General features: G+C 43.1%; 1 protein-coding gene and 1 long non-coding RNA gene across 7 annotated transcripts; both read right to left on the reverse strand.

Annotated features, from left to right (window-relative positions):
- Positions 1-15,488: 15,488 nt before the first annotated feature.
- F13A1 (coagulation factor XIII A chain) lies at positions 15,489-79,684 on the reverse strand. Of its 6 annotated transcripts, none has more exons than XM_049823701.1 (15): positions 78,509-79,684; positions 75,798-75,970; positions 69,787-69,975; positions 58,237-58,488; positions 51,446-51,564; positions 45,778-45,885; positions 43,081-43,255; positions 39,233-39,371; positions 32,023-32,126; positions 31,124-31,212; positions 29,994-30,147; positions 29,131-29,418; positions 24,838-24,998; positions 21,688-21,824; positions 15,489-17,723 (listed from the first exon to the last, which is right to left on the reverse strand). In XM_049823701.1, exons 2-15 carry the CDS (start codon positions 75,931-75,933, stop codon positions 17,579-17,581), a joined length of 2,196 nt encoding a protein of 731 aa, XP_049679658.1. In that variant the 5' UTR covers positions 75,934-75,970; positions 78,509-79,684; the 3' UTR covers positions 15,489-17,578. The 6 variants fall into 6 exon arrangements, with proteins under 6 accessions (XP_049679658.1, XP_049679657.1, XP_049679659.1 ...); XM_049823700.1 differs by lacking the exon at positions 78,509-79,684 and adding an exon at positions 76,877-76,959; XM_049823702.1 differs by lacking the exon at positions 78,509-79,684 and adding an exon at positions 76,087-76,371.
- Positions 79,685-85,502: 5,818 nt separating this feature from the next.
- On the reverse strand, positions 85,503-99,119 carry LOC126048549 (uncharacterized). Its single transcript, XR_007508897.1, has 5 exons — positions 99,019-99,119; positions 95,342-95,491; positions 90,753-90,930; positions 85,791-86,628; positions 85,503-85,591 (listed from the first exon to the last, which is right to left on the reverse strand). It is a non-coding gene; the product is annotated as an uncharacterized LOC126048549 (long non-coding RNA).
- Between the last annotated feature and the right edge of the window lie 45,060 nt (positions 99,120-144,179).

The raw sequence follows: 144,179 nt of genomic DNA on the forward strand, positions 1-144,179 counted from the left end.
CAAAGTCCAAAAACTATTTCTGTAATATGCCTGAAACATAGTGACTTGAGTTAGGACTTCCTACATAGCATGAATATAAAGTTTCAGTAATTCAGCAGGGGATATATGATGCTAAAATGTTCTAAATCCCCTGAATATGTATTTTTTAAAAAAAGTGACCAGAATCGTGATAGATTTTTATGTCTATGCTCATGCAGACCTACTAGTCTCTATAGTTGCTCTTCTTATAGTAGCAGGCACTGAGATCTTGTATGTAAATCGTGTTGCAGACTCATTAGTGTTACTGCTGCTTGGTTGCTAGCTGAGACACCAGTTCTGATTTAGGGTATTTTGACACTTAGCAACAAACTAAGATTTGTGAGCAGGTGGTTGAGCCAAAATAGTAGCAGAGTTCGCAGTTAGCTGAAATAATAACAAGGAATTGCTGGTCAGAATATGCTTTCTTTCTTGATTTATTAAAACAGCCTAGGAAAAACTCACTTGTGAAGGATCCACTCCCACAAGACACCTGCTTCAAAACCACCGTGGTACAGGTGTGTTGCTTTACATGCAAGGGAACAGTTCCCACGCTCAGACTGTCCAACCAGTAGACCCATTCACCTGTGGTGGACAAAGCCATCAACAGTGCGTGTGTCTTGCTTACCCAAGAGATCTTTAACAGCTCAGTTCTAGGCTCTCCCAGCAGCTTCTTGCACCTGCAACTCTAAATCCATCCTCCTTTCCAGATCTACGTTGCCGTGTTCTCTGCCTGAAGAAATGGAAGATGTCTCAGTTGGTCTGTAGGACAGCCTCTCCCAGCTCTGGTACGGCATTTTGCTTTCTCTCACCCCACTCAGGCTATACTGGGAGGCCAAGGACATCTACCTTTCTGTTGAGGGTCTCAGTGATACCTTGGACCAAAGACCTGCTCTCAGTGGTTTCCAGCCTGGCTGTCAAAGTTGACCATCTCCACACAAAACAACCTTCCAGGCAATGGAGACAGCATGAAGCTGTCACTCTGCTGTGCAGTGCCCACAGCCTTTCCCTTTCCAAGAGGGAAGGAGACCACTGCTCCTGACAGCAAGACCTTCTTTATGTGTCAGAGAGCCAGATTAAAACAAAAGTAAAGCCTGAAAATCTGAGGAGATCCCAGCTCTCCACTTCAGACAGCATATACTCGGTTGTACTCTCTGGTCACTCTTTATTCCTTTATGCTGCATGTTTGTAGTCTAATGCAGGGATATGAAACCCAGGGCTGAAGGTCAGACACAGCCTGAAAATTCATCTCTCATGGCCTGTGGCCGCTCAATTTTTTAAGGCGTGACCACTGGCTTGCCCAAAGCCCTGGACTCCTGGGGTGGCTGGCTAGCAGTGGTTGAAAGAGCAGCAGAGGTCTTGGGAAGAAGGCAGGTCCCACCCTGGCCTTGAGGCTGGAGGAAGGTGCTCCAGAGGTCCGAGCACCCGGCTGCTCATCGCAGCTCTGTAATTTCATGGTGAGGCCATGAGCAAACCTCTTCCAGAACTCTTGTGTTCTGCAAAATGGGGCTAGAAATAGAAATTTTTCTCATGCGTGAGACTTGCCATCTGTTTGGGAACCTTGCTGGCAGGTTCACCAGCTGAAAGTTACGTGTTAAAGGCTTTGTATGGGAGGATGAGAAGGTGTGTGTGGGGCGGGGGGGGAGCAGGTTGGGGTGGTAGCTTTGCAAAGACTCATGCAGCAATCATGCCAGCAGTGGAAGAGACCAGGGGCACAGCCTTGGTCGGGACTGCTGTGGATATTTCCACCATGCTGAGTTGGACACGAAGCTCCACGCTCAGGCCCATAGGCCAGTGAGTGGTAGTTACTTGGTAGCAGGCATCCATTTTCTTGGTAACTTCATTATGGGCATCCAACCCAAACCACTTTAGAGGGGCAAAACTTATTTTCAGAAGGCAGAGGAACATTCTCTGGAAAAACAAGCTTTCTTGCAGCATCTCAGTTTGAACTTTCAAAAATCCTGACAGTTTATGTTTACAGATCACTATGTATAAAGAACTAAGTTTTATTAACATTTCCAGAAGAAATCAATGAAGATATTGCGGAGAATTATGATCCCAATGAGGAAATAAGCTGCAGGAAAAGAGGAATGGCTAATAAACAAGGAGCTTTTCCCAGAAAAATACCATTGCCATTATTAGGAAAGCATGAGGAAAAGCGATATCTATAACTCAGGACATGAGTGAATTGTCTGGCTTAGGGGAGGAGGTAAAGGAGAATTGTTTTCTAAAAAGTTATTTTTAAGATGTAAGCAAGTCTTTGAGACACAGGCAAGCATTCTGTGTATTACATTCACTAGCACAGGGAATCCAGCAAATGAGCACCAAACCCAAAGGGCTCCATCCCAGATGATAATTCTCATGCAAGGGGTATTTAAGTGTACCCCTGGGGCCACATGGAGAGATTGGACAGGGACGTCTGTGACAACTGCACTGCAGAGAAAGAGGAATAATGATCAGCAAAGCCCATGGTATAGACTGGAGTCAACAGAATAAATTTAACCCTGCAGTAGGTGGTCAGATCCTGGAATTGTTTCTATGAGCACCTAGCCTGATTATTGCCATGTGTTAAATTAGATTATTTCTTAGCAGCAGCTCCTGAATAGCCCTTTACATGTTTATGAAGAGACATAAAAAAATGTAAGTTGCTTTTTTACCAACTTGTGACATCCTAAAGGACCAGGGTTCAACACCATTGGACATCTGAGTGCTTCAGAGGTGCCTGAAGATGAGCGTGCACGTATGCGTGTATAATTCGTGTGTGTGGACACCTTGAGAGCATTTTGGTAGATGGTGTCCAAACATTTAACCGGAATGACTTGAAAGACTGCCTAGGATAAAACAAATGCAGGGGAGCAGTTTTGGCAATAGACAGATGGCAGGTGAGAAGCATTGACCCCTGGGCTTCTGGTGCTCTTGCCTTCACATCTCAGTCCCTGATTTCTGAGTTGTTTGCGAACTCAGTAACGTACTCAAGGCTACCGTGTCAAACAGAGCCAGGCTCAGAGCTCAAAGGTATTACAAACCTTCCTGTCAAACCTCCAGGGGACCAGGCTATCATTTAAGCTACAGGATATATAATGTACTTTACCACAAAGTTGGTTCATTTTCATGTCAACAGTCTATATATGTGTTAATAAAATGTGTGTTAAAAAATCAGTAGGTCAGTTTAAAGGGAAAGCAATTGATAATGCTTTAGAATCAATGTCAACTGAAGCCACTGACTCAAAAGCAGTAGAAAACCATCAAGGCTGTAGCAATAGAATGAAACAAGCTTTTATGGAGATATAGCTGTGGTTAATTTTGAATGAAAGGCATCAAAACATCACTGGGTGTTCTTCTAGGGTGCCAAAAAAATTGTATCGTTGTGTTGCTCCATATCACTCTGAGCCACTCTGGACCAGCCTCCAGTGTAGTGATACACTTAAGATGAACTTGCAAACGTGTTGAGAGAGGAAACAGGTGAAAAGCGTTTCCAAGTCTAACACAGTAGTAAAATTTTTGGTCTCTGATGAAAAAAGAAAACCTGGCTGGAGTATGGAGATGTTGTTTCACCGTGCTTGTCACACAGCAACGCTCAATTGAGACACTTCTCAAGAGAAATTTCTGAGTCAAAGATGACACAGCAGCGTTGAGTTCAGTGTTTGCACTAGTACCACATTAGATTTATCAAAGACTCAGGATACAAGCATCTAACCTGGGCTAATTAAAAGTAGATCTCTGTTGCCATCAAATACTACCTCTTAGTCAATAAAGAGCACAAAGCCAAACCAAGACCTGATGTAAGCTAGTCCAACTCTGACAAAACAGCTGCTTTTGGTATCAATTTTACCTGTCTTTACAACACAACAAAACATAGTTAATATTGATTCTTTTAAAAGCTGGCACATTATCAATGTTCTTGTATGCATTCTGGTAAGACACATCTCTTCCTGAGAGGGGCCATGTGCTTTCACTGAAGTCAGTGGGAGATGAGCACTTTTTACTTAATACCTTGAAAAAACAGCCCTGCAAATCAGCCCTCACCAAAAGCAACCATCTGGGGCATTTGTTTCTGGAGATAGGACAACTTTAACTCCTCTACCTACTTCTACATTATATACAGGATTTATAATAGTCTCGTGTAAAAATACCATGTTTCTAAGACTTTTTAAAATCCACAGCCCATGTAAGTCTCTGTGAAAAAACCCCCAACCTTCTGACCATCACACAGTTTTTTATTTGAGGCAAGTAAGAATTAGCCTATGCATTGAAAATTTGTTTATTCTTATTATTTCTCCTCATTTTTTTATTTCCCTGGAAGTGTGAAGTTTTTGTAATAAAAACCAGCAGTGGTTGTTCTGAGGATCTCTTTCTAGAGTCTGTGGCTCAGCATTGGTCCTTGGCTCCAGGCAATGCTTGCAAGCAGTATGACCCTTTCCCAGCTGCAAAACCAGGACACAAAACAGAGAACTGACTTGCAAAAGGATGCCCAAAAATAAGCTGCAGAGCTAATTTATCCTGACGTACCTTCCAGCTCTGTCTGGTTGGCCTCATTGCCTCCCTTGGCAAATGATTAGCAGAAATATTTCCCCCTTTCTCTGGCTTCAGCAGCCGGTTCAGTTCTTTCCCATTGTATGAAGCTATAGTCCCTGTTCAGGTTCTCTGATTTTATTCCCATTATTGATTTTCCCCTTGATTTTGCTGTTAACTTTTGGAAATCCCCTAAAGTCAATACATGTGAGAAGAGAAGCAACAGTCAGACTTCTGAAGAACTTGTTTTACCAGCTCTTGTGTTATTCTTTATCTTTTCTGGTGTGCACTAGGAAGATTAGTTCTGCTCCTGGAGCTGGCTTCATTGCCCCATGACTTCATTGCTCCCTTTACCAGGAGCCTATCAGGGTGGATTGCAATAGTGAATGGATCTACTGTAACCCAGCCAGACATCAACAATATACCTCAGAATTCACGAAGCACAAGAAATAAAAAAGAAAGAGGAAAAAACAGTTGTCTTTTAATTATTTGGTGTTTTCACGTGTTTCTTATTTATTTTCAAGGGACAGAGAGGGAAGCACAAAGTCAAATATCTCTCTCTTCCCTCACTAATCACTGTGATGGGCCTTCATGGCCAAGCAAAGGGGAGGGGAATGGATTTCTGATCTCTGCTGCTACAGGTACTTGCCAGACTAATCTCAGTTATCTCCCAGCCACATCAACCATTAAGTCCAGGCTTCAACTCCATCACCTTGAGTTTGTGTTGCACCAAAGCCCCAAGCTGGTAGGCTCACTGTGGGGCTGAAGGACTGACAGCCTGTGGACAGTGTCACACATGCTCATCCAGACTGTGCAAGTCCAGCAACCTTGATGGTGGTGACTTTCCCCAGGAAAGCTCACCAGGCCAGGATTTGCCTGAAAGCCCTGATCCTACTGGCAGATAAAAGTGTTCATCCGTCTGGATCGGTAACATCAATTAGTATAAGAAATCATTAAAACAAAACAATATAAGAACTGGACAGTGAAGTCCTTGTAAAGTTAGTTATTGCAGTGGCCCATCGTTTCACCCACTATTGTCCTACCAAACACAGCATGGGATACCCCCACTCTCAAGCGCTAGTACGACAGCCTACCCCAAGCACGTATCACCACATATGTTCAGGGCTGAAAGATGGGATCCCACCACCACCAGTACGATGTCCACGGATACCCTGCACCTTGGCCAGGAGTTTTGCTCTCTGCTCTTCAGCTCTATGACACCCCCTCCTTTTGTTTTTTTTTTTGTGGGCACTACAACGTGTCTGAAGTTTCTGCCCTAAATTCAGTAAGGCCAAGGAAGGAGAGAAGGAGCCTCAGCAAGGGCTGGGGGAAAAGGTCAAGGAGCACCACAAGCCCCAGCTTGCCCTGCTTTTCCTCCCCACTGGCTATTCAAGCCCTGCTTAGAAAGCAGAGTTACTCTTTCTTCACGGGCTTTCTGTTGTACACCATGACTGCATTTTCCTGATAAGCCCCTAATGCAGAGCGGCGAGAGGCCAAAAGTTACCTGGAAAATTGGGATACTCAATTAAGAGCTGATTTTTGAGAGGAGTTAGACTTCCTGCCGCATTTTATGGATTTAGCGTGTGACCTGCATTAACTTCTCCCGCAGCAATGAGCGTGCTGCCTCTGCACACAGGAGCCCTGTGCCAGCAATCAATCATCCAGAGCTGCAAACACCTAATCACTCATCCCAGATGGACTCACCAGCCCACCACCAGAGAAGTGCAGTGCCACTGAGCCTAAACAGTCAAGACCCTCATCTTGTTCTTCTGCTAATCCCTTCCCTTATCCGCTACATTTTCCCCCGCTCCTGCAGGAGATGAGACCGGGATCCAGCAAGCAGGGGTTGCACTCACCTCACAGTCCTCCTTCCTGCCCCACCACATCATCCATCCTGGCCAAGGGAGGGACTATTCCTGTGGGAAAAAGCGTGTAATTGGTATAAACAAGGGTGATGACTGCCCTTCTAAAGGGCTGACTTCGTATCAGTCACGCACTCCTGTTTCTGAGCACTTGACTTTGTGACCTGTTAATGTCTCCTACGCAGACCCAACAAGAGTAGGGTAAGGTAAGTCCCTAGAAGGGGCAAATGCCCCAGTTTGTCTTTACATGCTTGGACCTGCCAGGTCAGAGCTGCCAGAACAGACAGCATCAGGGGGAATGCAGCTGCTAAAATCTTGGAAAGGCTGCAGCTTTAGCCTGCAGCTGAGCAGGCAGAATGTGGTCCGCCCGCACTATTATTTTAGTCCATGGTTTCTTCCTAAGCACCAATTTGTAGGAACGTGTTTTGTGCAAAACAGACCTATAGGCTGAACAAATTGTAGTGGCTGAAAGCCTCTTCAAATATCACCTTTTTCAAGGCCTTTCAGTTCTGGCACTAAGCTCATGTGAAGTACCTCTGAGGCAGTGGAGAGGACAGAAGGCTTTTGGGTGATCTGGGAAGGAGGGGTGCCACCTTGTACCCAGCCCTCCTCTGGCACTGCAAGATGTGTCCCTTTCCCATCTTGTCCACCACTGCTCTAAGTTGCTATGATCAAACAGCACCTTATTTGACAAATCAACCCACTGAGTAAAGCGCACCATGCCATCCTGATCGGCAGGTACAAGCTGGGCTCTCAACAGTTTCTTTGACACAGTGGCAAAACCAGTTCAGAAGCAGAAAACCCAGAAAAAAAAATCAGAAGCAGAAATGATGCAATATGTTACAGGAGTTCCCAAACACAGACCTTCTTAGAATTATGAAAAGTAGCTAAAGAAAAAGCTATGTAAAATTATTGTTGTCAAGGAAAGGCATTCACATAGACATATGAAGAAAAATAAACCCCACTTTCTTTTCAATCCAGATTAGTCTACTAACATGTGATACCATAGGTACTGCTGTGTGTGCTTCTCATTAATTGTATAGTGCAGCACTTGCTCCAACAGCCAAAGCGGCCTCTTGGCAGTATTTGATTAGAGGCTGGGTAGTGTCCATTCTGTGTTCTGTACAGGAGACGTGATAGAACAAATTCACACTGCTCTAACACACTAAAATGCTCAAGCTATTGGTAATGGTATCTGGCCAAGAGCTTGCAGCTGATCTGCTTGAAAGCAAAGCAAGCCCATACCATGTGTTTTGTTACTCTGCTACGATATTGTCGCTGTTATGACATTGGTTCGTCACAAAGTATGAGAAACAAGAAATAAAATGAAACAGCATTCACCTTAATACAATTTGTCCCCGTACAAGTTAGAGAAAACTGTTCTTAAAAGATTTGTGTCTAATTTAGGATAGCCAGAAGTTGTACCTTCTGAAACAGGATTTCTGCATCTGTCCCAAACAGGCATCCAAGTTGCCAGCCGTGCAACGATTTGGGACTTCCCAAAGCATAGCTGACTTCTGGGTGCAATGAATCTAACCCAGCCCTTCCCAGGAGAGGAAAATATCTCTGTAGAGGAATCTGGGCAGCTCCACTGACTGCAGAGCCATTGAAGCTAATGCCCACACTGACCTCCAGAAATATGAATCCAATAAATTCCTTGATATCAGAGCTTTTGTCCTGGCAGCTGCCTAGTACCTCTCCTTAGAGGGGAGCTCCAGCTCTGAGCAAGGAGAAGAATGATAGTGCCAGGGTAGATAACTTCCCAGGCATTTTCAGAAGACTGGAGGGAAAGACACAGTCTCTTATCATTCCTAGTCAAAACCCATAGTGTCATCTGTATAAAGCACTTATTACAGCATTTTGAAGACAGGATCGACTGAACGGAGCAGAAGGCAACAGAAATGTTCTTGCTACACAAGAAGGGATGTGAGCCACAAAGTCCCTTTCTTGCTCCAGGGAGAGAGGTATTCAACCACTGTTTGTTTGAGCAGTGATGTAAAGGAACCAAGATCCACTTGATGACAAGAATTACAGGCTTCAGAAAGAAAACTGCATAACCAGTTTGCCTGCTGGCATATCTATGTTGTTCTAGATACAGCCTCTTCTGCCCCTCTCCCTCATTATTGTCCCTAGCTGTTGTATTGGCTCTCTGGCAATCTATGTATAATACTTAAAAATTACATGCAGGGATTTTCAGCACTGTGCCCGATAGGGTGTAACAGCCAAACTGCCAAATATAAGAAACATACATGTCAACAACTAGCCTACAACACAAACTATTTGCTTGGGACTTTAAACATTGGCTGGTCATGGAGGGATCTGGTTGGGACTATAGGTTAGCATATGGTGACAGTCAGAAATTGATTACTGGCAAAAAGGCAGCGAGAAGGATCTCCTTCTTCTATGAAGCATTGAGGTATGCTTCTCTAAGAATAGCTGTAAAACCCGTGAGGAAGCGTAGGTGGGTGCACTAGCACCCAGGACACCCCCAGCCCACCGTGCTCCAGGGCAAACACGGCATAGGGTGGGGGGCCTCAGGGCCACACTGAAGAGACAAGCTAGGGATGGAGGGAGCTGTGGAAAACTTGATGATGGAGAAAGCAGCAGCTGGTATCTTTGTCTGCACTAGTAAAAAGTCAAAGGACTGCAAAGATGAATGCAGTGTCTTCACCTGGTCCGTTAGCTCGGTGGGTTTTTAGAAGTCCAGCTAACAAAAGGCTGAACAAACTAAATGCTGTTTCCCAGAAAAACTGATGTCTTACAAGAACATCCTGACGTTACACAGCTTCACTAGAAAGACAGCAATAAGACACTTAATATTTATTTTACTTTCTTATATTCCTGACCCCCCACAGTCTGAAGTCTGCTTTTATCCCCCCCCCCCTTTTTTCTCAAAATGAGGGCTTTTCCCATTTGCCTAACCTCACACCTTCAGTTGTAACCACAGTTGGATGCAAGTTAATTTGCAGCTTGATGATGACACTTCCCCAATGCTAAGTGTCTCTGAACACAGAGGCATTTTTTTCTTGGGCACCAGTAATGCTGATGAGGCCAACAGAGCTTTGGGAATAGGTTTTATTAGTTAAAAGTTCTTCCAGAGCTAGCTGATTGGAGCAGAAAGTATTGTTTTATAATGCAAAAACAGTGGCTACCTTACTTAACCAGTTGAAAGGTAGAAAATAATTCACTAGCATGTTGCAGTGGGGTTTATAATGGCCCTCTGCAAAGCTTATCTTAGTGCAGGAAAATATCTTCCTATAAACTAAACTGTTTAGGCAGCAGAGCCTTTGGAACATCATCTTTATAACAGTCCCTAAATTAGCTCAAGTTGTTTGCTTTATAAAGGACAACAAACCCAACAAACTTTTATGCAAACAGCGGGGTAAACTTTCACAGCTGCAAAGGAGATTTGGAGCCAGTGTACATCACTAATAATGTATACTGCATTTAATTAAAAGGAAACAAGTCCCCCAAACATGCATCTTGTACAATCACAAGCACAGATACAGCTAGATTAGTGTAAAGATACTTTCAGTGATCAAACTGGATCAGAGCGTGCCGCTCTGTAGAGGGCACCAGGAATTCCTGCTGGTAAGAAACCAGACCTGTGGGAGACCAGAGATTTTTTTTCCTTAAAAGTTGGACTATTGAGAGATACATTTTGACTGTTGCTTACAGAGTACAGTCTATTTGTGCCTTCTATAGGAGCGAGCAGTAGTGGTGTGAATGCTTTTGTACCAGTACGTCTACAAAGGGAAATACCGAATGCTTCAATGCTCTCAGATCGCATTGCCCGGGCAGATCTTTGCCACGCAGCTGTCACAGACGCTGAGCTCTTGACCATCCCTCACATCTCCGGACCAGGAACAAGTTTTTGAAACAACAACTTCCAGTGCTTTGGTTCACATCAGAGTGGTCTTGGAGCACGCGTTTTTCCAGCTCAGTTTTGTCTGAGAGCAGATTGAAGAGTGCACTAAAGGCTCTGCAAGTGCTCATAGCCCTTCAGACCAGAGAGGGGCAAGTTCAATATGAACCCTCCAAAAGACAGTATAGCTATTGGGTACTCTACACCAGCCATTTCACTCTACAGATCTGCTCCTGCTAAACTTACTAATGCAAATGTAGCTGAAGAATACTAAAATTGAGTCATAGTTCACTAGACTTACCCCTTACTCCATGAGGTTTTTGGCTTGGAGTAAGGTTCTTGGCTCAGTTGTCTGAAGTTCACAGCAGCATTTCTCTATTATTCTGCAGGCTATTTCCAGACAGGCTATTTCTGAATTTTGTAATCAGATAAAACAACCTGAAGGGCACCACATAACCACTGTGATACTGAGACATATTTACTTTGAAGAAGAGCAGAATGCAGATAACATTTAAGAGCACCTCAGAACCCTAAGAATCTACATAGTGATGAAAAAAATCAGCTGGTTTTCAAATATTAATGTCCCACTCCTTATCAGTAAATTGTTGTAGAAAGATGATCCATGGTCTTCTCAAGGTCAGTCACACTGGTGGTTGAGAGAGGGATTTCATGAAACAATGCACGCAAAAGAATAAAATATGTTCAACCTCAACTGTACAGAGCTTGTAACCAGGGCAGGTTTTGAATCTGTTTCAGCCACAGTTGGGTCCAGGTTTAACCTAATGAACACGGATCGCAAGTGAAACATATTGTCCCTGCACAGGTAGGCCGCTCGCTCATTAGCGGCGCCCTTTCAAAATACAGATGCTTAAAATGGCTGTATTGGCTTTAGATGGTACTTAAAGTGACATAACATTAGGAGAAGTTCAGAGGAGTGAAACAAGACTGATTACAGGCGTGGAACAGTTTCCATGCACAAAGTGACTAAGGTAGGACTCCTATGTCTGAAAAAGATGTGATTTGGAGGAAATACAGTACAGGAATCTATGAAATTACAGACCACATGTTGGAGAGGGAAGAAGTTTTCCCTGATTCTTCCAGTACCAGAGATACTTGGTGTCAAAGGAGGTCAATAGGAGAATGAGGTTCAAAGTAAATGTGAGATGTTTCTTCGTATCTTTTGGTAGCACACTGGGGAACTCCTTGCCCAAGCATGTGGTAGATGCTAAAAGCTAACAAAGCTGCAAAAGCTCACAAAACAAAAAGCCAAAGCTACCAGAGAGACTACATTGCATTTGTGCCCAATAGGGAAGCCCCTGTAAGCATAAGCAAAATACCTGCACCTGCAGTGCCACTTGTTGCTACTACAGGTGTCGCATTTCCTACTTCTCACAATCAGGGTTATCATGATGCATTCAGATCACCCAAATTTACAGGACAACGTACTCTGCAAATTAAACCATTTCATGAACACACTAGGAAAGAAAACAAACACTTCAAACAAGGTCTAAATCCCCTTTGTACAGACTAGCCTAACATGAAAATTCACTGATTCATCACTTAATTCATGATGTTTCTAACTCACAAGTCCTCTAATTCAAAACTCACAACTCGTGCAGTTATAAGCAAAATAATTACCTAGTCGACAGTGAGAATGCTCATTCTTTCTCCTCTGTCACCTTGTGGGTGTTCCCTCTACGACACCTGGAAGCGCAAAAGCCTCAGCAGTCTGGCTGCTGTCGGATCTGCTTCAAAACCTTTTTGGATCCACTGATGTATTTATAACTTCCAGCTTGGAAGTTTGATCTACACCATCTCCATAAGTTACTGGATTCTGAAGAAACTGTCAAACAATCGATACGCAAGGATTATGGCTGCAGGAGGCAGCAATCTGCAGGTGAGAGCCGCTCCATAAGGACCCCTACCCCGCCTGCCCATCGCGTCCTGCCTACGTGTTGCTCTAGCTTTGACCTAACGGCGCTGAGCCCAGCACGAGCTGCGTGTTAGCCAAAACTTGAGCAGGAGGTGAGCGAGCAGCCACGAGGGGTCCTTTTTATTCCCAGACTAATAGTGCAGAGGCCAGATAAACGCAACCACATTTGGGCTGGGCTGCAGGTGACTTAAAGAAAATGCTGAGCCCAGCCCAGACCTCCTCGTAGTGCACACTCAGCCATGCAGTTGGTTTGCAACTGTTGACTGCCTCGCAGTGCCCAGGTTTCCATCACCCAACCCACCTTCTGACTTTCCTTTCCCCGTGATTTGCCAGCCTTGCGGGCAAAGCTTGCTCCTGAGCCTAGCCATGGCCCTCAGCATAGGCTTACTGGCCTACCTGTGGAAGAGTTGAATCCCCGTGCTGCCAGCCCACGTCCAGCTCCGGTGACAGCCGGGAGGTCTGCCTTCTGCCACCAGTGCCAGTCTCTCCTGTCGCTTCCCCGTGTTAGGCAGCACAGCCTCGGGAGCCTTTCTCTCTTCCAGCTTTCTCTTCCCCCCATGAATCTTCCCTCTGCATCATTTTGGCCATGTTTTCCCTCTTTAAAAAACAGTCCTTGCTGTCTTTCTTCAATATTCAACTCAGCTTTTTCAACTTTGCCTTTAAGCACTGAGTAAATCCCTCTCACCTGCATGTCAAAACCTCCTAGCTTCTCTCAGGCACTGTCTTCCATTACAGGCGCTACTCCAATATAAATTTCTCTAATGTACTTATCGCATCCCTACTCAGCACAAGCTGTCATGCCAGCTCCAATATATAGGACAATCCCTCTCCCTCCATCAAAGCTCAGAGTATACTTTGACTTTCTCTTTCATAATGGGGCTATTAATTTTAGTTTGAACTAGCTCAGACACTTTTCCCACCCCCTCTGACCTGGTCATCTTCCTCCATTGCACCATCACTCAAATTCTGAAGCTAGCACCAGCAGCCTCTGCTGCCGCCTCCTCCTCAGGGAAAACAAGGACAAACATAAAAGCAATATGCTGATGAAAGGGCAGCCACTAAGTCCCCAGCAGGAGAAAAGGGCAGGGGGCCAGGTATGTCACCCATTTGGCAGAGCATTTATTGATTAGTTTCAGTTCAAACCAATTATCACTGGTAGTAACAGTCACTAGAAAAGCCAATGCTCAGTCACATTCTCTGATTTTGTTCCACAAATAAGATGCTGCCATTGCTTGTGAAAGGTCACAGCTTGGTGATAAGCTAGCAGCACAGGCATCAGGACTTGTCAAGCTTTTTCCCTGCTTTGTTTAGCTGTAGGAGCAATTATCTAATGACTTCATGTCTACTAGTGACTTTGTTTTAGCTTTTGCTTTGCTTTATCTAATTGCATGGTGAAATGTTTGCTGTTATATGTCTTTTTGTAACTCGTAGATATCAATAGCAGGTAGTTATTCTCTGTAGAATGGACTATGACCCCCAAATAAAATGCAGCATAAAGGTTCATTAGCATGAGATGATAACATGGGCCCTGGCAGTACAGGTGTAGGATGATGTTGGAGGCCTCAGGCTACAAGTTACTCACCAGTGGTTAATTAGCGGTCATCAAAGGGTGCAACATTAGCAGGTAGGTAAGACAAATTTTAGATGTAACAAAGGAGAACAAACAACAAGTACCCAACACTTGTAAAATGCATCGCATATAGCAAATTTGGATCTACTGTGAAGCTGTGAACCAATGAAGAAAGAACGAGATGTGGAGTGTATTAGTAAGCATGTAAAAATGACTTCTGGTGGTTCATAGGTGTGAAGGAAGACATTTTCAGTTGTGCTTATCCCAGCAAAGAGAAAGAGAAACTCTCCCTGCTAGTATCAGACTCTACTTGGTGGAGGACCTGGGACACTGACGCCTTGCTGTTACACATGCCACCCCCCAGACTGAAGACATCAGAGGGGCAGTGCAGTGGTGCATACAACAGCAGAGAAAGGGAGTATGCTAGAAAGTTTGTGTGTATCAGTTTTACCTGATATGATTTGGACTATAAGTGTTACTATCATTGTAGTAAAAATAGAAGAATATAATTCCACCCTAATTATCTCAGCTAATAATAATTCTTTGATTAGACTATTTTTAAAAAGACTAATATTGTTCCCAGGTCTGTCTCTAAGGCTTTTTTTGTTCTGATCATAACAAGATTTTGGATGTGACAAATTAATGTGAATTGAAGCAACCTGCTCTGTAGCTTGTACGTAACAAGTTGGTAACAAATGAGGTGTGCTTTCAGGAGCGCACACACTTTTGTTTGTACTTGGCTTCTCTGAGCTGCTGGTGTGTGGCATCTGTGGAGGCTGGGGTTTGGTTTTGGACATTCTCCTCCCCAGTCCATCACCAACACGTGATGGTTGGGTTGAGGACACAAGTTCACCTCACTCAAAAGAGACCCTCAGCTGAAGAGTTTGAACTCCAACTCTTCTCAGGTTCAAAGATCCTGCAGATCTGGGGTTGCCCATCTGACCTTATTATTGATGGATTATGTCCTATGCATACATATAGTGCTATCACAGCAGTCACTCACTACTTCTTCAGTCGGATTTTACCCATGATTCATGCAACAGCCCATCCGCAGGGTGATGAGTGGCTGAAATCCTACAGGCCATCCTTGTTTTGTCCTTAGTTTTTTGTCAGCAACTCTGTACAGAGCGAGCGGGATGGTGATGCCAACGGCTGTTGACATCCCTGGCCTCTATTCCCAGTCATCATTTCTCTTTACTTCAATATACCCCTCCATAAACTATCAATAAAAATACTTCCTGTCTCCTGGTGAACATCATTCAGCTTAACGACTTAGTAAAATGCCTTGAAATATTTAGCTGAGAGAAGCACACTTTAGAAGTGGGATGTAGGTAAGGTTTCATTAGGAGCATACTGGCCACTTAATGGGCTCTGACATGTTAAAGCAATTTCCAGGGGAATCTGGGGATTCTCTTTGCTGGCACTGTGATGTGCTCTGGAAATTATCACCTTTTCCAATGTATTAGGTAGTCACTTGTAAAAACAGAAGGAAAAACAAAGACAAATAGTTAAAGTGAGCCTGGGTTTGGGGTTTTTTTTGTTCATTTAAATAAAGATAGGCTTTTCTCCTCAGCACCCAAAAAAAAAAAAAAAAAAAAAAAAAAGGTACCTTCATTAGCATGGCTCAGAAGTGAATTTTTTAACTTTTGCAATTAAGGTGCAGCAAGTGGTGTCTATAGTGCCACTATGTAGAAGAAGTGATTGATCAAAATACAGAACACGAGACACAAGTGCATTCAGATATGCTTTATTTTAAATTCTTATGACACTGTAGTTATAAAAAAATCTGGAATGGAAAGCAGGTTTATATGCAAGAGCAAAAAATGGATAATTTTATTAAAAGATGTAGATTCTGGTAGGACTGCTTAATTACTTAACAGAGATTGTCACCTTGCATTTACAACACACTGTTCAGTCAGAGGACCCCAGAGGACTTATATAGGAGACTTTGACATTGCAGAGCTTCTAATGTGGTCACATAAGCTGTACAAAATGAGTGTGTGCCCATGCCTGAAGTGAAACCCCCAGAAGCCTGGTGTTCCTGGATCCAGGGGTACTCATTGAGCATATGAGGTGGTATGAATCTTTGCTTTGTTCCACATACTTTAGCAAAAGAGCAGCCTGCATTTCTCCCCTCCCAGGCCTTGCTTATTTTTACTAGCTGGTCACAGGTTTTGCAGGAGGCGATGTGTGGCAAGAAGAGGAGCAGAAAGCAAGTCATCTCCCTTGTTTTCTCACTAATGAGACTACAAAATTACATGGCCATACACAGTACAATGAAGCCCCAGTGTTTAACGAGCACGAGGCTCCTTTTAACTTCTTCGGAAGCTCAGTGAGCTCACCTGTGCTGTTAGTACGGGACATGCCAGCGGAGAGGCATTGCCACAGCCTGTGGCACGTGCATCTTTGCCTTGTGGAAAAAGATCCCGAGAAGGAATTCAGGGGAGATGAGAAATGAACACACTCACACACCTGCTGCCCTAGCGCAATGGGGTCCGTGGCTTAGGACAGAGCAGTACCCTGCATGGAAGACTAATTGGAAACCATCGATTCAGAGCAGCTTCTGGGCCAGGTCCTCAAGGAAGGAGCGATGCCCTGGGAGGCTCCACTGCACCTCACAGAGGAATACGCTGAGAGGACGGCAGAAAGCATATCCAGCTTGCAGAGTTTCTGAATCTCAGGATACATTTTTACTCCTTTTCCAGCCAAGCTTCTGTCCCTGTGTACTTCTGGGGTTGCTCAAGTAACAGGACTTTATTCTGCATTAGCCGTGATTCCCGGAAACTTTCGGGCATTGTTTTATCTAACCTCACCCCCAGCTCCAGCGCAGGTTATTTGCTAGGCTTGTGGGGCTGGCAGGAGAAGACCATCAGGCTGCTCCCTCCACTCCTCTCTCTTTCGCCCCATTTACCAGCTGGCAGAGCCTGGACTGCTCTGGGGCAGCAAACCCCCCCCCGACACACACATACATGGGAAATAGGGCTACGGGGTCGGTTCAGGAGAGAAGAAAAGGCAGAAAAGGATGAAGAGAGAACACATCATACACGAGATGTGACCAGAAAATGCAAGTTTGGTGTGATGAACTCTGAGCAGGGGCATGAAAAACTCTGGATTTTCATCAAACAAAGGAGAGGAACAGCATATCTGTGGCATATGGGGTGGGATGAGGGCATGAAATACAGGAATAAGTATGTGTGGGTGCCTGCACACATGAAAGAGTAGGGGAAAAAGCAAACGGAAGCAGAAAGAGGAAACAAGGAGCTGGGAATATTCTGGACATAACACATCCTTAGAGATGCTTCCAGCAAAGCAAGCTCTCCATGAACTGGAAAATTATAACATTGTAGGATAAAGCAGTCCCTTTAGCTAGAAACACCTGTTTTTATTGCAGCCTGAATGATCTACCGTAGGATTGTGTAATTCAGTCTAAGAATTTATAACACTGGGTTCTTTTTTTTTTTTTCCTTTTCAGTGAAATATCAGGGTTTAATTAAAACTAAAGTTCAGACTACTTTGGTGAATGGAGCTTTTCAGATTCCCTTGCAGCACTAATGCAAAAGACCATAAATACAAGTGCACTACAGGAATAATATGGCCTAGAATTGCTTTTAATTACATGTATCTAATTTTAAATCATTCACTATCCAGGTGCTTTTTCATGGTCTCCCCAGTCTTACCAATTAGTTTTCTTTATCAAATTTTTTTCAGCACAAGGCTAACCAAAATAGCAATAAGCAGATTTCTACCTTCCCCCCCCCCTGCTCCCCGCAATGTGATATTCTGAAATATAGCTAAATAAGAGATGAAGGCAGCACCTTGGTTCATGATTTCTGAATCTGGACATTCAGCTCGCCATAGACATGCCTCAAAGCATCACAATTCAGGCTTGCAATCAACTTTCGTAACCCTGGTCGTTTTGGGGTGCATTTTACTTCCCAGATCAAGGTAGAGTTCGCTGGGATTTGCCTGTAGGGAAAAAGGAAAGATAACAATATTGTGATCAGTCAGCCAGTGCTCTCAACCTGACCCACAACTGGAGAAACTGAAGGTGGACAGCATAATGCGTCTCAAATCTTTTATGTTTCACTCATTCTCATAAGTGTCCTATAAATTATTCCCTCCATCTTCTATTCCTCTCGGAACTGACTCTGTCAAAGCCTTTTCTAGCCTTTCCTCCAGGCTAATTTTAAATTTCCAAAATGAATCCATTTTCTTCTGCCCCCTGTCACTTCCTCTCACAATCACTTTCAGAATGATCTTCTTTATAGCTAACATATTTTTTCTACTTTATAATTCCATTTTACCCATTTATTATAGCCTATAGCCTCTCGATGATTCCTTAAATGGTTAAAGAAGCCCTTGTTATGAAGCATCTAGAGTATTCTCATGCAAACCCAACACAGTGCTGATGAGATACTGAGGCGCTCCACCAGCTCCTACCCTGAACCACCCTGCCATGGTTGTAACATGAGCAGATCTCCTCACTGGCCACTTTAGATGACTTCTTCACGTCCAGACAAACAAGTCAAAGTGTTCTTGGGAGTCCTGCTGTTAGCAGTTACTCTTTTACATTATGTATGACTCTTGATAACTCATACTATAAAGAAACTGTATTCTGTGCTGCTCTTGATTTTCAATTTTTGTTACAATTAAGATTCACAGAGAGCCTCAAGTATTGGGTTTCTGTGTTTTCTTAGTACTTTCACTACATTCTGTGTGCAGATTTTGAAGGCTGATATTGATTGACTGATTGATTGATTGATTGATTATGTTTGAGGCATGTCAGGATACAGCTGCTCTAAAGGAACCAATGGAGAAGGTAGCATAGTGGGGAGCTATTTGTAAAAATGAATGTTCTTTTCCTCAGCATTAATAAAAACGATTATGAATTTAGCCAGTGTTCTCATCTCATATGACTATGGTATTCTGCAAACAACTGAACAAAGACAGAATAAAGTAAGCCTAAACTTTAGTCACTCTTTCAAATTCTCATCTGGTAGGATTTGGCTCTCAAATGCCATGTAGGTTGCCGGGGTCAGGACAGAAATGACTGCCCAGGCTTAGCACAAGTTGCCACAAGACAGGAAACCTTAATTAGCTCTAAATGAGCTAGCCTGGGAACCTCCCACCTGAATATTTGTTTCAGTGCGAGTCTGCCCCTGCTAAAATGGGAGGTGTTCTAGCTCCTTAGAGGTTAGCTTAGGTATCTCTACATGGCACTGCATTCCATTTTGCATATACAGTTATAGGTATCCTGGGGAATGTACATAGTGTTAGAAAAGAAAAAGCAGAAGATCGTATTTTTGGTGTGAGCATGTGCAGTCTGCTTCCAGCAAGTGTTTTCCCTCTTTTTATCTTTGTTCTTAATGAGAGTTATTCTGTTCCCTTCGGCTGGCCTGCCTGCTCCACCAAATGCCCACTAAAATGGTAGCAAGATAAAGCAATGACTTTAATTGCTGCACAAGGTTAAATACCTTTTTAAATTTAGAGTTTATGGGAATGATCTGCAAGGGATTAGCTGTATAGAAAGTGAAGAAGATATTATACAAGTCTGCTGTGCAGCAAGGTTTGGTCTACTTTCCTGAGCACTTGGGGGACAGTCTCTAAGGATTGAAGGTTTCCAGACCACATCTTCACAGTGTTCCAGTGAGAGAGAGTAGCACTACCACATCTGTTTTATAGTGTTATCATCTCTGCAGATATATATACACATATATATATGTGTGTGTGCAGGAAGACAACAGCTGTGCTGGGAATCTGAACCCACCTTTTCCTGTTTCTCTACTGTCCTGCTTCTAAACCAACTTGCTTCTCTCTTCAAATACTAATACTAGCTGAGCTTTGACATGTAGAAACACCTGAAGTGACATACCTGCTAGTCTGAATGCATGCTTGGCTAAAATCCTTTTGACACTATCCATCACTGCCTGGTTAATTCTCATCTGTCATGCAATGACTATGCCCCATGTAGGAATTGCTGCTGCTAAAGGTTTTTCCATAAATCATGCTTCTTATCTGTCTGAGGCTAATAGCCAAATCCCAGCCCCAGCCCCCTCTCCTTTATGAATGGTCTCCTATATGAAGCCCCCAAGCCACCTCATTCCCAGAATAACGTTGTATCAGCTGGATCACACATACTTGTTTTGTGGAGTCACCCAAGTGATACAGAAAAGCTACCTTAAAATACAGAGAGGTCAAAAGTCTCATCCCCACAAAGAACTGCAAAAGCCACATCCCATGTGTGACAGTTCCTGATGGACAGGGAAGCAGTGGAAGGGTGGGGAAGGCCTGGAATAGGTTTAATTCTCTTTGCAAATGGAGTAAAGCCACCCTAATCTGTTTTTCCTGGGAGAGAATTCAGTGATGAATGGTTCTGTGTAAATATGCTGAGCCATCACAACACCAGAGCCATTTATCACCCTGAATGCATGGAGGCAAATGTGATTATTATTTAAATAAACTACAACTGCCCCCTGCTCTGTCCTCTGTGTGTATAACCTGCAGCCTTCATTCATCTCAGAGAAGTTAAATCTTAAAATGACTAAGCTGATCCATTTCCATTTTAAATGATGCCAAAGGCACTACTGAAAAGGGGAAAACATGGTGACTCGAAGGAAAATGATGTCTGTTCCATGAGTCATTTTTCTCCCTAACTCCTGTGCCTTTGATGCACCTGACAACTTCTGCGTCCTTGAAAGTGAGAGCAGCCCATGGCAGCTTTTGGATCGAGAAGGATGCAGAACAACAGGGGAGGCTGGCACGGCTGGGTAGCAACGAGGGCTGTCGCTGCAACTTGTGTAACTCAAGTGGACCGTGCTGAGTCATGTTCAGCAGAGTTTGTGACATACCACGTGCACAAAGCAAGCACAGTATGATGCCCTTTCACAGTCATTTTTCTATCCGGCTCCACTCTGGAGACTGGTTTTGATCTTTTTATCACTGGCCCAGGTGCAATCAGGCTCAGACCTCCCCTACTGGCTGCAGAAAATGCTGACATTTTATGCAGCTGCTGAAGCACAGGCAATTTTTCAAACTCCTTTTGCACACACCTGGGGACCATAAGCTCAGGTAATGATAGATAACATTGCTTTGGCTGCCCAAGACTAAGCAATGGCTGAAAAATTTTCCAAGGATGTCAGTTATATATCGTGGAACTGGCTAATGCTGAGCTTGTAACACCGAACTCAAACGGAAAGAGGGTTTAGGAAAAAACGTGCTTAGTATATGGGTACCACTGTGTCAGCGTGAGGTGCAACTCTGAGTGTAATGAAGGTGGCTTTCCTCTTCGTCAGGCTTGGGAGCACCCTGTGTTGGGAACACGCCTCTGTGCCAGAGCAGCCTGCTCAGTGGTGTTACTGGGGGGAGCTGTGTGCTCGCACACACGCTGCAGCCATCCCAGCCAGCTCTGCTGCATCCGACACACATTTTGTGTCTTGACATAAGCTTGCAAAGATCATCTGAGGTACCTGAACGTCTTGTATAATCATGATCAACGAGTGGAGAAAAGCCCTTTTTGAAAAACAGCACAGGACTTGATTTCCACATACTGAGCAAGTGGCAGTAAACACTTGATGTGTGGGATAAATCTGTCCGTCTTTCTGTGATAGCAGCTCGTAGGTGCTATTGTCAAGCGCTAAAAATAACGTAATACAGTGAAAAAGTAAACTTAGGCTGCATTAGCAACTACCCACAACCACTACCTCTTTCTCCAACACTGGTACTGAACAGACGAAATGCTCTCACAGTCTCTCTGGGCAGCCTGACTTCTGACTATTGAGACCTATAGCCCCCCTGTGCATTGAATTTTAAAGTAAGGAGAGAGTGTCTGAATTGAATTACTCAGTGCAGCATTAGTTAAGTGTCTCTTGTGAGCTTCCTCCTCTAAGCAAGCAGGGGACAAACTCCCAGCTAGTTGTGCTTTCTTCCCTACCTGAACTCCTTTTTCATCGTTCTCAGCACACCGGGTCCCTCGAGGCGGAGTGTGACGTTCTCCAGGGTTTGTTTCAGAGGATTGGTGAATTCCACAGTCACAGACATTTCTTTACCAGCTACCATCTCACCTTGGGTCTGCAAGACAAGGAAAGGACAACGCTCCACAAGCTGATAATAATAAAATGCCCCAAGCTGAAATCTGTAGGGTAAAATGCACAGTATTTGCAAGGAAGGCGAGGAGGGGGAATGGAGCACACAGCAAAACAGCATGAGGCAGAGAAAGCCTAGTCAGTAGAAAACTGTTGGATGGGCCCATAGATACCCACTGCAGATTTTTCTACCCATTGCAATTTTCCCTCAAGCCACATGGCAGGTCAAGAGGCAGGCTTTCATTTGCATAGAAAAACCAGAAATCTGCATGCACAGTCCTGGAGCTGAGTGTCCAACTGCGGGCGAGTCCAGCTGAGGGGGCCTCTCCCCGCTCCCCAGGCTCCCCCACCAGCACTGCTCAGGTCATAAACTCCAGAAAGAGAAGGGCAGATCTTATTACCCTAAATTAGAAACACTGGGTCACATTTCTTCACCCCCCAAAAAGTGTTGTGCCTGTCTTCCCCCTGCCTTGCAACCGCCTGTTGTGCTCTGAAGGGTTTCCAACCCTGCGCATGTGCTCTGTGTAGACCTGAGAGCCAGTTGTCCTGCAATACCCTTACACAGCAAAAAAAAAAAAGCAATACGTTTTGCACCGGAAAATATGAAACTGCGAGACTCATGAACAGAGATTGCATTGACTTCCACGCGTATTACAGTACACAGCTGAAGGGATCTGTCTGTCCCTTCAGATCAGTGCCAGTAGTACAGCTGCCTGGAAAACACCTCCAAATGAAGCTGGTTTTAAACAGACTACATGCATGGGGATTTGTTTTTGTTTTTTTTCCCCTAGGAACACAATATTTCTCACAGAATATAAAAGGCTCAGGCAAGGGTTTTCAACTTACGGCTGGCAGATCCCAGCTGGTCCATGAACTACTTTAAAGGGCCTTGAGAAAGGTAACTAAGAAAAACAAGTATTTTGTCAATAAATTTAAAGTGCTCTGCTGGGGTCTGCAGCCCTACTGCAAATTTTTAAGGAGTATGACAGTTGCAAAAAGCTGGAAACACTCTCGTCTAAGGGATCACTCTGCACCAAATACCGATATATTGACTAGAGTAAAGGATGAGATACTCGCAGCTAAGATCTCAACAGCATTTGACCACTTGAATTTGCAAAAAGACATCAGTGGCATTTTCAGAAGTCGTAGCCCAGTTGGAGGTCTTATGTCCTCCTTATTTCAATTGCCCATTTAAGATCTGTTACATGGGAGGATTCAAAATCACCCTGAAATCCCACACATGCAACTGAGACCATGATACGTATTTGCTGAGCTCATTTTTGTAACCTGGTCTCAAGCTAAATTAGAATATGGTGTAATCTCCTCAGCTGTTAACTCCGACAATCTTCTTAGACCGACAGAGAAAGATCAAAGATGTATCCAAAGACATAAGGGGAAATAAGCTTTTTCATTCTTCTCTCTTTCTCTCACATTAAGAACTCCAGTCAGCCAGTCACATTCAATGGAGAAATCTGACAAGAAAACTAGGGAGATAAGCTTCCTCAGATTTCTTTAAAAAGCAATAAAGCAAAGTTTCCTATATAAAGAGATAGGTATATACACAGGCATGCACATACACTCTCTTAAAAAAATCCAGCTATTAAAATTTCAGCATATTTTTACACATCACAAAGAAGCAGAGACAAACTGAGTTTTATCAGAAAATATGGTTATTGGACAACAACCTATCCTATATACTAAACATCCTTTCTTCATAACAGCAAGAAGGATAAACTATTTTGAAACTGAAATTGGGGATGCTGTATAAGATGTTCTGTTTAAGTATTGAATTGAAAGAACTCTCTACTTTTAAAATTTGGTTATTGAAGACAGGTATTTGAAGTAGAGTTTATCTGCCTTGTTTACCTCCTCTCTAGAATGCTCAGTAAACCAAAAAACTTTTGTTTGAAAATACCAATAATCTGATCAGATCATCATGACATTTCCGCAGACCATGAAATGGAGTAGATTTTTTTGCAAACTTCACTGTAGTTTTTGATCTACGTTCTTTAAAAAGCTTTTTCTGCAGAAGGCTGTGGTTACTACGTAAATTATTATATGGAAACCTGAACATTGGTTCAAATAAACATACAGGAGGAAAAAGGTCTATAAACTTAGATTTCTTTCAAGGTCCTGAATTTTAGGGAGCTGCATTCATGTTTATATAAAGCTTCCTGAACAGGTGTTCTGTTGTTGTTTTTTTTTTAGTATTAGGAAAAAAGCAGATCCAAATGACATCATTCAAAGCAGATGAAGGCTCAGCACTTTTGAAAATAAGGCCATTTATTTGGATGCCCAATTATGAATTGAGAACTCTAAATCTCAGCCCTGCCTTTGCCATACAATGTAGGGTCCTTGTCCTATCACAAACATTACACTTCTACATTGTCATAGGTACCATGCCACCCTCTGCAGAAATGCTTGAGCTTTCAGGGAACTCTGCTGACAGTACACTGGCAGAGCAACAACAAAGCACTGAAATCCTGAAAGCATTGTCCCAAATTGATGCTGCCTGTCCGAGTTTGAAGAAACTTTCCACAACACCTGCAGGAACTTTCCAAGCAAATTCACCTCAAAAGCAGTGTCCTTAATTCGTCAGCAAGAGGCCTCTGTGCTGTGTTGTTTTAAATATAATGGACTTGTGAAGTAGTTAAAGACCTGAGTGACTTGAGTGAGTAATCTCTCCTACCCTTGGAGTTTCTCCAGCTTTCTCAGATCTTTCCCTTCCTTCCTCCACTGAGATCACTCCAGCTTTCCACTACCAGTGATGCCGTCAGCCTCAGACTTCAGTGTAGGGATACTCAGTACAACGTATAACATACCTATACACCCTCACACCCTCCAGCCAGCTGCTGCTTTATAAGGTCCATGTTAGATTGAAAGTCTAACGTGCACACACACATACATCCCTCTGGCCCAGAAGTGAATGTGACAGCTTTGTAGAGAACAGCCCGCATGCAGCGTGGTGGTCGCTCCCCTCCACCGCAGCCTTGAGCTACCTTGATCCGCAGCGTGGGAATTTCCAGGACTGTTGCCTTCTGCATGGCCAGAATCTTCCCTGTTTCAGTGATCCGTGCTGTCACAAAGAAATGAAAGGCGGCTTGGTCCAGCAGGTGACTCAGGTACTCGCTCGATTTGATCAGAACATCAAAAGTGCTAGCTGAAAGGAGAAACAGGAAAGAAAAAAGGCATCTGAAGCAATCTAATGGCTAATTACTCCTCCCATCATGGCTAGTGCCAGTTACACAAATGCCCTGGAAAAAAGGTGGCCCACAACCAAAGAATGGCTTTGATTTTTTTGCCCAAACTATCTTCATTTCTTTAACTCACCATTCCCCCTCTTATCTTGCCCTCTTTCCATTTAGGCGGTGAGTTCCCTGGGGCAAGGACTGGGTTTGTGCACAGCCTCTGCCCAGTGCCCATCAGCATGGGCCCAGGTCACTGTTGAAGGTTTCTAGGCACTACCACAAATTAAGTGAGAACCAAGACTGGCAAGAAATGGCTACTGGGCACAAAGGTCCAAACCAGCTTTTGAGTGTTCCCCTTGCAAATGTTTGCTCTTTCACTTTATTCCTGCATTTTCTCTGCCTCTCTTCCTGGCAGAGGGATGCCACCAGGGATGCCACCAGAGCTGCCACTGGTGGGTATGAACTCATGCAGGCTAGCTGGGAGACCACCTGCTCTCCAGGACATGTCTGGATATCTGCCTTTGTCCTACACTGGACTTGCCTGCAAAATTTAGCAAGAAGGTCCTCCTGTCGCCAGCATGCCCTCCAGAGAGTTTTCACGTGCTCCCTGACAATAATTATTGGAAGGAACACGTCCCCCTAGGCTAGACGGTTCAGATGCAGGGAATCATTAATTTTAACCATATTGAACTGCAATTCCCAGGCCAACAATGGTGTGAGAATGTGATGCAGAGAAGCAGACCTGCTAACTAAGTGACCAGGCAGAATATATAGACCTGGAGCTCTTGCATCTATAAACATTCATTATAACCCCAGTAAACATATCAAGATCTCCCATCTGTTAACTATGATTATTACTGTTATCCATTATTTGTATTGTATTTGTGACATACACTGTACACACTGAGATAATTGAACTCAATTGGGTGAACGACATTCACCCCTTTTCACTCTTTTGATCCGCTCACTTCAAAACCAGTTTCTTGATTTGGTTTCAAAGCTATTGCCTTGGTGACCAGCTGACCTGGATTTACCAGGCCAGCCTTAAATTTACTTGATGTCCTCCCCCTCCCTCCCTCTCTCCCTCCCTTTCACTCTGTATCTGTTGTAAAACAATTTCCCATAATTTCCCATAATGCCCCAAGCTGTAAATTATAAATCAGGCAAGGTATTTCTCATCTGTGTAAAGGAAGTAAATAAACAAATACATTAGTTACAGTCGAAGAGAATTTTACTTTACAGTGGAAGGAAAGACGAACTTTTCTGTTTAGATTTAATCACCACAGGAAAAAAAAGAATAATAGACTTCCATTCCCTTAGCACTGGCTCTGCTGGTAAATTGCCAGTACCACTTACTGCACCTAGGAAAGCCAAGGGAGACACAACACTGAGCTGCCTTACAGCCTTTCAAAAAAATAGAGAAAACTAAATATAACTGAGTAGATGCAAGAGCACCTTTGAAGGCACTGGAAGGTTTAAGCTATTCAAATCCTCAAAGATGTTTTCAACCCACACAATTCCTTTAATCATTATTCTGAAAACCATGCATTCGCTTCCTGTTTGAAAACTTGGTTTGCTTCATTCTTTCAGCAGCATGGGCTGGAAGAATGCCTTTGACACATTTTTATTGTATTGTAATTTTTTGTTACTTCCAGATATGTATATGTACGCTTCTTGCCATGAATGAAGCCTACAAATTCTGCTTGAGTGCCTCGGAAGGTGTCCTCCCATCACACCCCGATGGAGTACTCTCATGCAGTTGCAAATGATCATGCTGCCTGCCTTCACATTGCCCATCTGCTCAGACATTGTATCTGATTGCATGTGTACTCCTTTCCAAGGCAAAGGTGGAAGAATTCGTGCTCAAGTTTTAGGTATCACCTTGAGAGATGGCATAACTTGTGCGGGTTTTTTGTCCTGTTACGGGACAAAGTGCTCCACAAGTCGATGACTGTAGCTCAGATATAAGCTAATTTACACCCTGAAAGGTGGTAACACCTTAAAACCTGTCTTCTTGGCCAGAAGCAGTGATGGGGGACATACTTTTGCTACACATGTAAAAAAATCCCTGTTCTGTTCTCTCAGGTGCCTCTCTCTGCTCTGTGTTCACTCACCATCAGTCAATTCAGAGTTTCCAGCATGGTTTCAAGAAGCTTTTTACAAACCATTTACTTAACTTAGAAGAAATGAATTATGAGGCTCACTGATGCTTAAACATCTATTCATTTCATTTTTTGCACAAAGCCAGATGAGCCTCAAAGCACCGCAGAAGCTGTGTTTTAGGTTATAATACTTTAGACAGACCTTTGATGCAAGAGCAGATGTAAGTCCTGGATCCAAGCACAAATCACAGCCAGAAAGTGTAACAGGTATTTGCACATCTCCTACAAGATCATTGAGTTTCCCCCCGTCAAAGAAGCATCACAGAATTTAGACCGAGCAGTTGAAACTGATTTTTTTACTGTACCTAGCCAAGTCTCCAGAAGTTTTGCAGTATTTCAGATCAAATATTTAGTAACTGATGCAAACCACCGTAAACCCCCACACTGTGTTTTGATAGACTGTGTTAGAACAACCCAAAGCCCATTTCCAGACACCCAGCAAAAGAGTTGGGGAATTAGAAAGAACCAGCAAGCAGCTGTCAGAGCTTTGTTATAGACCAGAGGTAGCATTTTTATTAACCTTCACCTGTAGATCCCTGTAAGTGGACTCTTATTTTATGGAAATTAATCAGCTCCAAATAAAAATGTGCAGTTTTAGATGATGCTCAAAGTGAGGAAGAAAGCAGAGGATTTTTTTTCACGGCATGGCAGGAACTGTGGTTCCATGGATGCTTCTCACTGAGACAAAACCCATCCTCTTTGAGGAGAGAGGGCTCACAGTGTCTCTTGAGCTGGGATGAGATAGACAAGACAGAGGAGAAACCTCAGAGGACAGCCAGGGTTGCTGTGATCCAGCACCAGATCCAGATCAGGAGGCCCATCCTTCGGCCTCCCAAAGTCCTGCCACTCCTGCTGTGCTCAGCAGAGATTGCTTTTGCCCAGTAGTAGCATCAAGAAGGCAAAATCATTGCTCCTGACTCTCTCACTAGGGAACTCAAGTGGAGGATCCTCTGACTTAGCCTCCATAAGAACATGTTCTCATCACTTCTGCTGAGCTGGAGGCACTGACCCAAGAGCACAGACCTGCCAGGAGAACAAGTGATTGGCAGTCACTTGTCGCTGGAGGAGCCAGGGATCTACAACCAGCCTGCTCCACACCACTTTGGAGTACAGCAGGTCCTCAACACTTGCTGAACGTTTTCTGAACAGGGCTGCCATGGCTGACAGGAAACACATTAGTTATGTCCAAAATAAAAAAGAAGAACGTCCCTTCTTCCCTACTTTGAGCAATGCAAAATCCTGCCCTCAACCGTGTGAGCTAGGCTGCCAGGAACTGCTTTTCTCATGAGAAGAGGGAGGCAGGATCTCCCCACCGCAGTCCAGAGAGCACTAGGAAAAGCAAATGCTGCATCCCTAAAGATAACTCACCTTTGGGGTACCTGCCCAGCTGACACATGCTCCTGCTCTATAGTGGCACATTCTAGTTACACATCAGCTTTTTAGATCACTGTAAACATAAAATCTTCCCAGTCCTCCAAAGCCAGATGTGCACTTGAACCCTCTCAGAGCTTGTCAGCTTCTACCAGGTAAGGCAAGATATTCACCTTTTTGTCCCTGTAAATGACACCCTGAGGAACCAGAACTTTCCTTCCACTTGCTGACATACTGCTAGAAGACTAAAGGTATGGAAAACAATACCTTGCTGCTTAATACATGTACTCCTTTGCTTTCTTTTGTACTAAATAAGAAAAAATTAACAGTTCCCAGACATGCAGCTCGGTGAAAGAGCATTATGCAAGGAGCAACAGCCTGAAGAAAACAGTCTCAGCTCTAAATGACACTGGTAGCAGGGCCAGCGTTGGGAGCGGAGCCTCCTGATACCCAATACAATATCCTACCCCTAGCTACTAGAATTGTTTCTACCCATGGGTAGAGACATTGGTGACAGTTAATGACACAGAAAAAAAGCTAGCAGGTTTGAAAACAACTATGGAAGTCTTACAGGAAGAGGGCTCCAGTTTTGCACTGAAAGAGTGTTTCTTGAATTCAGTTTTTGGGACTCCTGTATAAAAGACTATGTTGCCTGAAAGGTAGGTAGTAGCAGTGTAGTAGTTGCGACTTTTGTTCCTGAAAGTTATAGTGACTTTAAAGTCACTGCCAAGGACTGCCTTTTGCACTTGGAAGTCCATGTCAACATCCATTTGTGGCTGATAAGTGGTATCTTGGGTAGTTTGCTTTTTAACGCCATACATCACAGCAGTCTCAAGAGCCAGTCTCTCTTCCGCTGAGCCTAGAAATGAATGAAAATCAAATTTAGAAAAGAAACAGGGGTACTGCATTAGCCCACTCACCGATCACAAGGGTGCCTCTTCCACAGTCTGTGGTAGCTGAAATGAACAGATCAAGACAGCGAACCTTCCTGTGGTAAAGTTAATATTAGAACTTCACAGCTTCCAAGTGAGCTAGTGTTAAAGATTCAAGCCATACCAGATAAATTGATGTAGCTTAATTGACATTAATGGAGCTACACTGATTTGCTCTGTGTGAACATCCGGCCTGAGTAACAAATGTCTAAACAGCTGTACGGAAAGCCTTGAATTGTTTTGAATGCTTTGGGGTCCTCCTTGACTACCCTTTGTTTTCACTACAGCTTACTCAGTCCAAAGCATTTCCAAATAGCAAAGTTTGTGCTCTCATCAAGGCATCTGCAGTGTTTCTGGGATGGAGTTACAAATAAAGAGTTCCAGAGGGCACCTTGGCAGCTTTTCGTGAAGCTCCCTCAGTGCCAGAGGTTCGTAAATCTGCCATCCAAGATCTGACTCAGGTAAATCTACATCAGTATGATCCCACCCCATTTCAGGTTACCTTCTGGGAACTTGTACTCCTCAGTAATCTCCATCATTCCATCACCCCCAACTTCCTTGGTCACAATCAACTGCCCAATATGGGTTGTGTCAATTTTTTCTATCACTTGGGTTCCATTTTTCTGCCTTCTTGAGTAAACAATGTCACTATTCACCTATAAAATGAAATGAAAAAGGATTGAGATACATGGAAGTACAGAGAGGAAGGGAAGCCAGCCTATTTCCCCTCAAACTGATGACATGTTGACTTGAAGTCCCACTAATTACTCACATGAAGTCCCATGTTTAAAATTACTCATATGCTACAATAATGACCAGATGCATTTTACTATTTGCAGCTCCAGAACAACAGACGGTGTAAACTTGAGTAGGCTACAGAGATACTGGTCGGACTTGGGGAGCGTGATTACACATTCCTTGCACTAAAAAGCTTTAGACCACAGAGAGGCGAATGCCTCATAGATAAAATATCTTTTCTGTCCTAAGCTGTATACAAGTCAATTAGAGAGAGACTTGCTCTGCAGCTGCTGCAATTCTGGGCACACCAGCTCTGGTGGTGCAAGAGGTTAAAACTCCAGACCAGGCCCTCTTGCTCCTCATGGAGATATTTCCCTCTCAGATCTGCCAGTCAAACCACCCATGTGAGCTCTCCTTGACCCGCTGCAGCCAAAAGGAATGTGGTGAGCAAAGACTTCTTTAAAATCACTGCATCCATTTTGCCTGAAATAAGCAAGGGAGCCACAACGTAAGCAGCTTTGCTGGCAAGCCTGACAAGGAAGGAACAGCTAACAAGGGATGAAGATGAGCAGCTAGAGCTAGTGACTTATTTGCCAGCATAGCTGGAATCTGGGAAGGATGAATGACCACAGCCTGAAGTTTCATCGGAGCCAGAGTAGCTTTTTCTGCTTATTATGTTGGTGAGCAGAGATTAGAGAAATCTCTGTCATTCCTTAGAGCTGTATCACACCTACTGGCCTGCATGTCAAAATATAATTATGAGATTTTTTTTTTTGATATGGAGTATACGTGAAGTAACTTCTCAAACCATATATTGCAGTGGGGCCTTATCTTCTGTCTCACCTATGGTCCCACTGATATCGCTCAATGCACTAAAAATTTTCAGGTATGTACCTCAGCATAGACAAAAGGAGCATCAAACTGGAAGCAAACGTGACCATGTTTAATAGCTTGAACTGAGGCTGGGCCACACCTGTACATACCTATGGGGAGAAGAGAGATAAAGTGAGAGACTAAATTAAATAAAAAACATGTCAAAATGTTCTATTTCCTCAATGAAAAAGAATTCTTGGGGGTTTTGTGAACTCTTTCAATAGTTTACAGGAACTCCTGACCAAGAAGTGAAAAGTTTAATTTCTGTTACCAGCCCTCTAAACAACACAGACTCAAGTCTGAAACAATCTAATGTCTTGGTACCTTAATGGCACTGTAAGGTCCACTGTAAGTCTCAAGTGCTTAAAATGGAGTTACAGCTGGCTTTGGTTAAAGCAGATAATTTTGGGAGGGCTCAGTTAGACCACGGACTGAAAAAGATCTCAATGCACATTTGCTAAGAATGTCTTTTAAGAACTGGAAAATTAAGGACTGGGAAGAAATAGCAGTGGCTTTTCACTTTTTCTCCCCCACCTACTGCCTGCTTAGGAAGTTTAGTAAGGGCTGCAGACATAAAATAAAGGAGAATTAATTTGATCAATTTCCTGTATAGGTTCTCTAAAATTCTAGAAGCTATCTTTTGGCGACAGGACTACATCTATTCTGTAGCAAGCAGGGTCCATCTCATGCAGGATTTTGTGCACATGCATCATGAGCAAGTGTTATAAAAAGGACAGATTTATTTTAGAGCTCAAAACAAATCAGAAGAAGGCCCTGAGCACAGGTGAGGGTGGTTATCTGGTGCAAGAAATTGTCACCGGCCATATGGTGCCAGTGGCTCAGTTATCATCAGCTCATTGTTTGCCAAAAAGAACCCAAGCATTGGAAAGAGAGCTAAGTAGGACTTCAAGCAATATTACCATCACTGGTTTCTTGGGGTGTCCCATCAACAACCTGCCATCCTCCAAAACCAACAGGAAGATCAGGTCTGGTCATCCAAGCTTCATTCCAGCAATGATAGTTCCTTAGAAAAGAGATGAGACCAGAATATTAAATTCTTGGAAAGAAACATACAAACCAAAATAAACTTGTGTATTTATGTCGTGCCATTGCTTCAATAACAACATCTGCCAATTTAACGGTGAAAAAGTTGGCTCTTTTTAGAGAACAGATTTTTAGGTCTAGAAGTTTGTTACCTATCTGTTAAAACCTGAAGGCCACAATCCTTCATTGTAGTTTCTTGACTGCAAGTTGAAGAAGCTTTTTTGATTCTTCTAGTGTGTTCTGAATGCAAATGTCTCAGAAAACTTTCCAGTGCTTGGAGGTTGTTGGGGTATATGAAATGCTACACAAACTACAATCCCTTTCCAGCCAGACACCTCCACTTCAGTCTGCTTGCTAAAGCAAGCTTTGAATCTTCTTCAAGCCATTGAAGCATGGTCTGCTTTATAACTATTAAGACTGAAGCTTTGGCATTTCTTCTGAAGAGATTTCAAGATCAACTCCATAACGTACAGTGCGTAGCTTTGTTTTCATGGCTCAAAACAAACATGCTTAGCTGGTTTCCATGTTGGTTGAGAAAAAGACCCTGCATAGGCTTTATAAGACTATCCTCATTGTGGATTCCTTATAAGGTCTTCCCAGTGTGTCATGCCAATGAGGCAGATCAGATCTCTCAGAATATACAGCTTTCATAAAACCCATCTACAACCACTGTGTGCCAAGTCTGGCCTTTAGGGCCCAGGACAGTATGCTGAAAGGTGAATTTCTGAGAGCCGTTCATCTAGGCACTCAGGGTAGAAATGCCCTCACTTACTGGATTCTCAGGAAAAGAAAAAAAACACTACAGCACCAACACAGTCCGCCCAGAATGTTTCAAAGATGAGCAGAAAAGAAAGACAGATCTTGTAACTTCTGTAATGCTATCGGTGCTCAAGGGAGAGAGAGCACAAGCAAGAAAAAAAAGAATCTAGGAAGAGGGTCTTGCAGTAAAGCCAGCAAAGTATTTGAATTTCATTATTGCAGAAAAATAAAAGAAGGAAAGAATAGAGAAAGGAGCAATTTTGCTTGCAAATTGTACATATCCTACAGCAGATATGAATGAAATTACATCCATGTAGCTGCTGATACAGCCCATAGTACACGCAATGATATTAGCAACCAAAATGGAGTTTGTTAAACTCTGACCATTTCATTAATAATAGGTGAAAACCAGCCATGGAGCAGAGTCAGAAGGATCTGAGGCTTGTCTAACAAGACATTTCAAAGTGGAAATGAAAGCTTGGATCAGGGTAAAACTTGTCAGTTAGGAGAGTTAATGAAGCAGCACTACAGAAAAGGAATTATTCAAGGAAAATGACGCACACTCAGAGAATTTTTGATGCTGCTGAGAGTAGTCAATGCTGAATCATGCTCACAGAGCTTTGCTGAGGGCTACCAGAGAATGAGGACGCACTTTGTGGTAGGTGGGTTTTTGAAAACTGTTATGCCAACATGTGGCAGAGACAATCCCTGCCCTGAAGCCTTCACTAGTTCACTTTGAATCAAACTCAGATGTGTCATTAGCTTTGTGTTCTGCAAACGAAGAACCTTAAGAGCAGGCAGGAGGGAAGGATGATAAAACCAAGGGGGGGATAACAGTGTGGAAAATGGCAGCTCTGCTTCCAATTCTGTAATTAGGTAATGCGGTTTTTTTCTATATTTTTTTTCTATACTCATCCTACGGGAGAGGACCTTTCTTACTGGTTTCTATTGGTGTAATGTTGAGCGCAACAGGATGCCAATTTCTTAATGTCTGCTACCATGCAAATAACAAAGACATTTAAGGATATTGAAAGTGAATGGTCAGAAAGACGTTGCTTGTAAAGCACATGAGCATTAAGGAAAGGAGGATGAGGGGAACATTTGCCTCTCGGAAACGTAGCAGAAACTTCTCTTTGGTAGAAGTGAGCACAGCCAAGGAACTGGCTCTGCAGCCATAATTTGTTAAACTGATTCTATAGTTCTTGTATTCTACAGCAAGCCTGAGACATTAAAGAAAGCAAGAATGGCTATACAGATCAATGTAGTGACCATTAAATATTTACAGAGATAATTACGAATAGACTAAACTAAGCGATGGGGAAATTAATAAAAGATGATCAGGTGGGTTTTATGCCTGGAAGACAATTTAAGAAGGGTACTTCATATTGCTTATGAGACAGGCACATGCTAGAAACAGCTGCTGCCCTTTCATTAGCTAATAAGCTCAGGCACTGGGCTTGAGAGAGCCACTGGTAATTTTATTGAGAAACTGGTGAAAAGTGAGCTGGAAGTGAGTGGGAGAGCAGAGGTCTCAGAAGGGGTTTCTCCACAGGCCTGGCCATGGATGAACCCCCATGGGGCTGGATGACTTCGAGCAAGTTTCTGCTGAGGTACTGATGTGGGTCTGCTTGGACCTCACAGGAGGAGTGAGTCTTGATTCCTATCCAAAAGAAATATTCTGTAAGTGTCTTTATATCATCATTAAGAAAGACAAGGAGAACAAAGTAAGGGGACAGAGGCAGTACTGATGGGCCCAAATCCGGCCAGCTTTATAAAAATAACTTTTTGCAAAGTCTGTGTAATTTTGTATATCTGTTTTGTTGTTGTCGTTGTTTCCTATCCTGCGGGAGAAGATGATCTTTAATAAAAATAAATAAATGTCAGATAACATTCAGAGGGAGCCCCACACTCAGAGATTGATTGGACTAAAAATCCTGGCTCCAAGTATCCCTGAAGTCTGAGAGTATTTAAAACCTGAAGACAGATCAGCTCCAGCAGTACAAGGCAATAGAAATGATATATTAATAAAGAAAAAGAGCTTTGCTTCTAGTTTTCAGGAGATTATAAATAAAAGTGAGAAATACATTTAAAAAAATCATTATATAAATACCTTGAGCTTGTCCTCTTAAAAAAAAAAAAAAAAGAAAAAGAAATAAAAGAGACATTAAAAATAAAATCAAGGTTAAGACACAAGTCATTTAAAGTCGGCATGTGGGCTAGCATGGAGTGTTACAGAGTAATGAAGAGAGAGGACACAGAGGAGAAATGAAAAGAGGTGTGCAATATATTAAGTCATGCCCAAAGGGTTCTGTGCACCATGTACTAATAAATGCAGCAGGAGGATAAAAGGATGAACAAGGCAGTTCAAAAAGTAATCAAGACAAAAAAACCAAACGTAGGATGGATGAAATGCTAGTGTGAAGTTGCATATAGATTTCAGTGGAGCAAGGATGATTTTGGATGATCTGGCCCTGTCCCAGAAGAATGGAAAAAAAACCAGGACTGAATTAAGAAGTCTTGGGCAACAGCTGGGAAAAGGAGAGGTAGGGAAATAAAAGGAAATGTCAAAAGTGTGGGAGAGGTGTTTCATAGATCAGATTAGGAGAAGGGGAGAAGAAAAGTCTGAAGCATAGCAATGATCCATAACTGGCTGTATATGGACTGAGCAGTGAGGCAGCCAGTCACTGGGTCTTGTTTCACATCATTTATAGGCAGATGAGGTTTCAGAAGAGTGACTGTTCCTTTACAGCTCTGTGAGCCATAGAAGGACCAGCCCCATGAGATGTACTGAGGTCCTGCTGTCACACAGACCATATGCAGCTTAGCAAGCTGGGAACACCAAGGATCCTAACAGGAAGGAACACGGAAAATAGCAGGACCAAACCCCTGGACTTCAGGAGAGGAGGCTTTGGCCTGTTTAAGGTCCTGCTTGGAAGAATCCCACGGGAGGCAGTTCTAGATAGCAGATGGTCCAGGAGAGCTGGTTGGTCCCCCTCCAAGCTTAAGAATGGTCCATGGCTGTGTGCAGGAAATCAACCAAAAGTGGCACAAGGCCCACATGGTGAAGAAGGTGGTCCCAGTTGAACTCAAACATAACAATAAAGTACACAAGAGGTGGAAGCAGGGACAGGTGACCAGGAAGAATATGGAGAAACTGTCTGAGCATGCAGAGACAGGTTTAGGAAAGTCAAACCCCAGATCAAACGGAGTATGTCAAGGGATGTGAAGAGCAGTAGGAAAGGCAAGCACATAGGAAAGGAAGACTACGGAAAATGTGGATCTGCTGCTGAATGGGGCAGGGGACCTGGTGGCAAAGCAGTAAGAAAAGGCCAGAGTATTCAATGTCTTCTTTGCCTTGGTTTTTACTGCTAAGATTTGCCCTCAAGAATCACAGCCCTCGAGACCAGTGTGGAAGTTTGGAGTAATGGAAATTTTCCATCTGTAGAAGAGGGACAAGTCAGAGAATATTTAAACAAACTGGACCCACAGAAGTCCAATAGATCTGATGGGATGAACCCAAAAGTGCTGAAGGAGCTGGCCAATATCATTTTAAGACCACTCATATCTATCATTGAAAGGTCGTGGTGATTGGGGGAGGTTCCTGAGGACTGGAAGAAAGCAAATAGCACTCCTTCCTTAGAATCATAGAATTGTTTAGGTTGGAAAGGACCTATAAGATCATCAAGTCCAACTGTTAATGTAGCACTGCCAAGTCTACCACTAAACCATGTCCCTAAGCACCACATCTAGACGTCTTTTAAATACCTCCAGGGATGGTGACTCAACCACTTCCCTGGGCAGCCTGTTCCAATGCTTGACAACTCTTTCAGTGAAGAAATTTTTCCTAACATCCAATCTAAAGATCCCCTGGTGCAACTTGAGGCCATTTCCTCTTGTCCTATCGCTTGTAACTTGGGAGAAGAGACCTACACCCATCTCACTATAACCTTCTCTCAGGTAGTTGCAGAGAGTGATAAGGTCTCCCCTGAGCCTCCTTTTCTCCAGGCTAAACAACCCCAGTTCCCTCAGCCGCTGCTCATAAGACTTGTTCTCTAGACCCTTCACCAACTTGGTCGACCTTCTCTGGACACGCTCCAGCACCTCAATGTCTTTCCTGTAGCAAGGGGCTCAAAACTGAACACAGGACTCGAGGTGCAGCCTCACCAGTGCTGAGTATGGGAGGCCAATCACTTCCCTAGTCCTGCTGGCTACACTATTTCTGATACAGGCCAGGATGCCGTTGGCCTTCTTGGCCACCTGGGCACACTACTGGCTCATATTCAGCCGGCTGTTGACCAGCACGCCCAGGTCCTTTTCTGTTGGGCCTTTTCCCAGCCACTCTTCCCCAAGCCTGTAGCCTGTTCTTCTTCAAGAAAGAAGGAGTACCAGGGGAACTACAGACTTGTCAGCCTCACCTTGATCCTCAGGAAGGTTAGAGAGCAAATTCTTCTGGAAAACATTTCCAAACATATTAAGGACAAGGTAATTGGCAGTAGTCAGCATGGATTTACAAGGGGCCAGCTGTGCCTGACCAACCTAATAGCCTTCTCTGATGAAATGAATGACTGAGTGGACAAGGGGAGACCAGTGCATGGGGGTTGGTTTCTCTTTTGACTTTAGGACCATCTCCCAGAACATCCTCAGAGACAAACCATTGAAGTATAGACTAGATAAGTGGATGACAGTAAGGTGTATTGAAAACTGGCTGAACTGCCTAGATCACAGGGTTGTGACCAGTGGTGTGAACTGATCTGGAGTCTAGTCACTAGTTGTGCACCCCAGGGGTCGATAGTAGGTCCAATACTGTTTAACACCTTCATTAATGACCTGGATGATGAGACCTGCTACACCCTCAGCAAGTTTGCCCATATAGAAAACTGGAAGGAATGGCTGATACACCAGAGGCTGTACGTGAGGAGAGGCTAAGAAAGCTGAGACTCTTCAGCCTTCAGACAGGAAGGCTCAATAGGATCTTATCCAAGTGTATAAATACCTGGTTAGGGAGTCGGGGGGAAGAAGACAGAGACAGACTCTTCTCAGTGGCCCCCAATGACAGGACAAGAAGCAATGGGGCACAAACTGAAATACAGGAAATTCTGTCTGAACATCAGAAAACACTTTTTTTACTGTGAGAATGGTTGACCACTGGCAGAAATTTCCCAGAGAGGTTGAGGAGTGTCCATCATTGGAGATATTGAAAACCCAACTAGACACAGTCCTGAGCAACCTGCTGTAGCTGACCCTGCTTTGAGCAGGGGAGTTGGATAACTTCCAGGGGTCTCTTCTAGTCTCAACTATTCTGTGATGCTGTGATACAAGCTTCAGATGTAAATGAACCTAATTGTTTTCCTTAGATTCCCTCTTGGTAACAGATTACAGAAATCACATACAAGAGGTTACAGCAACAGGTACAGTCATTTCCTCCACCACAGAATGGGTTTATTACAGTTTTAATATAAAGAGATTAGGTTATTAATGAAACATGCTGATGAGCAGCTATGCTGATGAGTTGAAGATATTGACACAAATCAGGTGTATTAACACTGAATAGGACAAGTATCTCCTGAATGTAGGAATATAGAGGTCACATTCACTGCTTCACTCTGAGGAGGAGAGGCTTGAGGCCCAATAACCCACACATAATTTTTACTGAACAGGGCATATAATCAATATCTGCTACACTTCTCCTGTCAGACAGGAGACAGTAAGAATTCGAGGAGCAAGTTAGGGGACTGTCTTATCCAAAAGAATACGTAGACTCCATTTCTTGTTCCTAGGGAGTTTTCTTCTTATAAATCTGGCAATATCATTTCAGTAAGTTGCTTGATACCTTGGCTCGTTTCTTTTTCAGCTGAACTGGATTTATTTCAAAAAGTACCTACTTGCGACAGTGACTGCATGATCACAATGTAAAACCAGCCTACAAGTTTGGGAACTGGGCAGAAGCAGAACAAGAAAGGTGTTTTTCCATAGACATTGAGGTATCCCTTTGAGCCTGGCTCTAGACTGATGGAAGTGCCCATCCTACCCCTTTCTATTTTTAGAAACAGCATGGCCCTAAAGAGCACAAACCCATTCCAGCTTTTCTCCAGTGTGCTTAAATGTGCACTGTATGGTAACATTAGTAGTGGGATCCCCTAGGGTTTGCCTCTTTACATGACAAGCGCTTCATATAAGTCCATCTACTAACAAACCATTCATTCCATTTTACATAAGCTAGCAGTGTTCTTTAATGCACAGAGAAATAAATAAACCACAGACATTGCTGTCATATTTTTTACTACCTATACAGTTGAGACATTAAAGGCATTTGCCAGGAGAACTCACCAGACAGAGTCTTTTGTAATTTTGGTGTCCACTTGCCCTTCGTCATCCAGAAAGAAGTCCAACTGTAAGTTGGCATTGTTATCATGGGCAGAAGAATAGTTGGTAACGAGTCTTGCAGGTATCCCCAAGCACCTCAGAACTGTGGCAAAGAGAGAAGTGTGATGAGAAGGACAAATATGAAGACTGTGCTCATGGATAACAGGATGAGAGGAGAGAAACTATTAATAACTAGAATAAAATGGGAAAACTCAGTCAAAACTACCCAAATAATTTCTCTTATCTGCCTTTATATAGAATATGTTAAATATTTTATTTGGTCCCAAAATGATGAGCATTCAAGATACGTAGTGGTACAATGGTTATAACCTAAGCAGCTGATTACCAATAGTTTTAAAACTGTCTTGCATAGTGACCACACCGTAGCTTTTTAGGGCAAATCTGGGTGCAGTGGGTCAACTGCATGACCAAATGTGGTACAAAGAAAAGTAAGTTTAAGCTTGTAAGAAATAGAAAATATATTAGGTCTCCTAGTATCAGGAACCCAAGAGAATCATGAGTCTGTGCTAAAAAGAAAATGAAAAGAAAGTGTCTCCTTTTGGTTGATTTGGAGTTTTCCTGTTTGATATCTGCTGTCAGAAGGGATATGGAGAACACAAAGAATAAAGCAGAAAATTATTGCTAACAAGGGAGAAAAGCTACATTATTTGCAAGTGAAATGTCAGAGTTAAAGAGTCTGAACAAAATGCATTACATAATTTGTATTGATTGCTAAGTAATAGTATTTTGGAGTCAATAGTTCTTTCCCATAAAGGATCTTAAAAGAAGGATCAAAAAAAAAAAGCCCCTACCCCTAAATCTCAGACCATCACAGTGTAGCACTGATGGCTCTTCTCCTCATTTGACAAGTGGTAAATTTGGGAAACGTGAAAATGCTACGGCTATGTCTGCAGTGCATTAGTGCATCATTAGGCTTCTGTGTTTGTGGTGCACCCTGGCTGATAAATAGGCATGGAGCACGGCCCCGAGGGAGGTGTGGGGCTGCAGGGTGACACATCACCTCTGCTTCTCCAGATGAAATATTTTGTCTCTCAGCCAAAAAAAATTCCTGTTTTCCAATTTAGGAGCCAACATGGTTCTGCAGAAAACAGAGGGGTTTTTTGGAAAGGGAAAACATTTTTATTGAAAATTCTATTTAAAAATAGTTCCAATGTTGCAATGTTGAACAGCCCTTGCTGCTACTGCTGGGTTTTGTATATTCATTAGTGTCACTACTGTGACTCCCAATAAAGTGTAACACCGCACATTCATTTCAAGTTCCTGGATGACAAATTACCTGGATGCATCCAATACCATATGTACCTATTGATTAAACTTAATTCAAGTGCCCTCCCAGGCTTCCAGCACATGAGCCATCAGGGCTCATTGAAAATAATTTTTCTGACAATTTCAAGATTAATGACCATTTTTCAGAACGTTTTCGCATTTTTAACAGATGACTATCCAGAGTGTACAATATAGTAACCTTGGAAAGCTGGGCTGGTCACAATAATAAAACATTGGCACCTCTGAGAAAGACTCAAACTCAGCTCAAAACAACCCTTTTAGTTGCACGCGGCTGTTTGGACCTTTGCTGTCCTCTCTGTGCAGTGGTCAGCAGCTGGACGTGTCAGTGGCTATGTATCAGATCAGCCACTGGACAAGATTTTCATTTCATAATGCTCAACAAACTTTATACTTCAGCAATCCTTGCAGCAGTACAAAGTGCCAGGTCTCTGACTTGACTAACTTAGTCAGCAAACCGAGTCTAGTTTTGCCCCAGATAAATACGCCTCTCCATCTAACACAGCAGGCTCTGGGCCTCTGCTGCGTCGCCCCAGTTTCACAGTGGCCTGCAGGCAAAATACTGCATAGTGGTGTTTTGGGGCCAGTGCGGGAGGAAGGTGGGAGAACTGGTGTGTGGGTCTGCCTGTGATCTAGAGAAATCCAGATGAGGCAATAGGCAGAGAAGACAAAGCAGCCCATGGAAGTTGCTGCGAGGAATTGCATCCATAGGAAACATTTGCAAGAGCCTTTTTGAACCCATTGTGTTGTGCAGAGGCTGAGGAGCATCAAGTACAGACCATACAACCTCAGGCAGTGAAGGAAGTAGACATCGCTCAGGTTTTCTGGATGACAGTGATTGCTCATTATCCCACTGCACCAGGAATAAAATGAACTATTTTATGTGTTGAAGGACAGAGCACCTGCCAGCACCTCCCCAAATCAAAACAGGTACCTTTCCAGATATATGAAAGAGAAGCAGAGAAACCTGAAACTGCATCCCCCGTTGCAATGTGACAAGTGTGTGCCAGAAGAAAGCTAGGTGGTCAGAAGACAGCTTTATTTCCAAGGTCCTTACTGTTTTGAATAGCTTTTGAACTACCTCAAGTTACCAAAATGAGTTATGAAATTCAATTATCCAGACTGGAGGAAAATTATGTACAAAATGAAACATACATATATAGAACAAGCAAAAACAAAGTGAAAACATAGAGATGTCCAGGGCTGCCTGAGGGTGAAGAACCAGTCTTGTAACTTGTCATTAAGTATTCAATTTCCATGTTTGTTGCAGAAAATGCATGATTAATATCCTTCATATTTGATAGAAGTATAATGTAAAGAGAAGTATAATGCTATTCCTTGAGACAGCAACATGTGATGGTATTGAGACAGATAAAAAAGGGAAAGGTTTCACAAAGAGTTTTTCTGTAATTTCCTTTTCACATCTTAAATACAAACACCAAAGCTTAGACCTTCAACTGCGGCTGAAAAGTACTTGATGCAAAGTAGGGTCCAAGCCTGCAGAAATACCTATTGTGTCCCCCTGGTCCTAAGCTGATCTGGTCCTCCTAGGTTTGGTACTTAAATGCGTATGTTGTAAGTGCTTCTAGCACAGATCATCTGGGCTTAAGAAAGACACTTACTTATTATTTCTGTTCAGCTTCTTCTATTGGCCAGTGCCATAAACATAGAAACAGCTTGACTGGCTCTAGATTGGCACTTGACATAAGCACGGCTTCCAATGTCTGGTCCCCATTATCTGTATAATGCACATTTTTTACACTCCCAGAGTCTTTCTTGACTGCAGTGTGTTCCAGTGTATTAGCAGATGATGTTGTTAGAAAGTGCTAGACAGTAAAAAATGGGACCAATCCAACATTGCTTTTCCTACTGGGTTTTACAACACGTAACATCCTGTTTGCTGCAACATTGGAACTCTAGTTTGAGCAAGTGTGTTCAGACTTAGCCTTGTAGTGCTAGACAATTCATAAACCAGGCCAGCATTTTCCTCATTGTTCTGGCTCACAAACTCCATAGAAAGTGTTAACAGTGCTCAGTAGACAGGTGCTGGGACAGCACACATCAATTTTGCTAGGAACAATCCTCAGTAGGTGTGATTTGGCCTTTCTGGAGCAGAAGCACCACCACATATCCCATATTGGGTAACAGTCTCATGTTGCAGGTCTAGATGACAAACCCCCTGTTCATCTCCAATTTCCTAACAGAAATGTGGACTGTGCCAAAAGACTAACTTTCTCTCTCCCAAACTTACCCTCGTGAGTCACTGAATATGTTTTACTGAACCAATAAATAGTTAAGAGATTTGTGTGAAAGAGCAGTCGAACTGAAGGAGATGCCAAAGGTTTATTTAAAGACCATCTATTTTAGCCATGTATTTTTAAGTATCTTTACTATTTACTCCTGAACACTACAGAGCCAGGAAGTATTTTAGTCAGTTTAACCTAAAAGCTCTCCCTTGTTAAGCAAGAATTGCATAGCAGCATGGAGCTTTTCTCACTGGTACCTACATGTGTTAAAGACACCAGCAAAGACCCAGCACTGGCCGTATCGCACGGGTTGCTTAGAACTGTAATACTCCAAGAGAATGTCCACGCTTCCCGTCCAGGCTGAAGGTGCGACACCGTAACTGTATGTATTGTCCCAGGATCCAGCAATCACACCATTATCATCCCTGGAGTTGATCTAAAGACAAAGGAAATGAGCATTAGGGATGTCAGAGACTGAATAATAAAGAGCTCTTTAACACAGCAGACAAAGATCGGATGGGAGAGACTGAATATAGCCAAGTTTAGGCTAGAAGACAGACAGAAATGTTTAATTAAGAAGGTAGATGAACAGAACAATCTTGCTAAGGGCCACGGATCCTCCATCACTGAACAACTTTGAATGAAGGTCAGACACTTAAAAATAATGGAGAGATTAAATCACCACAGTGAGTATCCATGTTGCCAGTTTAGTAAGTTTTATTAACGTTAAACATGCTTACTGCTACGTATCTTTAATAAAAATGATCAGTTACACACTGATAAGCAAGCCTCAGAAATATTAAGCTAGATTCTTTCCTAACATCGTCTGCTTTTCTGTCTGTATCAGCCCAGAGATTTTAATAAAATCACTCTTGATTTACAGCAGATTGAGAGGAGAACCAGTCCACTGTTATTTTTAGAGTAGAAACTAATTTCTACAGTCCAGCACACACGAAAACAAGAAGGAATTTGCTGTGTAAGTTTTCTCCTGGTAAGATTATACAAAGCAAGGAGTTTTGCTGACTAATGGCTATACTGATAGGCATTAACGAGCAATACATCTCCTAGCAGCAATTTGAACCAAACCAGTCGAGGCTGTGCAAAAAGCTCATTCGCCCTGTATCTTTTAATTATGCTAATGTGGAACAGCTACACACCAGCCAAATAAATCACAATTCTCATTTAAAAGCTTTTGGCTAGATTAACTACTGTTTTATAATTAGAAAATCGACTTCCTGTGAACCCTAGGACTGAATAAAGATAAGTATTCAGAGTCATAACCAAAGGGTTAAGGGGTTGTGCCCATCTCACTGTTGTAGGAGACATGCCAAGAAAAGAGGCACTTCAAGGACAAGGCAGAGTGTTGACCTTCAGGCTCTCCTCTGGCTGTAAAGAGAGGAAGAAGGGGGCAACTCTACCTGTTCTGCAATGTCAGGAAACCTTAGAATGATCCCAGAACGGGGGCACCTCCTCAGACAAACTCAGCTCTATCACATTTCAACTTGAGAAAGAATGAGGATAAAGAACACAGATGGGATTTAAACACCTCTTGGCCACTTCTTACTGAGGTCCAGATTTCAGACGGCCAAAACTACCACCCTATGGCCTAGTCCTGCAGATTAGACCTAAAGTCCATTGACTCCTGGATTTCCAACGGTGAATTTCTCCACCTCCCTAGAATGATTGAGTGGCTCAAAACCTAAGTGATATCCAAGCCCTCTTTGAGTTCATAAACTTTGTGCTATTCTGCCCTTAAGGCTTCCGTGGTCCCTGCATGAGGGACCTTTTACACCTACTAGCCCAGCAATGAGGAACCACGTTCAATTCTTACTTCTGTCTGAAGGTCTGAAGTCACATTTCTAATGTCTTGGGTGAAAGAACTAACCAAAAGGTTAAAAGAGAAAGAGAAGTAGGGGTATTCTCAATACTTCTTGCGGAAGCTATTCTATTTAACATGATGGTATGCAACGTTCAGCATGTGGCACTGAGAGGCTGGAGATCCCATTTCAATGTCATCTAAGACAAAGAGCTCATTCTTTTAAAGCCTGGGAAAATGCTGTAACAAGTGAGTTAAAGGATCATCTGTCTCCAGCAGCCATTTTTTGTGGACAGTCTATTTTAGTAGCTGACTTGGGAGAACATCTAATGACACTAGCTCAATGACTAGAGTATTATTCTGGGAAGTGGAAGGCATCAATTCAGAGGTCTATAAGGCAGAGGAGTGGACTCAGCCTCTGCCTTCCTCATCCTGGATGAGACGTCCATCTTGAATATTAGGGATGGGGCTGCTCTTGTACCCACGGCATGACTCCTGGTGCCTAGCAGCTGGAAAGAATGGAGACATGGAAAGTCTTCTCCTTACTCTTTGCTTCTGGTTATTATAGGTACTTCCATTCTGAATGGGGTAAGTTTTCTGGACTCCATGTTTAGGAGGACAGCTCTCACAGTGTTTTCTTCTGGGGCCAAGGTAGCTCACATAAATATTCTCAGCCTGACTAGGCCATTCAGGGCTTAAAAATCAGATACAGTAACACCCACCATTGCACTGTCTTAAGACCCATCGAAGTTAGTACTGGAGTCCACACTAAGTCTCTCAGTTCCCCATCCAAAATTCCACCCATTATGCTGCCTTACTGTCCATGGCAGAAATAGCTTTCTTAGCTATCTCAGCTACTAGAAAGTGAGCACAGTGTCACAAGAAATGCTATCATGCCTGGAGTGAAATGTCTAAAAGCACTTTTCCTACCAGTGAGATACCATTCTCAGGAAAAGGAGATGAGCAGACATAAGTATTTCACCTCTAGCCGAGTGAAATAAAATACCAGACCCCGGAGGTCAGAATGGACAATTGATCTGGCACCTGTTGGAGTGAGCACATCGGGGCAAGAGGGCCAGTTAAATAAGCCTGGCTTTGATTTATGAGTTGCTTCTGACACATATTAGGCATCCATTACATACCACTGCAGAGGCAACACGGCAGATTTTGATTGGGTTTCCACGCCCAGAGAGCTCCAGTTCTGCCTTGTCCATCAGGAACAGGCAAGCATCCAGAATGTTTTCTTCAAACTAGATAAAAGAAAATAAAAAGGGAAACAGAGGGAAAATTGAGTCACTTTTTATTCTGGAAAGCAAAGGCAAAGTTATCTTTCATTACTGTTATAATAGCTGATCAGCTTCAAAATTAGCTGGTCAAGTCAAAGTTCCACATTTAAAAATACAAGTTTTGTTCTAGAATAATTGCTCATGTATGGTAAAAAAAAGTGAGTGGTTGTGAGGAAAAAAAAGAGTGTAATTTTCAGTTCAATCTCAGTCCGGTTTCCAGAAGGTTGAAATGACAACACAGCCTTTCTGACAGGACATAAAATTTTAAGTGCTAACAAGTATATAATAGGAAGATAGTATAATAATAACTACAAGAAGCTAGTCTGCTCGTGAAGGACTTCATGTCCTTCACAGATTCCAGACCTGTTAATTTCAGGACTTCTCTGACACAGCCAATGCAATGCTGGGAAGTTGAACAATAAGTGGTTTGCCAACGTTAATCTGAAGACACTTACATTTTAAAATTAATTTTTAAATCTGTTTAAAATTGACAAGCCAAAAGCTGACTATACTGATTAATCCTGGTCTACAAAACTTAGACATCAAAAATACCAAGTGACCTAAAGTAGTCTTCTTCAAAAATAGTGAAAAGGTACAATTTCTTCGATCCAGCATGAACAAGCACAAGAATGAATTGAGGGCAGAGGTGCCTAAATAGACCAGAAATTATTTGTCACAGAACTTGCCCTGCAATGTATTTCATTTTCCTTAGGAGAAACTGCATAGCAAAGGAAAACACCTCTGTCCCCTGGAAAACAGTAGGAGACAGGGAAACGCACATTAATAAAACTAAAAAGAAAATAAAATTAGTATCTTCTAGATACACAATCTTATATTAACATTCAAAGCTGTGACAGAAACTCCACAGAGCTTGTCCCCTTGCCGTGTTAGGTGTTATGTTCTACACTTGCATCCTTAAAGATATGATTCACGCTAACAGGATTTTTGCTCTCACGCTGCTACTAGAGTTAGATTGATTTTGCAACTGTCTCCAGCCTGGCTTAGGCCTCCTTGGCAGATAAGGGCAATCTGAGTTTTGCCTCCTGAAGAAAGTGAGCAAGAGCCCAGCCCAAGCTGCTGCTTTGGCAGCCCGGGGAGAGGCAGAGGAGAAGGAAGAGTGAGGCCAGAGAGCTGAAAAGGAAGCCCCAAAGAGTCAAGACTGCTGCTGATGCTGCAAGGAAGATGGGAGGGATGGGGGTGACATCCCAGGCACCAGCCGAGCTTTGGCAGAAGCCAAGAAAGCAGAGACACCACTGTGTTTTACCACTCTCAGCCATGTCCTGGCCAGGGAAAGTCCTTTTCTTTGCCTCTGCCTCAAGCCTGCCTGTCTCTCATTGCTCAGGGTACCACAGCCATATGGATCCTTTTCAGCAAACATCCGCCAAGGCAGCACACCTCTCTTATCATCACCCACACCTGCATTGGATTACTTTCTCTGGAGCAGACATTCACTAGTGAGTAACACCTTATAGTCGGAGCAAAACTGACCTCATGGTGTTTGGGCAAATAGGGAAAGAGGCATCAGTGTTTCCCAGAGGCCTACACCTGATATTGTATCATCCCTGGGAAGCTGAATAATTGCATGGTAGATTCTCCAGTCCACTCCACTGGTATGTGATGTAAATAATCTTGGGTGAATAACCATTCTGTGGAGACCCTCCTTCTCAAGGAGAACGCTCACAACAGATAACGTAAACTCCGGGCCCTCATAGCCGTCCTTTCTGCTTCAAATTCACTTTTCTTCTGATCTGGCCCAATGATTTATCACTTTCACCAGGATCAAAATTTGCTTTCTGCACTTTAAGTCATCAGCAGTGCCCAAGACCTGAGGTAAATCAATAAGAAGTTTACCCTGCAAATTAAATCTTTCTCATCTACAGTTTATGAGACACTGTCGATCTTGCCAGCATATACAGAAAGAATAAAGAGGAAAGAAATTGCTGTCAGGGTTGTTGCCTTCCACCTCAACATTTACAAAATGACATGAATGCTTGTGAAATAACTGGATTAACAGAAGAAGAGATAGGACAAACTGTAAAGTCTAGCTGCCTTATGCTGCTGCAGTAGTGTACAATACAGAGTAGCCTTAACTCTAAAGCCAGTTTTGCCCTTCTTCACTATCCAGGGATTTAAAACCATTAAATCAAACTAAATCAGTGTCCTGCTCTTGTATTAGCATAAAAATGCTACCTAGAGGGAAGCGGAGTAGAAACACAGCACTTGTAAGGCTGGACACCCTTGAAATGTCAGGGGAACCAGAGCAGCAGCAGGCAGCCAGGACAGGTGAGTGAACTTGGGCCAGGCTCAGGCACTGCCTGCCCATCACAAGCTGAAATGGAAATAAACCAAATTCAGGACCAAGAAACTTTGGCAGAGCCACCTGGGAAAGACTGCAGGTGGAAAACAAGACATGAGAAAACACACAGGCAAAGAGATTCTGTCTGCCCACAGATGTGCGTTGTGTTACAGAGCAATACATTCAGATGGGCTGGCCTTCAGCGGGCATCCTCCTTCATGCTAACCTGTTTCTAATAGATGACCTTCCATTTAAATCAAAGTAAGAGGGGCTGTATCACCTTTTGCACCAGTTGAATTAGGGCTGTATTTCTCACAGTCAGTTGCAGGCAGATGTGATCTCACGTTGCCTACAGTCTGATCTGACCAAATGCACGTGCTAAAATTACATTTGCACAGCGGGCTGCAAAGCTGATGCAGCTCAACATGTGGACATGAGACAACTCAGGACGGCAACAAGAACTCTATGCCCACCTGTTTTATTTTATTTTTCTCACAAAAAACCAATGTTAAGTGATCAATATAGCATTCAACTTCTGATCTTTCTCAGCTAGAGAATTCCTATGTGCCTAGATTTCTTCCAAACTCAGACTTCCCCTGAATCCCCTGTGGGCTTTTGTGAGTGACTGGCTATTTACGCTTTCTTAGAAGAAAGGAATCACAGTCATGTTACAAGGAACACCTCCATCCTCATTCATTACAGCTATGTTTCAACTGGTCTGTTGTTTTTTCTTCCTTGGTCCATTTTTCTTGCCTTTCCTCCTCTCATGTTGATGCTGCTCATTAAAGACAGCAGCTGTGAGAATCATCTCCCACTAGTAACCCAGTTTTGAACTGTATGTTCCTTTTTAATTTAGAACCTGAGTTAAAGCTTCCAGCTGTCATTGTTCAAGGCAATTTTTTAGCCTAAGATTATTACCGTGCACAAGTCTATCTGTATTTTTTTATATGACCATATACCTTTCACCTCTACGACTGTACGTGGCCTTATACTTTTTACTCAGACTGTTGTACAGGGCTATATATCATAAAAACAAAATACATAGTTGTATGCTATATCCATAATACAGGCCTTGCTGCTAGTACTTTTACTCATTCACAGCACTGTTCTTATTCTTAACATCTGGAATTGCTGAAAATGAGGGAGGTGCATGTTTTTAACGGTTGGAAATTGTCAGGGTAAGATCAGGAACATCACGTCTTCCATCTCACTGGAAGTGAGGGAACCAGAAGAATATTTCTCCATTGCTTTGCAGTTGGAGATGTCTGTTACACCCATACAAAATGATTGATTCCATTAAAACTCTTAGCTTGGGCCCCCTTAGATACATCTGCCACACTCAGTTTTCGCAGAGGCAAGTGATAGCAAAAGGTGCACCACAGTACAGCGTGGAAACCAGGTCCTCCAACTTCAGACAACACAGGAATAAAGTACTTGACAAAGGGCTATGGAACAGCCCTAACCTCCCAGACAGAACTACCTCCTAGCAAAACCAAATAAATAATGCAGTTTCTCAAGGGAGGCTGGTGTTTGTGTCAGGAAGGTGCCAGATTTGCAGAATATAAGCACCTCAGGCCAAGCCACCATAGGCCATTAATTTAGCATCTTAGGACATAAATCCAGCAGCTGGTTTAAGCAGCACCTTCCACCTCCAGCCACTCATTCCCCTCTCTCCCTCCCCCTTACATCTGTCACGGAATGAATCCCAAACCTAGGAACAGAGCAAGCCTAAAAAATAACCCGGGAGGGGAAAAAAGAAAAACAACCAAGGAGATGCTTATTCAGCTAGATCAGCTCTCCAGTCTGATTCACTGCATGGCTGCACAAGCACTTGCAGGGGGAAGGAAGGACCAGGAGGGGGCATTTTTGGTCAACTTAAATGCACACCCAGCTTTGGCCTCCGGATCTGGTTCCACATCTCTTACATCAGAGGCACCATCAGCTTGTGGCATTGCTCCCCTCCTCCCCCCTCCCCCCACCCCTTATTTAAGGGTTATTTTTGCCTCAGTCAGGATGACAGTCAGACCCCGCAAACAACGGCACTGACACAACCAAAGGAATGGTGCAGAGGCAGGAACTCCCTAAGGCGGTGCTGCCTCAGGAAAAAAAGATGAAATTGTACCCTTAAATAAGGAAACGAGAGAGATGTGAGTTCAAAGAGCTCTCCAGGGCAAGCACACTGGCAATCCATCCAGCTCAACCTCTGAGACTGTCTTTAGCTGAGGGAGAGAAAGCAAAGCAAGAAGGCCCCTTCTGCAAGGCTGCGCTGGGGAGGTGCCAAGAAAACTGAATGGATCCGTCACCGCAGCATTAGGGAAATACTTCAATACGTTCTTAATTGTGCTGCTGTGAAAATCCAAGAGGTGAGCTGAGCAGAGTTCACCGTGTCCAATAACTGTCCGTTGGAGCACCTCTGAGTGACAGCTTAGGGTTAGCTTTGCTCATTTTGATTCTGCTTGTTAATGCCTTTTTCCTGTTCTCACACAACAACTTAACTCTTTCATCCCGTAGGGATTTGCAGGCTGGTTAGTGCTTACAAACAGATTGAGGTAAAATAAGCAAGCAGTAAGTCTGATGTTACTGAAGGCACACCAGTACCGCACACCAGCCTGGCGTGGGGTGTTTCCCACTGGCTGCAAGAGGCCACTGGAGACTGATGTTGTCAAGTCCAGGCAGCAAAGGGAGGGGTTTCCCCCCTTTGTCACTGTGGTGAGGAAATTTAAAACTCTCGTATTAAATCCCAGTTTGTCACAGGAACCCTGTGACAAGCTGACCCCCAGGAAGATCAGCATTATTTCCACCAAGCTGCTAAAACTAAAAGGAAGCATCAAAAAGCAATACAACCTATTGCTGAAAAATGGAAAGAAAAAAAAAAATATCTTCGCTCTTTCACCAAATTGGTTTGGGCCTGAAGTAGCAACAATATAGCATCAGAAATACCGCTGCACTGTGGAAACCTCAGCTAACGATTAGAACTTTCAACAGGCAGCCTCTTAGTATCTGAAATATGCTCCTAAACCAAAATCTTTAAATACTAGCTATTATAACATTGCTTTTCTGGATTAGGCATATACCCACTTCATACAATTTTAAAATTATGCCCCTCGTCTTTCTGAAGGAGACACCAATAATGCACTTCAGAGCCCACAGTCTCAACCACAGTCTGGTGTCAATTAGACTCACTTGCTGTCCTACTGGGAGCAGCCAGAGAAGGTCTAAATAGCTCACCTGACCGTAACTCCAACTTCTCAATTTTATCTCGTTGATGTTTCCATGGAAAACAATACCAACATCATTCAGGACATATTCTTCTCTTTCCTTCTCATCATCCAGGTACACGGCATCCTCTGCATCAGTTTACCAAAAATAAATGTTAACACAGTTGCTTAGTTTTCATATAGGACAGATAAAAAAATCTTAGCATATAATACAGTCATCTTTGATGAAAATTACCCCTCTTCCATCAAACAAAGCATTACTTGCTTCGACAGAGTACAAGAATAAGGAGGTAGTGACCCCAGTTAGGAATATGATACACAACTTAAAAGCATGCAAGATGCAAAAATGCTGACAACTCCTGCCTGTTTTCTCAGGATCTGTAAAGTATGATTAAAATGTCATGTCTTATCAAGAATTTTATGATTACCGTGTACCACTAATTTAAAAGTTGGAGCACCATGACGCAATTCTGCATCCATACAAACAGATCAAAGAACAATTTCAAACCTATTAATGTTAATGGAAAACAGCTCAAGTCAAAGAAAAATCTGTAGTGCACTAAAAAAAAGGAATACAGTTTTTATAGTGTATTAACAGAAGGGTTTGATTGCTTTTTCTGTACATAAGTTATTGACTGGAGTATGCCTCCTCCATGTATCTTGACTGGCCAGCTAATATGAGGAGACATTCAAGTGTCCAAGTGAAAACTGTAAGTAATTGGAAGACATCTTTATCAAAACATATACAAAGGATATATCCTAGATTAGTCTTATATCAAGAGTCAAGAGCGTATGCGTGGACTCTTACCCTGCAAACATGATTCACGTACATAAATAACCCATTATTAGTATTTATAAATAATCCTGAATGACATGAAACTATTCAGATGTTCATAGGGAAGTATGAAGTAGGTCATGATTCTGTGACACTAGAATAGTTGAGGATTTCTTTCCTGTGTCAATACTTGTATTTTGAGACTAAGAGATACTGCTTAACCATTAATAGTCGGGGAACTGATTAATTGGAGGAAATCAGTAATGTGGTACCAGATAGCAAATTAAAGGGAAGCAATAACCTCTGATAGTTTGATATGAGCAAGTACAAAACTACCACTCACTACTGCCATACCGGATTTTTTCAGCATCCCACTACAAATTACTAGAGGATCATTTCACTTTTAAAAGCCTATTGATTTGTTGTATTTTGTTGAAATGCAAATCAGATTTGTACTTCCTTGTAAACATCATCCTCAAAAGCTTCTTCATTTGCCCATATAACTGCAATTTGGCTGAAAATAAGCTCAAATCGGAGCCCTCTGAAAAATACAATGGCAAAACTCACACTGGCTTCAGCTAGGTGAAAGGTTCTGCCAGTCTACACACCTGACCCTGCTGGAAGTTTTGTTTTCTATGAAGATATATTTATATCTCTATGTCTATACATACAGGAGGGATTATGCCTAGGTATGTGACATAATGACCTCCACGTTGGTGTGCAAGGAATGGTAGGGAAGCAGGTGTTAGATGCAAGAAACTTTTATTGCATTTGAGAACATCAGCGCCTGCTATTATGCTTTTGACAGGGTTGCTGTACAGGCACTGCAGACTACCTCCGAATCCGAGCAAATAAAGAAGCGGCAGGTTTTATTGGGTTTTCCCTAACGCAGGCAGCTCTGAGACCCACTCTTGCATTTGGTGGGGTGCTGGTATTCACCCAGTTCCTGAGGGCTGGGCCATCCAGAAGTTTCTTCATAGGCTTGTCACTACCCATGACCCAGTCAGCCTGCACCCAGGCACAAAGCAGAAGATCACGAGTTTATTATATTCAGAGGCTACCAGGTGCAAGAGAGCATTAAAACTTGACAGTGAATCAAAAAGCTGCAGTTATTTATGCCAGCAGGGACTCTCATACTTACGGAACTGTATATTACATGACTTTTTTGAGATCCAACTCCCAGCTCAAAACAAGTTCTGTGTAGCATCCCACTAAAAATGTTGCAGATATTACAGATCATCTAGGCTCTGTTTCATTAGGCTGGATCTGCCTGATTTGCTGATTGAACAGTTATATGCATTTTCTCACTGAGCTTTGGATTTTATTAAAGCATGTCCATACAAATGGTACAGAGAACTCATTTAAAGAAGAACTCACACCTTCTTCTGTACAGTTACGCATTCAGTGGAGTGTGTACATATGCCTTCTTGACAGCTGTTGTTTTCTTTCAGGGATTAAAAATACCAATATTGATCTGGTTGGTATCAATTGAGATGCTTATGTTATTTTGAGACTGAGTGATCTTTGCTAAATCAGATGAAAATTGATTAACTTCTCTGTCAATTATTTTAAAATATTTGTGGTTTTTGAGAAAGTAAAAAAGGCTTCTGTGTTTCACAGAGAAGCCAGCTGCTTTGATTTTTGACAGCTTTCACTACCCTTGAGACTGTTTAGAAGAAAATACGAGGCATTTGTGACTACTTTGATGCTAAGCATGCTCTACATAGTACAACTCCTAATTATTTTGTGCAAGTGGAGGCTCACATCTGACAAACAGAAGAATTCCACAGAAATGTGCTGGGTTTGTTTGTTCTTTTTCTCTAGCAGTTTAGGGGGGGGTTTGCTCACTTCTTTTATCCTGGGAAATTACTAAGACACTAGCAATGCTACAAAGAAGCAAATTAGCCTCTATGCTTCTCTGTTTGAAGATGGATAAGGTGAAAATACACTCCGCATGAAGACAGTACTACAGGTGAGGAATCCCACTGAACACAGGCTCCTTGTAACAGACATGAGGAGTGCAGAGCAGCCCTTTCAATTTGGGAAGGTGAATGAGCATGAGAGGACCCTACCCAGTATGAGGGGACCCCATCCCCAGCACAGCAACTGCCTGGAGTTGGAAATGCTATTTCTTCATGCAGACGGTGACCACTGAGCACAGCAGCACCAGCAGATGGGTGGAGGTGGAAGCAGCAGGCTTGCCCTGAGCACCCAGCCTCCCTTCAATGTGCTCCTGTGGGAATCCAGGAACGCTGGAACCACAAAATTCCCAGGGCTCTAGCTAGGTAGAGGACAGCATTGTGGCAAACCCTGAGCTGCAAGAGCTAAATACAGTTATCTACAAAACCCACTCCATCCAGGACCAAGATCACCATGCTGCCTTGCAACTATTAGCGCTTGCCTACATTAATGTAGCAAAAGGATGAAGCTCTGTGTGAATTTTACACACGTGGAATCTGCAATACAATAGATCAAATTTAAGATTTAGCTATAAACGCAAGAAAATATTACTGGGCCAAATTTGGATAACTAGGAACACGTGAGAGGAGTCCGAAGTCAACTACATGTTACTAGTCCTCAAACCATGTTAGGATATTTAAGCAGGAGAAAGGTGCAACTGACTCAGTAAAGTTGGAATATATTCAACTGCTTAAATACAATGCACTTTGCAGGAGGCTTGGGTGAATGAAACGCACACCTCAGCCCACAGAGTCTGTAGCTCACTCAGATACACTGTGCATCTCCACCTGTGACGGAGCCACACAAGCCAATGCAAGGTCTTTTCCTGCTAAGCACTGAATGATCCCCAGCAGAATGTTGCTGGGACTCAGCACCTCCTCAGAAAGAGCTCACAATATCCAGATCAAAGGAGCCCTTCTCTGCTTTCATGTAGTCTGATACTGCTAAGAGTTAAGTTAAATTCCAAGAAGTTATCCGTAACTACTTGCCATTTGTATCTTCTGTTTCAGAACTGAAGAGGGCTCTGCATGCCCAAAAGCACATCTGTTTTTCCCAACTATTTCAGCTGGCGGAAGAAAGGATGTTGCCTTTCCTCACAGGCTTTACGTTGCTTATTAAGTAATGCAAATTTCACCTGAGTATCTGAAACCTCAATCCACTAGCTTGCTGGATTCCCAGATGTTTGGGACTGGTGTATGTCATTTTGCAGGATCAGGCTCTGCATCTAAAGTATTCTTGGTGATCAGCCTTAAAGGTAGCTAAGGGGACTAAAACACGTAAAAGCATCTGATGATTTTGGAAGCAAAGTACTCTGTAGCTTGACTGGTAAAGTATTCAAACTTGTTCTGAAACAGCAGAAAAACCCCCGCATACCTGGCTGGGAAGATATGTCAAAACTGAACTACAGTGAAAAAAGGAGTAATAAGAAAGGGCATAAATGCCTCTGTCTTAAAGAAAAGCTGATACTGACACATTGATGTTTCTCCAAAATGATGAGTCGGAAATCTGCGCTAGACACTGACAGAACCCATACTCTGCTCCCTGCTATAACAATCCCCATTCATTCCTAGCATCAGCCTTCTCTCTTTTTAATGAGGCTTTTCGCTCAGACTTTTCTGCTTAGCTATTAACCCAGCAAACAAGTCTAGGAGATTTTCAAACTATTGTTTTCTCTGCACTTTAACTGCCTCAGTTTTTATACCTTTTTGTCATTCCACTGAACAATCTTTTCCAGCCAGGGGATAAAGCGTGCAGAAATAGTCCCTGGTTTTCTAACACAAGGAAAGGGCGAAAAGGCAGATATAGGAGCCAATTAGCCCAAACTACCTAGGAGTAAAAGTAGGGGCAAGAAATGAGAATAAATCCAAATCCAAATGAAACATGCAGAAAACGAAAACTACAATAGTTAGCAAGGGACAGGACCTGAAGTCATTGAGACACACCTGAACATGTAAGCTGGAGACAGAAATGTGTTTCTCCAGGGGCGACCCCGAGTTGCCTCCCCTGGGACTGGGGGCACACAGCACATCCCTGCTGCCCAGGGACTCTCTTTTGCTTTCCTGAAGCAGAGCTTTTCCATCGGCCTTGCCGATGGCTGCTGTCGGAGGCAACTGCTGCATGTCTTGCTCCCTGCAGGTTTGCTCCCATGCTGTGGTTTTAATCTTGCTGGCTTTTGGCCCCATTCAGCTCAGGTGTGAGGGAGGGAGGGCACAGGAGAGCGCAGCACCCGTGTGCCATGAACAGAGACGGACCAGTCAGCACACTGGGCTGGTGCAGAAGGAGGTGTGAAGAAGGGATTGATTTTCCCCTTCCCACTCCCTGACCAGCACCTTGAATCAGGCTGTGTGCTCCTAGTCACACCACAGTGGGGTAGTCAAGCCCCCACACTGCATTTTTTTCTCCACATTAGGGCTGCATGCAGCCCTAGCTAGTTGTGTGCTAGTCATGAGGCAACCTGAAGCAATTTAAGAAGCTTTTTCTTTGGGGTTTATCCCTTTCCAAGGATGTGCTGAGCCACTACAGTCACCGTGCTGGCTAACAAACTGGCTGTTACAATAGTCAGGACTAAAGCCAAGGGATGCTCTACCTTGGGGCGGAGAATCGCACCTCCCTAGCTGGTGCTGTGACAGACCGATGATGCCTTCACAAACCTCGAGCAGTTTTGTCTGCTCACCAGTGGGTCATATCTTTGGCAATGATTCTTCTCTTTCTGTTACACACTCTCCCTCCTCTCCCAGACTAAACCATTAGCGTGCTGCTCTGATGTACCAACCTCTATACTGCTTTCAGAAGTATCTCACTGTGTTGTGGGGCCTTGGGCCCTGCCCTTCCCTCCTGTTCCCGCTTAACTAACTCTGCTTTACTCAGCATTAACATATATCTTCCTAAATAATGCATAAGCTAATCATTGCTTATATTCCCTTGGACCAGGGGCAAGTAATGAATTCAGCACAAATCATTCGATGTACTGACAGTAGTGCAGCTGAATAATGGACTCTATTAATAACACTAAACTTACTCGTCACTCGATAGGATGGCCCTTCTTTCATATGGGATTATTTGATGCAAATAGTCTGGTAAAAAAATTGAAAGATGAAGGAGGGTAGTGGGAGAATATTAAAGTTAACTGGTGACCTAAATATATAGCAATATGTATGACTTGGAGCCTTACAAGTGTCAGAAGCTCAGACGCAGTGCTATAGCCTGTCAATAGGCTGAGCCAAACATCTCTGGTTCTGCTTGCGCTCTCCTTAAAGCCACACATGGAGTTCATTAGGTAAAATACAATTCTGCCAGCATAAGCACTGATTTTACCCAGGATCCAGGGAGATTTAAAAAAAAATAAATTGTTCTTCAACCCACTGGATTATAAAAAAAGGCTTATTTGCAAAATGTTCTGTTCCTCACAGAGGACAGGGTTGCTGGTGATTAGTCACCACTAAAGGGGTAGTTATAAGGGCAAATATCGTGTAGTGGTGGGAAGGCACCACCAGCGATGCCACAGTGGCTGATGCCACCCAACCTGTGCAGGAGCAGCAGCTCCCATTGAATTCCTGGAGGCTTTCGGCTGCAGATGTTCAATCCTAAATGTGGCAATCAGCAGTGTAACTCAACAGAGTATGGGATGCTGCCACATCCTGCTGCACACCAAATCCTGGAAAAAACCATGCCTGTATTGACTTGTCAGTTTAAGGCACACACACGCAGGCAGGAGGCTCACACTGATGCCCACCGAAGTCGAAGCAAAGCCTCGGAGTATATTTACTACTAGAAACGGAGCATTATCATGCTGTCTGAGCTGGTAAACACGGGCTTGGTCTCATAAAACTGCAGACTGCAGCTACAGCACAGGCACAGGTCCGCAGCATGGAGTCCCACTCACGCAGGGGTATTCCCCAGCCTGAAAGACTTGCCTCTTGGCAGAGTTACTATGCAATTTCCAGATCCAAACTGGCCTGCCTCCAACCTCCTCGCTACCAAGCTCCGCTTCCTGGCCCACCCCCTCCCAAAACCCGGCGAGCCCACCAGCAGAAAATGTGAACCTTTGACTCTGAGAAGGTACTTACGCTGGCACCAGGGATTGAACAGGATATAAGTGTCGGTCGCGGAGTTTCTGTGTGTCCGGAGGATGCCAAAGGGAGTCCAGACAGCAACATACAGGCGAAACTTCCCAACGATGCAGGCGGCAGAGGACATGATGGACAAGCGGATGGAGTTGTTCTCCTTGTGGGTAATCTTGGCTCCCCACTCGCCAGGTTTCAGCACATCACCTACTAGGATCGGGATGTAGGTGCCTTTGTTTTGCTGTGGGTAGCGACCTGGAGAGAGAGGTGAAGAGGTTCACCTTGTTTTGACCGTTTCTTCATTTTCTGACAGTCCTCTATTCCTTTGTCTTATTTTCGACAGAGGTGGCAAGTTTTTAGTGGGTGGAAACCACCTCCCGCCCTCATTGCTACACACAGTGCCTGGTCGCTTGACAGTACAGCCACATGAATACATGCAACACCTCCCAGCAGGCAGCCTGTGCAGACACCCCAACCTGTCTCACTCTGGAAAGCTTCAGTCTTGCCGGCTTGGGCACTGCCCGGTGTGTAGCCCAGGCAGCATGAGCAGGGGCTGTCCCAGGCTTTCCTTGCTCACCACTGGTTATCCTAGTGCAGCAAGCTGCACTCCAGTTTGCTCCTTGCCTTGGTGACAGCTACGTTGTTGTTAAGTTTAGGTAAGAGCCCCTTCTGCAGTGCAGATGCACCCACCACCCCCGTCGCTAGCACGCAAGTGCCCCCTGGGGCACAGACATGGGTTTTGGGGCTCTTTAGCAGAGCGGAACCTTGTTCTCACTGCACTACTGCGCTGACAAGCAGAGACGAAGCACTCTTTCATGCAAGGTCACACAGATGGAGAAAATACAAGTCAGTCCACCCGCAGATAACTACGCTCAGTTCTTCCCAAGCATCCACTCCTCATGGACAGAGTGGGAACCAGCTCTGGATTTCCAAAGTATAGATGAGCATATCTGGGCTGGATAACCAAACTTCCTCTGCAAGCAATGGGTCCCAAAGTATGACACACCCCCAAAGTGTGACACACCTCCAAAGTAACGCATGTAATAGTCTACCTCATAGTAAGACAAATCATAGCCCAGAGAAGCCTGTTTTACTCTGCCAACTGTAAAAAACATCTAGACAGATAGGCTACATGTAAACATGTACACTGCCAGGATTCAAAGTTGTATGTGAGGATCCACCCTTTGAGCCTGATGTAGAGCCAAACTGTATCTGGAAGCCAACCAGCAGTATAGACAGAAAAGACACTTGTGAGAAGGCTGAGTTCTTATCTCATTCTCAAATCTATTCTTTGTTTTATATTTTAGGCTGAAAGTCAGACTCTCTCTTTCAAAAATAGGGTAATGAAAAACAACGATGGCAGACAGAGAGACAGACTTCTATATTTTTCATTCCTACTGTTTAAGAACAAAATTAAACTCACAAGGGCGTTGATTTTCCTGCTTGCTTATTTTTATACAGCTGATGTAGAGATAATCCCAGATCTGAACACTGCTACATTTTGGGAAAGGACAACTCCAGCTTTGAATCTGAAGCTTGTGAGCTGCCACAGCATCCGTGTTTCTAAGAAATCTGGAGCTATTGTGCTTTATCCAAGAGATTATTTGGTGCACATGAATTTCCGTTTTGCAGATGTTCAGCGCACATAAATGGCCCACTTTGTCGGCCAGGGTTGCTGTAACCCATGAAATCCATTCAGATCAGTGAGGGCTGCAACAGAAGGGAAAGACCTAAAGAAGAAAATAGGAGCAGAATAAGAGAGCAAAATCAATAGAAAACACTAGAAGATAAAGCACTGGACACTTCAAATATAAGCCATCAAAGGAAAGCCAGTCTAGAGAGAAAAGCCTATAGAGGTAACAGAGATGAGAGTCTTGCGCCTGCTAACAATTGCGATCTGAGAGCTGAACAGATTCTTGTTCTTTGTTGTGCAACTGGGTATGACCCAGCTTGCCTCTACTGTTGATATTTTACCTCTAGTTTTGACATAATTGTTTTTTTAAAAAAGCAGTCCATGCAAACAAAGCAGCAGAGCAAACCAAGTAATTGAACTGACATCCCTGAAAACCATTAACAGGTAATACCTCCCTTGCCTCCTTCAGAAAAGTGGGAATAGGGAGAAATTACTATTTTAATGTGGTTAGGAACTGACTTTGTTATCTTCACTGGAAGGTGCACATCAGTGTAAGAGCCTGTCGGGGACAGAAGGAGCTGTGCTCTGGCAGGAACTTGGCACCACCATGTCCATGCACACCACGTGCACGTGGGGAGGCTGCAGAACCACTCCCCAGTAAACCTGCCTGTAGGAATCAGATAGGATCTCAAAGAGGCTATGAGGCCTTTGCAAGACCTCCTTATGGAAACCCCATCACTGTCACCTCATAGCAGGTTTGGCAAAGTACCAACCCTCTGGTATTCTCACTTTTCTGAAGCCCTAACACGCAAAATTCCGTTTATCCTTCCAAACAGGGGTCCCTTTTGCATGCAAAGCCACAAGATACCCTAATGTGCCTGTCGCTTGTCAAGGGAGAACCCGTAGCTGCTGCTGAGGAGTATACAAGGTCCTTTCAGCCCAGAGCCCTTGCATGCCCCACACAGCTGCTCCCACGCTGTGCGAGAGAGAGGTCACTGCGTTATCTTGCTCACCCATGAGGAGAAGGTGCTCTGGGGTATTGCCTGCATCCCTGCAGGCAGAGCAGAGATGCCAGGGAAGGAATATCCTAGAAGGCAGGATAATTTGCAGATGTTATAAACAATAAACACAAGAGCACATTGTTTGCTTCTGACAGTGAGTAGGGTTCAGTGCTCGCTAATGGTTGCATAAAGCCTGAACCCACAAGGAAGCCTGGGAAGATGGGCAGAGCCCTCAAGAGCATAGTGAGCAATTTCCAGTGTTTTATTTGAAGAGAGGACAGGTTCCCTAATCTTCTGAAACAAAAAACGAAATGCAAATGGAAAAGCAAGGGAATTGTTACTTCTGACAGGAGCTTGCGGAGCTGAATTGTAATCGCACATCTAGACACCTGACAGCACCAGCCACACTAGTCTCATATACGCACATCTGTTGTCTTGATACTAGAGCGCTATAAAGCTGAGTAACTTTGGCATTACATGTTAAGGTTGCTGGCAAAATAATCCTTACGTAAGTTCAGTACAATGTTTATCAACATTGTAGGGAAGTCCTCTCAGGATGGCTTGGCCATTTGACTTTTATCTACATCTTGAGCACATATTTCTAGCTGCAGTGGAAAAGTAGGGCCCATTTGGGCTCATAGCTGGGATATCTGTAATGTCAGCCCTTTCTCAGAAGGGGTAACATGCAGTGGTGATTTCATTCTCTGGGTTAGAGTCTCTAAGGAAGAAGATTCAATGTCACCCAAAGACTCATTACCAAAAGCCTGTGAATGCCTGGCAGAGCACTCTGCAGGGTCTCTGGTGCTAACCCAACCCACAGAGAGGCAGGAGGGTGTTTGGGTGCACATCAGGACCAGAAGCCACGTAGAGAAGATAAGATAAACTCTTTTTATGCTGACAGGAGGGTGCTTCTGCCAGCAGCATCAGCTGGCTCAGGATCTCTCCTGCTCTGATTTGCTCCAGGAGTTGGCAGCCTGAACCACACTCCACAGCCCGTTCTTTGTGGTTGCCTCACTCCCCGATGCTCACGTCTGCTTTGGGTGTAAGAGGTCCTGGCCCTCACAGGAGGACATTTCACAGCCAATTGCTCCGTGAAAGACAAAGTCGTTGCATGACATCATGCTGTTGGGATGTCCCTGTCTGCTCTAACAGCACACGGAAATGGGAAAATCCAGCCTGAGAACTCAGAAATCCTGGAGGTCACTGCACTGTTACCACCAGGATAAGGGTGAACTTTTTATGGGCTCCTTTTGCAGCTTAGAAGATATCAGGCACTGAACGAGGGCTGCTGACTATCATGCCTTCAAGGTAGGAGAGGACGGGAGAGAATTCACAGTGACCCTCTTTCATGGGCCTCTAATTCTCTGCATTTCAATACTAGGTACTGAGCTATGAAACTGCCACAAGACATTATTTTTACAGAAACCTCCCCTGTACAGAAGGTTTAATGGCACAAACATACCTATTTCCCCTGCTGCACACCACACTGGCCTGCAACCCTTTGATACTTCTTTCTTATCTTTTCTTATCCCACTTTGGTTTCTGTAGCTATCCAAGCTCGGCTCCTAAAGCTCCTGCTCGCTTCAGTTACAGTTCATCTCCTGGGGTTTCCAGGCACGCAGGAATAGAGGAGCAAAATAGCTGTTGTCCCTATAAAAGGAGCTCAGGTCTCAGTGCTGTATCACAAGGCTTTGAAAGCAAATAAACATGAGTGAAGGTCTACATAGCAATATGCACCCTGACTGTACTGTGTGTGGATGTGGGTATGTATGGGATGCCCCCTGCCACACACACACTTTACAGGGGCAAAAAGCAGAGTGCAGTGTTTGTTAAATCTTGCCAAAGTCTATTTACGCAGCAGTAAAAGAATGGGCCGTCTAAACCACAGAACTGTGCATTCAACCACAGAACCACATGCATTCAAAGTGAGTTATTTTTAACATATGCTTTAGCTCCTTAGCATGTCAGCTCCAGGCCCATCAGGCACAGAGACAAGCTATATTTAATTCTGGGTAAAATTGCCACACCAGAGAGGGATTTACAGCAACAGAGGGAGAGTGAGAGATAGGTACAGCAAGTTCAGCTGGCAAAACACGAGCGCTCCTCCTCCGGTTATCCAATTCTGCTGCTGTTCCTTACAAGTGACTAACAGGGACCAGGGCTTCCTCAGATGATACTCCTTCTCCTCCTCCTCCCCTGGCCAGTCCCTAGAAGTCCCTATCTCCATCTAGTTTAGTTTTTCCCTTGATCACCAATGGACATACACATCGCTGTACATGTGCATGCATTACACAGCTCTTAAATGCCGCTGCTGAGTTAGCACCGTGCTGGTAGCACTGATGGGTGCTCTTGGATAGGCCCTACACAAGTGAGTAGATGTTTTACTTTTGGCAGGGAGGAGGGAAAATTTGGTAGCATGGAGATTAGAAGTATAGTGAGCTTCAGAGGACGTTTCCTCCCTGATGGAAGTAGGATACTTCAGAAGAGAGGGAAGTGAACAAAGCTATTTCTCAATAGTCTTTTTGGAACCCTCCTTAGAAGATTGTTTTTAAAAGGAGTTAAGGAATCTGTTTCCCTTTGGGATATACATTACACACAGGAAGGTTAACAATTTTGTTGTTAGGTTCATTTGTTTTACCTAGATACACTCTTTTGTACAAAGGGTAAAGAATCTATTACAATACCAGCCCTGGAAGTATAATAATTGTGACAGGTTGATAAACAAATTTGAGCTGGAAGCCCCAGGTACAATAGCTGTGTAGCAGAAGTAAGCCTTATTGTAGCAAGCAGCCTGGGGATGGGTGTTAGCATACTAGCACCATGCCTTAGGAATCACTGTAACTACAACAAATGTCAGGAAAGGAAAAAAGAGGGAAAGGAGAAAAAGGAAGAGAAGGAAGAAGAGAAAGAAGAAGAGAAAGAGGAGAAAGAAGAAGAGAAGGAGGAGGAGAAAAGGAGGACAAAAGAAGGAGGAGAAGGAGGAAGAGAAGGAAGGGAGAGAGAAGAGAAAAAACAGGAAAAAAGAAGAAAAAGTAAAACAAAGAAAAAAGAAAGAGAAGAGATGCTCTAATAAAATCCCAAACAATCAAAACAAGCAAGAAGGAGAAACAAATTTTTGTAAAAACCAGTAGTGTCCTTAAACCTCTGCTTTAATATCACACCTGGGTCCCTCCCACCCTCAAATTCCATTGCCTTCACAAGTGCTGCATACAAACTTGGAAATGTAGGAAACTGGAATATCTTGAGATAAATGTTACTCATGGCTCTAGATAGGAATCCTTAACATCTGACCACTCTTTCCCAGGAGTGAATGTTTCTAGTACTTTACAGTTGTAAAACACACATCAGAGTCACCCACCTTAGCTATTAAAACCATTAAAAAATACAGCTAGATTTTATGTGCCACTTGATGCTGCTGCAGCAGTACAAAAGGAGAGCATAATAAAGATAAAGATTCCTTTGCATGAAATACTGCATTCACGGAGTACCTCGGGGGACTCCCTCCTCTCTGCTCCTCTGGGGCCTGGCTGGGAATTCCAGAGGGGAGGGAAAAAATACTCCAATGTCTTTGTTCAGAAAGTGGAGAGGTTTGCTGTTTGCTAAGAGCTGGCAAACAGGTCTCTTCTGTGTCTGGAGTCAGTCTCTGGGAAATGTGTTCCACTGCTGATAAGTTATTCTTTCTCCCCCAGAATGGGACTTCATGTTTAGTCCATCAGGTGTTTCTGTATCTTTGCTCAATTTTTGTAGTTTCTTATTAAACAAGCATATAGTGATTAATAAACTCTCAATGTTGGGTTATGTACCAACACCAAAAGTGTTTTCCCCCAGCACCAGAGTTAGTTACCTTTGTATAATGCCAAGAAGGCTCCTATAAAACTCAAGATCCAACTTTTTTCCCAGAGGCAGAACTCAGCTCAACATCCCATCTGAGGTGCCAGGGGACACCTCATGTCCCAGCCACTCCATTAGCTACCACCTGCCCTGCCCCAGAGCTGCTGAGGACAAATGACAGCAGGGGTAGCAATACTTCCAACTAAGACAGATTTACTGCCTGACAAAAGGAACAAAACCTTAACCCTCCCGGAATAACCCACGTCCCAACACTGCTGTGAAATTAGGAAAAGGCTGTGGACACTGTAGGACAGCATGAAGAGCACCGCTGATTCTGGCATGGGTGTGCTGAATCGGACTCCTGGTTGTTTAGTAGTACGCTTACTATAAGTGGGAATTTGGTGTCACCTAAATAAGCCCTATGGGATCAGCTCTAACATCTTTATGTTCTTAGCTGCTTTCATGTGTTTATAACTATTCCTCTGGAGCAGGCCTGGGAAGACTGTAGAAGAAGGAGCAGTAAGTCTCTGCTCTCATCTCAGGCCAAAAGCCAATGATTTATAGAAGCCTGAGGAGTGCATATGGGCGGGTGAGTGGGTGTCCACGCGTGCACACACGTGGAAAGGTGATAGTAGCCTGGAGGACTGGGATTTATGATCATGCCAGAAGTCTGCCAATGAATAAAACGTTCATAATTATATTTAGGGCTAGACCAATATATATGGATTTATGAAGCCATTTAAGAAAAATACAAATAGACAACAATTTATGAGGATGTGGGGAAATATATCGTTAGAGTAAGGATGCACTATATAAACTCATCAACCACTCTAGGATTTACAGCCATGTACAGGAAACTACTACTAAAAGCAAGATTGAATGTTGTATAAGCCCATCTAATCATACATCTGCTTTTCAGAGGAATCACTGCCAGTGCAGCAGTGATTGTGGAAACTTTGCAGCACTCGTGCCAAACTGGCTGCCACAGGCGTGGGAGCCGGGCTCAGCCTGGCTGAGCCCAACACTCTGTGGAAAGCCAAGAGCAACACAAAGTATCCCCATCACCATGAAGGCAGTAGTCGGGAGAGATCAAGACGGATGGGTGAAGGAGTTGCTGGCTCCTCTGGGCTCTCTGGGGCTCCAAGCAAACTGAAATTGTTCCCGCTGTGGGAAACTGGATGTAAGCACAGCATCTACACTTCTCTTGTGGCTCTTTCATCTCAACCCCAGGCCAATAAAATGAGTATTTCCCAAGGGGTGATGCTCACCTTTCCTCTCATTAAAGCCAGGAAGTGGGCTGAGAGGAAGGAAATATGTGGTGATGGAGCAGCTCCCAAACCACAGGTACGGAGGCAGGGCTGCAGTCCAGCACGAGAACTGGGATAACATCCCATTACTCTTTATAAGTGGATATTTTTCCATGTGGATTTTTTGGCACATTCATTGTTTTCCATACTTTGGCAGACAAGTATGGTCCTAATTTACTGAAGCATTATGTGCAAAACTGAATTATAATAATTCACATGTTAGCACTTCAGCTAGTTTCACCGATGGTGACTCTACAGGAAACAGTCTGCTACAGCAAAAAGGACTTTAGTCATAAGGAACCATCACAGAAGAATTTCAGTAAAAATGACTTTCAAAAGATTAGGGTGAAATATTTATATATTTACATGTATATCTATATTTGTTTATACAATTTAGCCCATTCTAGACTCTGTGTGAATTATGGACTCTAGATTAAAAAAGATTGTTACTAAGTATTGTTCTGTGAGTGTTTCAGACCTAGTTTGACATGACGCAAGAAGCATTTGTCCCAGGTATCCTTGATTCATTATCAATTAGAAGGATTAAGCAGTTTCTGCTTGCTTTACTTGCTTCGTTAATCATCTTTTTAATGATGCAAAAGAAGCAAAAATAGGAGCAAAAAAGAAAAGTAAAACTAAATTTTAGGGAATAAAGGAAATAGAATAGTTCTCCACATACACAGGATCAAGTCATTATCATTGTCACATTTTTCAGGAGCAAAATTAGTCTTTAATGGATAAAAATTCTGTGATGGATTAACATAAACACTGGGAAATTTCCAGTGCTAGGAACTAATCATTTCTGAATAGCTTTATACGGTGCTGTTGTATAAACAGCCCTCACTGTAGGCACAGCCCTGCAAAAAGAGACGTCGAGTTTTCCCAGCTCCAGCTGAATTCCCTGGGAGCCAAGGCCAGCCGTCCCTACCAAAAGTATCTTTGTACCTTATGAGAACAGCACCTTGAAACACCCAGAAGATTCTACAGCTCCAGATAGCCTGGTTCACATTGCTTGGGGTAACCTCCCGACCCTTGGAGATACTCAAAACCTGCCTCTAGGGCAAGACCCTGAGCAGCCGGAGCAAGCTGGACCCGCTCTGAGCAAGGGCTTGGACAGGAGACCTCCAGAGGTCCCTCCAACCTAGGGTATTTTACAGATTTGCTGCACTGTTTGAAAACTATTGCTTGGGCACACAGAGAGCTCCTCGGAAAGGTCATTCTACAAAAACCTGCAAATATTTCTGTGCGTCCGTCACTTTAATGTCTCGACCTCAGCACTTTCCTAGGAAGCGTACCCCTTGGTTCAGTGCAAAAAGCTTCCCCGAGCTCAAGCTGCCCCTGCTGTACGGCTGTTGTCTGAGCCAGTCCCTCGGTGTAGCTTCTGCCTGACAGTACCGAAGGGCAGGGGTAGGACTCACCTCCCCTGTCTTTGGTGATCTTAAAGTCAGAGCCTGGTCTATGGGCGAGAGTCAACGGAGGAAGACAAAAACTCCAGAAGGGAGTTCATCCCATTTTAAGACAGCAGGGCTAAACTGCCACCTGGAGCTGCCTGAGCACAGAGGCAGTCTAGGCAACAGCTTTTGGACTGGACTCTGGTTTTCAGGCAGCTGACATTACGAGAGGTGAAAGCCCGCTCCTCGGGCAGACAAACAGAAAAAAACTGAATGAAAATTGCCATGTCTCCCTGTGGCAAAAAGTTTGAGAGCACAGCACTGAAACCTTGAGCACTCAGTGCCCTTTCCTAAGTACAAGAAATCTCTTTCTCCTCTTCAGGGCATTAAACACTGGACTTGCCACGAGAAGGAGAATTAACAAGAACCAAGCAGATCATCTCTGAATAATTTCCTTCTCCTTTGTGGACTGTTTTTGTTTTGCTTTCTGTTGCTAGCCTCTGAGAACAAACGTACTGTGTTTTCACCACATGTGCATAAAGAGAAGGATTCGTGGAGCACTGAATATTAACCAGTTCCTAGAAGAGGAGCTTGAACATCTCTTCTCCCGGTTCAATCTCTGTGAGCTAAATTCCTCGTAGCAAGAGGGCAGTGGTGCTCACAGAAGCAGACTCTTAAAAAGCAGGGGAGGTCATTAGCATTTTATATTACCCTGTATACGCAGCACTTTCCTTCAGCTGATTGCCAGCCACCACACATGGGACATCAGCATTACCATTCCCATTTCACATCACAGAAAGGACAATAACAGTGAAGAATGAGAAGGTGAAGTCAACCACAGACTCAGGGCTGACTCCAAAGTAATAATTCAGAGCTGAATTTTTGCAAAGTCTCCCCTGGCTCAGGCTGTGTTTAACCCCACTCCTACCTTGGCTGAGGATGAGGGGATTTTTATCCATGCTTAGGGATTCAAGGTACAAACCATGGACAGATGTGTTAGGAAGGAGCAACAGGAAAATAAGTGAATACGTTCTCTTAAGTGGACTGTGCAACGTCAAAAGAAGTGTTAAATTTCTTCTTCCAATATAGAATATCTGATTAAAACAAATGCAAACTGCACACGATGCAATAAAAAACAAATGTTCCATTTTCCACTTCTTCTTGCTGCAGCTGTTTGTTTTAAATGTATAAAGATTAAGGGAACAGTCTTGAATTTAATTAAATCCCCAAAGAACTAATGATATTTATGCATATTAAATTTTTAAAGGCACTTGTGGCTGTTCAGCCAATCATTCACTGGACTGTCATAACATGCCTCCCAACCCTAATTTAAATTAGAAAGAAGAGACCCATGAAAAAAAACGTGCAGACAGTAACCTTTTCATTGCACATATGTTTAGGAGATAAACGCCCATCTAGCTTTAAAAGGCAACAAATCTAATAAATGGCCACATCATCATAACTCAATGGTGGAAAAAAATCAATGTTACAAATTTGTGAACTGCATCTCTCAGGAAAGTAAATTAAAACATCAATTCAAACCTACTTTAAACAGTTTATAAGGGGAACATTGACGTCTTAACACAGAAACTCCCAGATCACTCTAGATGAAGCTGGGGCTTTCCCAGAGCTGTGATGTAGGGAGCAGCATTTGTTGGGGCCATCTTTGGCACACAGCAGGAAGCCCTGTTCTGTTGCTTGCTTTTCCCTTTCTCTAGCGAGGTCATGCCCCTCCCTGGTCCCGTACGTACCTTCGATAAGTCAACAGGTGCATTAGGAGCTGGGTCTCTGATGAAGGTCTCTGAGTGAGAGGAAAAATGCTTTCTTGCTCTTTTTGCAGTAAATCAAGAAAGCCTCTGATGTGGCCCTGAGTAAGCCTCTGGTCCAAAGCTATAGTCTCTGAACCTTCTCCCTTGTTACCAAGTTGGCTGTAAATGCAGGCTGCAAAGTTGCAAGGCCTCCTGTTCTTCCACCCTGCGTAATTTCCCCTCCTTGCGTACTCAACATTTTTTTATCCCAGTTCATACATAGTCACCTCTTCCACCTCAAAAAACAGACCCCTCCTCGCCGCATCTCCTAAACACTAATAAAAGATGTTTCCCGTTCCACCTACCTTTCAGCATTGCCATACAGCATTAACCAGAAATAACTCTGAAAGCTCAATAAAGTACAACTTCTTGCTAAACAGAAAGCCCAAATACTGCTCCTTCTCTCACAAGCAATTCTGACCCTGTTTAGAGAAGCACTTCCTTGCCTATGGTTAAGACTGTTTTTATGATTTATCAATCATAACAGGAAAAACCCCAGCCATTAAGTACTGTTGTGTTCCTGTTTACAAGAGACTTCAGCCTTACTTTGCTGATACAACACGGCCTTTGCCAGGCACTTACCTATCAAATACTCCAGCCAGAATTGGTCTGTCTCTGGCTTGTAGGGTCGGTTGAAGTCAATCTGGATTTGGAAAGGCTGTCCCCGACGCACTATCAGCTTGGGGCTGTAGTACTTGTCAGTGTGGTGCTGCTGCTTGTTGATCTCATGGGGCTCCTTGAACATATGAACATCCACAACATGCAGGTAATCTGCAGGGACACATAAATGAACGCAGAAGTAAGAAGTCAGTATGTTGGAATGCCAATATTGATCTCAACATCATTAGAGACCCTGTCCTCCCCTTCCCCAGCATTGCCTCATTGAGGAACACCATGCAATGGAGCATGCTGGATCTGTCTGGGGCTTACATCCTCCTGGCTGAGCATGGACTTATGGACTGACACTTCTCTGTCCACCTTCACAGAGGCTGGAAAGCTTCTAGTGTATGGTGAAAGCAACTGCAGAAAGAGTAGGTTGCTATGGGTGGAAAGCTGAAGGTCCCCGGGGAGAGTTGGGCTTCACCTCTCCTTTGGCACCAGCTTTCCGCAACTCTGGGCCTCGCTGTCACAAGTTTACCAGTGCAATCAGTGGAGTGGGCCTTTGACAGCTGTGGCTTCATATCTCCCTTCTTGCAGCCCTCCATTTGTAAAATGCAAATTCACAGGGGTTTTGTGATGCTTAATTACCTTAATGTTTGCAAAGCGCTACTACTATTGAGTGCTGAAGAGCCTGAGAGGCATTTAATGATCTTGCATTCAGCTGAGAGCTTGGATTGTCTGTATTAAATAAAGTTTTGGTGTACTATATGTGTCTAGACTCAGCTTCTCAGTACACCTCCACTGCTATTAGTGTCTTCTTATGAAAACTAAATATAACATTACAGTATATAATTACAGCATAGAGTTATAGGCAAACAGCAGTAGGTATCTATAACATGCATGGGGGTATCTATAACATGCTTCGCTCCCTTCAAATTAGGGCTGTCTAAAGGGTTATAGCCTACCACTGCTGGAAGTTAGTTTGCTCAGCTAATGATCGATGTGGGGTGGCACTGGGATAGCCAAAGGCACTTGCAGTCACCACGAGCTACATGACTGTACGATACCGGGAATCTTCACAACAGGAGTTTTCTCACACAACGAGCAACCACATGAAAATGAACTGGACACTGTTCTTTTGCCTGCATGCTTGGGCAGGTAATCACGAAACCTCTGCCAGGAGGACCATTGCTGGTCCTCACCACCAGGAGAGAGACAGAAGAGTAAAGCTTGATTTGCAGCTCTCAGCTTGTCTTTCCAGGTGCTGACAGTTAGAAACTAGCTAATTTCTGCATTTTATACTGACAGTGACAGAGCCAAACTCACGTCTGGCAAAAAGACGTGCACATTTACAGCAGCTGGTAGAGCTGTGTGTACTCGTGATGGTGGCTAATTTGGCCTGCTGCTGAGAACACTGTGAGCAGGAATGATGTGCTCAGCGATTGAGTCGGGTATTCAAGTCACTGAGGGCTGAACGCAGCCCACTTTACAGACAACAACTCAGACAACAGCTTTGTACGCTGCTTTTCCTTGAAGGCAAGGATACACTGCATAGCGGCCAGCTCTGGACAAGCAGCAGAGCAGCTCCCTCTCGGGTGTGCAGCCCCCAGGCTTACAGCAGCCTGTGCGTTAGCCATGCCCCTCTGCAGGGATGTGTTCCAGACATCAGCAGAGCCCTGCAGGCAGCAACCCCCCTGGACGCCAGCATGGTCCTTCTCCTGCCCCAGCCAAGACACCCAGCCTGGGCTCTGGGTGACAGCTAATGGGAGAGAGGGAAGTAAAGGCAGCAGGAGCAGGTCCTGCTCCTGTATTGTCATCAGGAGCTGCCTAGCCCTGCCCTTCAGGCAACAGAAGGAAAGGAAACTGCCCGAGGACACAGCAAGATAAGGATCCTTTCATGGAAAAGCCCTGGACAACTGAACCCAAAACCATTCGCCTCCTGCTAACCCTAATCTGTGGAAAGGCTGGAATACCCTGTGCAATGCTGAGGCAGGCTTAAAGTCCCATGGCAATGTTATTGTTATTCTCTGCTCAATTTGCCAGGCTTCCGGAGTAACTTCTGTAGATCCCCACTGGCTTTAGCACTGGCTAAAGTTACAGAGATGGTTTTAGTGTGAAACTTTAAACGCATTTTGCTCAGAAATCATTCTCATTGCCCCTCTGTGAAGTGGGGCATGTCTTTGCCTCCCTCCCTGCAAAACTTACCAATGCCCACTGACAATAATGCCGACAAAGCTCACAACTGAATTACAGGAGGCAGGAATTTCCTGGAGAGGGTGTAAAGTGGGGGCAGAGGAGAGTCTCTCCCATCAACTCTCCCAACCCCTCCCAGGCCGAAAGCACTGCATGTAAAAGCCACATATCTTGGGGCTCTGTGAGGAGTGATGTTATCAGTAAGTTTGGCTCAGCATCTCTCTCCTTCCAAGGAGGCTTAAAAATGGAGTTGAGGGTTTGCTGTGTTTTCATCTTGTGTTCTGAAATAAAAGGCAACATTGAGTGACCCTGCCCTTCCTTTGCATGTTAGCCCCTTCAAGGAACTGTAAAGCTAAGCCACCCTGGGCTGTCAGTTCAGCATTTGCTTCATTTTATCTCAGGATTTTACATGGCTCCCGTCAAAACACAGCTATACACATCTGCAGAAAACACATTTCGCTTTCACTCTCAGTGTAAAAACGTACCTTGAGCTTGCCAGATGAATATAACCTGTGACCCGGAGCCTGTGTTAATTACAGTAATGGTAATTACGGAGGACAAAACATGAGCAGGGTAATGGGATGTGCTAACACCATCACCAGGGTGGGATCAAAAGGAAGGCTCCAGGCGATGTGCACATCACTGCTCATCTGCTCGTGAGGCACAGGTGGCCATCGAGGTGTCCTTTGAAGTCAGGTCCATTTGACGGTTTGCCCATAGCCTGGTCCGCTGTTTAGTGCAAGCAGGTTGGCTGCTCGAGAGGCAGCAGTCCGATGCTTTCTTAAAGCTTTTGCAATGTTAAGCTTGCATGGAAATAAATGAGCACAAGCTTGAGCTGTTTTTTGAATAACAAGAATAGCCTTCAAACATTAGGTTTTCTTGGAGGACCAGAGAGAAAGGGCTCGGGATTACAAAGTGAATAGCGTGAGTTTCCAAAGGAGGTGCCCAGGGGAAGCACGATTCCCTGGCGAGTCGCCGCACTTTGCAAAGGAGGGTGCGTGGGGAGCTTGCAGACCGTGGGGCCGCAGGGCTGTGTCCTCCCACCGAGCGGCTGTAAGCGCCAGGCCCACTCGTAACACGTTGCGGTGAGATGAGCTGGCTAGGAAGAGCCAGGGGGAGGACACGGCACAGCCGTGTTCACGGAGACACAGGCTTCTTGCTGAAGAAGCACTCGGGGGGGGCTGCGCGTCCTCCTCGCTGAGCATCCCTCCCGCAAGCAAGCGGGGGTCCCGCAGCAGGAGCCCACTGACCGGGCTGGGGAGGCAGCCATCCCTGGCAGCCTCGGCCGCTCGCTCCGGCTGTGATTCAGCGGAGTAGAAGTGGGTGTCAGCAGAGAGCTAGTCAAGCACAGGGTTTTACCTCATCCTAGAGTAGTAGCTAAAATAGGTCAAATGAATCACACCCTAAAAATGCCTGTTTCTCTCTGTTGGCTGTCAAGGGAAACGAGGGTGACTAGCTCAGCTGTAGACACCTACACTGCACAGATCAAGGGCAGGATTCAGTTAAATTTAGGCACCTAAATGATGTGAGCCTGGTATGTAACCTCTTATTACAGCCAGTTGGTGGCTGGTTGCTGCAGCCAGTGGAGCTGAAAGAAGGGTACAGATCACCCTGAAAGGGACACCCACTGCCTTTCTGGACAGCCTGTGCCCTCGCATCCACTCATGGATGGCTCTGTGTTGACTATGATCTGACACAGGTGAAGGCACTGAAGTTTACATGTTTATAGCAGGTGTCCAATCCCACCCCAAAGGCTAGAAAACACCTCAGTTGTAACAGCAGGGATAAAAGCATTGGCACGCTTTTTTCAGTGTGTTATGGCAATGAAACGTGGGAACCACTACAGAAAATTTGGACAACCCAGAAGCACAGAGGTGTGCTGGAGAAGGAGAAGGAGGTGGCACAAGCAGTCGTCTGCAAAGATGTGCTCGCAGCGCTAGAGCCCTGTCGTACTGTGCCGCTCCTGCTCTGCCTGCAGACACTCACTTTATCCCCCAAGAACAACCCTGTGAGGGCTCTGGGCAGGCTCAGCTCCCAGTTTGAGCTCCATTGGGCTCTAAACCTTTAACAGGGTCTGACAGGTGACTTAAGCATCCTACCACAAAACAGCGTGTCCAGGGACCACACTTATATCAGGTGGCATCACAGGCTTGGATCACGGCTGATGTGCACTGAAACAGGAATGCTGCTGCAGTCCCTTCCCTTCAGGTTAGCCTTTGCATGTTGTTGCTACAAGCATTGCAGAGCTGAACTGCACAGCAGAGCTGATCCAGCTGTACAAAAAGAGTTTTGCTGTTACACACAAATTTATTTTTCAGCCATACCAGTCCCAGGTATATCCTATGGCCACAAAAACTCTTGCTTTGGACAAGGACTGTTTTTCTCACTAGCAGTATCGCCTTAAGCACATGTTGGGTTCCTGCCTCAACTCACTTGACCTGACATTCCTAAGTTTCCATTGCATTTCTGAAAAGCAGAAGAGGCTCCCGCCCACCAGCACCGTACTTCATTCAGAGTCTGATGTGAAGCACATCAAAAAGCAGTAGGAATCTTTCTCCTGGTACTGGTGGGCTTTAGCTACAGGCTGCATTCCTTCTAAGGAATCCCACACTCTTACACATCTCCAGCTTCTGTGAGCATATTGGGTTTGAAACAATGTCTAGTCAGGACCTGTACTGCATTACATTTGACAATTTAAACACATATACTTGCCCCAGAGCTACAGGGTTGTTTGAAAAGGTTCACGCAAAGTTTCTACAATCTTAACGTGCCAGTTGGTTTGCTCAGGCATTTCTTAAAAGAAACGCTTTTTAAAGATATGTGTGTGTATTAAAACGGGGGAGGGGACGTGTTGTTAAGGCACGTTATTAGGATTACAGAAATAATGCTTTGCAATAAAAATTTGAACTTGTTGCATAAAATCTCTTTGCCTGTTTCCTAGTGTGTAAAATGCAGTAATTAATGCTTGTCCACATTTATTAAGCACTCTTTCAACCCTGGATGAAGAGTCCCATACAAGCATTATTACATCTGGCTACCCTGAGTTGCCACGTTCAACAAGTTCTGCTGTTCATTTCAAATAGGCCAAAAAATTAACGTCATTTGGTTGGTGACTCATTCAGGAACCAATCCTGATTTCTTTTAAACCAAATCCTACCTAATTTTTTTTCAGATTCACTCCAAAGAGTTGGCACTGAGGATGTGGTTTGATTTCCCCATCCCGTACCATGATATTGTTTTGTCTCCCCAGCCAAACAATTGAAACACTTTTCACAGGAGAATAATTAAAAATATGGGGATTCCTTTTAGTTTTGCATTCATTTTTATGAATGAGCTGAACATCTAGCAAAAGTTTTCCCTGCCAGCCAGCATTTTGCAGTAGTTTCACAGTCAGTTTAAGGCCATGCAAACCAGAAGGGCTATTAAGAGGGGAGGGTCCCCTGGGCCCCCTTCACCCCAGTGCTGCTACAGCCCTGCCTGAAGCCATCAGGTCCTAAAGTGACTCTGTGATGGTGATCAAACTGGGAAAACCCATTCTTGCCTTTTTTTAACCACTCCCACAGTTCAAGCCGAAAACTGGTCACTCAGCTTCTCCACTCCTCAATTTCCCTACGGGTGACCTGCAGTAGCATTTCCATGCACAAGGGTGTTTTTAGCAAGTTTTTTCATGAGCAGCAATAAACGCTATCTGAGATCAAAACATGTAAGGAAAAAAGTGATTTGGTTTTAATTCACAGACCTGGGCAGAGGTGAGTATGGAAGATGTAAAAATAGACTCATGGCTTAACTGTAAACTGTACCTTGTGGATTAAATCCTCTAGGTATCAATCCAAAAGCCTCCATCTCAGGGACCTCATTTTCTTCACCATTGGAGTTGTTTGATGGGAGGGCTCTTCTCCCATTCAGAGGAGGTTTCTTCTTCTCGTTGGTGCTCATTGTTTCAGACAACCTGTATTAAAAACGTTGTAATAACCTGAAAGAAAGAAAGAGTGCAAGGAAAAAGCAAACATGAGCCAGCATGGCACATATAAGATGGGAGAAAACAAAAACAGTGTGGGGTACCAGTGAGCTACACATTTTCAGACTCACATAAATAAAAACTGAGAGGCAGAAAACATCAGCCTAATGATGGAGTACAGCTCTCTAAGGATTGGAAGGCATTTTGTGTTTGTCAAAACATATGAATAAGAGAAGAAGAGGGGCGGGAGAAGGAGAGGGAAGCCTAACACAGGAGTATTTGCCTAGGAGAAGCAGGGCATTAAAAACATTAGGGAGTTTCAGGTAAAAGAACTAGAAAATCATTCACTCTCCCACCCTCCAAAACAGCATTATTGAATCCAAAATAGCAAATTATATTTCCAGAAAGTGCATCACACACTACCTCCCCCTAATAAAAATGACATTCTAAGTTATGCTGCAATCATCCCAAATACTACAGCCTACAACAGTCTGTGGATGATTACTAGAGAATTGTATTTTTGTCCCTATGCATGCAAACACCCAATATTTAAAGGGCTAACTCCTGCACCCAGACAATCCACTTCTGAGAAAGAGAGAAAAAAAAAGAGGCGGGGGGGAAGGGGAAAAAAAAAGAACAGAAAAAAGCAGTTATCCACTTATTTCTCTCCCACTAATGACCTTAAGGGAAGTCTCAGATGTAGGCTGATCAGAGACTTCTCTTTGAGCTAGTCAAAACTGCTTTCACATCTATTTCAGTGTAAGCATGTAGCAATGAAAAAGCCATGCCATCCTTCTAAGAAAATATTAGTGGCTGAGAACACGACTTCTTCCCAAAGCTCCTGAAAACAGCAATTCAAAATGTAGCAATTATTTAATAGCAGTAAGCTCTTAAAGGAAGTTTTTTAGTTAGCAAGGATACCTTCTTTTCAGATAGTCTTTTTTTTTTTTTTTTTTCCTTCTCCCTTGCAGAATTTCTGAAGAGCAATGGAAGCCTGGAAAAAGTTGGGGGTTTTTAAGTAACCTCTGTATATCCTCCTCCCTCCTGTTGCAATAGGACAGTGCTGAAAGGGTTGCCAAGCCCTCCCCACACCACCTCTGAGGATCTGCCACCACTGCTGGCACGTCTCTGCTTACTCCCTCCCTCTCCCTGCCTATCTTACCCCAGCTCTGCTCACCAGGAGCATTTCAGAGTGCTTGGGCTAAGAAAACATCTTGGGTACTTAAGTTTCAGTTCTTAGCGAGATGGACTAGAACTGTTCATAGCACAAGGGCATATGTAGCGGGAGAATGGAGGGGATTTTCTGAGGGACACAGCCCCAGAACCCATGCTCACTATGTTGCCAGTCTTTAATGGTGTCTCTACCTCAGGATGCCCGCAATGCAACTTCAGGTGGTGGTTTTCAGAGTACTCCCAGGCAGAAACAGTGACCAGGTTCCCCTGCCTGGTTGCTGCACGGCAGTCCTTTCAGAGGACTGTGGAGCATGTGGACATGGAGAGCTCGTTGGTGGCCCAGTAGAGAGCACCTTTTTCTTGAGACCCTGTGCAGTTCAGGAAAGTAAAGGTATTTTGCACCAAACAGCTATGTTTGGGGCAAATGACCTTCAGCTCTTGCTCATGATAAAATGTGCATCATCTAACAACCAGGGTCTGGGGCAGTACCTGGTGGAAGCATTTTAGCTCCACGTCAACTTTGTTCAGTTCCACAAAGCTCCAAGATAACTGGAGACTGTGTGACACCTCCTCTGCCAGGCATAACTCCACAGACCAGTGGAGTTACATGGACAAAAAGCAGTGTACAGGGAAGAATTCAAGCCCACTGTCCTGCCAGCTGCTGCTGTTTGGCAGCAGAGGTGCAAGTCACCTACTAAGAGCATGCATGGACAGTGGAGAGCCCCTCCGACATCACTTATTTGCCTCAGTTGGAGGGTGGATGAAGGAGCGAGGAGACACAGTGAAGAGGACTCCACTCAGCCAGCTATGACTTCCAGGCCCATAGCATCAGTGAAGCCTCAAACCTCTGCTGGCTTAACACCACTGAAATCAAGCCAGAAGGCAGAAGAAGAGAGAACCAGGTCACATTCCTGTAACAGGAAGCAGCAAGTAAATCATCTGGAAGACAGGACTCCCATCCTAGCTCCCTGGGGATTTCCCAGCCACAGCGATTTAGCTCCACATAAGCCAGGACACCTGCACAACACGGGGCAGAGATGCCAGCCGGGGACCTGGGAGCAGCGTGGCTGTACCAGCGCGGCGTTGTAGCCGGGCTAACAAGCCTGCTAGGGCTGATTGCCCAGGTACCGCACCAGGCTGCGGCAGTTTTGGAGGCACCCTCGCTATCCGCACCCAAGCTTTGCACTATGCTGTCTCATAGCCAAAGGGCTTGAGCTCTCTCCTGCCTCCCGTAGCAGGCTGTTAGGCATGTAGCAAAGAAAGCTACCTAGCCAGGGGACTCCCCTTCCCCTGCCCTGATCCCCCAGGAGCACAAGCACCCTGCGGGGACAGATCTGGTCCCATCACTGGTATCCCGAGCTGCAATTTCCATTGACTCACTTTCACACAGATGGGCCCTGTGATAACCATCTGGAGGGCAAGCGGCACCCCTGGCACCCAGGAACACAACGAGCTTTCCAGGGAAGGAGACCGGTTGCCGATTTTCTTTCTTTCTTTCTTTCTTTTTTTCCCTTCACCTTCCACTCTGATTTCTACATGGCATGGTGTGCTTTGTGCCTCTCTCTCTCCACTTCCAGCCAGCGCTTCAGTTCCCAAAATTGCAGCTGCTGCGACGACGTTACAAAAACTGATATAAATATTGCCTCGGTGCCATGCCTGCTGGAGGCCTGCAACACAAATAAGAAACACCATCTCCCGAGGAAGTCATGTGCTTCCCCAAGTGGCCGCGGTGCTGTCAGAGCCGGGAGGAAAACTTTCTGTCAGAGCGAGGAAGGGAGCGAGCGGATGCAGCCGAACAGATCCCACTACAGCCGTTGCGCTTAAACAGCCAGCGGTTGCAGATGTCTCCCCGTGCCCATGCACATCTCTCCAGGGCTTTCCGCAGAAGCCAACGATCACGCGGAAAAGGGGGAGGCCAAAATTTTTGGCGGCAGAGGCAGGAGGGGGGCTTTGCATCCAGGGAGAGTAACGTTCCACAGGCTGTAATTTATTTATTTTGTGGGGAGTAATGTAAATTTGTGCTTATGACAGCTCCAGATGGCAGGTATTTTCTCATTACCTTGACTTCTTAGCATTTGCTCTCCCTTGCCTATTAGACTGCGCTGGCCTTAATTTAACTTCCATGGTTCGAAACTACTGACGTCAGGGCTGATGCAGGAGGGGGCACAGAGAACACGAAGCCCTGGTTTTCCTGTAGGGCCTTATGTTTAATGAATGATGCACTGGGATGACTGGTCAAAGAGCACTCTCTCTTCCTGAAGCCGCTTCTGCACTGCACCCTGTGGGGAACCATGAGCCCATGCCCATTTCTCAGAGGCAGCCTTCAGATGCTCGTGGCCTTTGCCAAAGACCTTTGCAGCCACCGGCACCCTTCCCACTGCGATAGACTTTGGATGATGGACAGACCTTCCTCCCGCTCCCCACAGAAAACCCCTTAAATGGCTGCAAAGCTTGCACCGTAAAGAGTTATCCAAAATGCAGTTTCCTGTTATCGTCAGAGCCAATGTCACTCTGTTCCAAGTCCTCCCATGCCAGATAAGTTTGTGGGGGAAAAAAAATCCCGCAAAACACAAGAGTCAGTAAAGCTTTACAGCCAGAGGAGAGGGCGTGCCAAGATCTGTCACAAGCAAACTGATCAACCAGGTGCTCACATAAATGGGTTGCTGTGCTGTGTGCCAATGGCTGGATGGGAGAGATATTTTCCCTACCACTACTGTAGCTACACCAAGCACTCCTCGGCAGCAGCTGAGCATTGTCAAGCACTGCAACAGGCTGACTTCCTTTCTTCTTTTTTCAAAATATTGCCCTCATGCCATTTTCAGTCTAGGTGGGTGTTCAGAAGCACTGGGACATGATTACTACAACATGTGCACAAGTGTACCTGTGAGGACATCATCGTCACTCCCCATAAACCAGACTCTCTCAACTCTGATCTTTTATACATAATAACACGACGTTAACCTCTCTCTTGTCTTCTCAGAGCTTCACTCGGGAACTTGCACCCTTTCTTAGATGATCAGGTCTGTCTTCCCCCTTCCTCTGCATCAGTACTTGTCTCCCAGAAACTGATGTTCCTCTTCCTACGATGCCCTGCCTCACCAAGGCTGCAGGCAGAGTAGAGCAGATTGTAGCAGAAAATATGAATAAAAAATGTTCTTTTTAAACAGAAGCAAATTTCAGAAATGTTCATTTGGTGATTTTGTTTGCACATTTGCTTTGGGTTTTTTAAAAAACAAAAGCAGTTAATATATCTGTCTGCGTGTAACACCTCTGGCTACCACACACAGAGGAGTATATTTTGAGTTAATGCTGAAAATTCAGAAGGCCCAGCTCTGAAACATGGCACGTGTACACATGTCTGTGTTTGTGTGAAAGAGGGGCAGAGGCAGAGAGAGATAAAATGGCAGCTCTTGAGATAGTGGAACATTTGGACAAGGGGATATAGGGCCAGTTTTCAAAAGATATTGTTGCAAATGTTTCTGTTACAGGAAGAAAAACAATGTGTGTATATATATATATACATTCATGTACACAGTCTGACGGGAAAATGTGGGTTAGGAAATTTAACTCTTCTCTGAAAAATTGTTGTTTCAAACTGCAAGTCTAAATTCAAACTGTAGATCTGCATAAGCATCTTCATCTGAGCTGGCCATCTTAGGCTCCCTTTATCCTCCGCACAGATCTAGTCTAGGCAGTGATTCATCTCCTCCTACAGCAGACATGTAAATAGGTCAGATGAATCATGGCCTAAAAGTGCCTGTTCCCTATATTGACTGCAAAGGGAGCTTGGGGTGATGGGTCCTACCATATGTGTCTACACTGCCAATGCCTATAGTGAGGTGAGATGAATCCTAGCTTAGGCACAGAAAAAGAAAAGGATTTTATTTTGGTTTTGAGGCCTGGCCTTCAAGTGCTAAATTATCCTTTACTTTTATGGAGGATACTGCTGCAAATCAGTATCAGTGATACACGGTACACAGTTCAATACACTTTTTTCTCTCAGAATATGTGGCTACCACTGCCAATTATGTAAAATATATTTTTTACAATAAGCGTCAGATTACAGTAAAGTACATACAAACTCATGAGTTCAGGCTTGGGAGAACACATGCATCTTTTTGTACTCATCTTTGAAGGCATCTTGCTTCCTCAGACAGAAATATAACTGTAGGTGTGGTAACTGCAATAAAATAAGAAAACAATCATCCTGTCTGTTATGAACATACAATCCAGGTTCCCACTCCTATTCTTACTGACATCTGAATCCAAAGCATTCAGTTGGTTGAGTACTAGGGTCTGCCTTTGTTTCTTACAGAAAGAGTAAGGGAGAAGTCAAGCTAGGGCAAAGGGGTCTTTCAAAAGAGACGATATTCACAGGCTCCAGCTAAGTTTATTGGCTTATGTTTCACTGGAACTGAGGCCTTAAAGGATTAAAGAACATCTCTCAAAAATGGGATGGGATAACTTCTCTGCTGTGGCCAACTGACCCAGAAGCTGATAGAGACACAAAGGCTGTGGACCTTAGATTTTTATTTCAAACCCAAAAGAAAAGGACAGGACATCAGACCAAAGCCATAACTACCCAGATACTTAAGCAGGGAAAGCCATTTTAGAGAAAACATTTGTCTGAATAAATTTCATCACCCATGCTGCATGTTTGGGCCAAAGAAAGAGACTTTTCTAAAGCAGCCACCTCAGTACCACTTTGTCTTCTTAACCCCACATACCCAAAGAGAAGGGATCAACCCTACTTGGTCCATCAGGCAATGAGACTGAGAAGAGGGACTGTAACTTCAAGAGCAGTGGAAACAGATGATTTGTATGATTTCTTCTCAGAGATTATTGACAGATACTCCCTATTGAACAGCCATTGTATCTAGGGACAGGCAGAGCAAACAATATATTCAGTCTGGTAAGACTTTGTCTATCATTCTTGCTATACACTCAGAGAGCTGCTTGAATTTTTTCCAATGCATCACTCTCCTTATAGGGAATGCTGATTCCACAACACTGAAACATTTTCAAGAAAATAACAATTGATTAAGGTAAAACAGTTAGTAAAAAGTTACCAAAACATGCTTAGCTTTGAGTTGGTCATTTTAACTTTTAAGTTTACAGCCAGGCTGCAGTCCCCAGGTACTGGGATGTCTATGGCAGGACAGGCTTGGGGAGGTCAGGGAAGGGAACCTTGAAGTTTCTGCAAAGACCCAGCTTGCGTGTAAGTAGCTGCAGCTCAGTCCTGCACCCAGGCTGGCTGCTGCAGAGCTGCAGCCCTCGGCTCCGCAGGGGCTCACTTGTCACATACAGCATCAGATGCAAATGAGGGTCATCCATTTGCGCTGTGCCCAGACTACCATGGCTTCTGGACAATGTGGAGTCATCTTGGATACATCCAGGCCAGAACTGATAAGCCAAGGAAGACCCAAACAACCTACAAGCAGAAGCACAGGGCCTGTGCCCTTCGTCTCTGAAGCACTCATGCCAAAGACCTGGTACAAGACACTTGAGATGTCCCTACATAAAGCCATTTGGGCTAAGCAGGGTTTAGTAGGTCCAGCTCTACATCACGCACAGATGAACATCCTTGGTTTAGGACTAGGTTGAACAACAGCGGTCATGGAGCACTGCACCTCAGCCAAGAAGCTAGGTCAGACCAGAGCTCTTCCTGCATCCAGGGGGTGGGTAATGCACAACCCAGGCAATCCCAGCATGCTTAGTTGACAGTTGTTTCTAATTAATTTAGTAACATATGTGGACACGCAATGTTTCAGTCTTAATGTCACAAAGCGTTTCAACATTACTGACACACACTGTTTCAAGTACGCTCAATTATGAGATTTCTGGAATTAAAGACTTCCTAAATTTCATTTCAGGGTAAAACTTCCTGTTCCAGTTCAGAACAAAAATACATTTTTAAACGCCCGAATGTCTTGTAGAACAGCTTTTCCTCTTAATACAAACACAGATGTAGTGTGTAGGCCCATACACAACAAAACACTTAAGCACATCTTAACTTCAGTCATGTAAGTAATTCCATCTTTAGGCATATGCCTAAATCCTGTAATGGGCTCAGATCAACCAAATCAAGGCTGTATAATATCTGTTTGTACAGAAACATGCTGCCTGTTGATGTTGCATTTCTGCAACATGACATTGCATTTTAACAAGTCTCTGCAACTGCTTCTTGACTTGTTTCAAAGATGGTTGCCAAAGTGGGTTGTTGAACCATCTTTCAGCCCCGAGACTGACCTTATCTTTGTGCAAATGAGCTGAGTAATTGCTTATTTAAGGAAGTGTGCAATGTTTTGAGAAGTAGGTTCAAGTGTGGATTGTAAAACATCACAACTGGTTGGTTTGTTAATGGTGGATGTTCTGGAGGAAGAAAGGAAATTGAAAGGATGAATCATTATCCAGATGAAGTTCAAAAGCAATTTAAAAGCCATTTCATAATCACAGATGTGTGCCAAATATACCCGTCCAGCACAAGCTGTAGGCTTTGGGTTTTGTGAAGTCTGCAATTTCTTTCGTTTGCTATTCCTACGATAAACTTTTGCAGCATGGTTTGAAAAAGAACGTAAGAAGAAATTAATGCCTTCTAAATGCTCCGTATACCTGTCTCTTTCTATAGTGCTGTGCTGCATCCACAAAATTACTGTCAATGTGCACAGTAGAATACAAATACTTTTCCCTTTATGCTCGTACTGAGCTTATGGTTGGAGTAAAGATAAAAGTCAGATCAGCTGAGAGACACTGCATCAGGAAGGCAACTCCAACATGCACCCACAGCAAGGTCCCTGGCTTCTCAGCTAATGTTAAACCCCTATGTTACGAAGAATAGGTATGTGCAGTATTTCTCTTGTGTCCAGAAGCTGTGGAAATCCTGTCAAAGCCATACAAAGTCCAAGGCAACAACCACAGTCAACAGATGCCCTCTCCATTTGAGGCTTATCCATCCTCTCCCGCAATTCCACCTCTGGTTGTGTGCCCCTAACAGAACCTCTACAAAATTTTAGGCTGTGAACCTGCAAGAAGGCATGCTAAGATAAAGCTCTGCAGGTAGATATATTCCCCTTGACTCCTTGATCTCTCTCTGGCCCATCTCTCTCTCAGCTGTAATCTTCACAAACTTCACAAACATATCACAGGAATGATATGATCTTTCATTCTTTTCCTTTCAAGCCATTTTCTTCAACAACCTTACACTGCTTTGATTTCCTTTCAAAACATCAATGGTTGGTTGGTTGCTGGCGGGGACATTTACTACTTCACTGATAGATTGGAAACTCATCCGGAAAACAGCAGTGCAAATAAAATAGGAATTGATCTATCTTTTATATTAAATGTTTTCTCAGAAAGGCCCTTGGAATTCTTAATCTTCAGACTTGTAAAAAATTATAGTTTGTTCAACTCATACAAAAAGAAGGGGCTCACTGGCTGTGGCTCAGATGTCTTGACCCAAGTGCCTTGTTTGCCTGGGATTTCTCCTGAAACTCGGTAGTCCCTGTAACTTACTTGGATAATTCCCTGGACACGTGCATGAAAATGGGGTAAAAGCAGCACATTAGGAAACGATAAGAAAAGTGGTGGTAACGTTAGTTTGAAGAAGTAGCCAATGTATTTTCAAGTAAAAGCATAAACATGCTTCAAAGGCATCCACTGGAATACACAGATGGAAATGGATTCATTCAAAGCCCTATCCCTTAAAGTGGTCCATGTCACCATCTCGCAGTCTGATTTCCCACCTCTTGCTTGCAAGTCAGACAGCTAATCAATGAACAGGAACAATATCATAACACCGTAAAGAGCAGTTACTAGTTAAGGATAATGAGAAGTAAGTAACCTGAATAAATGGCTTTTGAAAAAACAATAAGCTGTATCTGTTTGCATTGTACCACAATAAATTTTGATCAAAAACGCATTCATAAAAAGAAAAGTTGATCTGTGGACCTCTGAAGGAAAAAGTTGGGGCAAGTAGGCAAATTGTAATGACCTACTTGTTTAAGTTTTCCCACAGGTAGGGCCATTGGCTGACTAATATTTCTGTTCCATAACTACTGACAGTCGGTATTCAAATGTTGAATCTACAGCACTGTACAGTGCTCTGACAGCACTTGTTGCCAACGTTTTCTATTGCATTCAATAGTAAATATATTTTTTTGTGTCTGTTACTTGAAATACCAATAGTACCTCTTTAAGACATATGGCTCAAAATAAAATACATGATTTGTGGGCATAAAAATCAGCAAACCCCTGGCATGTCTAGAGGCCACTGTTGCGAGTCTTATCTAACGAATACTACTTTAAGATTGTGTTTATTCTCACAAAAAACACGGCTTTTCATGAAGGCAGCTGAAATATACACGCAGAGCTTCAGGAATAACGCAAATTGTGATCTAAACTCACTGTAGCCATGATATCTTTTCAAATGAACTCCCATCAGAACTCTTCATCTTCTTCACAGCTCTGAAGGATGAAAACATTACACCTTTTTAAGACTTTAACCATGCCAAAAAAAGAAGTGCTATCTCACTGTAATAATGTTGTCTTAATTATGTACAATACTTAGCACTAGTTTTACACCAGATGAGTCACAGTAGAAGCTTGTACTTTGCTGTTTGACTAAATCCCACAGCACTTAGAACTCCCTGCAGTGAATGCTTACCAGCTTGTGCTCAGCTCTCCTCTCAGACCATGTTTGCTGGATCCTTTGGGGGAGGCTGGTTTGAATGGTGCTGAAATAGGATGAGCAGACACTGTAGTTGGAAATAAGGGCTCAGAGTCAGTAAGAACATGCCAGAGAAATGTCTTGAAAGCTGCTCAGGTGTTTATGCTTCTCCAGTCATGTCCATTTTAATTAACTGGGATCCTAGAAATCATAAAGCTGGGTTTCATTCCTTTCTTTTTAAAGGCAGTTTATCTTCTGAGTAGAAAGGTGGTCATTTTTCGTGCTGTTTAACAATTAAGACAATGCCAAACAGGCAAGGGAAACACTTGTCATCTATAGAATCCCTGTTTACTGGCCTTACTCTATCTAATCTTTTACTAATAAAAATAATCCCATAGCAGCAGATACCTATCATTTTATGAAGAATTTTTTCTACTAGGTTCTCCAATGAGATAGCATGGTCTGCTGGGCACCTCTTCATTTGTGCATGTTTCTTCTCCTTCCTACATTTCAGGGCTTGTTAAGCTCGGTGAAATCCCTGGTAAGCACTGGATCTTCCCCCAGGTACCTCCATGAGCACATCTCGGAGAAAAGTGGCCATTCTCAAATTGGTTGTTACCTTTATTAATTCAGCTCTCTTCAACTGAAACACATGAATAATACCGCTTTCAAGGCTTCAAAAATGGTGTTAGAAACCTCAAAGGAAGAACACTATTAGACCTTTTAAAAGGTATTTATGAAGTTCAAGAGCGGATGGACTTGTACCAGAGTATACTGCAGTCTTCATTCACAGTTAGCAGGAGAGGTAGGCTCCAGCCTCAGGTTCTTTGAATCTCTGGAAAACCACATAGGAAACTTAAAGTTAGATATTGTGAAGAATTGTTCCCATCTGCCTCCCTTCCTTCGCCCAACAGATATGCAGAGTGCCTAGGTACCTGGCTATCACAGATCACTGGGAGGGAGTTGCTGAAGCCTCTGTCTATGCAAATGACAAATATTCTATTCATTAGACAGTCCCATAATGAATGTCCTGCTATGGCACCGCCCAAGAGAGTCTTGATTAATTGAAATAAATAAAATACTTCATGTTGAAATAACAGCTGGTTCGGATACTTACCAGTATCAGCTGATAGTCTAGAGACATACACTTCACCAGGAAACTTTCACTCCTACACATTATTTAAATAGAAGCTGTTTTTTGCAAACTTAGTACCTCTAAACTGAAGTTTATGACATTTGGCTAGTAGGGTCTTTCTAGTTAACAGTCAGTGTTTTTCAAAGCGCAATACCTGTCTTATCAAAAACCTTACCCAGAAGAAACCAGGAGGAGTAGTGTGCACGCCACACTGTTGTGTGGTGCAAAGAGGATGCATCCAAGTGAAAGGACAAACAAACCATTCTGCTCACGAAATCATTTCATTTCCATTTTAGCCAGGAATGCACTAAATAATGCATTATTCCTCGGCTACTCAAAAGGTCACCTTTTGGTCTATGAGCAGCTGCAGCAGCTGTGTTCCCTTGAGACCCCGCTGAGAGCAAAGAACAAAGCGTGAGAGCTGATGACAAGCTCAGGGGATGCAGGTATGAAACAGGCTTTTGGAGGCCTCCCAGGAGCCCCAGTTGAGAACCACTGCCAACTTTCCTTTCTCTCGTTTTTTACTTCAACCCCAAATAACCTCCTTCTTTCACCTCCTCTTCCTAAGTAAATTAGTCACATGTAAAATATAAGAAAATAAACAGCCAACTCAGATTTTGACACCATGCAGGGACAAGCATCCACAGAGATTAGGGACCTCCTATTCATCATTGATTTCCCATCATACTTGACAGGAAGGTACAACAAAGAGAATAAAATAGCCCCCCCAGGAAGGCACTCTGTGAGGCTGAGTTCAGCTTAGAGGCTGCTGAGTCTCTCATTCCCAAACTATAATGCAAGCAAGCTGATTCTGCAACAAAAATACATACGCAGCAGAAGCATCTGACCCGCAGCTGGTCTAGATACACCCCTGATATTGAGACGTTCATCCAGTAGATCTGGATGAAAGAAACTGGTGGCTTTTTAGATATTATTTCCTTATCAGGAACCCAGATACAAGTTTCGCAGCTCGGAATCCATTCAGCTTTCTAGATCAGGGTGTTGGTTATAATATATGGACCTTAGTTTGGAGGGAGGGAGTTTGAAGGGGAAAGAAAAGCAGTGTGGATTATCATCTAGTTCAGAATCTGTCCTCCTGACAGGTAGGTTGGGATGGTACAGAGGAGACATCCTGACCAGACCTGGCTTTGACAGGATGGTGGGTGAAGCGACGTGTTGTTTTTGTAGGATATCCTCAGTGATGTTTTCCACAGACCTAATCCTGTTCCATTTCCTGAACACCTAAATCAAAATTGTCTACAACCAGAATAGCTTTTGTTTCAAATTAAATCAAACAAGCAAGGAGAGAAATAACAACTACACATGAGAAAAACAAGCATGTAACTCACTGTAAGGGCCATCTTGCATTGATGCATAGCAATTCCTCCCAGACTACAGCCTGGAGAATGCTTTATTTTTAAAGGTCCAGCACACAATTACAGGATCATAGTAGACATTCATCTAACCATATGCACCACTCATATCTTTCCTTACCCAGAAAAACAATCAAACTTTAAAAAGAGATGGTAAAAAACCCCTAATGAGCAAGCACTGAATTAAATATAATGCAAAAAAAATTCAAATGCATATGTATTCCTTAGTCCATCCAGATGTGTTTTCATCTCCTCCAGTCACTTGCACATCAAGGTTGCAGCAGACCTCCATGAAACCCCCCTAAGCTCTGGGACTCCCGTCCCTGTTCCAGAGTGGTGTAGGATTCAGTAACTCCAGCTACCGCTGTTACCTTTTCCCCACTGCAATGGTTCAGTATCACTGCCAGTCAGCATAAAATCCTGCCCAAAAGCACGTGCCGTGTGGCAAGGCTCTGCAGTTAAGCAGGTTGCCAGCCTTGGAGCCACCATGGGCACGGCAAGGTGGCAGATATCAAAGGACAGAAAAGAGAGCAAGGGGTGGATGGGCCCATAAAGTTCTTCAAATAAATCGGCAAGCAAATTTTAAAATTTGCACCTTAAAAACCGAAAAGCAGAATATTGCAGAGCAACCAATTTTGCCATAAACTGCTCTTTACAAGCTGGAGGTAACGGCAGTGAAAGCCAGAGAGGCTCTGCAGCCGTGATCAAACTGAAACCTCCTGCTTGCTCGTGTACTCCTCTGTCGCTGGTACCTGAGGGCCCTGAACAGCATGTACTGCAAGTCAGGAGAAAGCCCCGTACGCTTCTGACTGCAGCCATCTTAATCAGTTTCCAGCCACGTTACCGTCAGGTATGGGTGGTGACTGGCATTCAGTCTGCATCAACATTATTCCATATACTGGACCCATCATTCAGTAGATACTCCAAATGGGGCCAGGATACCACCGGCATCACTTAGCTCATCTAGCCAAGCCCAAGTCTGTACTGGCCTGCATAAAATCAAATAAAAGCAAGTCTGTTATCAGTAGGCTTAAATTTGTTTAGCAGGAGCACACACCTTTGCAAAACATCTGTGAGCCTGGAAAGTATAAGAGGCTAAAGACACAGACCAGTCACGCACCATTTATTTAAAATCTGTGATCCCAGAAAAACTGAGGGATGTTTCTAGCTAGAAATCCAAGCCAGAAAACAATGGCAGCCCACTGCCCAGCCAACAATCCAGGGTTTAGTACTGGACCAAACAACAGCTAAATAAGTGCTCTTCCTAATGGCAAGAGAAGCAGGAATGGGAACACACAGACTCTGCACTCCAAGCCTAACCTTGCCTTCCTGTGCTTGAAAACCATGTGCTTTTGGGGCTCCCTAATGTGATTTTGGAGTCTGTGATGCATCCTGAATTTGCCAAAGATCTTGACATCGTTACCACTATTCTAAGTCACATCCTTTCCTTGTGCTGCCTCTAAAAGAGCCAGCCTCTTTCCACTGACCATACGGGCAGCCTGGTAAAAGGAGGTTTCCAGTGCAGACTCCTGCACAAGGTGCTTAAAGTCAAGCAGTGACAATATTGCTCCAGACCCCCACCCTTCCACCCCTGCTCTTCCCTCCCTGGCTAACGAGATGATGTTCTTTAGCAAAGCAAACCGCACCCAACACATAAAAACAACTGCCAGACTGGAATAAGAGTGCATCTGTGCTACCAAATCAGGGTGAGCAAACTAGCCATTTCCCAGCTTCACACTGAAGCAAGACCAAGAGAGCACTGGTGCCCTCCATCCCATCTCCAGGCCACCACAGGTGGGAGAGCCCAGCCCAGCAGCTGGATTGGAGTCCCCCAGCACTGCAGTGAGCACCACACTGTGCATGGTATCTGCTGGCCAAGTAAGGTACAACTATGGTAATTTTTTTCTCAAGCATATTTTCAGAACTGTCCTCTTTGACATATGGATTTAACGGGCTGCAAACCAGTCAACACATGTGTGGACACTCACAGGTACACACACCCGGAGCTGATTACATACAGCTTTCCTAACAGTTCTGATAATCTGGATAATTTATTCAGATTGGCAAGATTTGAGTGGTTTTCCATTTCTTCTGCAGGAAGGAAGCAATGTGATTGTTGCTGTGGTGATCCTTCCCTTAATATTTTTTAGCCGTGATCTGGCTTAAAGTCATGACTGTCTCTGGAAAGTGTAATTTTATGAAGGCACAATATTAAAACATTAGTGAATAGCCTTTTCTTTTTCACACTGAATATTATATATATTTATTCCTTGAAATTCACATTTACAAATGAAAACATGTAGCTATTCCTTTATCATAAACAGGGCTGGTTTTGGCCTTCATTTTGTAACCCCTGTTCTCCTTGGGATAGTTACTTATCCCTTGGGATAAATCTGCACAGCCAGAACCTCTGCTTGCCTAGGTTATGTTTTTAGAAGGGTACATACTTACTCAGAAACATCAATGCTGGCGTTAAGAGTAGTTGCATGTGTAATCTCCCAGGCATGGGGTTTAAAAAAGCTACCTCCTTTCCCGTGAGCGAGGTTAATGACTGCTCTGCAGAAGAGGAGCAAGGTGATTTCATTTTTTTTCCTTCATTCATGAGGTTGCAGAGCCAGCATTCCTCTGTCTGTGGAGAGGACAGCAAATGTTAGCTCCCTACCTTCATTTATTCTTTGATCAGTGAAGCTGTTTGGCAGAGAAAACTGTTACGCGCAATAAGAAAAGAAGTACAAAACTTCTCCTACTGATGCAAATGGCTGACGGCAAGTTATTCCCGTTTGTAGCCTGGGCTGTAGACATATCCTTGCATGGCTTTAATAAAGTAAGGGTGGTAGCACCGGCCCCCCAAAACCTATAGTTCTGCCATTACATGGCAGTAGTACACAGCACACAAGGAGGTGCTGATGGGGGGGTGCAGGTCCAGCCCTCAAGCACCCTGCGCTTGTCTCCTTCCCTTCACTCTGAATAGCAAAGCCAAGCATCCTGGAACCGGCTGTGTTTTTAAAGTTGCAGAACTACTTTCATTAGACTGTTTTCCCATAACCTGCTTCACATTGAGTTCTCCCATGGGATTAATCACGGAAAAGGATACCATGCAGTATAGATGAAAATAAACTCAACTGGGCCAATGGAAAGCTGTCCTCTCATTTATTCGTGATTTTCTGAAAATTATTGTTTGAGATGAAATTTTGTTCATCTAGTTTAAAATCCAGAATTAATCATTCGGGAAAGTTGACAATTCTGTTTCTCCATTTTGTGTCTCCTATGGGTGTTTTCCAGCATTTAAAACAGTTTCCAGATTATTATTCTTTGAGGTGGGAATGAACAAGGGGCTTGTTTATTTTCCATTCAGGCAAATATAAAATGACATTCTAGAAGGTTTTATAATTCCATTGTTGCAACCAAGTGTGTTTAGCATATCTGAATAAACCAGATGCAGATATTTGTTCTTGAGACGCACTAACAAAAGCTACCACAAAACTTTTCTTCTACAATGGGATTGCAAATATAGATTACGTGAAACCATATATTTTCTTGGTTTTATATGGGAAAAACTCCTAGAATCATAAGTAGGGAGAGAAACTACTTAACAAACAGATGCGTATATAACTATTTACACACAGACACACGCATTTACTATGAACTGCGTTAAACGTGATGACAGAATACCCCAGCACAAATGTGCCTATGTCTTTTGTTTCTCACTGCTTCTCTAGAAATTTCAGGATTTTTAGGACTGCATCTGCAAGTTTTCAGTAAGTGCTAGAAACTCATGCCTTCCAAAAAAGCAATTCAATCCTCTGTGGTCTTAACACTCCCTGGATAGAAGCTGGTAGATTCAGCTGCCTGTTGATGCAGCAAACTACGTCAGTGGTACAAAAAAACAACCTGTGCCTCACTGGTGGAATTGGGACACGGCTTTCTACCGCCCATCCAATCCATTCCCACCGTCAACAGCCCGGTGAGGGCACTTGGACTCTGCCTTCCCACTGATCTCCAGAGGCAATGCACCGGACACGGATGACAGGCACGTGTGGCTAGACTGTGCCCTGCATAATATTTTGGGTACACCCTGGATCCTACGCAGCAGCTGAACTGGGACGCTGGGTTTGTGCTCATCCCCACGATGCCAGCAGGCCTCCCACAGCTGCAGCCAGCACGTCGCTGCTCCACGCCAATTCCCTCGCCAGACCATGCAGGCATAATCCAGCTTGTGATCTTAATCATGCACTGGCGTGGGGAGGGCAGGATTTGACAGCTGGTTTGCTTTCACCTTGACCCTTCCCATGCCCTGTCCCGTACTGTGATGCCACCACTACCAGAGGAATCTGCAGGCATGCATTTATGCATATCGTGTATGAGTGTATTCTTGCCCACACTATGCCTTAGAAATGACAGAATTCTGCAAAGAAAGGAAGTGACAGCCCTGACAGCTGGGAAGAAGCATGCAGGGTCAGCGGAACCTCTTTTCTGGGTCATTTTAAAAGAGTCAGGCTTCACTCCACAGACCCGCTGTAATTTAAACCCACTGTAAGAGAAACAAAACCAAAACAAAGCACTGTTGGATGGAGGCCAGCCTGCCTAGAGCTACTTTGACACCTCTCATTAGCCCTAAATGCCACGTCTTGCTTCCCCTGCTCAGCTGAAGGTGCTGGATTTTGGATCGCTTCCCCTTAGCATGCACCAAGCCTGACCTAACTGCAGCTTCATGGGACCAGACTGAACCTTCAAAGTCCCCCTCTGCTGCATTCAGCTCCATTTCCACGCAAACCTTCTGCATTAAGGCAACCTTCCAACACATACTCCAAGCAATTAGAAGATTTCCTACCTGCTGTAAGGCAGCCTTATTGTGAGTATACATCATAACATAGCTTTTTACGTGCTATTCTACACCCGGATTGCTGCCTTTGTTGCAGGGGGCTGAGCTACAGCCCCTGCGGGAGCTATGAACAGTGCATTTGCAAGCAAAATGTAGGTTTCTGTGCTATTTCTGAAGCTCTGCAATTCACTTCCTGCCTCACACCCGGACTGGGGTTTTGCTTAGATGCAAAGCTCAGATTGAGCTGTCAGTCACAATATACTTCTCGTTTTCCTGTTTTAGAAAAGGGATTTGTATGGGTAAAGGATGCACTTAGCTCAAAATCCTGTAGCCTTAACTACATGGGCTCTGGAGTGAAATATTGGAAAGGGATGAAGGTATGTGACAGAATTAAGTCTGTGCTATGAAGCAAGCCTAACTTATGTCCAAATCCCAGCCTTGCTGAAGTACAAACAGTGGTCTCCTCTGGCTGTACTGGACTTGGTATCAAATCCCCACAGAGCTTGGTAAGAAGTTGTGCAGGTAAAAACAAGCTGAATTTTTTAGCAGTGTATTACCTAGCAATTTCAATGATTCCTGCTGACAGTTTAGTTTTAAGGACCAAATTCTGAGACAATAACTCATGACCCAATTCTGAAATCAAGACTACAGTTCACAGATAATTTTAACCATACATCCCTCAGCAATTTTGGAGAGAAAGGGTGCTAGAAGAAAGCCATAGTAAGCACAAAAGAGACAAAAACAGTTGGCTAGATATTTAAACCAGATAAACACAAGTTACTAATAAATACAGATTTTCAGCAGCAGTTTTTGCAAACCCATAGAGGGGAGCTTAGCAGCTCCTAAGTCAAGGCAGGTAAGAAGTTGGAGTGTCTTAACTACTTACTGCCTTACCACACACCACCTGCTTACCTCCACTCCATGTGAAATGAAGGCAGAAGGTAACTCGCAGTTAAAACCAGACTGAATTCCTTCAATTCTGACTGCATTCCTCCCTCCTTCCACACTACCAAAAGGTATTAAGATGTTTACGAATCTTCAGTCAAGTCAGTATCATAAAAGACAGCTCAATTTTGAAGGGGCCGGGGGGAGCAGGAAAGCAAGACCAGGATATTTACTGTCTCACCTTTCTCCAGAGCTTAATTTTGAATCAGCTTTGAGGCTTGGCTAATTAGCCCCCACACTGATATTTCAAAACGATGATTAATTTTCCCAGCTCCTTAGAATACACGCTTAATTCTAGTAATCACAGTTGCTCGTTTCTATAGCCTCTTAATGCTTATTGAACCTTTGAGCCCTCAACTTCAAGCCTCCACCTCTGGATACCTTTAAGAAGGAGTTAGACACACATCTGTCAGGGATGATGTTGATATAGTTGCACTCGACTTCAGAAGGAAAGGTGGTTTAATGATCTCTTAAGGTCCTCTTCAGGGCTAATTTTCCATGACAGAGTCTGATCATAACACAACCTAATTGCACTATTTCAAGAGAAAGTTACCCCATCCCAGTAGCTCCCCCCTGCCCTCCTACTTCTCTTCTATTTGTGTTTTAATAAATCCTTTCTCTGTAGTAGTTTGGCCATAAGAAAAGCAAGAAGCCTATCTTTGAGAACTATCCCTAGGCTACATAGACAACTTTGAGGTGATAGATAGGGAACCATCAGCTCTGTCTTTCTGTTGTGCCTTATATTGTACGTGACATAAAACTAGGATATTTGATACTGGGAGAAGAGGGGTAAAACAGAGTTTCTTACTAGGGTTTCACAGTCACAGGCTCTGGGGCAGACCACCCATCAGGACAAGTTTGATCAGGACTGGATCTGGGCAGAAGACTGCATTTCTGTCAGGCTAGTCGTAGTACCGGAGATACAGGTAATACCTGCTCCAGCATAAAATTTGTCATTGCCATTTCCAACCTCAGTCAGTCTTTGGACATTTGAACCTTACCTGGAGACACCCAAATGATACTTATGGCACCAGTGCTCTGCATTGTGTGGCCACCATGTCTATAAAACACTCCTGGGGACCTTTCTGTTGGGTTTGCTTTACTGTCAGAGTCTGGTCTAGAAAGAAATGAGGGCCTCGGCCCCCTGGCATTTCTGACAGACTTTTTGAGGCAGGTCCTAGAACAATTATGAAGCAGTTCACAATCCACATGTGCATATTTTTGAAGCATAAAATGTTCCAGAAATTCCTGGTGTATTCTCCATAATTTCTACCTTCTGTGCTGCTTTCCTTCTTTTTTTCTTTTTTCCATTCTCTCACCACTTCAGTAAAGATCAAAAGTCATTATATTCTGTTCTGTTTGACGGATGAAATCCCTCTAGACTAATCTCTGCAATGACATACAGATCTGCAGACATATTTTTCTGGAAAAAAGTTAAAAAACATTTGAATATTGTTCAGGATATTATAATATTTTGTCTGTTAATTTTTAATCACCTCTAGAGTGAAGCTTTATGTTTTTCATTTGAACACAAAGATTTCTTTCATGCCTAAGATGTAAATCAGCAGTGGGCAAAGCGATTCCAAAAAGAGAAAAGGAGAGGCGCTGAACATTTCACCTCCCCTCAGAAAAAAAGTGAGCTATGGAAGATGCGTGCCCTGAGCCGCACCCCCCCCATCTTCCCACCTCTCAGTCCAGTGACTTGGTGCAGACCCAAACCTACCCACCTCACGTGAGGCTCCCATTCGAGTGCCCTGGCCCCAGAGAGACTTTGGAGACCAGCACAGAAGCTTTAAACCTCCCACGCTCAAACTGAGCCTTCTCCTTTGCTGCTTTGCCAAAAACGTCTGACAGGACTTCAGTGGAACTCTTCTACAGATGCTGTTTCCTGAGCAGGACTATACAACGTGGCAAGCCACAGTGGCAGGCAACTGAAGTCCTTTAAGCGCCTGTGTTTGTCCCCAGAAAAGAGTACAGCGATGAGGAGGCAAGGAGGGAGATGACGACGTTTGGCAGCACTTGGCCCAAGTGGACTTAGCAGAGTTTCAGCAAACACAAAGTGAACTGGAAGGGGTCACTTGGTTTGTAGCCTGCTGGCCAGCAGTAGGAGAAGGAGCGGAGGACTAAGGAAAGAGTTCCCTGGTCGCAGAGGAGAAAGAGCGCTGGGTTATCAAAAGCATGTGGATGTCAGGGAACCATCTGGACCTCTTTCTGTGGCTTGCAGCTAATCTCCAAATATTTAGTGGAACACTGCTCCCCATGGGTGCAAATGGTTGCTCATCCTTACGGGGGAAACTGTAACACACAATTAGAAGCATGTTTTGTACTACAGTATTGTTTACAAACACACTGGCTGGGAAAGGATGGAAGTTGGTTCTGGTTTTAAGTGATTTTGGTTTATATTTTAGTTCTCTAAAATTAACCATGGTAAACCTGACTGCATCTGATGGCCAGATAGAACAAATTCAAAACCTTAATGTCTGTCTTTAAAATAAAACTAAAGTAATTATCTGATTTCAGATCTCTCCTTTAAAATCCTCTGACTGCATTTGCCTCTGTCTCCTTAGATAAAAAGAAGTGCCTGATCCCCCACCATTGCCTGTATACAATCCAAGGGATAGTACTGAACGCTATGGCATTTCTCCAAATGTATATGACCAGCAACAAAATCTGGTCAGGTGACTTCAGGAAGAGTTTTCCCCGTGGTACATCTGTGCTGTAACCTGCTATGAGGAACAGCAAATCTCTCTACACCCTTTTGGTACAGCACACCCATTACGCAGCCCCAGACAGGTGCATGGGATAGTACTGTGCTAAAACTGTACTACAGACAATGTGTCAGAGATAGGAAAGAGGTTGTGGAGAATAACAATTTCCATTCTCTGATCCTCTGGCAGACGGACTGTCAGCACTGAGCTTTCCTTACCCAAGGAGGGGACCCACAACCAACACACTGCTGCCTTCCCAGAAGGGTGTTCTTTGGAGCAGAACATGGCAGGAGCCAGCCCATACCCAACTCTCCTGCCAGCATAGCATTTTAAATGGTAAGGTCTTAATGTGCTTTGTGCCCAGTTTCCCCTGCAAAGGCTCAATACTGTTTATAAGCATCATTCCATCAAGCATTTATCCATCTATGCTGAGAAAACACATGGCACAGCCCCTCAAGGAGTTCAGTTTGGATCTGATGAGATCTATCAATGATGCTGCAGTAATACACAGTCCTTGTAATCTTTCACAAGACCCTTGGTGTTGCCAGAACATTGCCTGGTTTACACTAAACCTACAATCTCTTCATTCATTTCTTAGGTACCACTTCATTCTTCTATTTTTAAATATTCTGTAATTTGTCTAGGTAGGGTTTTTATGCAAGCACACGCCCTTGTCTGTTGGTTTTGTTCCAGCCTGAGGTGTTACTTTTTTTTCTAGCACACAAAAAGACCTCACATATCCCACCCTAAAGGCTGCAGTATTTCAATGCTGTTTGAAGTCGTTGTGTCTGTAACACCATCCCTCCAAGGATGTGAAGAAGGGTGCTAGTGTATAGATAATTTTTTAAACTGTACACCAGTTAGGAAAAAAAAGACACTACACGGGAAGTGTCGTTGCTGTGAATTGGATTTATAATGTTTAAAGAACCAACAAGTGGACTGGTAATGTGACGTACCTACAGATTCAGATGTTAACTTCTCAGGAGATGAAGTACATTCATTGAGTGCTGAAAACAGAACCTAGTTATAGAAGAACTCCTAATTTTACTCCAGCCTGACCAAATATAAGCTTTGGTCAAACAAGGAGTTACTACTAGATTTGTCAAAGATGTAATGGAAATGTGAGTTATCCTAGAAGCTGCAACAGATAACCTAATGGCGAGTTTCAGCCTAACATGTAATGAAGAATCTGGCCTATACCGTAAAGACAAGAGTAGTCTGGTCAGACTATGGATGCTACGCTATGGACCCAGAGCAGAGACTGCCATTTAACAATGCAGTTCTGGGAACCGCAAAGTCACATTCCCTGCCTTGGGATACCCAAGTAGGTTGACTCTTGACTCCCTCTAAGCATTCAAAAAAATTAGGGGATCTCAATTACAACCCTCTACAATGAAAAAAAAAAGGAAAATCAAGTACATTTGGACTGAGATGCAATTTGTTTCAATAGGGAACAGAGTACGGTATGATTCAACTGCAAATAAAACCTAACTGCTCTTAACAGCATCCTGCAAAGCTGCTAAGGACCTATTCATGGACAGCAGGATCAATATAAGCTAAACTTGCATTTCATAGCTAGAATCAGAGCTACTTCATACTGACAAAATAATAAAACAGCAAAAGAACAATGAGACACTCTGGCACGTGTACATTTGCTAAAACCACCCATAATGAAGGCTTTAGCAATGCAGAACTCAACCTCCCAGCTCAAAGTTTTATTGGCCATTATCTCACTGGATTTGGAGCAATGGCTCTGAATGTAGTAAAAGACATTAATTTTTCACAGTGTTTCCCCACATAACTAACAAACTTGTTTTCATAAAAAAAGACACAATTTTGAAATCCTCAGAGTGCCTGACTTCTAATGGTGCCAAATATGTTTCTCTTTTCATTAGCATTCAGGGATCACTCTGCCCAAACCACCCTCATCTACTTTTTCCACTCACGTAGATGCAGCTGATGTTGGATCACCAGCCATCTCGGTTCTGGTCCAAGGTAATAGCTTAGGACCAGAGCAATCAGTTATATGGAGAGGCTGTTTCTAAATTAGAATGGAAACTGCTAGACATCCTCAACATAGCCTCCCACTGGCCTGTTTCAATATGATGTGAACTCTGTGAAGATCTTGTGGCTACCCCCCCTCCCTGGTTGAGAATTATAGACATTTCTCTCAGTTTGTAGAATGGTTGCAAAAGTAGATATATGCAGAAATTCAAAAAATTATCAAACTCACAAGTGTTACCTAAAGCTCTGGAATGCATGTATTCTTCAACAGGCTTTGCACAGCTTCCCCCTCCATGGAAAGAAAGTGAATGAAATGGCAGCACAACATGTTCCAGGTGGTAACTGTCTGAAGAGGTCACAAGAGGAAAAAAAAAAAAAAAAAAAAAGACAGAAATTAACAGGGCATCAAGGTACCTGGTTAGCCAAATTTTGCTTCTCCTAGGGAGAAATACTGTCCTCCCTTTATATTGCAACCCTTGTGAAGAGAGCAGGAACTTCAAGCCAGAGACCTCCCGCTTTCTCCTGGCGCTTCTCGGTTCTTTGCACCTCAGCCCAATGACCCAGATCTCAACACTACATAATTCTGAAAATCTTTGATATCTTGTTCCTCTCTTTCATGAAGTCAGTTTTGGGGCCTGATACAAGACACAAACATGGTTCCCCTCAGCTGGACATGCCTAAACTTCACTGCTGGAAGAAGGCTTCCTCAGGAAGGCTGGACCCTTCTCCTTCCCTGACTTCACTGGACACTTCCTCACTCTGCCATCTCTCATCCTGTGCACCCTCCTGGTCAGCATAGATCTCTTGTCTCCTCTTTGCCCACAACTCTCCTTTCTCTGAGGCACATCCAGGAGCTCACCACAGCCAGTGACACGAGGGAATGAGATGTGGTGACCATTCATATCATCCTCTGCTAGCCCCTTGAGTAACTCCTGCACCAGTTGTAACTGTCCTCTGGGATAGCCAGGCTTCAGCAGGCAATGGTATCACAGCAAGTGCCATTAACCCAGTCACATCCACACATCACATTTTACCTTACAAAGCCTGCAGTAAGGATTTGTCATCTTTATTTCCACTTAACTTCTTCTCACCCACCTTCACTGCAGCCCTCACTCTTTCTTTTTCTTTCTTTGTCATACTCAGACCTATCCCCAGTGAGCTAGGGTTGGATTCTTCTCTCACCACAGCCAGCTAAGAGTTTGATATAGCCTAAATCAAATCAGTTGTCTCTGCTTTCTCTGCAGTAAGTGGAGAGAGACAGCTCCAGCGGGCTGTTCATCCCACTGTATTCAGGTATGCCAGAGAGGGGAGGAATACATCACCTTATAGAGAGCAGGAGATCAGGCAGCAAGCTCTAAGATGAGAAGCTGAACATTCAGATAGCTACAGCTTGGCAGTACCACCTTACAGCATGAGTAATAAAGATCTGAAAGAGAGAGACTGACTGACTGATAGAGAGCTTCACTTCTCTGGAAGCCCAGATGTCCTGTCCTTTCCATTATCACTTTCAAGTTAGGGGGAGTGGGTGGGGAGAAGGGATGTGATTTCTGGTGTCCCCAGGAGGTTGCGAAGACCATAAGGTCATATTCAGCACTAGTCTCTGGGGTTCTGTGCAACATCAGTTCTGTGCAACACTGTGCTCAATGTTACATTATCATTTGGATCAACAGCCACAAATGTTTCTTCCAAACTTCTTTTCAGACTCTGCATCAAGGTTAAGCCTAGTTCTCCAGGATCCACATCAGCCTCCGTTTAAGGCAAGGAAAACAAAGGAAACAGTTCCTTTGAAACTACTAACGATTGAAGCCTTTTAATTCTTTTCCTGTTTGCCATTAATTTCTTCCCCCGTGAGTCTCAGAGCTTGCTGCTTTATCTTCTAAGCCTTAGAAGCCTTGTTTCCCTCAAGGACACCTTGGATTTATGAACATTTCTTTCTTTGTTCACCATGCCCTTCCAATTTTTTGTTCAGAATCAGGAAGTCATTACAGCACCAGTTGATTCTCTCTCCTTGCCAAGTGAACCTTGAGTTTGGAAAGTAAGTGTTTTCTCTATGCAGGGAATCCTTTCTTGATTGTTTTCCAAGTAATACAGAATGCCTATTGTAAGAAAGAAATCTCTATATATCCTTACAAAAACATAACATTAATAAAAAGAGATAAATCTAGATTGATCCGCTATTTCCCCATCCCAATCTTCAAAACAACCCCAAAATATTATCATCATTCAGTAAAAAGACTGTCTCCTTTGTAAATCAACAAATTCACCTTTTCTCAAGCCTGCTTCTTCTTAATAGTGTCATATATACTTTCTTCCTTGCCTTGATTTTTCTCTCTCTGCTCATTATCATTAGGAGTCCTATTCTTACCAGGCATGTAAAGGGGAATCTTGAAGACTTACTGATGGCCACATCTGTAGTCTCATTTTTCCTTTATGTCCTTCCTTCTCAGTCCAACATAAGCAATGCACAGTCAAGTCAGAGGCTGCATATCTTTATTGACAGTGAGACCTACTTATAAACAAAAAAGAATTCAATCTCCTCTCCTGATTTCACAAGTCTGTCTAAATGAATGTTCCGTCAGTTTAGGACATATCCTGATAATAGAGTTAAAAGTTATTTCGGGTCTCTTCATTCCCCTTGCCAATTTGTACAGCTTTTCAGGCAGACATTGTCCAAAATACTGTTCAAAATATTTTTCCCTGGTTGTTGTGATAAACCCCAAACAAATCAATAAATGCCTAGCCCACTGAGCAAACACAAAAAAGAGTCTGTATGACAGACCACCAAAATATGTTGTCAGACTATCCACACTGGCAGGGAAAGAGTAAGTACTGAAACAATGAACCAGCTCCAGGCTGAGTTATCATACAGGGTTATTAGTAAAATCATGCTATCACTCATAAATTCAACAAAAGAAAGGCCACCCTCGTGCACCTCACTGATGTGCTGTGGAAGGCAATAATAAAGCAAAGGGCAGAGCTTGGCCACGTGCATGAGAACGATAGGATCCCACTTGACCTAGAAGAGTGAGGTATTTCCTACTGGAGTGCAGCATGCAATCCACTGGGAGGGAGAGGTGGGGAATGGGATTTCTAGTGAACAACCCCTGTGTTTACTGGACGACTTGAAAGAGGACCAGCCTTCAGTGGGCTCCTAATGTTGCCAGAGGTGGGAGGGACAGCCTATCCATGGGGGGAAAAAAAAAAAAAAAGAAAAGAAACTAAGAAATTGAGAAATTTGCAGTTTATCGCTGGCTTAAAAGCCCACCTTGCATATTGTTCCGGATCACAAGCCCAAACCTGCTTCCAGGGAAGTCATTGACAGCCAAGGATCAGGGTCCATTCCAGTTAAGTAATTTATAACCTTACAAGGGATATTTAGGATACCAGTGAACATATAAGTTTCCGGTTCCTTTCAGCACACAAATACCTGTGCTTTTTTAGAGTATACATATTTTAAAATTGTTGATGCTTGCATCTTGCTCTTACCTTTATGGTCTTCAGAAGCTAAAATATAACAACCATTACCCATATTTACTTCATTTATTTAAAATCTCATCAGCTTGTCTACGCAACACAGGTCCTCACATGGATGAAGCCACAGACATTCTGTGGGCATTCTTGGGCTGCTCCTCAGAGCTCTGAGGAGACAAAGAGCCTGCAAGATGAGCAGCAGCCTACATCTGAGACCTGCCCTGCTCTTCCTGCTACACCGAGGTGCAGCAAGGCAGTGCAATCTGCGTGAAAGATCCTCATATGACAAAACCAGCAAAAGGAGATAAAAATCAGGAAGAGAAGCAGAGTCCTTTGGGTCATCTTCCAGCAGAGTCTATTTCAGAAGCACAGGCAGAAGCCCAGCCTGAGGTTTAGCTAGGAAGGTCACAGGCAAATATTTGTCAGTTTTTGACATCTGCTTGCATGCAGATTGTCCTCTGAAAACTACAAAGCTGTTCTTCATGATGGAAAAACACACAAACTCTCAAGAACTACATTCCTGAGAGCTTGCCAATCCCTTCAGCCACACTCCTTAGAGTTGTAGAAGGCATCAGTCTTTTTTTTTTTTTTTTTTTTCACATTGGGATTCTCTTCAGTGGTACCTTCCCAGCAAAAGGGAAACCCACTTATCCCTTCTTTTTGTAGCACAATGTAGAGGGCCAGAGGGTTGTCATCGCATGAGGCCAGTAGTAGTGGTCCCCAAGACCAAGAATCTCAGAAAAACGTTACTGGCAATCAGTTTATGATATCTGATCCTGTTTCTCACCAGGAGTGCAACCCATTAGGAAGGGGACCCCAAACAATTGCCCAAACTTTTAAGCTGCACCTCAATTTATACACACATTGCAGATACGTAACTGTAAGAACTAACCTAAGCAAGTTTTTTAGAGTATCGCTTTTGTTTTACTAGGATGATTTCTGAAACATGCTGCTTGTACCAACTCTACAGATCTTAGAAGGAGCAAAAGGGAGATAATTAAAGAAACATCACAAAAAATGAGCCAAAAGACATTTTAATTTCAGAATCTTCTAGTGTGAATCAAAAGCTGTACAGCATGTTGTAATGCTGGTAAGCTCTGCTTTTCAGCAGTACTAACTTCCATTTCTACCTCTTACTCTGGATATTCAGGGATTCTTGAGAGAACTAGCAATTTCAGACTGAGTAAAAGTTGGGTGTTTAATGGTGCAGGATAAATGCACATAATTACACAGCTCTGCATTTTAGTATACCAGTATTATTAACACCTATAGAATACAAACATTTCTGTATCACCATGTAGAATGACTCATTTAATCTGGAATTAAAATGCATTCAACTCCAGGGCAAAACAACACTGTTGTTTGACTACGCGTAATCATAGGTTAAGAAGCAAAGAAGAATATCACACTCAATTAATACTTCTCACAACCTGAAAGCTGCAGAGTAGAATTTAGTCATTTAGCTGGAGGGAGCGCTATTATTCTTCTGAAAAAGAAATGGGAAATTTCCTCATTACAAATATAGCTAATTAAAAGATGAATTTTCCATCATGCAATAAATTCCAAGATACCAACTTCTAGATTTGATTCAAGGAAAAAACCAAAAACTTTTTAAAACTTTTCAAAGTCAAAACTTCCAAATATTTTATGAAACAAAATCCTCTATAAATATTTCATTTGAATGCTTTTTGGAAAGCCCAAAAGGACTGTTTGGATAAAATCATTAACTTTTTGACTTTTACATAAATGAATGGAATATAATAGATCTGAAATGAAATTGTCAATGGAGCCAATACATGTTTCTGTGAAACATTTCAGTTTGTCACCTGAACACCACAACAGAAAGTTTTCCACCAGGTAGATGTACAAGCAGGCATCAGGAAAAGGCTTTTTCTGTAACACGATTTGGAGCATTATTTAATGGAAAAAAGTATTATGAACTTAGAAATAGAAGTCAGACACACACTTTTCACCAAAAGGCAGTGAAAACTAGGTCACGTGTTTGTGCCCTTCAAAAATTTCTTACTCTCTTTCCCTACTTGTGTTTCCTCCTGAGTATTCTTTGAGGTGATGACGAGGTGCAGGAAGGTTACAGCTTTCCTGACAAGCTGGGCTCAAGCCTGAGTCTACATAATTTATGAGAGCTGAGACTCACAGGCCAAAAAAGGCTGCACAGAAAATAAAGGCTGCACAGCAAATAAAGGCTGGACACCTCATTGTGCCCTCTCCTGGAGCTCTTGTTCTGAGTCACAACATCAATATTAAGTCAAAAGTTGAGAGACACAAATTCACATCAGTTTCAAAGACCTGCAGGCAGAAAGGTTGTGCAGTAAATTGCCAATTCTGGAAAAGCAGCTGCCTATATGAAATTAAATTTTTTAAAAAGAGCACAATGTATTGATCTGATCTTTGCCAGAATAAAATATTAACCATAAGACCCTTGCTTCACACCAACCACAACCATTATACTGATAAAAAACCCAGGAAGATAATAAAGTCATCTCACAAAAGAAAGAAAATAACCCAGAGAGATTTAGAACAGCATTTGCTCCAAACAGGTTTTCTTAAAATATTTTGCTACAGATAAAAGGACTTCACTTAATAGAGCTTTACTTCCTTTTCTTGAGCAAATGTTTGTAAATCAGAGAGGAAAAAGGCTAGTAACAGTCCCTTGCAGATTCGCAGGAACCTTTCAGTTGTATATTACGTGACCCTTGCTACCATGATGTCCATCAGGTTAGCTGGGATCACCGCACAATAAATCGTAGAGATTTTTAATAAGTGAATCTCTCCTGCGGCTTCCCCTGTCCTCTGTCTAGTCATCTATCTCTACGATTTATAGGATAACACATCCCAATTCTACAGGTAACTCCAAATAGCAGCGGTTTATAAATCAACCTGGTAAAGCCGCTTTCCTTCTTGCTCTAAATAAGCTGCCTATCCTACAGCCCAAGAATCAGGACTTTTTGGTAGTTTCCTCTCCTCCCATCCTACCAACGCTGAAATAAGAGCACTGTGACAAAGGACATTGTGAATTTTCAGGTTTTCCAGGAAGCAGAAAGGACTTAGTTGGGGCCCTGGAAAGTCCTGAGGCTTCCATTTAGTGTTATGAGGTTACTTAACTTTTTCTGGGATTTTATGGTCACTTCGTAACACAAAAAATTAGAACATTTAAGTAAAGCATTTGTCTTTATGAACAGATAAAACCAGTTCCAACATATTTTCCCAATCTGTCTAAAATAGTTCTTGATTACTTCTACTGAGTTATGTTCTAGGAAAATCCATATAGCTTATAAGCCATACAACTGGCAAAGCCACAACCCAAATAACACTTATAATTCTACACCAACCCCAGCACCATGCAGTCCCTGAGTGACTGACTGTGTTTGCATGCACATACACCTACAGAACAAAAGTACTCCAGCATCAATACTCTTTCCATACAGACCACACATGAATGCAAGGGCAGTGACTTAATGCACAGTGGCCGCATCTTGGTTTGTGTTTCAGAGCCCTCCTGAGAAGTGCCCATGTGATAGTGCTCAGGGTGCCTCAGGAGCTCAGGGCACCCCGAGTGGAGCACCCAAAAAGAGCTGGACACCTTCCTATCCCAACAGATGCCACCTATTCCACAAGTCTGCAAGTCCTTGCTGCACACATGAAAAAAAGCTGTCGCGTACCCTAGTTGGAGCCACCGAGGAAAAAATACAGAGGACTCAAGAGGTCACAGAGAGACACTCTTCAGCAGTTTCTCACACGGCCAGCCCTTCAATATGACTTTAATGCCCAGAAGGGACCTACAAATACAACAGCCAAGAAGAGGATGGAAATGTTGCCCAGCTCAGGGTATTTTAGTGAGATGCAAGGTCAGTAACATCAGTAACGGTATAGTAGTAAAGGGTATTGAATAGGAGAAGTTTCAGCTTGATATTCAGCTGGTGAAGGAATTCAGGGAAGGATAGCAGAGTTTAAACAGTAAACATGCAAAAAAAAAAAAGCTCAATTTGGGACAACCAGTGATAGCACAGTGATGGGACAACAGAGAGAAGCAATTTTCTATATCTCTTAAAGCAGATCAAATCTTTCAGCTTACATTTTTCCTGAGCCCTCACTTATACAAGTTCTCAAAGACATTTCTGTGGCAGTTTTTTCCCAAATGAAAGCTGAGTAAGAATTTGGCCTAGCTGAATTGGCAATTAAAAGCACGCATGAAATACGAGAAACTGCTTTTGGAAGGATTGGTAGGGATCATCGATACTGTTGTTAAGGTAAGAAAGATCATTCAAATATACTTGATGAAACTCAAATATAATTCCAGCTGTTGCCGTTTCAGTGTAATGTGGTCCAGTATTCCCAGAAAAGTCCATGTGAATTCAATCCAGATGAGATTAACATGCTCCAAGGGTGGGACTTAAGACAGATGTGCCTCATAAGCAACATACCTTCTCTGACTGTCTCTGCACTAGAAATATAAATTGCTTTATATTTAGAAGAAGTTTAAAAAGATAAATATGAATCTGCCTCTTACTGTTAAACTAGAAGTCAGCTATTTGTCAGACAGATAGAGCTTGTTCTGGAGTGCTAAGGAAAACCTTATAAGAGGACAGTTTCCTCACTGCAAAGTTTTTTAGGAGTTCTCTCTACCTTCTCCCTGGGTCCTTTGAGACACCATGACAACCCTAGCACGTCACGGGCAGGCAGAGCTCTGCTTCAGAGCTCAGATTTTTTTGTCTGGAAGGAGATGAGCCATTTTGTTCAGAGCAAATGCTTGTTTCACCACCACAGGACCAGTAACAATAGTATTGAAAGAGTAACTTCATTTGGATCATCAGTTAATTAAGGGATTAACTTTGGTCTCTGAGCTACATGACTGCTTCTAAAGGAAAATTTTGGCTGGTGCTCTTACAGACATGAAGAAATCCATGACTACCTGATTGCACAAAGTGCTAGGTGCCATCAAATATGATGGAAGGAGTCAAGGAATAGGCTCTTTGTAAGATCAGGTTCTCCAGAGCTGTGCATGTCTCCCTGGGTTATGCTCATAGGAAATTTTCTAGGTGGAAATTCCATTAGAATCCTTCTGCTTTCTGCTTGCTTCTACTGCAAGGTTTATTGCTCAAGGGATAAACAAATCCAGTCAGCAGACCCACTCCAAACCTGGTTAGCCACAGCAATAACCATTATGAATCAGCTGAAATTTTCAGTGGAAATTTCTATCACATTTCCAAAACCTGTGGAAGAAGCTACAAGCATGTATTTACGATGTTCAGATTTGCATTAAAATGATCCAGTTTCACCATTGTGAATTTTCTGCTTATGTCTTCAGATCTGGAGTGGAGTTCCCACAGATCGCCTTTGTTGAAGCCAGGTAGCCAGCCTGGCAGAACCAGAAATGAGAACAGGCTTCAACGATGACACAACACAACTGAATCTTGACCTCAGGGCAAGAAATTTTTCTGGTACAGCTAGAGATTTGTGAAATGAGCAATTATGCAAGAGTTCTCAGAAGTCAGAGGAGGTTAAAGGAAAAACACAGAGGTATCTTCCAGAAATACATCAACCCTGTATGCTTGCTGAGATGCCAAACAAGATTTTTGACATGAGCTAATATCCTCTTGAGCAGCTGGGCTAAGACTTCTTAATTTCTTCATGACCCATTGAGGGCTTTGCCCTTTAGGACTTGGGGTAGGTGTGAGTGTGCATGGGTGATGACGGCAGTGAAAAGACAGAGGGGATCATTTCCAAGAAAGTGAGAGATGTTTGGGTTTTTTTTTAACCCTTCCAATAGTTACAGTTCTTTCTCCTTGTTTTTGTCATATCAGCGAAGTACTGAAATATCACCACTTTGGCATTGAAATTCTCTTCAGAATGGAGAGATGATGGTGAATGTGTTGCCCATGATTTCAGTTCACCCCTTTGAATGCTTGTTATTCCAAGCTCCATAATCCATTTAGGTTTGAATATTTCTGCTTTCTGCATCCCCTCCTAACATGATTTTATAAGAGTCTGCAAAACAAGTATCCTGAGATGTCACGAAAGCTGTGTGTAAAGCACAGGAGGTTTGCTCAGGTTTTGGGGTGTCAAATGTCAACTAAGAATAACAACAAAATCAGAGGTCACCTTCAAGTCACCAAGCAGCTCAGACTCATGATTTTATCAGTCTCTGTCATGGCCCTCCATTGCTGTCAGGATGAAGAGTCCAACTCTATTCCGCTGCTGCTTGTACAGAAGTTGTTTCATACCTCTGGACAGCTTAGTCTCCCTCTCCATAGTTTTCCTATCCCTCCCCAAAGACGACTCCTGTGAACTCTACAAGCTGCTACATGAGTATTTCTCTCACCAGTTCCATGGTTTTTCCGGGGTAGTTTCCCAAGTCCTACATCAGTGGTGTCTAGCAAGCCCTCACAGCTCCCATTCAGGTAAGGATACGTTTGAAGACTGTATCCCTTCAATTACACTATTTCAGAGCAGGCAGAGACAGTGTCGTATCATAGATCCCCCACATGCAACGTGGTAGATTAACTGACCTAAGCTACTCTTTTTCTTGGCTTCTAGTCAAATTCTGGCTCTGCTTACTTCAACAGTCTTCTGAGCTGCAACTACCTCAAAGGACGTCTTGCTGGCAGCAAAGCCCTCTCCAGTTTACACCTGAAGTCTGGCTCTCCGTTTGCCGTCACAGTCTAAGAAGGGCCTTTGAATCACTCTGTCTCCTCGGGAGGGTTGCAGGCACGCCTGTGATTTTCCAACGGCGGGATGTTCTGAACAGAGAAATTTCAAAAGACACATAGAAATAAGAAAGTGCTGATTTACAGGTACTCTACATCAGGAAAAGTGGGAGTATTTCTTTAGCACACTACTGAAATGTGTGTCTCTTGCTTCAGGATGAACATGTCATCTTAAATACCATATTAAGAGTCTATGTGTATGTAATAAATTCCTTCCTGATCTCCAGGGCTGTGGCTATCTGCTTGCCACTCTGCTACAAGCCACAGATTCTTCCCAGATGTCATTAGTCTGTGGAAGACCCTTTTTCCACCCCTGATGCCTGTGAGATCAAATCCCAAACCAGGCTGGTTCTATAGACCCTCATCCTGAAAAAAAGTGCACTGGGGAAGTAGGTACACAGTTTTGATTTTAAAGAGCCTAATTTAGGACATTCCATTACCGTACATCTAATGTTATTGATATCTTGCTATAATTTAAAAGTAAATGCATACAGAACAAATAAAAACACTGTAAAAAAATAGACGTGTTTGCCACTGTCATACGTAAATACTTTCATACCCTTTACTTGAAAACCAAGCAATTTTTGTTTTTCCAAGAAAAACACAATATTTGGCATTAGAGATAATGGAATTTCCTGTGGAATTGATATTCCAGTTCCTAAGAAACCCAGGTTTTATGTTTTGGATCTCTGTTTCGCTTTGTTTTCTAATAAGATCAGGTACTAGTTAGATAAGGATACCGGATAATAAATAACTTCTGCCAAAATAAATAGTTAATATAACAATAGTTGAACAGTTGATGATGATTGTGAAGCCTTTTGAAGGTAACTGAAATTTATATATTAATCTCTAAAGCAAAGTAACAGTAAAAACCCAAAGATAACATACACCCATTTTTATCCCTTCAGTTGTTCAATTTTCCAGAAATACTGCCAAATTAGCGCTACCCAGTTCTTTAGAATTAGTAAAAACAGGCTTTTGCAAAAAATCTCTAGACTATAAAAATATTCCATTCATGTTCTCACAAGCAGAACTTGAATTAATAAAGTGAAATACTCCTTTTTACCAGTTCCTATTTTAATAGAGAACCTTCCAAATTGGCATCTTCAAATTGAAAAAAAAGGTTCAGGCTTATTTTTCCATTTCTCATTTTCATATATATATATATATATATAATGTGTATGTATGTATAAAGAGGAGCGAGCAGGAAAAAAAAACAAGTGAAAATGGGATTTAAAATAGTTTTTCAAAGTAAAAAGTAGGGGTTTTTTGAGAGGTGATTTTTTGGACTGATTCTCAATACAAATATGTGAAGATACAGAAAGAAAATTTTTTTAAAATAACCCCTTCTCTTTTTTATTAAAAAAAAAAAGCTATAGTCCAACATGTTGCACAAAAGAGCATGAAATGTTTTCACTTCACCCTGTCAAATGCTTTTTCAAATTCTTTGTAAGATTCCCTTATAGGCCATCACTGGAAATGGCTCCTTAATGCAAGGTAGGCTCTACCAAATAAAAGTTCTGCCCTGGAAGAAGAAGAATATTAAAGCCTACAGCACATACACTGCTCAGCTTCAGCTGCAATGGAGAGGTAAGAGGGCTCTGACACGTGGCACATTAGAGCTGAGAGTAGAGATTGACACGACACCCAGACCCACAAGTAACCTGGCTGAGCTCAACCCTTCAGATAAGGGTTGTATCTGCTCTTGGAAGTACAGCGGCTTCTGAAAGACCAACACCTTTTGAATGGCATGGAGTTAGTAAGAGTTGTGGGAAGCCTGTTGTGGCTGCAGCTGTGGTTAGTGTAGCAAAACCACCACTCGAAACAGACATGTGAAGTGTTCAAACGTGCCTTTGCTCTGTAACAGCACCAGTAATACGTTTATTGAGTCAGTAATGGGGTGCTGCTCAAGAGACTTAACAAATGGTGCTTAAAAATTAATGTTTAAGACACAAGTGTTTCCATGGAATTCCAGAAAACCTAAGCCACCTCGTTTCACCACCTGCTTATTTTCTTTCTGCTTTTAGAGCCAAACAAATTTTCTGCCTGTCTGAGATTTTATAAAAATGACTGTTGATCAGAAGAGGTGGTAGAGGTCTGGATTTTTTGTCTTTCAGCAAACCATCACAGCAATTTTTCTCCAGCTGTGGTATACTGTAATATTGAGCAACGCAGTCTTGCACATTGTGATGGTTGCATTTTTTGCCTAATCTTTGAAGCCTGTTATTTTCTTCACTAAAAGGCTAAGACATGCTGTTTCTTTAAAGACAACTGTTTCCATTGACACAGTATCATTTGGTCAACCAGACACCTAGACCTACAAGGCTGGCCTTAACAAGCACCATTAGTATGAATAATTGGGAGGGACTATTGCTCTAACGTGTATTTACAAGAGATGTGAGAAAGAGAACTCCAATTTGACCTATTATACAAACATATTTTCTTCATGTGGACCTCCAAGTGTGATTGTTACTGTCATTACAGCCAGCACTATTCAAAAGAGATTTTTGAAGCAGCACTTCAGTGGTCAGCATTGGGACTTCAGGCTATTATCGTATTATCAGATTAAGAATTGTCATAGCAGTGCTTTCTAACTTAGGTACAACTTTCTGGAAAAACAATACTCTTGATTATACTTCAGACAAGAAGAGGAAACTGAACAGGATATGCTCAAGTCATTCCAGATACATTTATTGCTGTTTATCAATTTTAGGTTTCTAAATTTGTCTCCTCAGAGAAAATTTCTCTACTTTAAATCTGCTCCTCTCAAAATGATTTACAACCTTCATCTTCAATGATGCCAAGATCTTTAAAAGATCTAAGATTTGAATTAAAAACCAGCCACCATTGAATCATGGCTATTCCATGGGGCAATGCTGCATGATACTGTTTGAAGATACACTCAGACCTTCCATGGTTTGCACTACTTAGAGATATGCTGCCATAGTGGAATAAGAGTTTAAGAATGGCAGTAATTGTTGTTTTTCTTCAGAGCTGAGTAAATACTGGGATTGCAAAGGGCTGCTTTGGAATGAGTACAGTCATTTGCCTCTAACTTATTCCAAAAGCACTGTGATCCATCCTCGCATCTCTCATCCCCTGAAACTATAACTTGCATTCCAGTTATGGCCAGGACTCTTTACACATGCTATCCATATGAGGGATTACTAAAAAGTACTCCAGAACAAGCCCTGTTATTAGAATACACCAAATTGGTCATCAAAAACTATTTCAGAGAAAAAGAAATTCTAAACTCTGAAAAATCTGATTCTGAATTCTGAAATCCTGAAAAATTCATCAACAGGGTTTCTCATGTGAGATTTCTTGACTTCTAGAGCAGCAGTTATTTGCTGATTTTCAGAGAACTCATCCAAGACACAGGAGAACAGCAGGACAGGAACTTTAACGTGGGTCTCCCTCATGAGTACTGTAGTTCAACAAGCCACTCTTTATCTGAGGAAGAGGATAAGGGATGCTGGTTTCTCCTTTGCCACCATGAGAAGTATCCCCATTGCAAGTGAACTGAAAAGTGGCACTGAAATGAAAAACACTGTTTTTTTGTCCAGCAATAACATATTTAAATATTCTATCAGTGCAAGTACAGATATGACTCAAAGGCTGCCAATGCAATGAGTTTCTTGTGAAAGGTTAAAGCAAAGACCTTGGAATACCTATGTCATGGTTTAACCCCAGCCAGCAACTAAGCACCACGCAGACGCTCACTCACTTCCCCTGCACCCAGTGAGATGGGGGAGAGAATCATGCAAAAAAAAAAGTAAAACTTGTAGGTTGAAATAAGAACAGTTTAATAGAACAGAAAGAAAGAAAATAATAATTATAATGACAATAATAAAAGAATTAGAATATACAAAACAAGTGATGCACAACACAATTGCTCACCACTCGCCGACCGATGCCCAGTTAGTTCCCGAGCAGCGATCCCCCCCAGGCCAACTCCCCCCAGTTTATATACTGGGCATGACATCCCATGGTATGGAATACCCCTTTGGCCAGTTTGGGTCAGTTGTCCTGGTTGTGTCCCCTCCCAACTCCTTGTGTCCCTCCAGCCTTCTTGCTGACTGGGCATCAGAAGCTGAAAAATCCTTGACGAAACACTACTTAACAGCAATTGAAAACATCAGTGTGTTATCAACATTCTTCTTGTACAAAATCCAAAACATAACACTATACCAGCTACTAGAAAGAAAATTAACTCTATCCCAGCCAAAACCAGGACAGTCTAGCACAGGCCCCAGGTTTGAAGAAAGTTTCAGACTGAGGAAATTTACATCACTGATTCCTAGTAATTAGACACCTTGAGAATGAGACCTGGGTTTGTGAGTGGTGTGACCTGAAGTAGATCTGGATACAAAAGAAGAACATCCAGATACACTGAAGGACAGAAATCCCTCTTTTCATGACCTTTATCATTCAGGCTTCATTTTAGTAGGCTATTCTTAATTCTTTAAGTCATTGGCTGAACTTCATTCTCACTTGTGAAGGACCAAGGGAGATAAACTTACGTGGTCAGAATCTAGTGGACCCTGGGTATAATATGAAACCCCTTGATTAATTACCTTTTTCCATTCAGCTCATTTCTCTCTTCTGTAACTCTTTCTTCTCCATGATTTACTCACTCTAAAGACTTGATGCATTTTCAAAGTTCCCTAGCAGCCACATTTTCCTTTTCTCTCTTCCATAATGTATTCACCTCAGCTAATGGTGCTAAAACAGACACCAACAGGCACCAGAGAGATGGCACTATAGAGAAGCAAGCCATGAAACGGAGTCAAAACAGCAGGTGCTAAGATCATGCTCCTCCAGCAAAGAGAATTAGCAAGAAATTTCCCCAAATAAAGGCATTTCCTGGTCCTCCATCTACTTTTTGAAGGTATTATCAAGAGGAGCTATAATTGAGACCTGAAGGTATTGACTTCACTAAATAGAAATAATCACATTATTACTGTGCCAATAGTGTCCTCCATTATGACAGCTATAAAATAATTTCCCTCCACTGTATTTCAGCATTATGCCATTTTTGGTAAGTAGGCTGGATGACCAAGATGGGAAGTTGAACAGGACTTGAGGCTTACCATAACAGAGAGAATTAGAAGACAGTGTACGTTTCACAAAGGAAAATATCTCTCTTTGTACATCTAGCATATCAACATATACTTCAGCTAAGGCTACAGATTCACATTAAGACCAAAACCCCATGTTTGTTTAGAAAGACAGGGAGTACATCCTTTTTAAAAAATTCACCCTTTTTCTCACAGAAATAGCGTAAAGTGCTTCTGAGAGACTGCAATAGCCTCACTGCCAAAAAGCCCAGCACAGCAGATTAAAAGGAAAGCTGTGCAGAGGCAGCAATGTGTTGTACCACCCAGGAGATCTTGGGTATGCATCAAATGAGCCCAACCTTCAGTGTGTGGGTGTGCTGATATTTTAAAGAGGTTTCCAGTCAAAGAGAAAAAGGAGTCTCCATTTTAAGCTAAGTACCATATTCCACATGCCTTAAGCAAGGTAAATTCCTGAATTTCAGGGAGCCTGCCCAGGAAGCAGTTAAGGTATTCCAACAGATAAAATCCTCTCTCTGTGCTGCATTTAAAACACAACTAGCTGAGAGACTGACCTCCGCTCTGCTCACGGTCCTTGATACCAGCAGCATGCAGCACAGCAGAGAAACTACAACGTGGATAAACAAGGTAATGCAGGAAACCAGCCACTACTTGTCACAGCATAACTGGAACAGCAGTGCTGGATGTCATTTGTTTCATAGAATCATAGAATACCAGGTTGGAAGGGACCTCAAGGATCATCTGGTCCAACCTCTCTTGGCAAAAGCACAGTCTAGGCAAGATGGCCCAGCACCCTGTCCACCTGAATCTTAGAGGTGTCCAATGTTGCGGAATCCACCACTTCTCTGGGGAAATATTTCAATGGCTAATTGTTCTCAATGTGAAAAATTTTCCTCTTGCGTCCAATCAGAATCTCCCCAGGAGTAACTTGTATTCATTACCCCTCGTCTTTTCCATGTGATTCCGTGTAAAAAGGGAGTCTCCATCTTCTTTGTAGCCATGCTTTAAATACTGGAACACAGTGATAAGGTCTCCTCTAAGCCTTCTTTTCTTGAGGCTGAACAAACCCAGTTCTCTCAGCCTTTCCTCATACAGCAGACTTCCCAGTCCTTTGATCATCTTTGTGGCCCTTCTCTGGACCCTCTCCAGCCTGTCCACATCTTTTTTGCATAGCGGGATCCAAAACTGCACACAGTATGGAACCAGGTGTGGTCTGACGAGAGCTGAATGGGATAATGACTTCTTTCTCTCTGCTGGCGATGCCCTTGTTGATGCAACCCAGCATCCTGCTGGCTTGCTTTGCTGCAGCAGCACACTCTTCACTCATATTGAGCTTGCTGTCTGCCAGGACCCCCAGGTCCCTTTCCACAGGGCTGCTCCCCATGCCTCATTCGTTTATTAGCCACAGGTCTAAGTCCTGGCGCTCTGAGAAGCTTGAGGTTTTGGCATACAGTCAGAGCTGTGCCTAGGCTCCTGCTCGCCTTCCTCCGTGGCCTCCCAGAGAGCTCCCACGTCCACCCACCGTGCAGCACTCAGCCACAGCTCCTCTGCACGCATAAATGAATGCACAGGCTGAGAAGGAAGGTGTACATGGAAATCCTCAGACCTGGATTGCTGCCCTGCGGCAACATGTTGCTCTGCCAGCTGAGACACCACACTGCAGCAAGGCTGGGAAAATCACCCTGCATGCATCCTCTCAGACACGGGGAAACTTAGCCCTGCCCTGCCCGGGAGACAAATGACAAAGCACGGGTCTCAGGCTCCTCATTTTTACACTTGTAGCTAGGATGTCTTTATAGGACTATGTCACAGTAAGTAAAAATAGGAATACTATTGACCTCAGATCTGAGACCCACAAAGATGCTTCAAAGAAATCTTTTTTCTCTTGTCTCAGGACTGTGTAAAAGATAAGAAGTGTAAGTGCTTTCAAGCCCTCACTGGCATACAAGTAGGCATGTAACAAGCATATCCATCCATCAAAACTACCAACTTTTTCTTTGTAAAACCAAACCAAATACCTTCTAAGGGCAAAATAAAGCTTATCTAATTCAGTAAGATTAGCCAAAGGAGACTGATGTTTCAGGGTGGCGCAGAGCTGTACTTGTGTGACTTCACAATAAAGCTGTTTATCTAAGGTGGCAGAGACTCTGGCTCTTTTCCTCTAAGTAAACATAAGATCCTCTAAACAGTATTTTCTGGTTCTCGTTAATGCTTAACCAATGCACCTGATCCAAAATATCGGCAAGAAAACATTTGTGGCCAAAACTGTCACCTGAACATCCCACTTGAGAGACATCACAGGTCTGTTCAAAGTCAGAATTTTTGCAGTAATCTTTCTTTGAACTCATTTTATCACACAGACTGTGATTACCCATCAGCCCTTCTCTTACCTGTGCAAGTACACACACACAACTTCTGGGTTTCTCTTTCCTCAAAGTCAAAGGCTTCAGGCAGCAGCTGATTTCTTGTCAGGAAGATGTAGTTTTTCATAGGCAACATTCAGGTGGGAATCAAACCAGTAACAATGCTGAGCAACTTAATTGTTCAGACCTCCTCCCTATCCCCATGGGGATAGCATGCTGCTGGGGTCTTGGAAATACAGAAGTAACAGTGGGGAAGGTCCCACCACTGTAGCAGCTCCTCAAGAAGATATGGAGTACTCCACCAACTCCTCCATTTCTCTGAGGGTTCTTTTCCCCCCAACCCAGCACTCTGGTGCCTCTATTTCCATGTGCATTGAGGTCCCTCCCCAACTCCCTCAGAGATGAGTGCCATGCTGGCAAAAGGCTGGCTACTGTTTTCTGGAACCTCACGCCGAGCACGGGGCAGCACCTGAGAACGTCGCCTCCTCCACCCGCTGCTCTAGCCTGTGCGCCTGCGGTAACCAGGTGACTGACATCAGGCAACACTACCGTGTCGCAGCTTTTGCAAGAAAGTGCAGAAAAACTGCCCGTAGAGGAAAACCTTGTGCTTAAAAAGGCACATGAAAAAAATGTACTTTTACTTGCCAATAACAATACACTAAAATCCTCTGAATTGAGGCAGCTTCGTGAACAATAAATTGTTCTTTTTAACAGCTGTAAAAAAGCTATTAAAAAAACCTTTGTCTAAATAGTTAAGAGATATAAAATATGGCCAAAAAAATAATTCAACAATTAAAAATTATGTTTGTTGCCTTGCATCTTCATTTAACACTTATTTGGAAACTTCCAAGAGTTTAGACTGTAATACAAATTTAAGCACCCCTTAATGACTTGGCTCCAGCTGAATATATATCCTTATTATGCAAATATGTCTTAATTTGTCCTGATTAAGTAACAGTCATTGCTATTCACCACTGTTAGGTGAGACAACTCCTAGAAGGGTCCCTAGTAAAACATACATCCCTGCTGAACATAGGGTTCTCCCCTTAGATTGAAGCCAGGATGTTCAGACAGGGTCCTTCTTTAATGTCCACAAAGTGTTTAATCTTATGCTATGATTATTTAGAAGAAAATCCCATACTGCCAGTGACAACATCTCACACCCAAAACAATGGCTCCAGATAAAGCAAAAGAAGCTTCTCAAAACTTTTGACATTGCTGTAAGTAAAGACAATAAAGTGGATCTTTTCAAGGCTGAGGAAGAGTTAATCCTCATAAATCTTGTTAGAAACAGTAGGCAAATCCCTAAGAAGACTTTGAAAAATTCAGCCCAGACCTTATGTCTCGATGCTCTCGCACAAGTTAAGCCACAGACCACGAGGGACGGCTCACCTGCACAGACAGGCACTACTGCCAGCCCTCTACCCAGGAGGAGACGTGCTACAGCTTCCATAACACTCTTATTTGACACAGTGATATTGCTCAAAATGCAAGTTAAGTATGGGTAATACGCTATGGGATGAAGGCCCTATATTAAACTGTCCAAGGAAGGAAACACCTCCCGCTGTGTTTCCAGAATACCATATAATTTACAGTCACTGCTGTGAGTTCTCTATGAGAATATGAATGTCTCCATTTCTCAGCCAGCAATATTAGAATCATTATTACCATCTCAAACTGTAGACTACAGGCTGAAAAGAAAGGGGGTTCTCTGCAAGGACATTATTTCCTGGCTAGGAGCTGAGTGTAATACACTTTTTCTTATGCTTTTACTGAAAAGGGCTTCCACACCATATTCAACACCTCAGCCAAGTGCCCTATTCACATCTCTTCATTAAAACCACATGATTTCCCTTATTCAAAAGTGAACAAAGCTGACCTAAGAAAAGAGCATTTTGTACATTTTTAAAAAATATATTTGTATCAAAAAAATCTGAATTTCAAAGGAACAGATTTTTACCAGAAAATAAATTTTTGTTTGAAAAATTAAGATTATTATCCAGAATCTGCTTTTCTAGTATACACTAAAGTAGGAACAGAAATACCTGCTTAGGTAAAGCATAGCTAAGCATGAGTTGAGTCCTAGTACTATGGGGTTTTTTCCTCTAAAGGTAAAACTTTCAGATTCCCATTTGCTTCTGGGAACCTTGGGCAACTTCATCAGCTAATACAAGGTGGTTTTGCATTTCTCTTCAGACATTTCTCTCAGTAAGCAAAACATTACCTACACAATTCAGACCATCTTTGCATGATTAGCCAGTGTTATAATGGCAACAGATTTGAGAGCATTATTGGCAATAATGTTCTGTGCCTCTACAGTGTCACTGGCCTGAAAGGCGACAACGACCAAATGTGCCTTCTGCATGCCATACAGCAACTCCATGCAGCTGATTAACTTGGCCACAAACTCTTGCTAAGTGAAGGTGGAAATTTTTCCTCTAGCTTTTTAATTTCAGCTATGACCACTCAGTCAAAATGGAAGAGCTAATCAGCCAAGCACAGCAGCAGACCTCTGCTCTGAAGAAACTTTGCCATCTTGGTAACTCAGCCACCAACTATACCATCAGAATTTGAGAAATCTCAACTATTTTATAAAGAAAGGTATGTCAATGAGGTCTTTGTATTTTATTATGGATGCTGATATACTCACGTGGTAAGCTGGGAACCCAGTATGAAAAGGGAATTTCTGAGGTGATCCAAAACAAACAAAAGAAATGCAACAGAATTGAGCGTAGCAAATAAGAACTAAAACAAGTAAGGCTCATGAAAATTTTCAACTGATATTTCTACAAAAATACAAACCGACCATACTACTCTGAAGTGTGGGGACCATCCCAGTCCCAGCACAGAGCTGTTTCACATTAGTTTGTTAATTTTTGTACTCTATCAGCAATGGACCAAACTGAGCCAAAAAATGCTGGCCTCTCACATGGCAAGACACTAACAGTAAATCAGAGAATGCTGACCACAAACCGATCAAACATGAAGACAGGTATTTCTAGGAAAATCTAGAAGTACAGAAGTGGAGTCTGGAGTCTTGCTTGACCAAAGCAATAACCTGAGGAGTTCTGAGGAAGAAACTGGTGGAGGTAGATGGCTGAGCAAAGTTCAGTGACAGCCAAGTACGTGCATGACTAAAGACAGTTTGTAACGTATGATTCAACATGTCTTATGCAAACTGTAATTGTCAACAGTCTTGCACAAAGATACTGGAATTTTCCAGAAGCCACAGTTAACAACAAAAGACATATATTCTAGGAATCCAAAATCTTTATTGGAGGAATGGGCCACTTTGGAAAGGCACATGCACATAGACTGTCGCAGACTCAAACTCTTCACTGCCCATGCTCCATGTTGGCTGGACTTGAAGCAATGGTGACTTTACATAGCTCAGAGCATGAGCAGAGAAGGTGAGGCTGTCAGCCCTAATTTATGTAGGTGTGCCCTCAGACACCCTACTTCATTCAACATTTTACTCTCTGAATGAAAAAAAACCAAAACAAACCAAACAAAAAAACATTAGAGAATGTCCTGGTTTCAGCTGGGATAGAGTTAATTGTCTTCCTAGTAGCTGGTCCAGTGCTATGTTTTGAGTTCAGTATCCAAAGAATGTTGATAACACTGATGTTTTCAGTTGTTGCTAAGCAATGTTTAGTCTAAAGTCAAGGATTTTTCAGCTTCTCATCCCCAGCCAGCAAGAAAGCTGGAGGGGCACAAGAAGCTGGCACAGGACACAGCCAGGGCAGGTGACCCAAACTGGCCAAAGGGGTATTCCATACCATGGGACATCACATCTAGTATATAAACTGGGGGTGGGTGGAATTGCTGCTTGGGGACTAACTGGGCATCGATGGGCAGGTGATGAGCAATTGCACTGCACATCATTTGTACATTCCAATCCTTTTATTACCGTTGTCATTTTATTAGCATTATCATTATCAATATTAGTTTCTTCTTTTCTGTTCTATTAAACTGTCCTTATCTCAACCCACGAGTTTTACTTCTTTTCCCAAGTTTCTCCCCCATCCCCCTGGGTGCAGGGGAGTGAGCGAGCAGCTGCATGGTGCTTAGTTGCTGGCTGGGGTTACACCACGACAGAGAAACAGCAAATGCTGTGGTCATCTGTCTCGTAACTAAAAGTATGTACATAAATCATTCAGCACTCTCAGATACTTGGCTCCTGATTCTTATGTATGTCAAAACGCATTGTACCATTCTTGCAAGGGCAAAGGGCCTTATCTGTTGATGATGACACATCAAGTGCATAAAAAAGGGACTATATCCAAATAAGAACTGAGTCTACTGCTCTTTAAGGTCAGTCTTGGTTCCTGACCAGTGGTGAATTATTAATTTTTGCTGTAGCAGTTGTAATATGTGAAAACAAATTTATAATAGGTGATTGTGGCTGTTCATGGCCATGTACTCAGAAGCTTATGCAGAGGGTAAAGCTTCCCCAGACAGAAGTATAGGCATACACACAACATGGGGGATGCATTGGGAGCCCAACGTTTCCAGGATGCACAGAGATGCACCCAGGCAGAACTGCGAGGAACAGCGCTGGTGCTATGCAATGGGTCTGCACATCCACAGGGGACACACACCAGGTTTCCACATAGTCCACAGTCTTGCTGGAACTATTATAGCTCTTTTTGCTGCTGCAATTGCTTTTACTCCCACCAGGCTACAAAACCACTGGGAATCCTTGAAGAAGTCTGAAGTCCTCAAATTCTGGACAGTAAAAAAAAAAAAAAAAAAGACACAGCTGAAGAACCTGAATGTAGGGTTACATTAGCCAAGGAGTACATCCAAGCATTATTTTAAAAAGCTCACAGCCTAGGCTGGGCTGGGGGGGAGGTGGGTTTTTTTTTCGTGTCTGAACTAAATGACAGAGTAGAAAACCCCAGTGACCTGCAGAAAGCCTGCCTACTTCAATGGTTAAATCAAGATGCCCACCACTTGTAGCGGCTGAGGGCAGAAGTAGCACATACTGAGCAAGAAATGAGAAAGTGTTAGAGATATTTTACCTCAAGTTGGCAGTATCTGGCATTGCTGTTTTGAGGAGTCCTTTGCTATTCCCACATGGCATAAAGTACCGATTATCAAATATGTTTAAAAGGACTAAAATTCAGAAGAACTCTACAGCTCAGGTTTATCACCCTTAATGTTCCTCTTTAAAGTGTCCCTGCAGTGCAGAAGGTCGCTTTGTAAACACAGAATTTTTGTGCGACATGCATTTACCCCTTCACTTTTATGGCAGCTTTGCTGCATTTTACAGGGCTACAATTTTAGGTAATGCCCAGCATGGCTATACCAGCGTGGCTTACAAAATCCAACCTAGAAATATATATATTTTTTTCTTTTCAGAAGTATTCTTACCCTCTTTAGAGACCATTCTGATAGCAGAAGAGAATTTCTAATTTGATATCTAACAGTTCAATTTATTTATGTACAGAAGAGCAAGGATGGGCCGCAAACAGTCAGCCAAGCAGAACAGAGGGCTAAAGAAACATATCTGGAATAAATGCTTCAGGAAAAAGAAGCCTCCCCTGGTAATCACATTAACCTGAACAGCCAAAGGGACACTTTGCCTAAGCCTCAGGCTGTGGAATTTCATTTAGTTTTTACTCACCACTTTCGTCACCTGTTTTCAAGGTTATGTGTTTGAAATCAGTTACCTAACTCCACTTTGGGGCTCACAAATAACTGGGATAAATGACAGAAGCACTTAACCCCACTACATTTTCAACAAAGCCCACAGGGTTAGATACGATAAAAGCTGTAACAATGGAGTCTCAGCTGAAATATTCAAAAGTGAATTGAGGTACTTAATAACCATCTTAATTGTCTGTAAGTGCAGAGCACTCGCCTTAAGTAAAGCAGGCTCTTTCGAGAGCATAAGTTGAGCAATTGATATCACAGATGGTTTTTAACATGTTGGTCCATAGCCTGAAAAATGCAGCTTATATTTTTAAAACACGGACTTATCTAATGAACTCATTTAAGTATTAGGCAGCATGGCAAACATGAGGTGGAAGTCACAGAAGAGAACGTGATAGGATACAGACATAGAAGCCCACGGTGGGAATATACTGTGAGCCAACTCATACATTTCAGGCCAAAATTTAGTATTGCCTAAAAATGGTTTTCATTTAACCCACTATAAAGATCCACTAAGCTATAAACTTCACAGCTAGATCTAAACCCGTGAGCAGGGCTGAACTTCCACCAAATTTAGCGGGTTGCAGAATTTAGTTTTCAGTCCAGGTCTCTCACGAACAGATCCATGTACAGTAAATATATATGCACTGTTACATATTCACTGTTCACAACTTTAGCTGTACCTTAAAGTAGGAGGATGCTTTAAAAATGCATTAAGCTTGACAGCTGGAAAAAAAAAAAAAAAAAAAAAAAAAAAAAAAGGCTGATCTAACATTTCAGAGTAAAGAAGATTTTACTTCAACTTTAGAGAGATATCGAACTTCTGCCATGGGAGATCAAGACTGTCATTGCCAAGAAGTGAAAAAAGCTGGTAGACAAAAGTAGAGTGTTTTTGAAATATTGCTAGATGATTAAAACATTAACTGTAGTTGACCCACATGCAAGGCTCAAATCTAGAAAAACGAGCTGTGTTGCAAGAACAGTATATTTTGTTTTAAACAGGGCTTGGTGTTACCTCTCTCTGCAGGCTGGTAAGTTAGCAGCACTGTTCCAGTATGAAACTACTTTAGACAAAAAAAAAAAAAAAGAGTTCCTGCAAAACCGAGGTTTTTGTCTTCTTGTCACTTGTGAAATCAGAAGCTTGCTCTCCCACCCACTGTGAACCATGCCAGACACATCACTCATGCTTCCAGGGAGTTTTACCCTCGAGGTCACAGTGGTTTGTCACTCTACTGTGGGGCAATGCAGCCAGGTTTTGCTGCAGCACAGTTAAGGCACGTTCCAGAATGCAGAAATGTGCTGTGGCAGCACATCACAAAAGAGTTACTCATTCCCTAGGGCAAGTATCAAAAGGTCTTAATCTCAGGAGTTAGGTCTACTAGGACCAAACGCTGGCAAGCAGGTTATTGCTTTATTCCCCTGCACAGCAGAGAACATGTTTAGTAGATTTGTCCCATCCCTCAGCTGCTTGTCACAAACGCTGAGCACAAGCTAGTACTGTTCAACTCTTTAGATGTTCAGACTGGAAATAAGAGGATCGGAAGTATAGCAGACCAGGTCAGATAGACCGACAGAGCCTGAAAATCCATGCACACAGCCTTTTACCTTAGGTGCACTAATTTCCAAAGCAAATTTATCAATCCCACAGACACCAAACTCAAAACATCCTTTGAAAAATTTCTAAATAGAAACATTACATCACTGCAGCTATTCCTGGGCTGTAAGATGTAAAAAAAGAAGAGTCAGAAATATCACAATCAAGCCTATTCAATAAAACGCCCTTTTCTTACCTCACCACGCTGTCCCACTTGGGATTAGCAAAAACAGTGAGGTTGACAGGATCAGGACACTCCCCTGGAACATGACTATCCTGTTTGAGCAAACACCATGCCATGTTCATTCCCTTCACCTCACACACAGTTTCTTGGCAAGTGTCTCAGGTACAAGTCTGCTGCTCTTCACATTAGTGTAGAACAGGCATAAACTCATTGAAATGCAGGCATCCCATTTTCAGATCTCTAACCCGTACAAGACTCCCAAGACACAGGCTTTATATCACTCCTGTGGCAGGCTGATTTCATATGCTACTGCACCTGCATGTAGTCCACATGCTCTGAGGCCATCAGCTCACGTAAAAGGAGGCAAGTGAGTTGCTCCTCAGCTCAGTAACTGGCTGTTCACCCTCACACTGTTCCAGTACCAAAGGAAATCATGGGAATACACTAAAGATATACCACTTGACTCCTCAGCAGGGTATCCAAAACCATACAGGGGACCAAGTTTGCTAATGGGCTTTCAGGATTCTTCATCAGACTTGGGCCAGGTGGCATGGCTAGTTACTGCACCTCCATGGGGGACAGCAACTTGCCACTATAGAAAAACTCAATTCTTTTCAATCACATAAACACACCCTAACAGGGCCAGAAGAAGCAGTGCTGACTACTAGGAACAGCTAAAGTCCAAAGAGACTTTGGTCATGTTGCCACAGGCGGTGGCTCTGGCTGTGATTTGGGAGCAGCATACAGGGATGGAGTCAGTATTCCTTAAACTAGGAATCCATCCCTCACTGCCAGACTAGAAGAAACTTGAATGGATAAGGAAGCCATACCATTCACCAGAGAACTGGGCCCAGCTGGAAAATTGTCTTATCTGTTTATGACTAGTAAGGCAGACATCTTCCCTAGAAACCACCTTCTGGTGGTGGGCAGAGACCTTACTGCAGTCATCTGCATGAGATGATTTAAAACAGTACATGGGTCCCTTCCAGTATCACTATGACTTTAGATCCCAGGGTTTGCTGTTTAACAGGTCTTCACAACATGACTTCTCTACATGCCTGTAACACGTACACTCTGGTTCCAGATTTCTGTTTTCTTTCACTTGCCATCAAACAGCCCTTTCTCCACACCTCCAAAAAATAAAAATAACAAAGCCAACCCCGCTTATTTTAAATGGCAACTTCATGCAAGGTTTCAACCCAAGGTTATTTTTTTCTACCAGTTGTTTCTTTGAGAAACAGATGGCATTTGCAATGGTTCAGGATATATCCTATTTTTAAGTGTCATATGTTTTTACTCTTCTGCAGTGGACTTAGCAATCAGAGGAAAATGCCATGAAAGCTGGGCTTTTTACATGATGAAAAAACCACGCTGTCTCATGCCACTTAGAAAATTATCTCCCATTGCAAATACCCAGCAGCCAGGGTCTCTGCGTCCACCCTTCTGGTGCAACGTTTCCTGCCAGCACTTGATAAGGAACAACCTGCATCCGGCGGTGCCGACTCAGCAGAGCACTCAAACATTGACACAACAAAACTGGCAGTGAAAAAGTTCAAATTAAAGTTATATACCAGGGCATGATCTCTAGTACATGGTGTCACAAGGAACAGTCCTCATCTTCCACCACAAAATTGAATACTATGAGAACGTCCCATATGTTGCTTGATTTTCTCTTTGGTATTTTCTCCCGTACATGCAGGTTTTTGACAAGGTAGCAGCTCCCCCAGAACAGGAGAAGCAAGGAAAAATGGAGTCAGGAACTGACATGCTATTTAGGTTTGTTGTTTCTTATACTGCAAATTCATAGGATAAAGTCAGCCTTACTTTGCAAGTAACTGCAAGCTCAGTCTGCCTCTATTTTGATCCATCTGCACAAGAACCCACTCTTACAATGGAAAGCCAGCTAGCAAAATCTGAGCTTGAGCTTTTAAACCCTGCCAGAGAGATCAGGCCAAGTTTTGGACCACGCAAACATGGCTAAACAGCTGCTGGGTCAAAGCTGGCTTCTATCCAGCAAAGCAGGGAGACTTCATACAGATTTGCAAAAGCCCACATGGATGTATCTGCAGTTAGTATTTGGAAGTAGTCATATGAACAGGGAAAAAAAATGCTGTTGTGAATGCTTAAAAAGGGAAGACGCGCAGCCACAGTGCCTCATTCACCAAGGAAACACACAAAAGCTGACTTCTATAATCCTCTGCCAAAGGCTTCTGAGTTGCCTCTTCCACCAGTACCAGGAGCACCTCTGCTTTGGTTCATGCTCCTTATTAATTTCCATTTTGTTTCTCTGTCAGGCTGAGAGCTGAACCAGTAACAGCTCAAAGGCAGCGTTGTCTAAGGCAGCTCTGGCTAACTCCCTCACTGCCAGCCCCTCGAGGCTCAGTAAGCCAAGGAACCATGCTGAAATAGCTTGTGTCAGTGGCTTGAGGAAACGATAGTCAGTTACATTGGGTTGGATCCCCCTCAAAAAGACTTTGGAATTCAGGAGAAAGGAAATATGGAACCAATGTGGGATCAGACTTAACGTTTGAATCCACGCAGGAGGAAAATGAGGAAGGGAAACTTTTCACACGTGTGCTTCACAGCAAGTCTGCGGTGGCAGGGGGGAAGCCTCTGACTGTTTTCCAGCAATTAAGATATTCATCTGGGACACTGAAGACCAGGGTTCTCCTTTCTAATAAAAGAGGAGCAGGATTTGATCTTCTTAAGAGAATTTTCCACCTGCTAGACTATTTTGGAGTTCTGGCTTTTCCTGGTTCCTCTTCTCCTAATTTACTTAAACCGGGTGTCTCTGTTCCCACTAAGAGCCCTGGCTGGTACAATACCAAGATATTCTCACTCTCTTTGGCCCCATGAATATGTATTGTTTGCCAAAACCCCAAACTGATCTTCAGCTCTGTTTTCATCCTGTCTCACAGAGCAATGTGAGATTTTGAGATGCCTACAGCATTTGGAAAAACAGAATGGAAACATTTCTGAGAAATTTACTGTTTGCTTACTTCTGCATAGTTTCTTTAAATCAACACTTCGTATAACAGAGAAGTATCAGAAGGAAATTAAATAAGACATATTCCTAGAAAACTGAAGCTGCTTCACCATAAATATCATAAGCAAAATAATAAAATCTCTTGGGTACCCTTTCAACCAACTTACACAGTCCATTCCCTTAATGCCAAAGTTTAATGTTTCTGCCATTAGGCTGAGTCCCCAGGGTATGTCACAGCAAGCTTGAGTGAGCACATATGAGAACTGCTAGCAGGATAAACGGCCTTCTGGTCTCACATACGCTTATTTTCTTGCTATTTTTCTACAGCACTTAAAACAGCCAGTCTTGCCAGATACTGATCTCCACACTAGTGCTGTTTTGTAGCACACTGCTTTGAACTTGTGAGGCTACTTGTCAAGAAAGGTGCTCAAGTTCAGGCATAAAGTCAGTCTTAAGAAATCACATAACCACAGAGAGCAAAAAACTGAACCAAAGACCCATTTTCAGGCAGCCTGCAGAGGCTAGTTCCCTCCCTTACAGGAAGGCCAGGCACATAGTTCATATTCCGCAGTTCAAAGAAATAAAGTGTTGCAAATTCTATCCCCCAAAAGTCAGGAGATGCCTGTGCAGACCCTAATTCTTTCCCATGGACTGTATACTCCAGGATCCAATGTTTAGTTATATGTTATTTTCCCACAGTTTCCAGCCTCCTTCAACGTATAGAATGAATTCTGCTTTGGACACAAAGTGGGCATATTAAAGTGAATTCTGGTTGATAGGACTCACAGTCACAGGAGTTGGGAGATGTGTGGTGCATCCCTTTGATGATAAACCTGGAGATAAAGTGGCTGTACAAATGAAAAGTGTTAGGGACTGCCTTCCTGCATACCCACACAAGAACTGGAGGCTTCATAGTGTGGAGCAAGAGCCCCTCTTCTCGCCCTAAATCCCCTCCTGCAAGGTCATTAGGAGACTGTGGCAGAGGAGAAAGGAAAGCTGTTGATGGGAACCTCTGGGGCTATGAAAGGGTGAAAGCAGTCCACAGGGAAGATATGGAAATGCTTTAGGTTTTGCAGAGAAGCTTCTCTTCTTCAGGCCCAGAGGTCCTCACCCTCAAACTGAGCAGTGGACAGAGGGGCTGACAGTAAAAAGTGCCTACATGGTCAACATTGGAGAGAGAGGCACAACCGAAATGGCTGGCTCAGGGACAAGCTGTAATTCCAACAGCAGGTGCGACAGAGATCGAGCTGTCTCCCAAATTGCCTTGAAAGGGTGGGTTTGTAGTACTGGAAATTCTGTGCCACACTGGAAAACAAGATTTTCACCCTTCTTTGGGTACAGCTTTCCTACATCATGGAGTTTCCCAAGGCCCTTCCTAAGCCAGCATCCTGAATGTACCCATGTTTCATTTTCCAGGTGTCCATTTGGGGACATTTGGTACATGCATAAGGCATAAGAATTCCCACCTCCCACTGAAGGTCAACGGGAGCTGTGCTTTAAATGCAAATACAAGCAGAGAAGAAAATGCTAAGTAGCCTAGTCCCCCATATCCCAGATATAGAATCCAAAACGAGTAGGCACATCAGGCAGTAAAGGCTTTAACATCTGCATCTCAGAGGCTTGCATACGAGATGGGGCTAACACCACCTCACCTCACTAGAGTGCTAGCTGCTGGCAGAAATCCACCTGTGCTCATGAACAGCTTAGAAACTTGATCAGAGCATTTGCAGTCCCTGAGGAGAGCCTATATTCAGTGAGGGGGTCAGAGGATGTGTATGAAGTAACGTAAAGGAGAATAAAAGGAAATGAAAAAGCACCATCCATCTTGACTGAGGTGGGAAGTCCAAAGTGAGAAAACACAGTGTGACCACCTACTTGAAGACTGTCTTAATGCAAACACACACACACAGCAGTGGAAAAGGATGGGAGGACAAATCAGGAGTTTGGACAGCTGAATTTAAATCAGGCACATCTAAACATTTAGCTTTTGGTCCACAGACATACAAACACACACACACACTTATGTTGAAAATTGATCCAGACAACTCCTACTGCCACCAGATAAAATATAAATTTATATACTACCAAATTTGCAGCCCAGGCTACTCTAACCTTAGCTTCTCTCCCCTGTGGACATAACTCACACATGGCATACTTAAATAGCCCTAGGCACTGAATTATAAATGCTGTTTTATTTACAATTCTGTAGCAAATGATTCACTGTGGATATACGTCAATCTTTTCATTAAATATCCATCATTCAGTGGTTTGCTCCTGCTGCCATAGGGCAATGCAGTGGCAGTACCAGTGCTTAGATAACAGTGACAACTGCCTTAGAATTACCAAGAGTACTCAATTTCGTAATAAGGCAATAAATTGCAACTTATTTGCCAGGAAGATATATTTTGAAAATCACTTAGTTTTCATTTTAAGCAGCACTTTGACCTAAATTTCACCATCAGGTACTGAAACCTCTTTGATGCTACAGTAATCTAGTTCACTGCTAGGATTGGTCAAGTTTCAATCTGCAGCACTCTAAAGGGTTTGCAGGCACTGTGTATGTCCATCAGAGGTATACAGAGTTTTTGAGAGGAGGCATCCCCTTTCTTGAGGAGCTACCCTGAGCCAGATACTCCCTACCATAAAACAGTTGCACATTTAAAAGTATGAACCCACCTCGCATCCATAATCCCAAATTTTGAAGAGATCAAATAGGTTCCTGTTTATGTTTAAAAAAAAAAAAGTATGTAGCTGAAAACATATACTGCCGCACTCACTACTGAAGTGCCACTAAATGCATACACATTTCATACAGTCTCAATGGAAGATATTGCTTTTGTGCTGGACTTGGAGCTAACCATGTAGCTGGAGAGCCTGGAAACATTTCTGCCAAGTTTCAGTTATTCTGCAGAGATATTTTTTTTTCCAAAGCTTCTCTTTTCTTTTTTTTTCCTGTGGGGCTTGCGCAGTTATACAAAAAAGTAGGGAGTTGAATTTCGTGGACCAAAACTGAACAAGGTCTTACTTCAGGTGCTTAAATACAGGCAACTTGAAGCAGTTATATCTGCAATCTCACCACAATCAACAACAGAGCTCCAGTGACCTGGATTTTTCTCTTCATATCTGAAGTGCCACATGAGGGTTATTACACTGGAGACGGTGAGGGAGCAGTTTACACTAATGTGTTTTCCTTAGCACTTGGGATAGGTTACAAGAAGGCATGTGTTCAGCAGCCACAGCTCAGCTGACTGATGAGAGCTCACTTGGACAGACACAATAAACTATTAATTTGCAACAGTACAGAAGCATCTCTAAAAACAGATACATAAGATGGTTACAGACAATGCTGTCTTTAATGCTGTCTCTTAGAACAGCAAAGGAGAAAACTTTACCTTTTATAGCTACCAGAAGAAAATCACTTATGAACCTGTATTTGCCAGTGTCTGGTACTCTGCCACCACTTTCTGCCAGTGAAACCACTATGGCAGTGTCAGATGACTCTTGTGACATTAATTAGTGGAACCCAGGTTAAAAATGGTCAACGTATTCCCCCTATACAAATACTTCTATAATTATGGGAACAAAAGGGAGGAAGTGCTTAGAAAGTTCACCACCTGAGCAAGCCTTGCCTGGGATGTTTGTTCCAAGCCAGTCACACTGCCCTGCGCTGTTACTTTCAGAAATAATGACATCCATCCTACAGCCAACTGCAAAATGATTTCTGGCTTTCAAACTCTCAAGGAAATACTTTACATTCTGTTCCTGAAACCAAATCAATACTGCAGCATCCACCACTGTTTCCAATACAACTGCCTGAAGAGTATGTGTAGGCACTGGGCAAGGATTACCAGAAAATGACACCTTTCCAGCTGGAACATAACATTTTCTGCCCACTTGTGTCTAGCTCTCTGCTTCAGCCTCTCAGTACTCTGCTAGGACTGTACTTCTGTTTCACTAAGAGTCCTTACTGAAGAGAGTAGTCATGAAATGAGATGGTGAAATTTGGGCACATCCTTTAGAAAGCTACTCTGAACTGATGCTTTATGCTATGCAGAGGGTTCTGTCTCCAGAAACCACAAGGAGGTTTCCCTAACTCTAGTTTGTTGCATAGTCCCAGCATTGTGGAACATCATGGCAGACACAACTATTTTGTAAAGGGGAGTCAAATAGTTGATTTAATTAATTATCAAGATTTATTGGCATGGACAGAGAGGGTCAAAGCAATAAGGAGCCTGTCAGCCACAAGCAACACTGGCTCCAGAACATCAGATTCATCATTCTTTGGGGGCCTGAACTTTTAATAAAGTTTTCTTCACATGACATAAATTCTACGTACTGTAATAAAATTTACTTTACTTCTACAGTGAAATTCACTATAAAAGGTTCCGACAACATCCGTCCCTCCACGTGTTGGAAAATATAACCACCCTGCACGCACTGGAGAGCTGTCAGAGCTCCAAACCACATCGCCACATCCCGTCCGCGGGAACACCAGGCACTCGTACAAAATCCAGCTCAGAGGACAGAGGAGGAGGAGGAGGAGGAGGGTTATGGCCTCCAGCTGGGCTGCACCACAGGCTGGTAGCAGGGACATAGCAGAGACTCTACCCATGTTCACACAAGCTACAAATCTTGCAGGATATAAACAAGCCACCACAGTTGATAAGGATTATGTCTATGTTCACCGGGAAAAAGCATCCCCTTAAATCATGACCCATACCTCTCAACTCAGGCAGCTCCTGCTGTGAGAAATTAAATAGCCAGGTGGAAGCAGCGACCACCAAAAGCAGCTGGCCCCATCTCACACACCCTGATCCCTGCCCTGGCAGCGGCAGCAAACCTGATTTCCCCAGGCACTGGCAGAGGCAGAGCAAGCGATGAAGACATGACCATTTTGCTGTGCCCTTGGCAGGCTGCTGCTGCCCAAGGCAACAGCCTACATCCCCTGTGCTCCCAGCTGGCCCTGTTTTGCCGTCAGTTCTCTGCTATCTCTTCAAATGGCTCTATTAGCACCTCAAAATAAGTCATTTGGGCCCCACCTAAGGTTCAGAGAGATTTTAACAGTTGCCTTGACTCATGGATCTGCAGACTAATTGCAAGTACCATCCAGGAACATTAAAGCCCACACACAATTGTGACAACTTTGATATTATTGCTTAGAACGCTGCCCACTTGAGTCATGCTTTAATTCAGTCACTAGTATTTTCATGGAAAAAGGCGTATTTCCCCCAACCCCATTCCACAGAGTGGGAAGCACACAGGAAGGATTTATCCCACATAAAAATAAATTGCTATTTGCATGTCAGAAAATGGCTGCGGAAAACAGAAAAACATCAATTATTCAGAGCAGCAAATAAACAATAAGGGAATTTTTCCAATTTTTAAAAAGAAATAGGTTATCTGCAAGCAATGGTTCCATTTTTCCCCCTCACAAAGCAATTGCTATATCCTCCTCTGTATGAGTATAGGTATCAAGTCTGACACACTGGTTTGATTACTGTGAGAATGAGCAAAACAATGAGCTCCTACAGCCAAAGAGCTTTGAATTCAAACAGATGCCAATTCAACCTGTAGAGAGATATTCCATTGTGCCTTTGAAAACTTGCCCCCAAAAAATTAAAAAAAATAAAAAACAAATAGTCTTTCACACTTTTTTTGAGAGAAGAGAGGTTTTCCCTTTTAATCAGTGACCTGAAGATGTCAGCTCTGCTCTTACACATTAACGTGCCATTAGCATACGAGTTCAGGGCAATTATCTTGGTGAATGTGACTAAATACAATCTAAGACACCACAGTGAGAAAGAAGACCATAAATCTCACTGTTAAATTATTTACATCACTGTTGCAGCCAGAGGTGCCTGTTCTGCAGGGATGAGATTGTTGCCATGCTGCCTATGCACTCAGGTTGTGAACGTGGGTCAGTGTCTCGGCCTCTCTGTCTTCTCCACACAAGCTAGGACAAATAGCCCCGTAGATGCCTACTGATGTGCCAGGACAGTTATTGCCCCTCTTGCACTGAATAGGGTCCAGCCTTGACTCGGCCACCATCGGAAGGAGCAACAGCCTCCCTGCTCCCAAGACAGAATGAGCTCACTGTGGATTTAGCTCATTTTTTCTTATTCTGGCAGGTTTTAATGAGGCTGGAAAAAATAGTGAGCACAGATAATGAAAATGGTGTTTTGTACAGAGACTTAGTTCGGTATTAGTTTGACGGAGGGATAAAATAGCAGACTGTGGATGGTGGGGTTTTCTGCTTCATCATCTCTTTTTCTTCAGATGGCAAACAGCTAGCAAAGCGCTCATTAATGGATAGTGACAAGTAGTTTCCTGTGGTCTTAAAACAAACCATCAATTACAGACAGTGTTTTCAGTTCTAGAGGCTAAAAACATTCAATACCATTCAGCTAGTTGCACGTTTTTCAGGTGATGAGAAATCCAAGAAGTGAAAAAAATATAAAAAAAGAAAAAGAAACTATTGTGCTTTCTCCAGACCAGCATGCTTCAAAATACCCTTCAGCTGAGGCCTAAATCAGCATCCCTGCAAAACAAATGGCTCTTGGAGAACTATAGCCTGATCTTCATTTGACCTGATCATCTTTGTTCGACAGGTCAGTAAAGGCTCAGGTCCCATAAAGCAAAGCACAGAGTAGCAAGAAGGCCAGGCTGAGCTTCAATGGATACTGCCAAGAAGGTTCGTTCTCACCGCTTTTTCTTTCCATTTTAACCCTTAGGCACTGAAAGGTTAAGAAAGAGGACACTACAAACCAGTTACAAAAAAATCACTTATGAAAGGCAGGAACCTTTTCCCCCCTCTAGAGTGGCAGAGAACACCCCATTCTCCTAAACCAGCCCATTTTTCCTTCACTTGAAAGTGAACAATGAGAAAACAGAAACTGTGTTGACAAATGTTACAAGACCAGTCCGGTTCCTCACTCTAATACCCAGAAAGGGGAACCGGTTGCACCACTGGAAACATGCAAAATAACAGCAAGCTAAAGCTGTATCACAAAACACAGCATTGGATATTATGGGGCTATTTATACCATCTAAAGTAAATCAAGAATTCTTCCCTGATGTCCCTGCAGGAAATTTACAGGGTCTCAGGAAAGACACAGCTACTGTATTTAAAATGGTGACAGAAACATGCTTCTGAGCAGTGGGCACAGAGTGAACTATCTGGGTGTTCAAGTATGTCTACACCTTTTACGCAACAGACATGAGGTTTGGAAATGTGGCTCTAAAAAGCACAAGGTCATACCCAAGCAAGCTCTGGCGTTACAAGCTCTAGAGAGCATTTCCAACACAAGAACTAGTTCCAAGTTCCCTTTCGTAAGCAGATTGCAGCATGCCATAGAACTGGTCTGAGAGGCGTCTGCACTAGGTTAGCTAGTGTTGTACAGTTAGACACAAACTTTGACAGCACAACTGGTTTTGTGCATCAATCCTGCAGCCTTAGAGCTGCCCGTCAGCCACGACCCAGAGCCCTAGAGCTCAATATGGGAAGCAGACTTTTCTAAGTTTCATGGGGTTTGGATCCAGAGGTCCAGTTTAGGACCAACCTCTAGTCACCCATCCCTTCCTTCACCAACAGAGACGTACATGCCACCTTTACAATGGGCAAGCAGTACAACTGTAATCTAAACTAATATGAAGGGGGTTCCACAAAAAAAGCTGTAAGCAAGAAAGCTTTTTCTGGACAAGTGTAATGTTGATATCTTCTTTTTAAACATGCTACGTCCAACTCAGGACAACAGCTGCCAGCCCCTTGCACCCACCCAGGGTGCTCAGAGGCAGAAGTCCTGTCCATATCGCAGCCAAGTGCCACACAGCAATTACTGACCATTATGCCGGCACAAAACAGCAAGCACACACCCAGCCACGGCTGCTGGTGGTGAATTGTGTACGAGGCAGCTCATCATTCGTGAAAGCTTTCTCTGCTCCCATAAATCTACAACAGGGGCTGATTTTGTCTTTGCATGCATATACTTGTTGAACTTACAGAAAACATGGAAACTAATGAAATTGAGCAAAAGGTGGCTTTCTGCAAGTAGAAAGCTCTCTCCAGAAACCCAACTTCTTATGACGACAGAGGTGCTTGTTTGACTTGCACTGTGGTGCTCTCACTGCATGCTGAAATGATTCCTCCCTTCATCCCAGCTGTGTACTCATGCCATGACTGATAAAGTAAAGCCTGTCAAGCCATTTCGGATTCAGACCAGCCTTATTATTCACCCCAGCGGATATTATGTCAGTTAGATAGACCACTGGTTATCTTGCTATAGTATAACCACAGTGCCAACCACAAAGAAAACATTTCTGCCCATATAAATATTTAATACAAACATTATCTTCATGTAGAAGAAAGGATAGTGGGGACTCCTTTGAGACTATCCTGAAGCACACTAACTACAACAGTACCAACCCACTTCAGTAGAGATTGTCCATACCTGCTATCTCTCAGAGCCAAGACTTACTGATATAAGTTTTATAACCTTATTCAGGGTGAGTTTACTGAAGTCAGGAAAGAGATATAAGGACTCCTATTAGCGTGACCTATCCACATCTTGGGTCAGATCCCAGGAAAAAAAACCTGCCCTCCCTTTTCAGCCATAAATTATGAGCTTAATTATCCAAATGTCAAACTGTGCTTGCAAATAACTAGGAAGGTCAGATCAGAGTGAGACAGACCTTTAAAAGACAGTTTCAGGAGTCAGTCCTCTCCAGCAGACTTGTAAGTATATGGCAGTTAGAACTCACTGCCACTTTTTGCAAGTGGCTTCTACAAGGGCCATGAACAAGGAGTGAACTCTCCTTCCCACTTGGAGCAGTTAAGCCGCCTGTAATGTCAGCGTCTGTGCTATGCACTTGCAGGAAGACAGGATTTCAGTTCCACGACTTCCCTATGTGAACATCTAACCATACAGAGCAGGTGGTAACCAGCTCTCCCTCATTATGGAGAATTGTTCAGACTCCTCATGACCAACTACCATTTACACTCAGGATAATCTCAACCCAGAGTAAACCCAACAGAGTGTGGGACAGAGGACAGACTAAGGCCCGGGGTGTTTTCTTTGAACTATTAGTCACAGTAGGAAATTACTAAATCAATATTGGATTGCAAAGGGCTTCAGGCAGAGACCACGGCCCAAATTATCATGGCTATAAGCAGAGACACACTGAACGAAAGTCGTAATGGGAACGAGTGTTAGAGTGCAAGGGAGATGCACCCTGAATGTGGCTCTTTGGTTTTTCACAGTATGCCGCTACAAACAGGCCGGGTCCAGCTCCTCAGACTCAAAAGAGTCCTATTGGCTTCAGTGCTATTTGGATCGAGCCCAAGGTGTTTATAAAAGACATTAACCAACAATAGGAAAAACACACACATTTCATGACTTCCTCTCCTATTGGCATGATGGGCCTGGAAGCAACTTGGAGGAAAACCGCTGGCCAGATGCACTGACTTTGGCAGCAGGCAGCCAGCCAGCCTTGGTCACCCCCCCTGGTGTAAGCCTGAGGAATCAGGACTGCTCCATGCATGCTGCCCAGGCACCCAGCACAGCCAAACAAAGGAGCAACTGGGCAACCACTGGGACAGAGATCAGATGCACTGCTTGTAAGGGCTGCCAAAAAGCCCCAGATCTTCCATACTCGGGCTTCACACTTGTTTTGCCAGGTATGCCAGACCTAAGCAAACATCATGGAGCCCATCATGTAGTAACAGGAAGGCTACAGCATGAAAATTCCCAACCCTGTTACCAGAAGATACCACCTTCCTTACCGGGATAAAATCAAGCCAACCAGTCCTGCAGCAAACTGCTTTACATCTCCAGAAAACACAGGTACAATTGCCTGTCTGCCTGATGCTGTTCTTACTCTCTTTTCTCCTCATGGGGAGGCAGCGGTCCTGATTCTTCCATCAGCACGAGTTTCTTCTGGTCTCTCCCAGAGCAGGTCACTGCATGATGTTCTCCACATCTCTAATAGTACACTAATTTTGGGCATAACTCCCTTATTCTCTCCAGGCTGTTCCTTGCTCCCACTGAACTCAACCACCACCCTTTTTGACAGCAAGGGTAGCAGCAGGCCCCAGCCCGAGTACTAGCTGTGCCAGCCCCTCTGCATTCATAAAGTAACCATTGAGCTCTGCATGCTATCACGTAGAGGTACACAGGTGCCTCTGCAGAGCAGAATTTGTTTTGGCACCCTGAACAAGAACTGTGTCCAGGCCATTTCTCCTCCAGCATCAGCTCTCCTCCCCCTCACCCACAAAGGGCAAATCAGGTCTCAATGAACCCAGATAGAACATCCCATTTCCCAGGTGCTTTAAGGGGCCATATGATACACTGAAGGGTTTTCATCGTGACTGAAAATAAGAATAACACGCCTTCACCAAAAGGCACTACCTTCTACCATTTCATGTGTCAGCAGTTGCTGCCTCTGCTTTGACCAAACCTCATTACAGCTTAAATGCTAACCCATGAGAAAAGCCCAGAACACAGAAACATGGCATGGAGACATTACAGCTTTAATCCTTCATAGGATTAGCTTGTTTAAATTTGATGAGATAGAAGGGAAAATAAAGGATACACATGAAAGACACCTGGTTACATCACCTCAGCAGTTCCACGAGTGTATTTTCTTGTATTTTTTTCTTCCCTTTCTTTTTTTGAACATTTCTAGGGATTTCAAGTGAGTCAAAGTGTCCTTTACTCTCTCATGCACAAGAGGAGCTGCAAAACATGCCACAGAAGTTACATCTTTGAAGAGCCAGACACAAAAAACAGATTCTGCTGTGGCATTAAACATAAATTATACAGCACAAACCCTGAGCTTTCCCCTAGAGCTGGCACCTTGCTTTTCTTGTCTCCAAACATGCAAGCAATGCTTGGATGTGCTTTGTGCACCTCTGTCATCCATTCTCCAGAAAAGAAAAAAAAACAAACCTCAGGGGAGAAAGTGTTCATTTAACAAATGAACAACAGAGAGAAGGAACCTGGTGAGAAATGCTAGCGTCAGATATGGGAAAATGAGAAGCCAAAAGGGAAGTATCGTGCCAAGTGCTTTGAGTGTCCAGGAGCAGTGAAGGAAGGTTATGCAAGACCAAAAAGCAGGAAGAAATATGTAGTCTCTATGCATGCATGTATTGGGAGAGGAAACAGATGATCGCAAAAGACACACATGCAAACTTTTGTCAAGAAGAGAGAGACTTGAACTCCTTAATTATTTAATTTTTTTATAACTTTTAATTTCACTTCCCAGCCGTGAGTTTCTGTATGTGTTTGACTAGATCACTCAAGTCCAAAACCACTGACCTGAATGATTACACTTCACATCTGTGTATCTTTTCTCATAGATGCTGGACATACAACTTTCCCTAACGATAGGCAGAGGATGCAGATGTTCACTATCTGTAAAATCATTGCTTTTCCAATTAAACTGAACATAGGTGCTCACCTCTGAAAATTTAACCTAGGGGCTTTCATTCCACCCCTGCAATAAAATGGATACAGTCAAGAGGTTCTTCAGGGTAGAGTACAACAGCGAGGAAAAAAAATAGCTGGATTTATCACATCCTTCTTCAATTTTTAATTAGGGAAAAAATGGAGGAAACACACTGGAAGCAAAATCAATTTTCTGCTCTTGATTTGCCTTTTTGTTTAGTGACAATTTGACTCCTAATACCAAATTATCTCTGGGGAAATAATTTCACTTACTTCAAGGCAATTTCTCCAATAGATAGTTGCTTACCTTTCTTTCTCAGGTCTGTATGCTTCCTCTTTTTGTTCATTGAACCTGAAAATATCTTTATTTTCAGGGCATTTCTCCACCAGCCCTTCAAACAAGATCTTCAAAGCAAGGAGCATTTTCTCTATACAACTAAGCTTCTCTCCATACCTATAACAAGTTTAAAAAAGCAAATTAGAAATCACCTTAGCCGCAAAACACCAGGGAAAAGAGATTTTGGAATATGCAGCATTCTGATTAGAAGAAAGAGCAAGTGAGACACACTGACTGATTTGAAGTCTATGTGATAGGAAAAAAATGACCTTTCATCAGACCCTTAATTCATTAATACAGTTCCCCACCTCCCATCTGGAAGCCAGTCATATCGCTGGATATATTGTGCATCAGCACAACTATTTAAAAACTCTTAACCCAAATCACAATAGAAAAATTGTCATTTATTTCTGCTATTTTTTTCTTTACTTTTCCAGAGCTTTAACTTTATTTGGAAATTCCATCAAAATAAATTTTGAGAATCCTGACTGTGGGTTTAGTTGAATCTAAGCTGTTTGGAATTTATGTTCTACTTCTCATTTTCAGCCCTGGTATTTCTTTGTAAGATATCCCACTGGGAAGTAACCAGAAAACCATTTCCTTTTTTTTTTTTTTTTGAGGATCTTAAAAGTCACATAAGAAAGATGAAATGACCATCAATAGTTCCCAGGGGGAGGACTGGAAATAGAGGAGATTCATGAGCAGTTTTTAATGTATCAGCTTCTCCCACACATTCAAAACCCACATGAAAATCAGAACCCACACTGTAAAAGCCCTTATGAGCTTGTGCACCACTTAAAAATTTAAACAGTCTTCTAATGGAAAAAGATAACCTATTAAAGGCAACAGTGCCTATCTACCAACATAATGTTCATGCTGCTCAGACTGCTGGGGCTCTCTGTTTTTATTATAGCCCTTCCTGCTTTTTTCTTCTGTGTAGCACCAACTGAGATGGAAGCCTAACAAAGGTGTCGTTTCCCAGGAGGGATCTCCACTTCCTCGTTTGCATGTACTAAGACAACTGGGAGACACCCAGATGTAACTGCTAGACAATGGGGATGAAATGCTGACAGCATGGCAAGATTAATGAGAGCTGATCCACTGGCATTGTCTTTCCTATCTCTGCAGTCCTTTGCAATTTGTATTTGGTAATCCAATTTTCCCCTTCCAATGTGGGTAGCTCTCTTCTTCATTTTTTCCTCTGACTAGCATCACCTCAAAGCTAACCATGGACCCATCACTACAAAAAACAACTCTGGAAGGATGAAACCCACATCTCTCTTTACCCTGAGAAATCCCCTGAAGGAATACTCCCATCTACACCAAGGGGATGCACTGCTACTAGAGATCAGCTGCTGCAAGAGCAGCCCTCATCCTGGTGAAATGTGGCTTGAGAGACAGCAGGAACACTCATCTCCCCTGAACACTCAGGACTGTATTTCTATGTGAATACATCCACCTTTTATTCCTGAGGCAAGCTGAGAGTTCACATGCGGTGAGTTACTACGGCTCAAGTAATGAGTGACTCCATCTCAGTGGAGAAGCAGCACAGGACGGCTGAGCCCATCCAATATTTTGCTGCCACTGTTGAAAGGGGGAAGTCCTGCACCCCCTAAATCACTCTTAGACATGCTCTCTTGCTCACCTTCCACCAGCTCTGGTGCTTGCTGGGAGCCTCTGGGAATTGATACAGCCCAGGAATCCAGCAACAAATTACCTCAGAAAAAGCAATTGAGTTTTCTACCAGGATAGGGGTGAAATTGGTTCAGTAAAAAGTTTTAGAAGCTGCAGAGTCAGCACGAGACTGCACAGCTGAGAACAAGTGCAGGGGTAGGGAGGACAAGGAGGAAGAGGATCTCTCCCCCTCAGCAAATGTAAGTTGTTTGTAAGACTCAGCCCTAACACGCAACTTCACCTTTGGGATCACGCGGATGTTGTCTCCCGTTGCTATGAAGGCATCCAAGCAGAGTAGTGAGGAAGGAAGGGTAAAAATTCTTTAGAGTATACTCTGAGAGAAAAAAAGAAAAATGTACGTGAATAGAGTTGCCTAAACATGCATTTTTGTGAAAGAAAATTGCAGGATGAGTATTTTAGTCAAGAGAATATTTTAATCCTTTTTTTTTTAAATCTGCTTAACATTAATCACAAACAAACATTTGGCACAAAGGATAGCCTTGTTAATGATTCAGTGCCTTGGTTCTTCCAGTAAGAGGAAGCACTGAAATCCAGCATTTACAGGCTGGATAACAAGCTGGTAAACAATAACTGGGGAAACTCCTAACCTTTCTAAGGAGAAATAGAAAAGGGAAAAGGAAGGGGAGAGGGAAAAGGAAAAGAAAGGAATAGATCATTATATACCACAAAAATAGATCACAAATTTAATTTTTTTCTTTTAGTTCTTTGCAGGTTCATTTTCAAATAAAAGATGTGACTTTTTAAAAGCCCGTAACAGCACTGCTTTGCATTTTTAATAAAGACTTCTTAAAGACATTAACTTCCATGTGGTGCACAGCCTTTTCCGATGGGGAAGACATGAAATTGCTGTTCTGGCAGCAACCGCTGCCATCACAGCCAAACACCTCCCCTGTAACCAGGCATAGCTGGGTGCTTACCACAGGGCTCCTCTTGTCCGTGCGACTGGTGAGGCATCAATGACCAACAGCTGCTACCAGCACACCAATGAAGTCCTCAGAAGTCACCCCCAATCTGGGAGGCAGGCCTGTGAGGCTAGAAATTGCATCGTCCGACAGTATACACCTACGCAGGCTCAAGAAAAATATCAGCACAGTTAACAGCTCAGAAACAGAGATGGGCAGCCAAAAGTTTCTCTCTACATAGATACTTTGTGGTTTTATATTGTTATATGATCTCCTCCTCTCATGGAACTAAGATGAGCTCTGCAACACCACACAAAGTGTCCACGGTGGCGCGCAGGTATTTATTATTTACTGCAATCTCAGGAGGTCCACACTAAAAGCAGTCTGAGGAAAGCGGGCTATGTTTTATCCACCACATGACCCAGTTTCCAGCAGCTCTGTCAAGAACTTCTGTCACCAGTGACAGGGCTGAATAATGTTCAGTGAAGTAGGTGATGAGTTACGTGAAACTAGCTTCCAGAGGAAATTAATTTCCACAGAGAGGCTTTCGCTACTTGAACTTTGTTTCAAAAAGCTGTGTTTTATTGCAGTCTTAAGTTAATGAAGAAAGGTAGCTGACAGGCTGCTGCACCGTCTGTGTTACCTCTCAGCCACATTTCTTCCAGCAGCAGAATAGGAACATTCACTGAAATGAGCTTCCATTTGCACTCATTTTACTGTTTCTCTTCCTACTGCCACAGCCACTGCTCTACTTTTGCCATGAGAAATAATCAAACCTACTTTTAATACAATGCTGTGTGTATGCATCTCTGCCAAGATCATTCTTGAGCACAAGAACAGATTGCAAAAAGTACCTAGGTAGGGGATAACATCTATATAACCCACACTACCCCTTATGAGCACCCAATCTCCAAAAACATTCTTTTTCCATTTTTATTCTACCAGACTCACCACAGAGGATCTCCCTCTGTGGTCTTTGCATGCTGAAAGATTTTGGAGGCCCTCACCTGAGATCTTAGCCTACATAGTAGGATAAAGGTAGTATTAAGCTCATCAATCTGCAGAATATATTTTCCTTATTACATCCACATTATAGCCATACTAAAAAGTTTACCCTAAATTTTAGGATAAACTACTTTGTGGAACCTGCGTATGGCAAGTACCACATTCACACCCAGGTAGGTTACTGCCTCTAATAGTGTCGACCTCAAATATCTCAGTTACAACATCTGTTAGCTCTCAAACATGTTCAAAAGTATGACTTTCTACATTTCAAAGACACGTGGGAAAACAGGGGAAAAATGCAAAAGAATCTTTTACTGTGGAGTGGCTGCTATTCCACACTGTTAATCTTATCACAGAAAATCAGGCACACTTATCTCTGCTCACAAGATGGGATTTCCTTGTGGCATTTTCTACTGTTATTTTGAAGAAAAATTATGAAAAACATGAAGAACTTGAAGGTGCTTTAGCTTACATATCTTTGAGGCCCCATGTGCTTGGAAAGAATCAGGTAAAAGCATGTGCAAACTGTAAAAAGAATTTTAAAAAGCAACGCTTAAAAATACCAGAAATAGAGCTGTTTAGGCATATGCCTTAGCCTAGACACAGTCACAGGCAAGAACAAAAGGGATCTCCCACCTACCTTTTAGGTGCCCCAGGAAACATAGATACAAGACTAACAACTTATTGGTCTTTACATATCTTTACCCTACTCTTTCACACAGTATTTTACATGTTTGGCTAGATGCCGTGAAAATGTCCCACACACTTCATTAGCTGAAAATCTTCTCAATAGCATAATAGCAGGGTTTCCTACAATAAAACCCAAATGTGCCACTGCTTTCCTTAACATTTCTAGATCTTCTGATCAGTATTAAACTCAGCCATATCTGATTCATTGGAGTGCATACCCAGCCTTCTCACCAGTACTCACCAGCCATTAGCATTCAAAATTAGTGACTCAGTTCCTCACTAGACTACTTTAGAAACAGAACAGTTTTTTCAACAATTATGAATTCTGAGGGGATTTGTCTTCAGATTTTTGACCTTGATGAGTTTTGGTTCTCAAACTCTTCTTTGTAGCCACCAACATCAGAATCTTATATTTTAAAAATAGACATGTGAAAGTTACATGAAATAATGTGGCTCCAGCAGTCCATGTTACATAGTCAAAAGAAATGCACGAAGCTTGATAGCTTTGTTTATTTAACTTCACAAGCTTTGTAGACAATCTAAAGCAAAGTGTCAGGACCAGACATAAGCAGTCCTTTGTTTTTGAGAGACAAGAGGCAGCAGCAGGGTGAGAAATCCCTGCCCTTGTCAGTAGGGAAAGCAGCAGGTAAGAGCAGAACCGCGATTCTTCACATGAGCACCCCATGGAGGTGCAGGGGACAGAGCTGCACCTTTTGTGGCTATGGCATGAGGTCAATAAGCAATACACTTGGTTCCTAACTTTCAATTGCAATGAAACCAGAAGCAATAGCCAGAAGCCTCTAAGTGAGGGACAAAATTTTGATTGTCGTCTTTGAGTCTAGGAAATGTGCACACAGACCTAAGTCTTGATGTGCCACAAACACACCAGATGCACAGGTAGGAGAACGCTGCCACATAAAAACTAACTTCAGATGTTGGGAAACCTCAGGGTACTACTCTTCCAGGAATATATTCACACCAAATAATTTATTCCTTCTCTAAACCATTTGAGCTGCTAAAAAGCCAGAGGGTGTAGGGGACACCAAAGCTTGATTTATATAACAAAAAAGAGTTTTCCTTTTCCACTCCCCTTCTAACCCAGTGTTGATCAAACCAGACTATATTTACTTCCAAGAAAAAGATCAAGTTAGATTTTCACTAGCAGCATAAATGGTCTCAGAAAAACTTGTGAGTGACAAAAACAAAGTAAAAACCTGAAAAGACACAGAGGACCAGAATCAAAACATTTATGTCACTTCAGCCTTTAAAG

Source organism: Accipiter gentilis, chromosome 20 (assembly GCF_929443795.1).
Source record: "Accipiter gentilis chromosome 20, bAccGen1.1, whole genome shotgun sequence".
NCBI classification, from domain to species: Eukaryota; Metazoa; Chordata; class Aves; order Accipitriformes; family Accipitridae; genus Astur; species Astur gentilis.

What these genes read in the sequence shown, in the direction of transcription:
- F13A1 (XM_049823701.1), bottom strand. Translation starts at nt 75,933, where the DNA reads ATGAGCACCAACGAGAAGAAGAAACCTCCTCTGAATGGGAGAAGAGCC. An exon ending in CTCCTTTTGTCTATGCTGAG is followed by an intron (nt 30,148 to 31,123) that starts GTACATACCTGA and finishes TTCATTTTATAG; the next exon opens with GTGAATAGTGACATTGTTTA. An exon ending in GGAGTACAAGTTCCCAGAAG is followed by an intron (nt 29,419 to 29,993) that starts GTAACCTGAAAT and finishes ATTCATTTCTAG; the next exon opens with GCTCAGCGGAAGAGAGACTG.